General features: G+C 42.3%; 1 protein-coding gene across 11 annotated transcripts; it reads right to left on the minus strand.

Moving 5' to 3' along the window:
- Positions 1–53,404: 53,404 nt before the first annotated feature.
- On the minus strand, positions 53,405–113,717 carry GPATCH2L (G-patch domain containing 2 like). 11 transcript variants are annotated; one of them, XR_005718610.1, is made up of 11 exons: positions 113,634–113,704; positions 110,869–111,544; positions 95,682–95,746; positions 91,344–91,406; positions 90,564–90,740; positions 88,561–88,640; positions 85,571–85,638; positions 84,419–84,458; positions 82,339–82,424; positions 65,207–65,301; positions 53,405–59,008 (listed from the first exon to the last, which is right to left on the minus strand). XR_005718610.1 is itself a non-coding variant. In XM_040226016.1 (10 exons), exons 2-10 carry the CDS (start codon positions 111,528–111,530, stop codon positions 58,848–58,850), a joined length of 1,449 nt encoding a protein of 482 aa, XP_040081950.1. In that variant the 5' UTR covers positions 111,531–111,540; positions 113,634–113,717; the 3' UTR covers positions 53,405–58,847. The 11 variants fall into 11 exon arrangements, 8 of the variants coding, with proteins under 8 accessions (XP_040081950.1, XP_040081951.1, XP_040081949.1 ...); XR_005718611.1 differs by lacking the exon at positions 84,419–84,458 and adding an exon at positions 84,313–84,367 and having other exon boundaries at positions 90,564–91,406; XR_005718609.1 differs by having other exon boundaries at positions 90,564–91,406.
- Positions 113,718–144,179: the final 30,462 nt, after the last annotated feature.

The raw sequence follows: 144,179 nt of genomic DNA on the forward strand, positions 1-144,179 counted from the left end.
AGAGAAGATTCTAACCAAGAATCAACCATATAACCAGCATAGGACTTACATTCAAACATATAACTCCCTAATATCAGTTATTTTAAAAGCCAAACACAAAAAAAGAAAAATGGGTAAGATACTTGAACAGGCAATTCAGAAAGAGTATTCCAGTGAGCCAGTAAAGATGAAAATGTTGACCTCATTACAAATGCGGGAGATGCAAATTAAGACTGGAATGAGTTACCTCCACCTATTTAAAAAAACCTGACATCTTTATTCTAGAGAAATGTGGAACAACAGGGACCGTCATGCAATGCTGGGGAGGGAAACTTGTAGAAACAAAGTGGACACTTTGATTCAGAAAGTCCTCTCTTAGATCCACAGCTAAGAAAAACGTGTGCATAGGAACACCGAAGACGTGGACACAAATGTTTATAGTTTATAGCAAGCCTTTTCATAATATTCAAAAGCTAAAAACTGCTCAGAAATCCATCAACAATAGTTTAGATAAATAAACCGTTGGGCAAGTTCCTACAATAGAGGACATACACAAGTAAAAATAAATTAATTACAGCTAACCGTAACAAAACTGAGCTGAGCAAAAGAGACCAGGCACAAAAGAGAATTTATGTTATGATCCCAAGTTGCTCTGGTTCAGAAATAGACCAGACTAACAGTGGTGCTAGAGGTCAAGGGAATTGTTGCTTGCAGGGAAAAGGAGGGGTAGGGATTGAGAGGGAATGGAGGGAAATTTCCTGGGTTGCTGGCAATGTCTGGGCAGTGAACACAGAATTTTGTTTTACAATAATTCATTGCACTTTATCCTTTATGTTTTGTGCAATTCTCTGTATATGTGCTATGTCTTATAAATTGTTTTTTTAACTGAATGTTTATACAGCCAACAAATTTACAATCGAGCTGGGAAAGCAGAAATGTAATCAGACACTTATAACACAGTGAGATAAATGTGCTGATGAGCCAGGCCTGGCCTCCCCTCCCAGCTTTGCCACACCCTAGTCATGCGATGACAAGTGAATTGGCCTCTGCTGGTTTTTTCCTCTTGTTTAAATGGGAATGATTATTATGCTCGCCTCATGGGATTGTTTAAATGAGTAAATATAGGTAATACGGCTAGAATATACCTTGTAGATAGCAACTGATTGATATTCCTGTTAACTATTATCATCATTGGGCTTTCCTAATGGCTCAGGTGGTAAAGAATCTGCCTGCAATGCAGGAGACCTGGGTTCAATCCCTCGGTCGGGAAGATCCTCTGGAGAAGGGAATGGCAGCCACTTCAGTATTCTTGCCTGGAGACTTGCAGGGGACAGGGGAGCCTGGTGGGCTATAGTTCATGGGTTGCAAAGGGTCAGACTCGACTGAACGACTAACACTTCCACTTTTTTTCCCCAATTATCATCACTACTAGTTTCACTTTCACTACACCACAGGAGCTTAAAAAGGAGCACGCAACCCACACAAAAGGCAGTAGAGTTTCGTTCACCTCTTCTGTCTGCTCTTGATCACTCTTCAGCCAGCTTTGGTACCCAGATGGTTTCCCTGGGGGCTCAGATGGTAAAGAATCTATCTGCCTCCAATGCAGGAGACCTGGGTTGGACTCCCGGGTCTGGAAAAGCCCCTGAAGGGAATAGCTACTAACTCCAGTATTCAGGAAGGTGGAAGAGAAAGGCACGGCATTATATTCCCCTGCCCTGTCTGCAAGGCCTTAGAATCAGCCCCGGCAAACAATTCTCAAGCTCACTTGCCTCAGGATCAAGCAGAGGAACGCCAGAGCCACCACCAATGCTTGAGACATCCTGCCAGTGCCCTCTGCACAGCAGGTGCTCAAAATGTTTATTGAATGACTGTAAAATAAGGGGAGGAGCATGAACGGGAAAGCGGGTGAGTGAGTGAGCAAAGCAAGCTGAAGAGCAGGCAGGAAACCCACGCGTGCCAACAACTGTGACTAGAAACAGAGGTGTCGGACGTCCTTTGGCCACCTCCCTTTCCCTCCTTGTGGCCAGAATCTTTGCTCTTCCCTGTCCCTCATCCTGCTCAAACCTGCTGCTCACCCAGACGAGAGGTCACGTCGTGATCCACCAAGCCACCTACTGCTCAGACGGCCACGTGAGGGAGTCGCTATTTATCTTTGTTACTGCTGCAAGTGTCCGAGAAAAAACAGCTTCAGAGATCACGTCTGTTGGGATAACCTATTGATTTGTGTCACATTTCTCCCAATCCCCATTTTATTGTTGTTCAAGACGGGGTCAGGGCAGGTCAAAAATAACTCTTTCCAATGGAGGCAAGAGACTGGGGAATTCTAACAGGAATTCTGAATTCTCTAAAAGATGTGGGCTGCGGAAGTAATGGAAGACCAAGGTAACCCAGTGCCAAATGGGTGGGTGAGGGGGTCGGAATGAAGTCTGTGACATTCAAGCTTAGGGAGAAAAGACAAAATTAACTAGGAAGATAGAACGGATCTACAACTTAGGATCGATACTCAGTACAAGCTTTTAGAAGTTGTTTTTTTTTTTTTTTTAATTAGTTTTTCATACTAGACACACCAGTTTGGTGAATATAGTCTAAGTATTAGCCAACTATTCTATGATCAATGAAAGGGAAGATATTTCATATTTATGAATACCAGATCATGTGCCAAATACTTCATCTATAGTAGCGGTAGGCAAAATATGACCAAATCCAACCCTGGCTGTTTTTGTAAATAAAGTTTTATTGGACCACAGTCATGTTCATTCATTTATGTATTATCTATGGCTGTTTTACTACTAATAGAGTTGAGTATCAACTCTAAGACCATATGGTCTGCAAAGCCTTAAATATTTACCATCTGGTCTGTTTCAGAAAACATCAACAGGATCCTGGTTAATTGCCACATCTCCATTTTACATAAGAAAACTTTAACTCATGAGTTAAATAATTTATTCAAGATCAGATGTAAGGGTAGTCCTGGGATTTGAATACAAGTCTGCTTGATACCAAAAAAGTTCCTATAGATATGTGCCGTTTTCCAAAGAAGAACATATTATGTTCAATCTTAACAGTGCTATTTATTTAAGTCACATACCTATACAAATCACAACTCTACAAGTCAAATTTGGCCCAAGGACTGCTTAAACCCCACTCTTTCAATTGAGTAGTTTTTGAGGTTAAAGAAGATATCATCTTAGGTTTAGAAATCTTTTGATTATGCTGAGATTTCAGGGTAATGGTATTTGTCATTGAGTTAACTTATGCTCCATTTCATCTTAATAGCTCTACGTTCCTCCTTAATCTTGACCAATACTAACCAGTAAGATGCGGGCACAAATATGAATCCCCTCTTGAAGGAGGCTAAGTAGGGGCATGAAAAGGCAGTGACAAGGCATAATCAGTAGTGATTTAGGGACAACTCAAGTCTTCTCTGTGTTTATCTTTCATCTTCACTCCCTCCCCGGGCAGAAGAGTCACCCCCTCATGACTGGGCACAGCTGTCATGACATTCAGGAGGGAGGAGGTAGAAAACTGTAGAACTTTCTCAGAATGCAACACTTTCCAAAGAATCTCTGATTCTCTCAGATAACTGATAGGGACAGATAGGATAACTCATAGGAACTGATGACTGATAACTCAAAGTGGGAAAAAAAAACCCTCATTGTGGCCAGAATGGAATGAGGAAATATGCTACTGTTTGGGGAAAAAAAAAAAGTATTAAGTGAGGAAGAACAGGCAAGTACAGAGAGATTCTCAAAGGACATGACATGACATCAGCATCTTGAGAGAGATTATTTAGGAATAACTGAGAAGAAATAATTCATAGAATGTGATTTTTTAATAGATCCAAAGGACATTAATGTAAACCCCTCATCCCCTGTGCTCTGTAGCTCTTTTGGAACCATTTGTCCAGTGCTGTGAGTAGCGTGGTCATGGAGTTTGCAAAAAGAAAAAAAAAAAAGATGCCTGGGAATTACGGAAGGGTCTCAAAGGAAAGGAAAGAAAACCATGGGGATATTTTATTGGATGATGTAGAATAAAATCCATCAATGCAATTGATGGCAGTTCCCCATCACTGCCAACACTAATTCTGAAGCAAAGTACCTTCAGGAATGTACTTCTATTCAGAGTCAACCTGGGGACCCCTGAAAGACACTCACCTTACCGATCTTTGGAGAAGGGATGCTCCAGGGTTAAGCCTGCCCTTTTCCAGCTGCCACAGACATCCTGGTTCTCATCTCACAGTTGGATCCCTCCCTCACATGTTCTTGGACCAGCCTTTTCTTCCCCCCTCCACACTAGCTAGAGGGCGTGGACCACATGACCACGTATACATCCCGTTCTTGCCATACAGCTTCCCTACCTAGAACTGTTTGTGGGAGAGCGGCCCTATTGATACTCCAGAGCAAGTTTAGAGAGAATGATGGGAAAACCAGGAAGGCCCAGGCAGGGACAAAGCCCATGAAACTGACAAACACACCAAGAAATGTCTTTATTGTCAGATCTAACCCTGTTTTCTTTCCCCCTCAAGACCACCTTTTCCAAGGGAGGAACTTAAGCCCCATTACAGTCTTTGAACGCTGCTGGGGATCGAAACTTCAGATCCGAAGCAGCTCTGGTCCCGAGGCACCTCAGGAGTTAACCTGGGGTATTTATTTACAGGTTAAAGAGGCCAGCTCCAGAGTGAGCGCTGTGCTGAGGAGACGCCGAGCGTGAGCTAACAAGACGCTCTCTCTAGCGGCATTCTGGGCGATTACTCCCGAGCACCCAGCCATACCAAAATCAATAAACAATTTCAGCGCAGCCCAGGGAACTTTGCCACACTTAATAAAAGTCTCCAGCTGCAGTTATGGCTTCATTTCACCTTAACGTCTTCTTTAACTGTCCCTTCTTTTCAAGATCAATTAGAGGTACATGCAAAGAGAATAAAGAAATCCGCACGGGCAGACGCCCACACGCTAACACATACGCGGCCAGCAAACAAGGTCAAAACTGGTAATGAGGGCAGATGGACTCTCCCCTGCCGCTCTAATTCCCAGCTTTAGGGTGAGCGATGGTGGATATGTCTAGGCACGCGGTTGGGGGAGTGCAATTGGGTTTTGGGGGAGAAAGGAGAGGGAGAGAATGGGGGGATTTGCCCCCTAGTTCCTAAGTACATATAACTAATCTAGATACAGAAAGCACTCCTACTCTATAGGTGTCCAAGTGAAAGTGTCAGTTGCTCGGTCCTGTCTGACTTTTTGCAACCCCATGGACTCTAGCCCAGCAGGCTCCTCTGTCCTTGAAATTTTCCAGGCAAGAATGCTGGAGTGGGTTGCCATTCCCTTCTCCAGGGGATCTTCCCAACCCAGGGCTTGAACCCAGCTCTCCTGCATTGCAGGCAGATTCTTTACCGTCTGAGCCACCAAGGAAGCCCACAGGTGTCCAAGGAGCTCTGCTTTTCTGAAAACCGCTCATGATGCTTTGCTTTTGATTGTTTATTGACTTCCCAGAATATCAATTTAAGAATAGATAGAAACAGAAATTCCCTGGCGGTCCAGTGGTTAAGACAACGTGCTCCCACAGCAGGGGGTCAGGGTGTACATCTCTGGTGGAGGAACTAAGGTCCTGTATGCCCCAAGGTGCAGGTGTGCAAAGAAAGAAAGAAAGAAAGAAGAGAGAGAAAAAGAAACAGGAAATGAGGCCCAACTGTGTTGATTGTATTGCTAGTGACTTGAATTAAAGAGTTAAGAGACGTTTCTTAGAGCAGTGAGGCTGGATGGAGAAGAAAAGCTTCAATCTATGGACTAAAATGATGCATGTTGTTGGGGTGTTTGTCTCACACACATGAGAAGCCCACTGTCACACTAGCTCTGGCACTCGTATTAGTGTCTGCTTAACTGACCAGAGCTGTTAGCCATTTTCCAGGCTTGATTGGATATGTGACGGAACTAAATGAGAATCTGTTTAATTTTTTAAGCATGGTCCCAGTGTGTGGTACATTCTATACATTAGAAAGTTCATTACATATGCACGTGTCTACATGCACAAACCCTTTCCCCTCGCTTTGGAAAATTACTGGACTCTGTGAGATGAACTGCTCACCCTTTTAGGAAGTCAATAACACTAATTAATTCATCATCTTTCTTGGATTCTTTGCCACTGAAGTGTGGTTAGAAACAAGTGGAAAGCTTTATCTGCAAGAAGCATGAAGATAAAGACCTTCCATGAAACATCCTTTACAAAAACAAAAGGAGCCATTCAGATGATGGGAATAGAGATAGTGTTAGGACTTTTAGAGTGAATAGTTCCCTTTCTCTGACTATAACTCTGAGCAGTAAGTGCCAAGAGACATCAAGCTGACCATCTTCCTTCAGGGAGAGAAGTCCTTTTGGAAGCAGAGATAGTGACTCTAATTGCTGGCTGCACTATCCTTTCCCTAGACTGCAAAGGCACCCTTGCCACTGAGTATGTGAAAAGTGGACACACATGTGAAGAGGAAGGCTTTTTTTACCAAGGACTCTTGATCCCAGAATCCGCTCTACCTCAAGGTGTGTCAGTACATTGGTGCTGGTTCTCTGAGCTACAGGCTTTCTCCACTTTTCCCAGGATTTGACTCCATCATCAGGACAGCTTCATCCTCTACTCAATTCTCTGCTTCTTTCACCAACTCTTACTCCACACATTCTCATTCCTGCCTGCCACTCTCCAATAGACTTTCACACCTCATCAGTCATCTTCCAATCAAGCTTTGGGAGACCCCAAGCATTTGGAAGGGTACAAGACATTTAAGTGGCAATTATAGCAAAGTTCATATTTCCCCCTGCCAGTATTGGAAGTGGCTCTGTAAAAGTTCTGTTCCTAGGGGTAGAAAGAATTAATTGTATTTGACAACTTTTAACACAGTTACAACAGGTTGGAATGCTAAAATTTGCAGTTTGGGAGAATATTCTTTAGCACTTCAGAGTAAAGAATAAAGACATACCAACCATAGAAATAAAGCAGACTTTCTAAATTTGTCTATTTTTGTTCTGAGACCAAACTAGATATGTCGACAAGTCAATTACAGAGCTGTCCACACACTAGGCACTTCCTCAGGTCCTGGTGGCCTTCCATCACTTACTAGCATGACAGGTCCCTGACATCTAGTTAACACATGAGGCAGGAAATCCTAAGCCTACTGGTAGCTAACATAGGATAAACCACAGGTACACCTACCTTTCTAAAACTCAGTCAATAAACACATTTGTAAAAATATTCCACAAAATGTAGACGGATCTGCAGGTTCTAGCGGAAAAGCCCAACTACAAAGGTGTGTGTTCTTATGCCTTCCTCATGCCTGTAACCTATTTAATATTTTCGTGGTGAGCACAGAGGGGGAGGCTCATGTCTAATTCTGTCTTTTGATTTCCTGCAGGAGCTTAGGATGTGCAACTATCTTTATAAGCAACCTTCACAAGCATACTCGTTTAAAAAATAATCAACTGGGAATCTGGTTAGACTAATGCTTAGTGGTTGAGGACTAAGAAAGGCAAAGTGGGGATTAATGCAAAATATATTAGGTAGCTAAAAAAGAGAAATTGGACACCTGGGTATCTGAAGGCCTCCTTTAGTTTGAGAATACATAAGACTTGTAAGATAACACACCTTCAAGTGGTGATTCAAATAGTATAATTCACCAAATTCACAAATGACAGGATCTGATCTTTGTATATTTTCTGATCTCTGTACGGTTCTATATATCATGCAGAGCTTTGAAATATATATTTGGAACCAAATAACATGGAAACTGACTTCAGCTGTAAATAAATTCCCGGGTTACTGATTACCTTTTAAGGAAGTTATTTGATAATTAAGTGTATATATGAGCTATGACAGGTGATTGAAAACCACCTAGAGAGAAGACTAGAAATAATCAGACAGTGTGCTGACCTGGCCTCTCCCAACCTAGGCTGCTACCCTCAACACCCACACTCACCCCACTATCACATGCATGATAATTGATCACCTCACACCCAAGTCTCAACCAAACTCACTTGGCTGCTGATACTGGGTTTCTGTGTAGACATAGCTAGCACTGCACTCTGTGCTCTTTTAGGGCATGTCTCTTAACCCATCCCATTTAAACTTCTGTGCAGAGAAGACTGGGGCTTCCACTCCTATTTCTATAGCAATATAGGACTCTGATTCTCAAAAGGTCTACATCCAACTGTTGCATTGTATAGGGTTCCCTTTGGGCCAAGAGCTAGCCCATGTTCTTTCTTGGTTCTTCTCGGGGCAAATAATGAACAATTACAAAGACTTTTTTTTTTTTTTTTTTGTAAGGGGTACTATGGCTCAGTGGTAAAGAGTCTGCCTGCAATGCAGGAGACACAGGAGACATGAGTTTGATTCCTGGGTCAGGAAGATCCCCTACAGGAGGAAATGGCAACCCACTCTGATATTCTTGCCTGAAAAATCCCAGGGATGGAAAAGCCTGATAGGCTAATAGTCCAAAGGGTCACCAAGAGTTGGACATGACTGAGCACAGCACACATACAAGGGGTTCTTACTAGTAATCCCTTAAAAGTGAAAAGTGAAAGTGTTAGGCGCTCAGTCGTGTCTGACTCTTTGAGACCCGGTGGACTCTAGCCTGCCAGGCTCCTCTGTCCATGGGATTCTCCAGGCAAGAATACTGGAGTGGGCTACTGCACCCTTCTCCAGGGCATCTTTCCAACCCAGGGGTCAAACCCACGTCTCTTATATCTCCTGTATTGGCAGGTAGGTTCTTTACCACTAGAGCCACCTGGGAAGCCCGAACATGGATGCATAAAGTCCCATAGCTTTTGAAAAGGACAATTTATTATCAGTGTGCCATCAGGCATCAATGCTATCCTAAGTCGATCAGGGTTTTTAAGACTCATCCTTCTTCCTTTTAAATTATTAACGACTTGGTTTGGTTTCAAAAATTTCAACTTTGTTATGAATTCTGTAGTATTCTCTGATACACATGTGCAGATTTGCTTGGGATCTGCAGTTTTTGCAATTATTTGACTTAAAGACCTGCAATGTTGCCATTCAGTGTGAACCACCCATATCCCTTATGAAAAAAGGTAGATTGATGAACCCCCACCACATACACACAATTTCACTGTAAGAGATCCTGGACTATGATTATCGAGTTCTATTTTCCAATAGAAACTGAAAACAGGTAAGTGATTAGCCAAAGTCACAGATTCTAGCCCTTTTCATGAGCACACAGGGTTCCTGGATACTAATAGCTTAAGAAAGAGATTCAGCATCAATGAGAAATAATATGTTTCTTAGTGACATTAAATTTGCACATGAGACCAGTCAGGATGGAAGCAAATTACAGTACACATTTTAGAGTTCTCCTGTGATTTAAAAAAAAAAATCCCCCAACGTTGTAATATTTCCATTTATAGAAATTCTGAAATTTGTTCCTAGTTTTGGAAGACAGTTCACAGAAGAGCTATGCTAATGTCACTGTACAAACCAAGTCTTTTCTAAAGGTTGAATCAGAAAACACATTCAGGAAAAGGTAGTTTGTTGAAATGAAAATGATTCTAGGAAAATCAATACACCATCTAAGAGCCTTGGCTTGGAAACTCTTTACTGGATGTTCCTTCACTGAAGATCTTGTTCCTCTTCTCCAAGCATCCTACCATGGCCCTTTCATTCCCATTCCAGCACTATGGAGGAAAGATAACCTTTCTCTTCATTAACTTCACTTCCTTCCAAAGGTTTGCTTCCATTTGGTCAACTAACACAAGAAAGAAGTTGTACCAACTTCTAGAATTCAGACAGAGGGCAACTGCAATACACCGATGAATGAATCCTTTGCTGACCCAAATTTCAGGTGGGAATGGGGACTCCCCCAGTCACCCTCAACTGACCTTGCACCCTTTGTGGCCCCAGCATAGCATGTTTGACTATTGACTTACTAGAGTTATTATTATATTTAACTCTATTAGATACAGCAAGGAAAGACATAGATATAGATGTAGACACACATATGTAATATACCTGGAGAAGGACATGGCAATCCTCTCCAGTATTCCTGCGTGGAGAATCCTATGGACAGAGAAGCTTGAAGGGCTACAGTCCATGAATTGCAAAGAGTTGGACATGGCTGAGCAACCAACATACACACACACACACACACATGCAATATACAATATTATATAATGATTTTTTGTTAAGTATCCATTGTGTGCAAAGTAGGTTCTTTGAAGGGAGAATGACAAGAGGGTGAGAAATGTAAGTAGATGACTAAGAAGACAACATCTGAAAAACCATTTGGTGTTATAGATATCAAAACTGAACATACACTTTTAAGATGTTACCCTATGACCCATCAACCTAGCCCTGATGTATGCATACAAATATTCACCAGAAGAATGGACAAGAATCTTCACAGCAACACTCTCTGTAACAGTCTCAAACTGGAAACAATGTAGGTGTCCATCAACAGTAGAATGAACACAGAAATTGCGGTATATTTATACAGGGTAATGCTATTGCAATGAGAACAGACTACTGATCCATATAACAAACTGAATGAATCTCACAGACATAATAACAAGCAAAAGAAGCCAGATCAAAAACATAGCACTAGGCATAGAGAATAGACTTATGGACCTGGGGAGAGGGGAGCAGAGGGTGAGATGTATGGAAAGAGTAATATGGAAACTTACATTACCATATGTAAAATAGATAGCCAATGGGAATTTGCTGTATGGCTCAGGAAACTCAAATAGGGGCTCTGTGTCAACCTAGAGGGCTGGGATGGGGAGGGAGATAGGAGGGAGGTTCAGGAGGGAGGGGACATATGTATACCTATGGTTGATTCATGTTGAGGTTTGATAGAAAACAACAAAATTCTGTAAAGCAATTATCCTTCAATAAAAAAATAAAAATAAAAAATACATAGCACTGTATACTTCCATTTGCATGAAATTTAAAAATAGACATAACTGACCCATGTATTTAGATATGCAAAACTGATCCATGTATTTAGAAGTAAGGATAGCAGTTACCGTTGAGAGGGGCTGGTGATTAAAAGTGGATAAGGAAAAGAATAAGAAAGGAAAGTAAAAACTTTACTTGTATTTACTCTTTTTTTTCTTATTTTAATTTTTTTTACTTTGTTTTACAATACTGTATTGGTTTTGCCATACATCAACATGATTCTGCTACAGGTGTACAAGTGTTCCCAATCCTGAACCCCCCTCCCACCTCCCTTCCCATACCACCTCTCTGGGTCATCCCAGTGCACCAGCCCCAAGCATCCTGTATCATGCATCAAACCTAGACTGGCAATTCATTTCTTATATGATATTATACATGTTTCAATGCCATTCTCCCAAATCATCCCACCCTCTCCCTCTCCCACAGAGTCCAAAAGACTGTTCTATACATCTGTGTCTCTTTTGCTGTCTCGCATACAGGGTTATTTTTACCATCTTTCTAAATTCCATATATATGTGTTAGTATACTGTATTGATGTTTTTCTTTCTGGCTTACTTCACTGTATAATCGGCTCCAGTTTCATCCACCTCATTGGAACAGATTCAAATGTATTCTTTTTAATGGCTGAGTAATACTCCATTGTGTGTATGTACCACAGCTTTCTTATCCATTCGTCTGCTGATGGACATCTAGGTTGCTTCCATGTCCTGGCTATTATAAACAGTGCTGTGATGAACATTGGGGTACATGTGTCTCTTTCGATTCTGGTTTCCTTGGTGTGTATGCCCAGCAGTGGGATTGCTGGGTCATAAGGCAGTTCTATTTACAGTTTTTTAAGGAATCTCCACACTGTTCTCCATAGTGGCTGTACTAGTTTGCATTCCCACCAACAGTGTAGGAGGGTTCCCTTTTCTCCACACCCTCTCCAGCATTTATTGCTTGTAGACTTTTGGATCACAGCCATTCTGACTGGTGTGAAATGGTACCTCATTGTGGTTTTGATTTGCATTTCTCGGATAATGAGTGATGTTGAGCATCTTTTCATGTGTTTGTTAGCCATCTGTATGTCTTCTTTGGAGAAATGTCTGTTTAGTTCTTTGGCCCATTTTTTGATTGGGTCGTTTATTTTTCTGGAATTGAGCTGCATAAGTTGCTTGTATATTTTTGAGATTAGTTGTTTGTCAGTTGCTTCATTTGCTATTATTTTCTCCCATTCAGAAGGCTGTCTTTTCACCTCGCTTATAGTTTCCTTTGTTGTGCAGAAGCTTTTGATTTTAATTAGATCCCATTTGTTTATTTTTGCTTTTATTTCCAGTATTCTGGGGGGTGGGTCATAGAGGATCCTGCTGTGATTTATGTCGGAGAGTGTTTTGCCTATGTTCTCCTCTAGGAGTTTTATAGTTTCTGGTCTTATGTTTAGATCTTTAATCCGTTTTGAGTTTATTTTTGTGTATGGTGTTAGAAAGTGTTCTAGTTTCATTCTTTTACAAGTGGTTGACCAGTTTTCCCAGCACCACTTGTTAAAGAGATTGTCTTTAGCCATTGTATATTCTTGCCTCCTTTGTCGAAGATAAGGTGTCCATAGGTGTGTGGATTTATCTCTGGGCTTTCTATTTTATTCCATTGATCTATATTTCTGTCTTTGTGCCAGTACCATACTGTCTTGATGACTGTGGCTTTGTAGTAGAGCCTGAAGTCAGGCAGGTTGATTCCTCCAGTTCCATTCTTCTTTCTCAAGATTGCTTTGGCTATTCGAGGTTTTTTGTATTTCCACACAAACTGTGAAATTATTTGTTCTAGCTCTGTGAAAAATACCACTGGTAGCTTGATAGGGATTGCATTGAATCTGTAGATTGCTTCGGGTAGTATACTCATTTTCACTATACTGATTCTTCCGATCCATGAACATGGTATATTTCTCCATCTATTCGTGTCCTCTTTGATTTCTTCCACCAGTGTTTTATAGTTTTCTATATATAGGTCTTTAGTTTCTTTATGTAGATATAGTCCTAAATATTTTATTCTTTTCGTTGCAATGGTGAATGGAATTGTTTCCTTAATTTCTTTTTCTACTTTCTCATTATTAGTGTATAGGAATGCAAGGGATTTCTGTGTGTTGATTTTATATCCTGCAACTTTACTATATTCATTGATTAGCTCTAGTAATTTTCTGGTGGAGTTTTAGGGTTTTCTATGTAGAGGATCATGTCATCTGCAAACAGTGAGAGTTTTACTTCTTTTCCAATTTGGATTCCTTTTATTTCTTTTTCTGCTCTGATTGCTGTGGCCAAAACTTCCAGAACTATGTTGAATAGTAGCAGTGAAAGTGGGCACCCTTGTCTTGTTCCTGACTTTAGGGGAAATGCTTTCAATTTTTCACCATTGAGGATAATGTTTGCTGTGGGTTTGTCATATATAGCTTTTATTATGTTGAGGTATGTTCCTTCTATTCCTGCTTTCTGGAGAATTTTTATCATAAATGGATGCTGAATTATGTCAAAGGCTTTCTCTGCATCTATTGAGATAATCATATGGCTTTTATTTTTCAATTTGCTAATGTGGTGAATTACATTGATTGATTTGCAGATATTGAAGAATCCTTGCATCCCTGGGATAAAGCCCACTTGGTCATGGTGTATGATCTTTTTAATGTGTTGTTGGATTCTGATTGCTAGAATTTTGTTAAGGGTTTTTGCATCTATGTTCATCAGTGATATTGGCCTGTAGTTTTCCCTTTTTGTGGCATCTTTGTTGGGTTTTGGTATTAGGGTGATGGTGGCCTCATAGAATGAGTTTGGAAGTTTACCTTCCTCTGCAATTTTCTGGAAGAGTTTGAGTAGGATAGGTGTTAGCTCTTCTCTAAATTTTTTGCAGAATTCAGCTGTGAAGCTGTCTGGACCTGGGCTTTTGTTTGCTGGAAGATTTCTGATTACAGTTTCAATTTCCATGCTTGTGATGGGTCTGTTAAGATTTTCTGTTTCTTCCTGGTTTAGTTTTGGAAAGTTGTACTTTTCTAAGAACTTGTTCATTTCTTCCACTTTGTCCATTTTATTGGCATATAATTGCTGATAGTAGTCTCTTATGATCCTTTGTATTTCTGTGTTGTCTGTTGTGATCTCTCCTTTTTCATTTCTAATTTTACTGATTTGATTTTTCTCCCTTTGTTTCTTGATGAGTCTGGTTAATGGTTTGTCAATTTTATTTATCCTTTCAAAGAACCAGCTTTTGGCTTTGTTGATTTTTGCTATGGTCTCTTTTGTTTCTTTTGCATTTATTTCTGCCCTAATTTTTAAGATTTCTTTCCTTCTACTAACCCTGGGGTTCTCCATTTCTTCCTTTTCTAGTTGCTTTAGGTGTAGAGTTAGGTTATTTGACTTTTTTCTTGTTTCTTGAGGTATGCCTGTATTGCTATGAACTTTCCCCTTAGCACTGCTTTTATAATGTCCCACAAGTTTGGGGTTGTTCTGTTTTCATTTTCATTCATTTCTATGCATATTTTGATTTCTTTTTTGATTTCTTCTGTGATTTGTTGGTTATTCAGAAGTGTGTTGTTCAGCCTCCATATGTTGGAATTTTTAATAGTTTTTTCTCCTGTAATTGAGATCTAATCTTACTGCATTATGGTAAGAAAAGATGCTTGGAATGATTTCAATTTTTTTGAATTTACCAAGGCTAGATTTATGGCCCAGGATGTGATCTATCCTGGAGACGGTTCCGTGAAATGTCCTATAGATATCAATTAGGTCTAACTGGTCTATTGTATCATTTAAAGTTTGTGTTTCTTTGTTAATTTTCTATTTAGTTGATCTATCCATAGGTGTGAGTGGAGTATTCTATTTACTCTTTCAAAATAAAAATTGGATATATTTAAGATGTACAACATGATGTTTTGATATGCATGTACATAGTGAAATGGTTACTAGAGTCAAGCTAATTACATTTCTGTTTACATGGTTACCATTTTTTTGCATATGGCAAAAGCACTTGAGATCTATTCTCTTACCAAATTTTCAGTATATAATGCATTATTATTAACTTTAATCATCATTTAGTACATGAGCTCTCTAGACTTACATAACTGCAACTTTGGACCCTTTGACCAACATCTCTGTTTTTGCCCTGCCTTCCCTCCTAGTTCTACTTTTGGCTTCTATGTATTCAACTTTTTAAGATCTCATATATAAATGAGATCATGTGGTCTTTTTCTTCCTGTTTCTGGCTTATTCCACTTGTACGATGTCCTCCAGTTTCACTTATGATGTAGGAAACGGATACATAGATATAATTCAGTACATTCCTTTATCCACTAATCAGCTGATGGACACTTAAGTAGCTTCCATATCTTGACTACTGTGAATAATGCTGCAATGGACACAGACATCTCGTCAAAATACTGATTTTATTTCCTTTTGGCATATACCCAGAAGAGGGATTTCTGGGTCATCTGGTAAGTTTTATTTTTAATTTTCTGAGGAAGTTCTGTACTGTTTACCATAATGACTGTACCAATTTCTATTCCTATCAACAGTGTACCAGGGTTTCCTTTCCTTCACATCCTAACACTTATCTTTTATCTTTTGATAATAGCCACCCATACAGGTGAGGTGATAGTTCATTGTGGCTTTGATCTGCATTTCCCTGATTATTAGTGATGTGGAACAACTTTTCATGGTGGCCATCTGCAGACCTTCTCTAGGAAAAATGTCTATTAAGTTTCTGTGTGGTCAGACCATTCAAGAGGGCTGTTCTCTTGCTCTTTGTACATTCTCTGCTTGGGCAGTCCCAGCTTCACCTACACTCTACTTGCATAAACATGCTTGCCCCCTACCCCCAGCTAGTGATCTAATCCTCAGGCCAGAATGGCTGCACCTGCTAGTTTACTAAAGGGAAATACCTGACCTCTTGAGGGTTGTTAATCTGAGGGGCTGCGAAACATGCCCCAGCTGCTGGTTTCCCTGGTAACTGATGAGCCAACCTGATGTCAATTCCTCCTATAAATGTTAGTAGCCTCTTTCTCCGGAGAAGGCAATGGCACCCCACTCCAGTACTCTTGCCTGGAGAATCCCACGGACGGAGGAGCCTGGTGGGCTGCAGTCCATGGGGTCGCGAAGAGTCAGACACGACTGAGCAGCTTTGTTTTCACTTTTCACTTTCATGCATTGGAGAAGGAAATGGCAAACCACTCCAGTGTTCTTGCCTGGAGAATCCCAGGGATGGGGGAGCCTGGTGGGCTGCCACCTATGGGGTCGCACAGAGTCGGACATGACTGAAGCGACTTAGCAGCAGCAGCAGCAGCAGCCTCTTTCCCCACCAAGTAGCAACAGTGGCCGCCATGGTCTGTTTGCTGGCTGCTGTACACAGTGAGCTGTCACTCCAGGAACTTTTGGTACAGGCCGGTAAGATCCCCATCCAATAATCCATTGAGGTCTCTTTCACCAACTCTGGGCTCTGTCTTCAGTCCCCAGGCTGGGCAACCACAAACTGTCTGGGTGCAGCCCAAACATTGAAGAGCAAGTCAGGAGGCCCATGAGCACTGAGATGTCAAGAAATACAGACGGGAATGGAAAATTGCAGGGGTAATCCCGAGGTGGCCGTCCACCAGCATGCAGGGCCCTGTGGCAGCTGACCACCATGGGAGACGTCTTTCTCTTCCATTATATTGGTGGCGTCCTGTTAAACCTCAGAGTCTCTTTCTAGCTTAAAAGTAGCAGCCCCAAGGTCCTGGCTCATCTGACTGCATGGGGGTGGCTGGTGAACACAGACAAAATCTCAAGGACTGAGATTATCTGGCAAATACTTAGGTGTTATCTGACCCCTAAATAGTTACAGACACAGGCTGTAGGGATATTGATTCAGGGACAGACTTGTGAGTTGGATGTGGAAAGGTTACCTGGAAGGGTTTGCTTGGGGCCTGTGACAACAGCAAAGTAGTAAGAATATCCTTGGGCTTCTGGGGCAGCTATGGATGTGGGTAGAGCTGCCAGTGTGGTGGGCACCAGCTCCGTGCATCTACAGAGCATTACAGCAGGTGGAAGACCTTACTAATGGTCTACCTGGGTCATCCAGTAATGCATAAAATCACTATCCAGGGTCTGAAACAGCTGTGTATGATATAAGCCCCCCCCACCACCACCACAAAGGACATTGGATAGCAACCCAGGAATCCACTTTACCAGCCACGAAGTTCAGGAATGGGCTGGTAAAAATGACAAACACTGGCACTTCCACCTGTCCACAGCCCCACCACTGTCTGGCTAATTGGAAGGATGAACAAACTACCTAAACAAGAGTTGAGATGGGGAACCTGCTCTCTCAACACAAGAAGCAGAGGGCTGACTGGAGCCCTACTGCTGTAACTGACATCCCAGGAGCAGTCATCCTGGTGCCGTGCTGTGTTAACCAACAGAGGCAACTAGTCAACACCATGCGAGTTCAACTGCTAACCACTGAGGGACCCCTGCCAACGATAGGTCAGGACAGTGACTCAGGTTTGCCCTTGCCAGAGGACCCACCCGGGGGAGCACATTATAAAAAGCCATGGGACAGGAGGATAGGTCCCTGGTGGTTTGGGTTTGTACCCCGTGGGGAACAGGATTAGAAGAGAACTTAGATTTCACCTGTCTTCTACCTGCCCTACTCAAGACCACTCAGGAGGCTAGGCACCATCATAGTAACCCTGAGCTCTGCTGTTAATCCACCTCTCCAGTACTTGGCATCAACTGTGGGGACTGAGGGGACCGGCCAGGACAGAGACCTCAGGCAGGGGCGGTGTGATCTCAGAGTGCTGCCACGGCTTGTATTCTGCTTAATGATCATGATCTCCCTTGTATTGTGCCTGTTAAACATCTTCCATTTCACCCCTAGTCTGAGTAGAGGGAAATCTGTTTGCAACTGGGTGACAATGGTGACCTCACTATGAAATGAGTCTGATGGCTGGGTGTGCAGTGAGATGCCATTGTTTTCCTACAAAGCTTGCAGGCCTGCAGGTGCAGCCCAACAGGTCCTTTGATTTTTGTTTTGTTTTTTTTTTTTTTTAGATCGGATTATTTAGCTTTTTTCACTGTTGAGTTGTATGAGTTCCTTTATATTTTTTGGATATTGATGGTTCATTAGATACATGGTTTGCAAATATTTTCCTCAGTCCATAGGTTGCTTTTTCATTGTGATGATTGCTTCCTTTTTCACTGTGTTGATTGTAGATGCTTTTTTAAAATATATTTTTATTTATTATTTATGTTTGGCTGTGCTGGGTCTTCATTGCTGCATACAGGCTTTCTCCAGTTGCAGTGCACAGCCTTCTCATTGAGGTGGCTTCTCTTGTTGCGGAGCAATGGGGCAGTAGTCATGGTGCACGGGCTTAGTTACCCCGTGGCATGTGGAATCTTCCCAGACCAGGGCCTGAACCCATGTCCTTTGCATTGGCAGGTGGATTTCTTAACCAATGGACCACCAGGAAAATCCTGTGTGGATGCTTTTTAGTCTGATATAGTCTCACTTGTTTATATTTCCTTTTGACGTTGTATTCAAAAATCATCACCAGGGCAATATCAAGAAGCTTTTCCCATATATTTTCTTCTAGGAGTTTTTATGGTTTCAGGTCTCATATTCATTTCAGGTCTTTAATCCATTTTTAAGTTGATTCTTGTTTATGATGTAAGATGAATCTGATTTAACTCTCTTGTATGTAAATATCATGTTCCCAGCATCATTTATTGAAGACATTATCCTTTTACCATTGTGTATTCTTGGTGCCCTTGTCAAAAATGTGTTGACTGTATATGCTTGAGTTTATTTTTGAACCCTCAATTCTGTTCCATTGACCTATGTATCTGACTTTATGCGGTACCATACTGTTTTTTGGTACAGTGGGCATGCATTTATTTAGAAATCTGTATTTTCATCAATACAAATGAGACTACATATAAAGATATAAAGTGAGGGAGGGGGAAGAGAGGGGGAAACTAACAATACCAACAGAAATGGTAAAATACTTAGGAATCAGATTACAAAAACTGCATATACTCCTATAAAAGATGTAAAACATTAGAGAAACACAATGACTTGAACTGGAAAGACATGCCATGTTGGACAGGAAGAAATTTTCCTCTACCCTTCTAGATTCTTCTGACTGACCTAAGAATTAAACTGACATGAGACTGATTAACAGGAGAAAATCAAACTTTTAATAACATCTTCCCAGGTGGCTCAGAGGTAAAGAATCAGAAGACAGAGGAGACACAGGTTTGATCCTTGAATTGGTGAGATCCCCTGGAGAAGCAAACGGCAACCTACTCCAGAATTCTTGCTGGGAAAATCCCATGGACGGAGGAGCCTGGGGGGCTGCAGCCCATGGGGTTGTAAACAGTTGGATATAACTGAACACAACACACAACAGCCAAAGTGGCCAACTGCCCCAGGAATGCACGGTGTTAGGTGGCTGAAAAATCACGTCCCTACATGCTCTCTGTCCTCTCTAAACCCTCTGCAGTTGATGAAACTGGCCAGACTCTGGCCAAAACGAATGCTGACTAGCAAGTGCTTCTAGTTTCAGATGACAGTATTGGGAATAGAGCCTGGCTCTTTCCTCAGCAAATTAAATCTTTTACCCTGCCACCTGTATTGACATGTTTTCCACACATGTGGATAATGTTTATCTCATTTTGAGAAATTTCTCTAGCATCTAAGTATCTTCACATGGCTTTTTGCCCAATGAGAACTGTGGAAAAATCCAGCACTAGTCTGTATAGAGTGTGTAAGTTCTAAATCTGTGCCCCTGCGACTCCACAGGGAGCTACTCTAAACTGTGTCCAGACAGAGTCCTAGTTTGGGTTAAGAATAAAGCCAGAAGATGGAGGCTATTTTTGGCTGGTTTTCCCTTTTTCATTTTGAACATGAAAAGAATGGGATGGGAACTCCCAGATGTACATTAACTGGCTGCCCAACTTAGGATGGCTTAGGGAAAAGGAAGTTTTTTCTAGAATGCTGCTGCTGCTGCTGCTAAGTCGCTTCAGTTGTGTCCGACTCTGTGCGACCCCATAGACGGCAGCCCACCAGGCTCCCCCGTCCCTGGGATTCTCCAGGCAAGAACACTGGAGTGGGTTGCCATTTCCTGCTCCAATGCATAAAAGTGAAAGTGAAGTCGCTCAGTCATGTCCAACTCTTAGTGACTCCATGGACTGCAGCCTACCAGGCTCCTCCGTCCATGGGATTTTCCAGGCAAGAGTACTGGAGTGGGTTGCGATTGTCTTCTCCCTTTTCTAGGATAGTGGTTCTCAAAGTTTGATCCGTGGACAAAGAGCAACAGCACTATTAGAAACTTAGGAGGAATGCAAAGTCTCAGATCCACCTGGACCTATTGAGTCAAACTCTGGAGGTGGAGCCTGGCCATTTGTGTCTTAACAAGCATTTTAGGAGATTCTGATACACATTCAAGCTTTAGAAAAATCCTACCCTCAACTTACAGCATGTAATTGATAATCACTTGGTTAAGTAACTAGATTGGATACATTTCATTTACTCTTGTTTGTGCACAAACACTGGTAGAAACACACAGAGATCAGGACGCGTGGCTTGTAGTCAGATAACTGCTTAGAATTAGCAGCAGAGCCTAGGTTCCTTGATTCCAGAAAGTAGAAAATGTCTAGTCTTTTAAGAAGAATAAGGTGGTGTGAGGGAGGCAGAGAAGAAAAGGAGAGGGAGGAGGAAAGAAAAATCATGTATTTCAGACCTGCTTCCCTAAGACATCAATTCTTAAAACAATCAGAGAATTTAAACACCAGTGATCTTCAAGACAGCCTTAAACATTTTCAACAACCCTATGCCCCACGACACTCAGCATTATTGAGGGTGTTGTTCACATCTTTGAAGGAACAAACATCCCACCAGAGATGTGTCTGGTGCTTCAGAACATTCTCCCAAACAACTCATTTGCTTTTATCTCCTAGACACTGAGAAGGGAATCGTCGATTATGCTTCCTTCTTCTGGAAAACTCAGAATCAAATTAGCAAGTGCACATCAATCGGTCTTTGGGAGAAGAGCCTCATGTGGCTGTCTTATTTTCTTGCCTTTATTTCCCCTGCCTGATGTTGCTCCCTGACCATCAATCTTGCCGCATTGTTCGTAGTTTTGTCAGACATCTCAAATCCTTTTAGGAACAAGACTGGCGATGTGAATTAAAAAGGTGGAGGGATTCTTTTCCCAAGCAAACTGAAAACCTGGGAGGAGCAGAAGGGTGATAAGCCACTGGTCCAACGGGAACTTCCCTGACTCCCTCCAGCAGTGGTGGTCGAGGGCATAGCAATCTGGATCAGCCTTTGAAAAAGCAAGAGCAAACAGAGGGAAAGACAGCTCTTAGTGGCAGAAAAGTTTTGTGCAAGTTGGTTTCCAGAGTTGAGAAAGGGGGAGGCCAAGAGGAAATTGGGTTCTAGCTTCTCCACCTCATGAAATGGACCTATTTCTGTCTTCGTTCGTCTAAAGACTAAGTCGGCATCCACACAGGACTGGCCTACCTTCTGGATTCAAGCCTTTCTCCCTTTGGGTGTAACAAACCAGCTACAGGGACAGACCACCCTGATTCCACTAGGCTCAGAGTTCCCAGGGAGATGGGCTGGCTTCAGGACAGGGAAGTATAGACAATTAAGGGCCTCTGGTTCAGGCTTATTGCAAAACTGGAAGAATATTGCTTTGATTTCCTATCTAGTTTGGAACAGGTCAAGGGTATTTTCCCTGGGTAGCTATCTTGGAGGGACTTATTTCAGCTTCAAGGCAGGCTGACTGGAAAGGTCTCAGGAGTCAGCCATGGAACAGGGTGGTGGGGGCTGTGTGGAGGGGCCCACTCCCCCAGCCAGGAAAATTTCCATCCACAGCTCCATCAGAACTGCAGCGCCAACCTTGATCAGTCCCTTTGGAGACCAGTTACATCCATAATGACACCTCTGCACCTTCCCCTCCCCCAGGGGCATGACAGATGAGAGGCTTCGTGGAACAGGTCCCTGAGCCGCGATGGGAATCCGTCTCGCTCCACTGCAGGAAAAATATATATCCCGGAACAGCTGGGAGGAATTCTTTCATTATTCACCTGCAGTCTTAAGGCTAGTCCTCACTTCCTCATTTTACAAGAAAAAAAGAAAACCGGTTTAATGGCATATTCTGACAAGGCTTGTTTTTAAACACCAGGCTGGATGGAATAGGGGAGGTGGTGGAGAGAGCACTAGGAACAGAGGGTTTGTGAAGCCCGGGGCCCTGGAGACGAACAGTAGAGCTGCCCCTGCAGGTGGGAGGCAAGGAAGCTTCCCAGGGTGGCCTGTATGCATGGTGAGCACACAGGGTCAGCTCAAGTATGCAGGCTTATGTCCCCCTCAAAAGCTTTTTGCTGGGAGCAGTTCACAACCATCCGACAATCAGAGTAGGGGAGCTGTGTAGAGAGGAGAAGACAAATTATATCAAAGGCAGAGACAGTCACAGTGTGAATAAAGGGCAAGGTAGACACCCAAAACCACACACTCAGTGTCGTCCACAACAGAAGAAAGCACAGGCATATTGAGAAGGTGGAAATCCTTAGAGTTCTCATGAGCGTGCTTGCCCTCCAGAAGCTCACCCTAAGGTCAGGGGAAACAAGCCAAGAGGAGATCACGGCGGAAGCAGCAGGGAAGGCAAGTTGGGTGGAATATACCACAGTCATCCTGGCTAGGAGGAGGACCTGGCCAACTCAGCCAGTGCCCATAGGGGTCAAACTACCACCTCCAAGGCGGTATGGTGATGGTGATATTTGACCATCTGGTCAAAGGCTGGAAGACTCATTCAGCTAGAGGCAGCATATCTGACCAGTTCTTAACTAGCCTTCAGTATTAAACTGAGGCTTAGCAAACACCCACCATACTCATTTTCTATGCCATTTAATTAATTACCACAAACTTAGCATATGGGGGCTCAGATGGTGAAGAGTGCACGCAATGCAGGAGACATGGGTTGGATTCCTGGTTCAGGACTATCCCCTGGAGAAGGAAATGGCACTCCACTCCAGTGCTCCTGCCTGGGAAATCCCATGGACGGAGGAGCCTGGTGGGCCACAGTCCACGGGCTCACAGAGAGTTGGCTGTGACTAAGCAACTCTCACTAGCACCTTTAAAGACACATCCACGCTGTATGGTCTCTATGGGTCAGAAGTCTGCACACAGTCTGAGTTCTTTGCTGAAGGGCCTCGGGTGTCACGAGGCTGTGCTCTCATCAGAGGCTCAACTACGGGACCTGCTGCCAGGCTCCTTCAGATTATTAGCGGATACCATGTCCTTGTAGTTGCCAGAGTGTGGGTTTCAGTTTCTTGCTGGAATCCACCCTCATCTCCTAGCGACGGAACACTGTCCCTTGTCACCTGACCAGCTTGCTTCCTGCGTCTCGCTTCTCCAAAGCCAGCAACAGAGAGAGGGTAGAGTGGCGAGGAGAGGGAGATCGGGGAAGAGAAAGGTGGCCGGCAAGATGGTGTCTCACGTAGCATAATCATGGGTGTGACAGCCATTGCCTTACCGTATTGTATTTGTACGAGGCAGTCAGTCAAGAGGAGGGGGTTACACAAAGGTATAGATGTCGGGAGGACAGCCGTGAACAAGCCATGTCTTAGAGGGGGCGAGAACAAAGTTACCTCTAAGAGGGAGGCAGAGAAGCGGGAGGGTGAGAGAGAATCTGGAAATTAGAGAACGTGTGAGATTTAAAACTATACCTGCAAACCTCAGTATCGGGCCTGCATTTGGATCCTGATGTTTTTAATGTTTAAAAAACCTGTTGATTATGAAACAATTGGAAACTTGAATATCAACTGGATATTTGAAGACATTAAGAAATTATTAAATTTTGAAATTATATTTGTGGACTTTTAACGAGCCCTTACCTTCTAGAAATTCATACTGAAATATAAAAGATAAAATGATATGCTAAGAGATTTTTCTTTACAAAGCTATGGGAATAAGAGAAGGTAGAGCTATGAATGAGGTAGGAGCCCCCGAGGCTGATGGCTGTGGGGCTGGGATTATGGGCACACAGGAGTTCATTAAGTTATTAAGCTTTCATAGATACTCAAAATCCTGTATAATAAAAGCTTAAAAATAAGCATGAGTATATACCCTTATTATTAATCATTATTAGTCATTTCCAGGGGATCTTCCTGACCCAGAGCTCGAACCCAGGTCTCCTGCATTGCAGGCAGATCCTTTGCCACCTGAGTCACCAGAGAAGCCCCATTAGTAATCACAGACAAGCAGAAACCATGTTAGATCACTTTGTGTCTATCAAATTGCCAGAAATTATTTTACGTGACAGTACCCATTGCAAAATGAGGATATGATGAAACAGAGGCTCGATGCATTGCTGGGTGGGCATGGAGAGGGGGTGGAGTGTAAGAAATCATCTTGATAATATGTATCAAGAGTCTTAAATGTTCAATATCCTTTGATCCAATAATTCCATTTCTAGGAATTTACCCTAAAGGGATAGCCCTCAAAATGGACAAAACTTATGCACAAAGGTAGTAACTACAGGAAGTATACCAAAGAGCAGTCCAGCCCTGGCCACTGAAAAGTCTAACACTGTGATTTATGATGGGGGCTTTGGGCCAAGTAGGGGCTTCTCTGGTGGCTCAGCTGGTAAAGAATTCCCCTGCAATGCGGGAGACCTGGGTTCGATCCCAGGGCTGGGAAGATCTCCTGGAGAAGGGAACGGCTACCCACTCCAGTGTTCTGGCCTGGAGAATTCCATGGACTGTATAGTCCATGTGGTCACAAAGAGTCGGACACAACTGAGTGACTTTTACAGTTTTTCTTGGGCCAACTGGTGTCCACTCTGTGTCTGGAGGGACTGGAGACTAAAGGGCATTCCCCCAGGGAACCTTTGGATATGGTTTACCTGTAATCTCTAGACATCAAGGCTCAGGTGAGCTTCCTTGGTTGGCAGTACTCATACATGTTACACACCGTTGCCAGAAAAGTAACTGTGACTCCATGGGACGAGGACTGCTGGAAGCTCTTCCTCTGGCTGATTTTCATCTTTATTTTGAGCTGTGATAAACCACGGCCACAAGTATAACAGCCATCAGTGAGTTCTGTGAGTCCTACAGTGAATTATGGAAACTGAAGGTGGTCTTGAGGACCCCTAAGTTTATAAGGGTGTCACAAGTGAGGGTGGTCATGTGAACTGTTCCCTAACTTTGCAGTTAGTGTCAGAAATTAAGGCAGTCTTGTGGACTGTGCCCCCTCTAACCTCACATGGGGCTATCTATAAAAAAAAAAATTCCCAGGTATGACTTCACTGTTCCATAATAGAACAGACTTATGCAATATTATGCAGATATTAAATGTAGCAATCATAAAGAATTTGTGTTACTAAGAGGAAGGGTATGTTACATGTCCAAACCTAAAAGTTTGATGTATGGTATTTTTACTACACGCATGTAGATTTTGAAATACAGGTAGAATAATATGTACATGAAAGTGAAAGTGAAGTCGCTTAGTCGTGTCCAACTCTTTGCGACCCCATAGACTGTATCCCACCAGGCTCCTCAGTCCATGGGATTTTCCAGGCAAGAGTACTGGAGTGGGTTGCCATTCCCTTCTCCAGGGGATCTTCCCAACCCAGGGATCGAACCCGGATCTCCTGCATTGCAAACAGGCTGAAATTAGACTTAAATAAAATGAAGTGGTGCAAATCAGCCCCCAAAAGTAATGTTTTTGATACAAAGTCACTTACATGACCATGTTAGGCAATTTGAGATGACACTGCCCTTGTGTAAGAAAGGCAAGCATGGCACGTGAAGCATTTATATTGGAAAGTCAAGTGTTCCTAGGCAATCTGTGTTAAACTCCCTTCCAGAGTTTACAACCAGAATTCATAGGAATTTTGAATTAGTCAAGGTTAAAATAGATGAAGATACTCATAGAATTAAACTTTGAGGGAAAATAAGTTTAATGACGTTTTTACATGGTATTACTTATTGAGAATGTGAGATAATCTGGAAGACATTTTAAGACTTGCATGAAGAGAAATGTATGAATTATAGTAAGGTACTCCTGAGTAAACATTTTGTTCTTTACCAACACTCAGAGTAGGTCCTGAATATACACTCCCAGCTGGCTTCATTTCTTGAAAGGCAGAAAGGTCAAAGATCTCACAAATCTCTTTCATTGTTTTTTTTCTTTTGGGTAAACAGAATAATCAAGTAAATTATATGAAAGAGTATAATCATACGGATTTGTATAATGATACAATTTTGATTACTGGTTACTAAAACCATCATCAGAAATATACTGACTTGGGGTTCATAATGCATAGTTACCTATGTCTAAAAAAGCTTCAAAGTTTGGTAACTCAAAATCTCTTGGATTAAAAACATGGTATTTTTCTAAAATCTATTCTAATAACTTCTAATATGTAAGATTAACAACATTTGTATTTTGCATTGGCATGGATCTTCAGGATCTTCCAAAATGCCAATGGGTAGCTGTTCTGGGCTAGTAAGATTGTGATTTTGTTTTTTCTGCTTCTCTGAACAATTGATGCTTTTGAACTGTGGTGTTGGAGATTTTTCTACTTCTCTAAACTTAAATGGCCCATAGTACACCAATAAGTATAACTTACTTTGATAATCAGAAATGTGTGTTTAATCCCTCAGTTCTAGCAATGATTCCATAGCATAAGGTAGTTCATGACTGGGAAACTCTCAAAAGCTCAAACCTGACTATAAAACTAAAAATGTCACCAAAAGGAAAGAAAGGAAGACGGACTGTAAGGAAATCTAAGCCGCTGCAAGAGGAACTCTGACAAGCACAAATATAAAGGGTAGAAAGAAGAAACACAAAACGAGGGACTGACATAACTCTGCGAACAGTGACAGGCAGTGCTACAGAAGAGAAGGCCGTGATGACAAGGTGATGTGTGTCTATAATGGGGCTGTGCCCTGCAAACCCTGCGGATCACTTCCAGATTAACACTAACAGCAGAGCCTTCAGTCCTCGGGTGAAGCAATGGGGCTCTGAATTGACACAGCACTCAAAACACTTTCCCAAACACTGCCTCTATTCTCACGGGCTTCTGTTCTTCAAAATCTTAGCAGACCTGGATGTGAATAAAAACTTTAATAAACAAGATGACTTGTGGTTAAAGGGTCAGGTGGCTGAAGCCAGCAATGAGGGGAGACTTGCAAAAGAGCCAAGGCATTAAAAAATGGTTTCTGCTGTTTTAAGTTTAGGGCAAGTCAAAGAAAAAGATGCCATGGGCACTGTTGCGGAATGATAGAGATTTTTATCAGAAATAAGGCAGAACTTTTACATCCCCTAATTTGCTTCCCTCTTTACTGTCCAATAAAATCTTTTACCATGAAGTGTGTAACACAAATGTTGATAAGAGGGAATCAAAGCCCTGAGTGAAGAGATTATAAAAAGTGCACCTGTTTTCTAGCTACTCTAATGAATTAAAGTCACTTACCTCAATGAATTATTCTCCTAGATGCTGATAACTCTTGCAAATGGGATTGCTAAATTATTGTCAAGGATCTTGGATGTAACTGGAAGAACAAAAGATTCTAGAAGATGCAGGTTGGGGCTTTTATAACAAGTGTAGCCTGGATCTAATGCATTATGTTTCACTAAGTATCTTCATACAAATTCTTGCCTGTTCTTTGCAGCAAACAAGTATAGTTGGATCAAGTGAGAATTAATGCTAAATGGTAAAGCTGCATACAGAAGCTTGAAATTGTAAGTGGGAGGGATTTAACTGTTCCATTCATCTTACAGATGAGGGTGCTGAGGTTCTAACAGACCTGCTAAATGTCCCCCTGCTAGTTTACTTTGCAAATAAAGGAGCTTATTACTGCCACCCAAACAAGAGGATCAAATTGCAAGTAAGCTCCAAGCACAAGAATACAAAATGGTGAACCTCAGGATGCTGTATGGATTCATGTATAAATATACTTGTGAACCTCAGGATGCTGTATGGATTCATGTATAAATATACCCACAAAACATCAGATTGACACCATTTCTATCTTTGTCATGATTGTTAGGCTCTCTGATATGGCATATCTGTAATTCAACAAAGGGATTTCCTGATCCCTTTCCTTCAAGCGCAAGGCTGACTGTCCTTATGGAAGTGGATATGTGTCAGAGGCATCACCCAGGAAACCTGGAAAGTTGTGTTACTGGGGGCCAAAAGCTGAATCAGGGAAAGCTAGGTCAGAACCTGGTAACAACCAAAACCTGTACTTTATTTTTCTTAGTTATATTGCAACAAGTAATAGACTCTCTCATACTTTTAAGGGGAACGGTGGAAGAAGTATGGGAAGTATGGGAGAACTTGTGGAATTAGTAGGAAGGTGGAGAGGCCGGGCAAGGATGAGCAAGACTCAACTGGCTAGAGCTGTCTGGTCAGGCACTCCCGCTGGAATGCATGCATCTGGTATTGTCTCCGGGGGAGGGGACACTATCCTTGTTTCATCACTCAAGATGGCTAGCAGTGGGACTCACTGTCCCAACCTTCCATTTAGTGGGCCCACCCCTTGAGCTTGGAGAAGGGGAGGAGACATTTCATCTAAACTTCATGAAGTGAGAGGAGAGGAGGACAGATCCCCAGAGAACAGAAATGTTGCTGGAAATAAGGTGAATGAACTACATTTGGACCCCTGGGGTAATCTGCCTTCTGGGCCTGTGCTTACACGTGGAGTATTTTAGCGAGAAAACACTCCTCTACCTGTGAGAGAGTTGAGATAGGACTGAATGAGAGAATGCACAGCAAAGTGATTCATAAATGGAAAGCTGCCATAAAAGGCTTAATATTATTAATTGGACAGAAGGAGCGAAACTTCTCTGGCGCACTTTGAGAAGGAGCAGAGCGTGTCCATCAGCCCTCTCTGGGTTCTCTTGAAGCCTGCCTGCCCAGTGGGAGTCGCCGCTCTGTTAGGTAGTAACGGGGTGGGGTGGCTAAGCTGGTATCTTGGTCTCCATCTCTCTGATAAGTGGGTCTGTCTCTCAATTGGTCCTCAAGTTGGGAAGGAAAATGGATCTCAACCATCCACTTCTACCCCCATCAAACCCAATCTCAGGGAAATCAGGAGAGCCAATGAGCAAGCCACAGTGAAGACAGCAGGTGGAAGGCAAGCTGGAACGGGTCCCCAAGGTGGGGCTCCATGCTCACGGTGACTTTAATCTAGTTCTCACACTGGCTTGCAGAAGCCTGCAGCTCCGGAAGGTCCCAGAGTATCCACACATAGCGCGGAATTTCACACTGTAGTGGATGAGATAACGACAGACGAGTGGGTAACAGTACGGACTCCATCGGAACACTTGGGGTCAAATTTTGGCTCTGCTCGGTGGCCTCAGGCAACTTAATTAACCTCTTTGTGTCTTGTCTGTTTAATGGGAATAGTGACAGTACCAACCCCACTGGGTTATTATGCAGATTAAATGAGACAAGTCTGGCACATAGTAAGGCTCAGTAAGTAACCATCACTATGAAGAAAACAGCATATGCAACTGGAGATTATCACACTAAGTCAGAAAGAGAAATACCATATGATATCACTTATGTGGAATCTAAAACATTCCACAAACTACGTGACACAAATGAAACAGAATCAAGGACACAGAGAACAGACCAAGTGCTGCCAGTGCGGAGGGGCTTGGAGAAAGGAGGGGTTTCAAGGTACGAAAGTATAACACAAAGAACTATAGTCAATATTCCATGATAAACCATAATGGAAAATATATTTTTAAAAGAATGTATATATGCATACAACTGAATCACTTTGCTGAACAGCTGTAATTAACACAGCATTGTAAATCAACTATACTTCAATTTAAACAAATAAACATTAAAAACATAGCACAGCTGCTAGTTTAATTAGGGGAGTCAGTAACTACCATACCCAGTGGGATTGCCTCAGAGATATTAACTAAAGAAAGTTTCTAAAGGTTATTCAAGGACCCTGTCCTGGATGCCATCCTCTCATTTTCACCAGTGATGGAGAGCAAGACAGAAAAATGTATGCTTATCAAAGTGCAGGAAAACCAAAGCTGCAAATGAAGGTACATGTTTGCAATGGCAGGATCTGATATTCAGGATCTTAAAAAGGTGGACCCACAAACCAATCTAACAAGACAAAATGTAATAGTAATAGTTGTACTGTTCTTCATGTAGATCCAAATATAATGAAATCATATGAGCATAGGGTAGAAAAACAGCTTTGCAGCATGTATTAGAAATGCAAAGAGATTTTAGATTAAGTCGCTCAGTCGTGTCTGACTCTTTGAGACCCCATGGACTGTAGCCCACCAGGCTCCTCCATCCATGGGATTCTCCAGGCAAGAGTATTGGAGTGGGTTGCCATTTCTGTTTTAAAACTGATCCAAAGGATGTCTTCCAAAGCCCGCTTACTGACCACCAGTGCAGAAAGTGGAAGGGGATGCCTCCCACTTACCTCTGGGCTGGTGATGGGGGATTAGGCAGGAGCAGGAAGACTACTCAAGGAGTTTGAAAGGAGAAGGTCCAGGGGTATGCTTCCAAACCAGACTCTTTGATGAGTAACCACATATAAGGGTTAAATCTATAGGAACTTAACAGGATTATGAATGGGAAAGAATCAGAAGAGGTTGGGAACCAAGTGCGAACAGGATCTAAGTGAACGTGGAGGGGCATTTGAAGAGGAAATTATGAGTAATGTCCACGAGCAGCATAGAACAGATTTGGGCTAGTGTGAGAAAATACTTTCTAAGAGTTGAGTTTTCTGACAATGGATGAGCAACACTGGGGGGCAGTAGTATTCAGGAAACCATTGGGTTTACCTGATGGGGTAAATTGCATAAATTTCATAAATCAGATGGGGCAACAGCACCCCACTCCAGTACTCTTGCCTGGAAAAATCCCCATGGACAGAGGAGCCTGGTAGGCTGCAGTCCATGGGGTCACTAAGAGTGGACACAACTGAGCGACTTCACTTTCACTTTTCACTTTCATGCATTGGAGAAGGAAATGGCAACCCACTTCAGTGCTGTTGCCTGGAGAATCCCAGGGATGGGGGAGCCTTGTGGGCTGCCATCTATGGGGTCACACAGAGTCAGACACGACTGAAGCGACTTAGCAGCAGCAGAAGCATAGATTTAAGTCCCTGTCAATTCTGAATTTCTGTGATTCTATCATGAAACCATGAATACACAGCCTTGTTCTAACAGCAAGCATAGCATCTATCATATTAAGGGATATCAATCCATTACGTAACCCAGAAATTAAAGTTCAGTAAAGCCACTCCTAAGCTGCCATGTTTGATAGTTAGCTGAGCTCCTAACCCAAGAGTTCAAAGAAATTGAAGTCATGTTTTTTCTTGATGCCTGTAGAGAGTTTGCAATCACCTGGCTGTGGGCTGCAGCCCTCTGGATGGAAAGCATGTCTGAGTCCGTGCCTCTGTCAGGAGACAGATGGAAGCTGGCCACATGACCTCTGATCCCACATCCATTCCACCAAATGGAGAGACATGACAAGCCTTTTATTTTCAGGACAGAGCGCCATTGATTATCCCCCGTTAATGCTTCCCTGTCGATGGCGGGCAGGGTACTAGAGGGAAATGGAAGGATGTGATATCCGGGCCCCCAAAGGGAAAATCAATGTGATATGGTTTGTATTTCATCCTAGGATAACCTCTTTCTCTGAGTTCCAACCCACAGGCCACTGTTTTTCTCCACCAACTCCTCCAGACACTGGCGTGTCCTTTCACACTCATCAAAGGACAGGGAGGAAGGGGAGAGGAGAGAAGGAACCAGCACTGGGAATTATTAAACTCAGCTTTCATTTTTTTTCGGAATTCACAGTCACTAAACAGGCTACAGGATACACGGAAACTTCCTCAGCAGGTTCAGATCAGAGGGGAAGAGCCAAGTAAGTCAGTGGAAGAAACCGTTGTCTGACTTATTACTGATGCATCCAGCAGTCAGCTAGTCTCAAAGGATGACCTTGGAAAACTGACAACCTAGAAACTGCATGCCCCCTGGCACAATGCTGAAAGTTACAAGTTCAGAGAAAGAGGCAGAGACTTGTAATGTGGGGAGGTGAGAGGGAAGGAGCAACCTTTCTTTGTGTACACACATACACATACACACACAAATCAAACACCAAAACTGTTTATGTTCCTCCCTCCCCAAAAGGAACTCAACATTCTGAAACAAAATGCTTGAGATTCTGGCATCTTCCCTGTGGGGTCTGGGGGAAGAGAAAGTAACACTACCTTACTGTCTTTTAAGTAGAAATGCAAACCAGAAATATCCTGGTACCTAGAGCTTATACTTACCCTCTAGTTCCAGACAGGGCTTTTTATTAGCATTTAACCTCCTCAGAGTTGAAGCCACAGAGACCCACAAGGCCATGTTGCTTCTGGAAAGCTACAGGATTATCTATTGCTATTTTCCCCTTTCATGTAGGAATTAACCCAGGAGAACTGAATAGACATTTTAACTCCACTTACTTTATGTCCTAGGTCCAGGAATCATGGACCAAGCCCTCTGGTTGGGGGAAGCTGGACCAGGTGACCTCCAATGAGCTTTCCAACTCTTAGCCTCTACGTAGGGTCTCTGGTGATGGCCAGAGTGGCCAGGATTAGGAGGCTGTTCTCTGCTTGTAGGTAGAATTGAGTAGCCCATGTTTTATAAACCTACACATGTGGATACCAGTTCCACTAGTTACAGGCAGTACTTTTCCCACTGCATTTGTACATGTATAGGATCATATCTGTGTTATAAACATGAGCTACTTTTAAATAACTTAGAGAAAGCATGTGTCCTTAGCAGGAGCATGATTCATTTTATGTTACTCAGTTCACAAATGACTTGCAAGCGATGCCACCAGAGAGGCTGTGGATCATGAATGTCCTAGAACGGTCTTGAGGCCATGTCTCCACAGGTCCCCGGATACAACTTCCCTCAGAGGGTCAACTTCATGCCTTGGGTTCTAACCCCGTCAGCTGGTCACAGTCACTTCTGCCTGAGTCCCTCTCCCCTGGGCTTTGGGGCTCCATCAGTCTCGCTTCCCTATTGCCTGGGTGCTTTCCCCTCTACTCCACAATGGCCAGACAGGTGCTTTGAAGTCAGGGAGAGGGGGAGCCAAAGGCCTCCATGGGCAATTGCTTAGGCCCACACCAGAGATAATACTTTGGCCACCTGCGAAGAGCCAGCTCACTGGAAAGACCCTGATTCTGGGAAAAGATTGAGGGCAGGAGGAGAAGGGAATGACACAGGATGAGTTAGTGAGACGGCATCACTGACTCAATGGACATGAGTTTCAGTAAACTCCAGGAGATAGTGAAGGACAGGGAAGCCTGGCGTGCAGCAGTCCACAGAGTCGCAAAGAGTTAGACATGACTTAGTGACCAAACACCGCCATTACCAGGGATAATTCTATTGGGAAAGCAATTATTCTAGAGAAAGATGCTGGCCAGAAGCCTGGGGTGCTGGGTCCCAGCATGGCCTTCACTGTGGAAGACCTTTTTCAAACAGCATGGAGAATTACATATGGCCTCATGACCTATTCTGAAAGGAAAATGCCGGAGCCCCTCAAGGATCCCCAAATGGCGGGGTGGGAGGACCCCTCAAGGTGGTCCAGGAGGGCCCCTCAAGGTGGTCCAGGAGGGCCTCTGAGCAGTACTTCCTGCCCAGTTCTTGAGCGTCAAGGGGAAGTGAGGTCTATAGCCCTGCCCTGGCTCTCAGACATCCCCCTACACCCCTGCTCACATACATTTTTTGTTTGTTTTGTGTTGTTTTTATTGACTATAACCTATCTCCAGAAAAATGCACATCATGTTTCTGAGCTGTATTCATGTTGCTTCCTGTCATTTATTAATCTTTATATGTATTAACAGTATTCCACTGTGTATCACAATATATGAATTCATTCTGTTGGGTTTTTGTGTCATTTTCAGTTTGGGCTACTATGCATAGGGTGGCTATGCCCCTGTGGTTTGGGGCACACATATACACGTTTCTATTTCATATATAGCTAAGAATGGTATTCCTGTGTGGCTAGGTTTGCATATGTTTAGCTTTAGTGGCTCTTGTCAAACAACCATCCAGGTGGCTAGACCAGTATACACCCTTGCCGGCAGTTTAGGGGACTGTCTGTTGTTCTGCATCCTTACCGGCACTCATTGTCAGCACTGTCAGTCTTTTTCATTTTAGCCATTCTGCTGAGAGTGTATGGTTCTGTGGTTTTAACTAACATTTCATGAATGACTAATGATGTTTAACCCTCTTTCATACACTTACTGACCATTTGGATATCCTCTTTTGTGTTGTTTTCTGCAAGTCATTTGCCTGGGGTTGGATTATCTGCTTAGTTAATTGATCTGTAGCCGTTTCTAAAATAGACTCTGGATGCAAGCTTTTTGTCAAGTATTTGTATTGCAAGTATAATCTCCTACCCTGTGGCTGAATTTTTTTTTTGTTTTTTACCCTTAATTGAATTCTTCAAATAGAAAAATTTTAATTTTAATTTAACCTAATATATCAGTCTTTATCTTGCTGGATAGTACTTGTTATTTTGCATAAGAAATATTTACCTACTTCAAGGTAATGAAGACATTTTCCTGGTTTTGCTTTTGTTTTTCTTTTGGAAGCCTTATTGTTTTATGCTTTCACCTTTATAATACAATTTTTTATGGAACTGGTTTTGTTTAATTGGTAAAGATAGGGTCAAGAGTTATATTGCAGATAAATATTCAGCTGCATGAGCACCTTTATGAAAGATCATCCATTCCTCACTATGCTACATAGTCATCTTTGTCCTTTGCAAGGGATCGTATGTATATGGGTCACTTCTTGTCTCTATTCTATGCCATTGCTCTGCTTGTCTGTGTGTATGTCAATACCGCACAGCACTATAGCTTTATGAGAAGTCTTGATACCTGGGAGTATAAGTCTTCCAGCTTTATTCTTCAAGACTATCTTCTCTATTCTTGGTCCTTAACATTTTCATATAAATATTGAATTTAGCTTGTTAATTTACCCCTCCCAACCACCCCACCGCACACACACACACAAAAGCTTTGATTTTGACTGGACTGCACTCCTTCTAAGAACTGATATTTGAGCCTTCAATTCATGAACATAGCAACTTTCTCCGTTAAGGTCTTTTTAATCTTTCAATGTTTTTTCTGTAAAGGTCTTGTATATCTTTCATTAGATATATTCCCAGGTATTTTGTATCTTTGATGCTGTTATAAATAGTATTTTAAATTTTCATTTTCAGTTATTATAGATATGTAGAAATATATATTTCTTTAATCCAGAGACCTTTCTATATTTATTTTTAATAATTCTTGGTATAGATTCCTTAGAATTTTCTACCTGAAGCAATAATTTTATCTGTGAATAAGGATAGTTTAATTTCTTCCTTTCTAGTTTTTCTAGAATCCACCAGCAATGCAGGAGACCTGGGTTCGATCCCTGGGTCAGGAAGATCTGCTGGAGAAGGGATAGGCTACCCACTCCGGTATTCTTGGGTTTCCTTGGTGATTCAGCTGGTAAAGAATCCGCCTGCAATGTGGGAGACCTGGGTTTGATCCCTGGGTTGGGAAGATCCCCTGGAGAAGGGAAAGGCCACCCACTCCAGTATTCTGGCCTGGAGAATTCCGTGGACTGTATACTCAGGGAATGCCAAAGACTTGGACATGACTGAGCGGCTTTCACTTCTAGTTTTTATAACTTTTTTTCTTGTTACAATGGTTAGACTCACTAATTCTTTTTTCTCTTGTTACAGTGGTTAGAATCACTAGAATTCCTAACCTAGTACAATATTGAATAGAAGGAATATTAAGAGGTAGTCCTAATTTCAGGGTGAAGGCATTCAATATCTCACTATTAACTATGAGAGTCTCTGTAAGATTTTTATAGATGATCTTTACCAGCTTAGTGGAGTTTCCTTCTATTCTTAGTGTGTTAAGAGTATCTGTCATGAAAAGTATTTGATTTTACTAAATGCTTTTTCTATATCTATCTATATCATCTGGGGCTTCCCAGGTGGCACTACTGGTAAAGAACCCGCCTGCCAGTGCAAGAGATGCAAGACACATGGATTCGCTCCCTGGATCGGGAAGCTCCCCTGGAGCAAGAAATGGCACCCACTCCAGGATTCTTGCCTGGAGAATTCCAAGGACAGAGGAACCTGGTGGGCTACAGTCCATCAGGCCTCAAAGAGTCCAACACGACCAAGCACATACTTATATATTTCATTCTACTGAGATGATCTTATCCTTTTTCTACTTTTTAATGTTAATTTGGTTAAACAGACTCATTTTTAAGCTGAGATATAATTCATATACCACAATAGTCATCCTTTTAAAGTGTACAGTTCTGTGGTCTTTCAGGATATTTATAAAGTTGTACAAGCATCCCCAGTATCTAATTCCAGGACATTTCAACCACCCCCAGAAAGAAACTCCCTACCCATCAGCAATCATTCCTCGTTAACTTCTCCCTCCCAGACTGTCGTAGCCAGTAACCTACTTTCCGTCTCTGTAGATTTGCCTTTTCTGGACATTTCATATAAGGAGAGTCATAAGATGTGGCCTTTTGCGTCTGACTTCTTTCACTTAGCACAGTGGTATCAAGTTCACTCATGTTGTATTATGAGTCAGTACTTCATCCCCTTTTGTGGCTGAATAATATTCCATCATATGGATGGAGCACCTTTTGTCTGTCCATTCATTAGTCAACAGGCATCTAGATTGTCTCCACTCCTCTATTATTAATCATGCTGCTATGCACACGGACATAGGTTCATGGGTTTTTAGTTCTTGAGTAAATACCTAGGAGTAAAACTGCTAGGTCATATGGTAAACTGTGATTAACTTTTTGAGGAACTGTCCCGCTCTTTTCCAGGGTGGCTTACACCACTTTACATTCCCACAGCAATTTGTGAGAGTTCCAACTTCTTCATATCCTTGCCTTACTCATTATTGCCTCTCTCTATATATATACATATTATACATATATATATCCATATTATTACTGTCTTCTTCATGGGTGTGAAGTAATGTATCATTGTGATTTTGACTTACATTTCCCTAATGACTAATAATGTTGAACATTTTTTCATGGCTTGTTGGCCATTTGTATATTTTCTTTAGAGAAACGTTTACTCAAGTCCTTTGCCATTTTTTTTTTTTTAAATTGGGTTGTATGTCTTTTTGTTGTTTAGTTGTAAGAAAAAATATTCTGAATTTAGACCCTTATCTGATATATGAATTGCAAATATTTTCTCCTACTTTGTGGGTTATCTCTTCATTTTCTTTATAGAGTCTTTTGGAGGACAAAAGTTTAAACTTTTGATGAAGTTCAATTTATCTTTTTTCATCTTTTGCTTGCTTGTGCTTTTGGTGTTATATCTAAGGAACCATTGCCTAACAAGGTCATAAAGATTTACACTTGTATTTTCTTCTAAGAGTTTTATGTTTCAGCTCTTATGTTTAGATTTTTGACCCATTTTGAGTTAATTTTTACATATGGTATATGAAGAGATCCAACTTTTTTTTTAACATGTGGCTATCCAGTTGTGCCAGCACCATTTGTTGAAAACAGTTTGATTTTGTAATGCTAAGCCAAGCTTGTATTCCTAAAATAAATCATATAATTGGATACTACCTGTTACTATTTTGCTTAGTATAGTTGTAAATATGTTCATGAGAAATATTGGTCTATAATTCTGCTTATTATAGCATACTAGTCACCCTTTGGTATTAAAATTATAAGTTGGAAATTGTATCTTATTTTTCTATTATTTGGAAGTTTGTGTAAGATTATGGTCATTCCTTTAAATATTTAGACAAAATTGCTAGTTTCAGTTACAGATTCAACTTCTTAAACAAATATAAAACATTTAGATTTTCTTTTTCCTCTTCCATTGGTAATTGTGTTTTCCTAGAAGTTTCATGTAGATTTTCAGATTTATAGGCATGAAGTTCTTTGTAGTATCTACTTACAACACTGACAACTTGGCAGTTTCCCCTTGTTAGCAGTTATTAATTATATTGGTCTTCTCAAAGAGCCTACCTCTGGATTTGTCGACTTCCTTTTACCTATTTCTGTCTCATTACTTTCTGCTAGTATTTTCATATCTTCAGTTTTTCCTCCACTCTTCTATCTTTGGATTTAATGTACTATTATTTTTCTACTTTTTGAAAAGGATACTAAGCTTGATTTTTAACCTTTATTATCTTTTATTATATGAAATTTTAAAGAAACAAATTTCCCTAAAAGTACAGCTTTAGTTTTGTTCTTCAAATTTTTATATGCCATATTTTATTGTCATTGAATGATGCTAAAGCTGAAACTCCAGTACTTTGGCCACCTCATGCGAAGAGTTGACTCATAGGAAAAGACTCTGATGCTGGGAGGACTGGGGGCAGAAGGAGAAGGGGACGACAGAGGATGAGATGGCTGGATGGCATCACTGACTCGATGCACGTGAGTCTGAGTGAACTCCGGGAGTTGGTGATGGAAAGGGAGGCCTGGTGTGCTGCGATTCATGGGGTCTCCAACACGACTGAGCGACTGAACTGAACTGAGCTCAAAATACTAATGTTCATTGTAATTTCTTTTGAATTATTGTTTATTTAGAAATATATTGCTTGATTTCCAAATATGTGAGGGTTTTCTAGTTACCTTTATGTTATTGATTACTACCTCAATCCCACTTTGGTCAAAGAATATATTTTGGATGGTTTTACCTTTTGGAACCTGTTGGAACTTACCAGCATATGGTAAATGTTCCATGATTACTTAGAAAGAATACAAACTCAGATAAGGTTGACTGTAGTATGGTATGTATGTCAATTAGATTAAATTTATTACTCACGTAGTTGTAATCTCCTGTGTGTGCAATCAGTTGCTCAGTTGTGGCCGATTTTTTGACCCCATGGACTGTAGCCCACCAGGTGCCTCTCTCCTATATTCTTTTTTTTTTTTCACTCTTTATTCCATCAGTTCCTTATAGTTCTGTGATTGTGCTTTTAAAGCTGAATTAAGTGCATCAAAATACAAAATTATTATATCTCCCTGATAGACTTGTCTTTTTATGAATTGATCTTCTATCTTTAGTAATACTTCTTGACAGATTTGTCTTTTTATCTTTATGAACTGGTCTTTTATCTTTAGTAATACTTTTTGACTTACATTTACCTTGACTGCTATTTGTATGGCTACATCAGCCTCTTTTGGGTTAGTCTTTGCTGGGTGTATTTTTTCATTGCTTTGCTTTCAATCTTTCTTTGTCTTTACACTTAGAAGTATGCCTCTTGAAAGCAGTATACAGTTAGGTTTTTAAAATGTTTTTCCACATAGTAAGTAGTTTCTTTAAGATGATTCCAAATGACTTTATTTCTTGTCATTCAAGCCCTTGTATAATCTGCTCCCCTTTGCATGTGCACTGAGCCTGAATTCACCTCTAGTGAATTCTAATGACCAGCAGAGTCAGAAGTTATTTCACACATACACAGTTGTATGTTAGGAATAAAGCATGGCTTTAATTTTTTTTCCAGAATACCATTCAGTGGTCCCTACTTCCTGAATATTTTCCCCACTGAATGAAAAGCTGCCTTAACCATATACTCAACTCCCGTACATATTTAGGTCTATTTCTGAACTGTTTTGTTATGCTGATCCATTTATAAAGTATGACCACATTGTTTTAATTGCTGTAAATTTACAAGTTTTAAAATATCTATGGAGCTAATCTCCCTCTATCACCATCCCTTTCTTTCTTGTATATTCTTGCTTGTTTTTCCATATGAATCTCAGAATCAGCCTGTGTAAATCTTTTTCTTTTTAATCCTATTGGTATTAATATTGGGTATCACATAGATTAAGAAGATGTGACATCTTTATGATACTGACTGTCCCTACTCAAGAACATGGTATGTCTTTCCATTTATTCAGGTCTTGTTTTATGTCCCTCATCAGCATTTTAAAGTTTCCTATAAAATAATGTTTCTTAAGTTTATTCCCAAGTATTTTTTATCTTATGTTTTTGGCTATTTTTAAATGACCTTTTCTTTCCTTAGAGAATGTAATTGGACATTGTGCATATAAAAGCTATTTCCTGAAAATTAATTTTGTACCAATTTAATTTATTAAATTCTGATTGGTTTTTGGTTGGTCTTCCTTTAGTTCCTAAGTAAACAACTCAGTCATATCATCTACAAATTATAAGCCTGTCCTCTCTTCCTTTCTAATTTCTATACCTTTAACTTCTTTGGTCTAATTGTTTTGTCTAAGTCCTAGAGAACAATTTTAAATTATGGTAATGATTAGTAAATGTCTCTGTCTTGTTTCTGACTTTAATGAAATTGCTTCTCTAATTCTCATTTAAGCATGATGCTGGCTTTGGATTGAGATAAATATATTTTATCATATTAAGGAAACACTCAGTTAGCCTTAATATTAAATGAGCCTTGTTTTCCTGAAATAAGCCTCATTTTGTCATGGTGAACTACTCCTAGCTAGGGCCAGCTTGATTGGGTTCAAATCCTACCACCATTATTGATTAGTTGAGCATTTATTAGGACATTTGATCTCTTTTTGACTCAGTTTTATTGTCTGTAAAGTAGAGATGTTAAGAATATCCACTTCACTCACTATGTTGCTGTGAAAATCAAATAACTATGGAAAGTTGAGCATTTTTTCAAGTGTTTAAGGGGTATTTTCATTTTTTTCTGTGAACTGTTCATATCCTTTCCGTATTTTTCCATAGGATCTCCTCTATTTTTAGAAGCTCTTTATAAATTAGAGGGGTTTCCCTGGTGGCTCTGGTAAAGAATCTGCCTGCAATGAGGAAGACCTGGTTTGATCCCTGGGTTGGGAAGGTCCCCTGGAGAAGGGAACAGCTACCCAATCAAGTATTCTGGCCTGGAGAATTCCATTGATTGTATTGTCCATGGGGTTGCATGCAGTCAGACAGGACTGAGCGTCAGTTTAGCTATAAATTAGAGAGACTAGCCCTTAATCTGTGAAATAAATTGATGATGTTTTCCTAGTTACCACTTGTAGTTTACTTTACTTTGGTATATTTGAGATGCAAAAGGGATGTTTTTTTGCTTTTTAGCATAGCCAAATACATCTCTGTTGTATCTAGATTTTTAAGTTATCGTTAGTCTGGAGGACATTAGCCCCAATTCTTCACCCTTTATCTGTATCCCCATGCTTGACCATGTGAATTTACAATCCCTTCCACCAAATGGGTGGAGAATATTTTCCTATTGGTCCAAGGAGACTGAAAGACATGTGGTGTTATTATGCAATAACTAATCAATACTGTTAGGAAAGTTTCCTCACTCCCAGGTTATAGAGCAGGGATGACAACTTTTAAAAAATATTTAAGTAAATATTTTAGAATTTACAACAAGATATGTTCATGTATTTTTGCTTCTCCTCCTTATTAAACCTTTCAACAGTGGGGGAAAAAAAAATTCTTACTTAGCTTTCAGCAGTCCAAAAATAGTCTCGCAGATTTGGACCAGCCTGTCTACTGAGGAATTCATCTTATTTTTTCCATTATGCCTTAATATTGTACAATTAAATCTCTGATCAATTTGAAAATTATTCTGGCACATAGTATGAGGAATAGATCAATTTTCATTTCCATATGACTCTTGAGTTATCCCAACACCTTTCATTTCTATAGTTCATCTTTCCTCCCCACTGACTTAAGGTACCACCTTTTATTTTTTATTGTATAAAAAAATAAGTACAGTTGACTTACAAAATATTTCAGGTGTACAGCACAGTGATTCAATATTTTTATAGATTATATTCCATATAAAATTATTACAAATAAGGGCTATATTTTCCTGTTCTATTGCTTATCTATTCAATATATAGTAATTTGTATCTTTTAATCCCATCTGTTTTGAGCTCCTTCCCTCTTCTCTCTCTCTAGTGGTTTAATAGTTTGTTTTCTATATCTGTGAGTCTGTTTGTTTTGTTATATACATTTTTTTTAGATTCCACATGTAAGTGATAACATTTCAATAAGTATAATATTTTCTAGATCCATCCACATTGTTGCAAATGGCAGAATTTCATTCCTTTTTATGGCTGAGTAATTTTGTTGTTGTTTTTCAGTTGGTTGGTCGTGTCCAGCTCTTTGCAACCCCATGGACTGCAGCACACCAGGCTTCCCTGTTCTTCACTATCTCCCGGAGTTTGCTCAAACTCATGTCCATCGGCTCAGTGACGGCATCCAACCATCTCATCCTCTGTTACCCACCTTCTCTTCCCGCCCTCAGTCTTTCGCAGCATCAGGGTCTTTTCCAATGAGTCAGTTCTTCGCATCAGATGGCCAAAGTATTGGAGCTTCAGCATCAGTCCTTCCAGTGAATATTCAGGGTTGATTTCCTTTCAGGTTGACTGGTTTGATCTCCTTGCAGTCCAAAGGACTCTCAAGTGTTCTTCAGGACCACAATTAGAAAGCATCAATTCTTTGGTGCCCCGTCTTCTTTATGGTCCAACTCTCACATCTACATATGACTACTAGAAAAACCATAGCTTTGACTATACAGACCTTTGCTGGCAGAGTGATGTCTCTGCTCTTTAATACTCTGTCTAGGTTTGTTCATAGCTTTTTTTCCAAGGCTTCCCTGATAGCTCAGTTGGTAAAGAATCCGCCTGCAATGCAGGAGATACTGGTTTGATTCCTGGGTTGGGAAGATCCACTGGAGAAGGGAAAGGCTACCCACTTCAGTATTCTGGCCTGGAGAATTCCATGGACTGTATAGTCATGGAGTTGCAAAAAGTTGGACACGACTGAGTGACTTGCACTTTCACTTTCTTCCAAGGAGCAAGTGTCTTTTAACTTCATGGCTGCAGTCACCATTCACAGTGAGTTTGGAGCCCAAGAAAATAAAGTCTGTCACTGTTTCCATTTTTTTCCCCACCTATTTGCCATGAAGTGATGGGACCAGATGCCATGATCTTCAGTTTTTTAATGTTGAGTTTTAAGTTAGATTTTTCATTCTCCTCTTTCACCTTCATCAACAGGCTCTTTAGTTCCTCTTCGCTTTCTGCCATAAGGGTGGTGTCATCTGCATATCTGAGCTTATTGATTCTCAAGATTCTCCCGGCAATCTTGATTCCAGCTTGTGCTTCATCTAGCCCAGCATTTCGCATGATGTACTCTGCATATAAATTAAATAAGCAGGGTGACAATATACAGCCTTGACGTACTCCTTTCCCAACTTTGAACCAGTTCATTGTTCCATATTGGTTCTAACTGCTGCTTCTTGACCTGTGTACAGGTTTCTCAGGAGGCAGGTAGGGTGATCTGCTAGTCCCATCTCTTTAAGAATTTTCCAGTTTGTTGTGCTCCACACAGTCAAAGGCTTTAGTGTAGGCTGAGCAATATTCCATTGTATATACAGAGAGAGCTATAGATATAGCTATGCACCACATCTTTATCCATTCATCTGCTGAAGGGTGCTTGGGTTGCTTCCATATCTTGGCTATTGTAAATAATGCAAGTATCATTTCAAATTAATATCTTGGGGTTTTGTTTTCAATAAATACCCAGAAGTGGAATTGCTGAACCATATGGTAGTTCTATTTTTAGTTTTTTGAGGAATCTCCATACTGTTTTTTTCAATCGAGGTATTGTAGATGTACAATATTAATTAAGTTGCAAGTGTATGGTATATTCACAATTTCTAAAGGTTATAATCTACTATAATCCCACTGGACTACCAGGGAAGTCCCAACCACTAGTTTTGTTCTATCTGTGGGTCTGCTTCTTTTTTGTTATATTTACTTGTTGTCATATTTTTCAGTTCCACAAATATAGTATTTGTCTCTCTGTGATTTAGTTCACTTATCATAAGATCCTCCAAGTCCATCCACACTGTTGCAAACAGGAAAATGTCACTCTTTTTTTTTATGGCTGAGTAGTAGTAACAGTTCCTTGTGTATATATATGCATATCTTCTTTATCCATTTATCTGTTGATAATTATTTAGGCTGCATCCTTATCTTGGCAATTATAAATAATTTATACTTTACTGGTATATTTACTACTATATTTGAATCCTTTTAGCATCTTGTATACTTTTTATTTTTCTTAACTTTCTAGTTTTTTTGTTTTACCTTTTATCTCTTATTAGTTTAAATGCTATATTCTTTATATTTATTCTTTTAATAGTTACTCCAAATATTTTAACATATCTACTTACTAAAGTCCCAAGTTAATAAGACTCTTTAGTCCCCTACTGAACAATTACAGGGCAGTAGAAATGCAAAAAAGCCAAATGGCTGTCTGGGGAGGCCTTACAAATAGCTGTGAAAAGAAGAGAAGCGAAAAGCAAAGGAGGAAAGGAAAGATATAAGCATCTGAATGCAGAGTTCCAAAGAATAGCGAGAAGAGATAAGAAAGCCTTCTTTAGCAATCAATGCAAAGAAATAGAGGAAAACAACAGAATGGGAAAGACTAGAGATCTCTTCAAGAAAATTAGAGATACCAAGGAAACTTTTCATGCAAAGATGGGCTCGATAAAGGACAGAAATGGTATGGACCTAACAGAAGCAGAAGATATTAACAAGAGGTGGCAAGAATACACAGAAGAACTGTACAAAAAAGATCTTCATGACCCAGATAATCATGATGGTGTGATCACTCATCTAGAGCCAGACATCCTGGAATGTGAAGTCAAGTGGGCCTTAGAGAGCATCACTACGAACAAAGCTAGTGGAGGTGATGGAATTCCAGTTGAGTTCTTTCAAATCCTGAAAGATGATGCTGTGAAAGTGCTGCACTCAATATGTCAGCAAATTTGGAAAACTTAGCAGTGGCCACAGGACTGGAAAAGGTCAGTTTTCATTCCAATCCCAAAGAAAGGCAATGCCAAAGAATGCTCAAACTACCACACAATTGCACTCATCTCACATGCTAGTAAAGTAATGCTCAAAATTCTCCAAGCCACGCTTCAGCAATACGTGAACCGTTAACTCCCTGATGTTCAAGCTGGTTTTAGAAAAGGCAGAGGAACCAGAGATCAAATTGCCAACATCCACTGGATCATGGGAAAAGCAAGAGAGTTCCAGAAAAACATCTATTTCTGCGTTATTGACTATGCCAAAGCCTTTGACTGTGTGGATCACAATAAACTGTGGAAAATTCTGAAAGAGATGGGAATAGCAGACCACCTGACCTGCCTCTTGAGAAATCTGTATGCAGGCCAGGAAGCAACAGTTAGAACTGGACATGGAACAACAGACTGGTTCCAAATAGGAAAAGGAGGCTGTATATTGTCACCCTGCTTATTTAACTTATATGCAGAGTATATCATGAGAAACGCTGGACTGGAAGAAACACAAGCTGGAATCAAGATTGCTGGGAGAAATATCAATAACCTCAGATATGCAGATGATACCACCCTTATGGCAGAAAGTGAAGAGGAACTAAAAAGCCTCTTGATGAAAGTGAAAGAGGAGAGTGAAAAACTTGGCTTAAAGCTCAACATTCAGAAAACGAAGATCATGGCATCTGGTCCCATCACTTCATGGCAAATAGATGGGGAAACAGTGGAAACAGTGTCAGACTTCATTTTGGGGGGCTCCAAAATCACTGCAGATGGTGACTGCAGCCATGAAATTAAAAGACGCTTACTCCTTGGAAGAAAAGTTATGACCAACCTAGACAGCATATTCAAAAGCAGAGATATTACTTTGCCGACTAAGGTCCATCTAGTCAAGGCTATGGCTTTTCCAGTAGTCATGTATGGATGTGAGAGTTGGACTGTGAAGAAGGCTGAGCGCCGAAGAATTGATGCTTTTGAACTGTGGTGTTGGAGAAGACTCTTGAGAGTCCCTTGGACTGCAAGGAGATCCAACAAGTCCATTCTGAAGGAGATCAGCCCTGGGATTTCTTTGGAAGGAATGATGCTAAAGCTGAAACTCCAATACTTTGGCCACCTCATGCGAAGAGTTGACTCATTGGAAAAGACTCTGATGCTTGGAGGGATTGGGGGCAGGAGGAGAAGGGGACAACACAGGATGAGATGGCTGGCTGGCATCACTGACTCGATGGACGTGAGTCTGAGTGACCTCCGGGAGTTGGTGATGGACAGGGAGGCCTGGCGTGCTGCAATTCATGGGGTCGCAGAGAGTCGGACACGACTGAGCGACTGAACTGAACTGAACTGAACTGAAGACATGTTAACTCTCATCAACTCCTTTCAAAAGTATATGCTTTTTTTACCTGGTGTTTTGAAGCCTCTCTTTGACTTCCTGAAATATATTTAAGACATGTATAACATGTTTATATTTCATGCTAATAAATATCTATGTTGTTTGTGAGTATGATTCTCCTGTATACTGTTTCTGATTATTTGATCTCACGGTATCTTATTTCCCTCTTGGGTTTGTGGTTTTTAAGTGTGAGCTACCCATAATCTTTGTGATTTTATCTGTGGAAATTCTTTTGATACCTAGATTGGAGTTTTATTCTTCCAGAAAAGTGTGTGTTTGCTTCTGCCAGTCATCTGGCATTACCACCTACCTTGGTCCACTGTAAATTAAATTCCTACTTGCAGTATTTTGGATTACCCAAGTAGTATAAATTTGGGCCACAAACCTCTATAAGGGACAACTTGTTAAACATTTTTAGGTTAAATTAAAAGTCCTTCCTCCATCCAGGGCTAAGGTCAAGAAAGGTATGTTCCCTTGCTGTTGTTTCTGCTTGGTGTATTTATTATTTACCCTTACACTGCAAGTGTAGCACTTCCGAGGTCCTCACTCTGGGAGATCTCAGATTTTCCTGCCTTGAGCAGACCCTACTTTACCTCTTGCACTCAAGAGTCATCAAGAAAGAGACTCAAGGAGACCAAGTCTCAGCAGATACCTTCAGGGTGAAAGATGGCTTTTATCTTACTTGACTCCCAAGTTTTGAGCTTTCACATCCCTTTGATCTCTACAGATTCTTTCATTTCTTGCCTCTGCTCTGTGCATGTAGAAAGCTATTTTGACCCTCAATGATAAAACTAACGCCAAAAGTAAAAGAACTAGGTAAGTTAGCAGGATAAAAAATTAGCATATAATAATCAACAGCCTTCATATATAAGAAAAATAACCAAGTAGAAGACATAATGGCAGATAAAACCCCACTTATTAGCAACAAAGATTAAACATGTAGGGAATAACCTTAACAAGGAGCAAAGCCGTCCTTAAAAGGCACACAAATAGACTTGACCAGTAGAAATACACCCCCTGTTCTTGGATAGGATGTTGCAACATTGTAAAGATGTCGGTTTTCCCTGTTAGTTAATAAATGTAACATGATGTCAAAAATATCAACACATTATTTTTATGGAGTTACATGGGTTGATACTGAAGTTTATATAGAGAAAGAAACACGTAAGGTTAGGAAAACACTGGAAAATTATGACGGGGGACTAGCTCTCCCAGACATTAAAGTATAAGTTTTCCATGACTGAAACAGGGTGGTACTGTGTACAAGTAGACAAACAGACCAATGGAGCAGAAGAGGAAGTTCAGAAAGAGACACAGATGCATGCAGATCGTGGGTTGAACCCTCAACCAGAGAAAGAGCGTTATGCGAAAAGTGGTGAAATTCAAATGAAGTATGCAGTTAGTTAACAGGATTGTGTCAATGTTCATTTCTTGGTTTTGATACTCATATCTTGGCCACGTAAAGTTGTGAACATTAGAAATTGGGAGAAGGGTATATGTCAATTCTTTGTCCTATTGCAATTTTCCTTCAGTCCCAAATTATTTGAAAATAAAACGTGTGTTTGTTAAGGTTTTGAATCACGGACCCCAGAGAATATAGAGCGAAGAGTAAGTCACAGTAACGTGCCACACTAGAAGAAGGGCCACTGGTCACCACTGTTGACCAGAAACACTTAATCGGCTTTGCTTTACACAGTTCCAAAGGGTTCAGCGCCCTTTATTTACTTATAGCGTGGTATCAGTACGATGAAAATGACAGATCAGCACTTAGCGTGGGCCAGCCGCATTGTTTCATCCCATGGATGTTTTCTACAGCCTTGAAACTGCGAAGGTTGTGAAGGTCCCTGATCTAAAAGTGGGAAAGGATCAACACATTTACTGTCACTACTGAGAAATAAAGCCTCAAATGCGTAACTGGTGGTTGACAGCAACAACTCTGTTACTGAAGAACAGTACTAGGAATTAAGACCATCACATTCTGCTTTAAATCCTACCAAGATGAAATGATTCAAGGGGAATAACTTCAGACCGGTATCACCAATAGAACAAGTAAGGGAACTGGTCAGCCATGGTATAAACTGGTATTTCCAATTAGGTTCAATGTATGCCCTAAGTATGTCAGTAGCTCTTACAAATAGGGGGACCTGATTATATTTCCCAGAAAAGTAATTAAGGAAGTGCAAAGCAGTTTACCTCTCAGTTCCAGTGCTTTGCTCACACAATGGGCCCGTTGCTGTAGGGTTCCGTGACTGCACAGAGGACTATCACGGCTCTCCAAATCAACAAGCAAGCCCGTGTCCACAGAGCCCTCTGTTTTCTGTCTCCTGCCTACTGTTCCCTGCTCGTCTGTATGCTTTATATGTCAGCCATGCCAAAATACTTGCAGTGCCCTGAACAGACCATGCTCTCTACCTTTGGATGGCCTCATCCTAACACTACTTATCCTTCAATGTCTGTTACAGTATTTTTTTAATCCTCCCTCTGTTCGAGTTGTTACTTCCTCCTTGCTGCCAAAATACCTTAATACTCTTATCTCAAAGTCTTTCCACATTGTAGTATTTGCTTTCCTTGTCTCTTCTTTAGAAGACCATGAGCTTCGTAACAGCAGAAATGCCTTGCCTCTTTGCTCCCAGCAGAACGGTTGGCATACAATGTGTTCTATACACATCTATGGGGCTTCCCAGGTAGTCCTAGTGGTAAAGAACCCACCTGCCAATGCAGGAGACATAAGAGACAAGGGTTCGATCCCTGGGTCGGGAAGATTCCCTGGAAGAGGGCATGGCAACCCACTCCTGTATTCTTGCTAGAGAATCAGATGGACAAAGGAGCCTGATGGGCTACAGTCCACAGGGTCGCAAAGAGCCAGACGTGACTGAAGCAACTCAGCAGGCAGCAGCAGGCAGGCATACACATCTACTGATTGAAAGGACATGTATGAAGGCCAAGACTTTAAAGACAGCTATTTGACTAGCAGTTCCATAAGGTTAGCAAGATGTTACGGTCCCTCACTACCCTTAACAATTCAAAGCTGTGTTCTCCCGGTTTAGGGATCAGTTTTGCTTTGGCACAGAAAGGACAGTACCTTTTTATAGCCGTTGGTTTGTTAGGTTTTATTGACTTGTGCTCTTGTCACTTTCAAAAACAAAAGTAGGTCAGTGTAGGAGGTACCACAGAAGCTGGCTGTCTTCTTTCAGGGTCATAAGCACAGAGATTAGACCAGCCCGTGTACGGTTGCTCTCAGAGAGAAACAGCCCACCAGAAGCAACACATAAATGAAGTAAAGGAATCTCACCAGACACCCAGCCCTGGGCCCAGAGGCACAATGTTTATTTCAGATGTACATGCCCAAAGTTCATTGGTATTGTAAAAAGGGGCGGCATAGGGTATTCATTGGGAATAGAACCTCTAGCATCAGACAGGCTTAAATTTGAATTCCGGCTGATACTTATCAGTTATGTGACTTTGAGTAAGTTAATTAAAACTGTAAGTGTATTTCGCTGCTTTAAAACAGAGATAAAAGTCCCTATCTTAGAGTTGCTGAGGATTAAGGAAGATGCTGTTTACAAATAGCACATAATACTCAGTAAACAGTCACCATTATTAGGAGGAGGGGAATGATGGGCTCTGAATCGTTGTCTACTGGTTTCCAGCAGAATGTCTAAGGGACCCAGGAATGTCCTGCTTTGCGGCAGCCACCCTCTTCTCCAAGAAGTCCCTGACGAAGCAAGCTTAGCGAGTTCTCAGTAATCACCTGTTGTATCAGTGAATAGGGCAATGATTCTAGTGGACCTTTAACATTCCTATCAGCTGTTCAGTATCTAACCTGCCCTCCCGTGTTTGGGGAATTCATCCACACTCAACAAAAGCTAAACATTCCAGATAATCTCATTCTCCCTTCCTGCAGTCAGGACACAGGCACCTGACGACTAATCAGACCTACCTGTCCCAGACTTTAAATCAGAAACTAGTGATATGAAGAAACCAGAAACATACGGAGTACCTTCTGGTGAGGGTGGAACCCCTGCACAGAGATCCAGAGGAGGCACGCAGTGATATGGAAAATCAAGTTCATCATTAGTAAGGATAATGCCTGAGTCTCCAACAAGAAGTCCTCTGAGAAAGGAAGCTCCAACAAGGTACCCAAGGTCAAAAAGAGGTGACAAAATGGGTCTATCTCATCCCTGAAACTCAAACTAAAATCTTACCAACAGTAGCAAGTAAAAATAGACACCTTGAGATGGCTTTCCTTACGGATGGTAATTATCAATGAAAAAGTGCTTCCCTCCTATCAGAGCTTTAAGCCAGCACATTAAGGCGGCGTGGCAAAGGAACTCATCAGCACATGACTATTACTGAAGTAAAGGAGGTGAGGGCAGAGGCAGACTTTCAGTCTGTGCTGGACTGACCTACCGACCAGTCTGCCTGCCTGTGGAGGCTGAGACAGTACAGAAGTAGGAGAAAGATCAGGGGAGCAGAGTCAGAAAAGGCAGAATTCCAGAAAGGAAGCAGCTACGTGGCATCAAGACATCAAGAGTGTCTCTTCACATGTACCCCAGCGTTCATTACAGCACTGCTTCCAACAGCTAGGACATGGAAGCAACCTAGATGTCCGTCGGCAGATGAATGGATAAGAAAGCTGTTGTACGTATACACAGTGGAATATTACTCAGCTATATAAAAAGAATGCATTTGAGTCAGTTCGAATGAGATGGATGAAACAGAAGCCTACTATACAGAGTGAAGTAAGTCAGAAAGAGAAACACCAATACAGTATAGTAACACACACATATATATATGGAATTTAGAAGATGGTAACAAGGATTCTGTATGCAAGGTAGCAAAAGAGACACAGATGTAAAGAACAGATGATTATTGGACTATGCAGGAGAAGGCAAGGGTGGGCTGATATTAGAGAACAGCACTGAAACATGTATTTTACCATATGTAAAATAGATGACCAGCGCAAGTTCGATGCGTGAAGCTGAACACTCAAAGCTGGTGCTCTGGGACAACCTAGAGGGATGGGGTGGGGAGGGGAGGAGGAGAGGGTGTTCGGGGTGGGGGAGGGGTGCAGGTACTCCCGAGGCTGAGTCGTGTTGATGAGTGGCAGGGGCCACCACAGTGATGTGAAGTGACTGTCCTCCAATTAAAATTTTTTTTAAAAAGCGTCTCTTATGTCTCCTGCATTGGCAGGCGGGATCTTTACCACTAGCACCACCTGGGAAGCCCAAAGATCAACCTAAAGACTAAATTTTGGCAACTAGAGGTCATTGGTGAACCAGGCAAGAACAATTATAACCGTTCAGTGGGTGAGGGTGGCAGCCAGGTTTTAGTATGTTTGCTCTTAGCCCCAGGGGCACGTTGGCTACACAACCTTGTTTTAAAAAGACTGTCCCACCACCACCCCATTCCTGTGTAACTGGCCTGTGGTTCAGTTGAGGGAATTAGGGTTTTTTGTTTTTTTTTTTTAATCTTCCTAGATGATCCCAGTGTGCAGCCAGGGTTAAAAACTACTGCTTCAGTGGATTGAGAATTAACAGAAAGTGCAGGAAAGGGCAGTACTTTTAGTGCTAGTCAAGAGGTTCAAAGAGTTGAGGAAAGGTATTTTTGTTTGAAGGGGAAGTCTTTGAACGTGTTTAAATGCAAAGCTGTACGTGTCAGGAGTGAGAAGTTGTATTGAGCAAGGCATCTGATCTAGGGAGAGGCCCCGAGTGTAGAAGGGATTCTTTAGGCGCAGGACAGGCATTTCCAAGACAAAGAGGAGGTGAGGAAGGGTGTATGTGAAGGTGTGTAAGTGGCCTTTCCCCCTCTAATGCTCTATTATCTCTTAGTGGAAGGTGAGATTCCCAGCTGGGAGTGAAAGGTGGGAACTGAAAGGGTTCAAAATGGTCAGTTTGTGAGAGCTAGTGACAACAGGTGGGAGACTGAGTAAGACAAATATTTAGAGCAGTTGAAACTGTCATCATGACTTGGCGGTGGCAGATGTTTCATGGAGAAATACATGGCCCGCTGTGGGCGGGGGTGCAGGGAGCAAGGTGCGGAGTCTACACCCAGTGAAGTGAGCTGACTTACGTCACCAAGGCCATTGGTACGTTCTGGGATAATTTCTTTCCTTTTTCAATTAAACATTTGCATGAGGGATCTGCAAGGGTCAGAACTCACTTTTAGGGAAAGAAAACATTGAATTTCATGTCTTGAAAATTTTTTATACTCCCATACCTTGATAAAATCTAGTAAAACTACCATGTTTAGCCAGAGGTGCTTTTTAACTGGTTTTTGAGATGGAAAAGAAAAATCATGTCATGCTTTAAAACACTACAAAAATTGAAAGGTGAGCTAAACCGTCTGTTATGCATGTGTATTAATAGTGTTTTTTATTTTCTATGTATTATGATGTTTGACATGTTAAACAAGGTTTCTGGATGGGGAGACTGCCCCTCCCAGGGGTGGCCAGTTCTTAGACCCAGCAAGGGACTCAGCCCCCAGCATGCGTCTGATGTGCAAACTAACCAGGTCTGTGGAGACATACCTCCTCCCTTTGACCTGCACATCTCAGGCTGCAATCATCCCAGGCTAAGCATCCGGCAACTGGAGCCTACAATGTAGCCTTAAGGACCAGGAATTATTGGGAATTATTCACTAGCCATTCCTAAACTGTAGTCCCTGCCCTGCTTTGCCTTTCCCAAGGAAACCCCCATCAAGGCCCTGGCCTAAAACTATCCCTTGCTCCCATCCTCTGCCTTCTAACCCAAACTTGGTGTGGCCCTGCCTGGCAAACCATGCCTCTTTTCTAGGGGAACTGTAACATTAGATTTTTCTTTCAATGGCACCTCTTTCCATGTCATCACTCAGTTGCATTTATAAAGATCCAGGCACAAAACATGAGCATCGGAGGAAATGGAGAACTCCTCCGTAGCTACACATCTTCCCAGAAAGAACTCTGGTTCACAGGCTTTAGTAATGAAAGTCAGACACAGGCCAATTCAAAGAAATAAAATCTAAAGGAAAAATGGTCATGACTTCGTTTCAAAGCTTTAAGATTACTGTCTTCTGAAACACTGAATAGGAAGTCAGCCAGAGAAAACATATAACACGCTGTTACTACTGGTCCCCAACCCCTGTGGAATCACTAGGTGAAATGTAAAACAAAGACAATAGGGTGTGATTAACTGGGATCACTGAAAATTGATTTTTACATGCTCTGAAGTACTGAGATTAATTCCCAGCAAAAGACAACCAATAACCCAACAGGTATTTATTACACAATAGCTATGTATTGGAGGTGGGTTCCCCCTCATTTTTTTTTTTTTTTTTCATTTTTGTGAGCCACACTTTAAAGGCTTCATCATTATGATGCTGGAAAATACATGACATTTTCCCATGAAACTAAGATGTAATGAACAGGTATCATAAAATCATGGATGGCAGTATCTTACACAAATGTTTTACTGTCAATGGCGAAAAACAACTTATCACTCACAGACTAAAAATCCAGTTGTATTTTAATCCATTTTTTAAAAAAGCTGTTTTCCATCCATCTAAAAACGGCCTCAATGGCATTTTCTCCACATCATCCTATTTCCAGATCTTTCAGGACCTTGAGGGGAAAAGTATGGTAAATAAAGACATTTAATAGTTTCTGCAAAGAACCATACACAAAACATTTCTATACTTATGGAGGAAAGTATAAGAGCACCTCAGAGCTTAGTGGGGATACTGGTATATTAAAACACTTCTTTCCAACTATGGCAAAGCCTGCAGTTCTAACACGTCATAGGGAATCCCCTGGAGGGCTTGGAAGAGTGCTGGGCCTCACCCTCAGCTTCTGATTCAGCCAATCTGGTTGGCAAAAGAATGTGTGAGTGCTGTTGGTCTCAGGGGCCTAGTACGCTTGCTCTATGCGTCTCCTCTTCTCGCCTTCTCACTCTGGATCTTGGCAATATTCCTTTCCTTGGTGAACATCTTCAGGATCTGCCCTCCTCTTCAAATACTGTGCTTGAAATATTTACTCTCCACATTTGCCAATTTTACCTAGTGCAGTGGCAGGAAAATGTCTTCTTTGGCCCATTAAGTTTGTTTTGCTGAGCTTCTTACAACCTTTATAACCCACACTCTTCAGCCAAGATTACTTGATATCCTTGTTTCAATGTTGCTCTTTGTAGGCATTTGATGTTCATGTTTTGTGACCTTAATGTAGATGAAGGCATCACTGGACCGCTTGTGTTCAGTGCTAACAGCTGCTGCTACTGCTAAGTCGCTTCAGTTGTGTCCGACCCTGTGCAACCCTATAGATGGCAGCCCACGAGGCTCTGCCATCCCTGGGATTCTCCAGGCAAGAACACTGGAGTGGGTTGCCACTTCCTTCTCCAATGCATGAAAGTGAAAAGTGAAAGAAGTCGCTTAGTCGTGTCCGACTCTTTGAAACCCCATGGACTGCAGCCCACCAGGCTCCTCCGTCCATGGGATTTTCCAGGCAAGAGGACTGGAGTGGGGTGCCAGTGCCTTCTCCAAGTGCGAACAGCAGAACCCACCAATTTCCTCAACTTCTTCCTCTGTGCCAGTTTTCTAATGGGGTGGAAACCCAACCTGAATGCTATCACTGTCGGTCACTCCACTAACTGTCATGACTACGGTGGGAGATCAGGAGATAAGGAAATACTGACAACTAAAACGGGCATTGACCAAGGAAGCAACTGCCAGTAAGAGCAACCTGCTTCCATCACCCCTCCCACCATCATACGAACCACGAAACAGTCTATAAGCTATGCCCCAACTAGAATGTAGCCACAGCTGCCAGAGAAAGTCACTCTGCTCTCATCCCAGCTCAAGGTAAGGTTCACCAAATATACAGAATGCTGAATATGGATTCTAACACTGAGATTTTTACCTAGCCTGATGCCCAGGAAACAAAAGCTTGTGGCTCAGAATCATGTAGTAAAGCCAAAATAAAGCAAAGACTTGACCTGAATCATGCATCACCAGGAGACTTTGCCTTAAGACTTTGCCACCAGCCATGGCAGTGATCACCTGGCTTCCTCGCTCAACACTCTGTGATTTGTTCGACTCTGGATGACTTCTGTGATAACTCTGCTCCTGTACTTGGAGCATCAGAACTTGCTGTGCTGTGGTCTAGACTGCACTTCTGGTTCCAAAATGCAGCGATATCTCAGATTCATCCATTTGGGATTCAGAAATAGTTTAATTACATGTCCAAGGTGTTGAGCTTCACTTAGCAAAGGATGCCATAAACATCACAGATTAACAATCTTTATTTCAGCTTTTGGTCATTTTGTTGCCAAAATGGCCTTTTTTGCAGCCTGTCTGTACAGCCCAGCAAAACCATGTCACCCGAAATTTCCAATTATGCTTGATTTCTATAGAATTCAAAGCCTATTTATCAAGAACACACCACTCAACAAAGATCATACTCTGCTCCTCCAAATTTGGCACCAAAAACAGCTACTAATTTCTTCTGAATAGTTATCAAAATGCAACAAAAGTTCTGATGCAAATGAAGTTGTTCCCTTTAAAACACTGAATCTAAAATACAATCTCAAATTCCCTTGAACCTGTAAGCAGAACTATCCTTTATGAAAGATGCTCATGCCAGTAAACAATGTCTTGATTTTCGTCCATTGTGAAAAATACCCAAGACTAGGATCTAGACAGACAGACTATATAGCATGCTGGGATAAATAAGAATCCTGAAATAAGGAAGAACTGTGAAACTGCTTCAGTTATTACTTTTGAGCAGATCATAACGTATGTGGCTCAAAAATCATCCTCAAAGGAAGTCAAGCTATCAGGTTTTCTTCCAACAGACTACAAAACTTGATTTTGAATTTATTTTTTTGTTGAAAGGTAACAGATTTTTCTTAATTTGTAACATTACACACTTTGAGGTATAAAAAGGAAACGGAAAGCTTAAGATTCAAAATACTCTTGATTCTAAGGTTAGTCCTCTGGAATGGACTCATACAGAAAACAAGCAGAGCAAGCCAGGGAGTCTTCTATAAGCACACTCATGCAGCAGCTTTAAAGAAGGAGCACAATTTACAGCTCTGTGCTGGAAATATATTTGTGTGCTTAATGGCTATTCTCTTAGGCAATTAATTTTCTTTCCTGCTTATTACAGGTAGATATGGCATTTTGGGGCTTCCTGGTAGACCAGCTGGTAAAGAATCTGCCTGCAATGCAGGAGACCCCTGGTTCAATTCCTGAGTCGGGAACATCCCATAGAGAAGGGATAGGCTACCCACTCTAGTATTCATGGGCTTCCCTGGTGGCTCAGACAGTAAAGAATCCGGCCGCAATGCGGGAGACCTGGGTTCGATCCCTGGGTTAGGAAGATCCCCTGGAGGAGGGCATGGCAACCCACTCCAGTATTCTTGCTTGGAGTATCCCCAAGGACAGAGGAGCCTGGTGGGCTACAATCCATGGAGTTGCGAAGAGTCGGACATGACTGAGCAGCTAAGCATAGCACAGCAGGGCATTCTGGGGTGCTCCCTGCTCAAAGTATTCAAAATATTCAGGAAAGATTAATCAAGAAAAATGATATACAGCTTGTCTGGCATACTGTTTCAAAAATATGAGTCTCAAAAAAAAAAAAAAAATGAGTCTCAGAGTGACTCAGTTCTATCAGTGAAAAACAAAAGATTATAACCCAGGACTAAGAAAGTCTGAAAGTCTGGGAGTTTAGTCTTGGCTTGATTATGTGATTTGGGGCAAGTCACGAAGTTCTGTGACTATCCTTAACCCTATAAAATGGTATAATCACCTACCTTTTCATCACAGAGATATTTAAAATGTAAGTAAAACTGTTCATATAGATTACTTTTAATCACAGGTAAAAAGAATTATTAGGTTATGTGTCATGAAGAAAAAGATGCTACCCAAACTACAGAGGTCTCAATAGGCCATTATCGCAAGACCCATCTCTGCATGAGCCATGGAGCTTACTGCAAGGAAAATACAAGTATTATGTTCGTGGATTTCTCCCTGAAATCCAACAAATTCTGTTAGAGATGTGTGCCTCAGGACACTACTGGGACTAAGTAAGAATGCACATATGACAAGAAAAAGCTACCTTCATCACGGAAACAACAGAGTAGAACCACTTTATAGTCAACACTGTTCCCTATACTGGTATGGGTGCAGCCTATGTGGCAAGGGAAGTACGCGCGCCACAAGAGCTCCTGGGTGCTCCCAGGGAAGCTGGGCGGGCTTGAGCACTGCTCCGCACTCGAATCTCCACCTGCCCCTCGCGCCACAGGATCCTGTGTTACGGACAACGGCCAGGTTCTCAGTCTTCGATCAAGTGCTACGTAAACTTAGCTTCTGGTCCCCCTTTCCCACCGGATTCACACCCACCGCACTGACAGGGCCATTCTGTAGCTACCACTGGCGAAGATGAGTTTCCAAAGCACTACGAGAGCGCGGCCCACCCTTACGTTTCAGGGAGAGGAGGCTCTGTCCGCCAGGTGCCAGAGCGCGCGCTGCTCCAGAGTGCCACCAGAGCACTTGAGAACGGCTCCTATGTATTTCAGGGTAAAAGCACTCAATTTGCACCAAAAAAGAGCTCTTCTGCCAACCAGGTCCTGGGATGACAGAGACTCTTGATACTTTTTTAGAAAGGGCGGCTTTTCTCCAGTAGCTGTAGGCAGTCACATATTCCTCATTTTGACAAAGGATCGTCCAACTTCAGGCATGGCTGTATATATAACTCCACAGGCAGCTAAGCCGTCATAAACACGCCAAGTATAAAGTCATGTCGAAAAGACATTTTCCCTCCCCAAAGTATGGCCCCAAGAAGCCGTTATTACAGTAGAGTATGAATTTCTGCTACAGGTTACTGACCTATAATACTACCAGTAAAAGTCTCGTTTAGTACATAAAAGCTTACACTGTGACATGAAGTATTTAGACACAATCCACTGACTATTTTAAATTTGCTGTACACCTAAAGGACCCAGCTGTATGTATTCTTCATTACACCCATCTGAATGTATATATATAGATCCTCTTTTGGTAGAATACAGACTTTGGAGATGAGGCAACATACAATGCAGCTGCTGGCGACTCCAATAGGCCATCTAGAAAAATGGAGTAAGTTCCCAAGGCCCATGCTGCTGGTGTCTCTTCTGAGGCTTCAAATTAAGAACTTTCTGAATTTATCTTATTGGCACTCTGCTTGAATCAAGACAAGGCTCAAAAGCAAGCCTTATCTCCTGCAAATTAATTCCACACACAGGTCTTAATTCTGTGTTTGGAACTGACTGCAAATTTAGAACTTCCTCAAATGGTATTAAAAGCACTACACAAAAAATAGGCAAAAGCAGTTACTGGTTTTTCAAGAAATACAAGACATATCTGCAAAAAATCAACAGCTCTGTAAACAGAGCTGTAGGTAACTGTTGGGACAACAATAGCAATTTAACATATACAGCATTGGGTGACCTTTTTTTAAAAAACTGCAGTCTCAATACTTCATAATAATAAAAAAAAAAGATTTGCACAACATGATTTTCTACGAGAAAGAGTTCACTTCTTTGTTTGAAGAGGAGTCAGTCCTGATGGCGAAAGGGCTGGGAATGTCAATTAAGATATGCAAGACAATATAGTACAAAGTCTAATATTTGTTTCAAGAACATCCAGTCAGCTCCTGGTGGGTGAAATACTGCGGTCTAGCTGTAACCAGGGCTCTTTTCCTGTGGCATTTTAAAAAACGTAGCTGCTGCTGAGTCAGTGGCTTTCTCTGCGGCAGAGGTCCTGACCAGCCACTCAGAGTCTGGAGGTTTGGGGGCCTGTGACGCTGGTGTAGCTGACTCCACTGCATCCATGTGAACTGGTAAGGGTGTTGCGGTTAAATAAGGAGGAAAAAAGTCAGAGACAAATTAGAATGAGAGGCATGTCAACACAAAACTTTCTTAATCCTTATATTTTATGTCCTACATAGGGTTTCTTTTTTCTTTTTTTTTAACCAAAAACTAAAGGCAAGATTTAAGTATGATAAATATTTCTCCACATCAGAAAATAGGTATAACTGAACAAATGAATAAATTCAGGAGTACAAATTCTTAATGTACTAATAACCACTTATGACGCATTTACATGCCAGGAACTATACTATATAAACACTGTATACTTACAATCTTATTTCTTAATGCAAACTCTTAGAAATAGGTACTGCCATCTCCATTTTTTGGGTCAGAAAACTGAGGCATAGAGAAAGCAGATAATTGGTTCAGAGACATGGCTGTTTAAGCAGCAAGACTCAAACTCATATACTAGACTCCAAGCCCTCTGCTCTTTCTATAATGTTCCATGCCTCCAATATGACAGTGTCATGAACACTGAACAGTAAGGCAAAAAAATTACACAGCCGGGCCATCTGTTTTCAGCAAGGACATTAAGACATTCTGGACAGGATGACCACTGCTTGTGCAGGGCTGTCCTGCTTCTCTTAGGACACCGATCCTTCCGGACCTATCCCTGAATGCTCAAAGCATTCCCAGTCACTGTGACAACCCAACACTGCCCCCACATTTGCAAATGCCCCCTGAGCAGAGTAGTACAAACCACCATCACTCTACTGAAAACAAACAGACACTAAAATAAAGCAAAACATTAAAAATTTCATTTTTATCCTGTCACAATAATTCTACTCCCAGGAATCTAATCTAGAAAAGTAATTTTCAAATTATGGGTCACAAAACCAATGTAGTAGGTCATGACAAATACATTGTTTTTTTCCGTTAATGAAAAAGAACAGAAAATATCAGAGGGAACCCAAAGGTTTATTTCAGATTTTACAGGTACACCCAATATATATTCAAACATGAATTTCTTACTGTGAGTTACCAGGAAAAAATATCGAAAGCTATTACTCTATGGCACATATACAAGTTTTTTAGAGGGCAGTAGTTATTTCAGAACCTCAACCCCAGCAGCAAGAAATACATATGACATCACCACCCAAATCTCTTTTTTTCACACACAAGTACGCATGCTCATTCACTCTAATTTAAGGGAAAATAAATTTCATAAAAACTGTACCTACCATTACCACAAGGTCATCAACCATGGGGAAAAAACTATCTGAGAAAAACTTTTTGTGTTGGCTACATATATATTTTTTTACTGTGGCAAAATACACATAAACTACACCATTCTGATAATTTCTAAACATACTCCTCAGTAGCATTCAGTCCATCCACACTGTTGCACAACCATCACCACCACCCATGTCCAGAACTTTTTCTTCATCCCAAGTGGAAATTCTCTACTCATTAAACAGTAACTCCCCATTCTCCTCCTCCCCCAGCCCTTGGCAACCACCATTTTACTTTCTGTTTCTAAGAATTTGATTTGTTTCAGGTACCTCTTCTAAGTGGAATCAAATAGTATTCATCCTTTTGTGTCTGGCTTATTTTCCTTAACACACTGCCTTCATTCATATTGTAACGTGTTTCATAATTTCATTCTGATAATGAAAGTTTTCAGGTTGAATAATAACTTGTTGAATGTATAGACCACATCTTGTTTATCCACTCATCCGGTGATGAACATTTGGGTTGTTTCTACTTTTGGACTGCTGTGAATAATGTTGCTATGAACACAGGTGTACAAATACCTATTTCAATCTTTGCTTTCAATTCTTTTGGGTGATACATATCCAGAAACAGAACTGCGGGATCACATGATAGTTTTATGTCTAAATTTTTGAGGAACCACCAGATCTTTACACATAGTGGCTGCACTCTTTTATATTCCTGCCAGCAATATACAAGCTTTCCAATTTCTCCACATTCTTCAAACAACACATGCTGTTTTTTGTGTCTGTTTGCTTGTTTTGATACAGGCATTGTAAGAACTGAGAAATGGCCGAGAAAAACTTCTGTGTATGTTCTCCCGCAGAATGGTGCAATACTTTCCCTGGCAGAACAAACCAGCATAAGAGTAAGAATATGATTGAAATGCTTATTAAGAATGATTAATTGTAATATATTCATCATGCTCAGAAATGGAATACTATACATATGGCAATAATGAATGGATTCTGGTAGGATAAAATGTGAATGGAATCAAGAACTAGGTGAAACTTGTAACTTATAAAATATGACATTCCATTTACAGAAGCTTCAAAAAGACGTAAAACTAGACAATATACTGCTTAAAGATACATGTGTCTGTCAAAACTATTTGAAAACAACAAAGAATGACAAATAATTAACCAAAAATATATATTAGGATAATATATTTCCACTCTCCTTCAGAGAGTGGGAAGACAATTTTTAAAAAAGACATTGTTTTTTTCTTCCTAAGGGAATCTTTTTGTTTGTTTGAATATTTATTTATTTATTTGACTGCGCCAGGCCTTAGTTACGGTACTCCGCATCTTGGGTCTTTGTTGCAGCACGCGGCGTCTCTGTTGCAGCATGCGAGATCTTTAGTTGCAGCATACGATCTCTTTAGCTGCGGCATGCACACTCTTGCAGTTGTGGCCTAAGAGATCTGGTTCCCTGACTAAGGACTGAATCCAGGTCGAGTCTCAGCCACTGGACCACCAGAGAAGTCCTGATGCTCTTGTTTGTAAAGCAGATGGTGGGCACATGGATACTTGTATTGTTTTTCTTTACACCACGTATATATCCTATAAACGTTCTTCTGAGGACATTCAATATTTATTTTCAAAAACATTTTTAACTTTAAAAACCATTTAAACCTAATTAAAAGGCATAGCAGGCAATAAGAATCTGCCCTATGACTCCCGAGACAAGGGCCAACCTAAAATGGAACTACTGAATCTGATCACAGGGTTAGAATAATACTGAGAATAACTCGGTTTTAAAGATTCTATTCACTTACTTCATACATCAAATATCTAATGAGATTGTTCTTTGTGTGGAGTACTGTTGTTTAGATGCTGGGGGTGCAGCAGTGAGTAAGACAGGTAAAACCTCCTGCCCTGGTGAATGCACTGCTAACATGGCTGGCCTGGTATCTGAAATCTTATACAACTAATGAACAGGTTAACTGTTGGGTACCCTTTCAAGGACACATATCCTATCCCAAGAAGGTCAAAAAAGGCTCTTGGAAGGACCAATATAGTCAGGGCTTTTGGGACTTCCCTGGTAGTCCAGTGGTTAGGACTCTGCACTTCCACCGCAGAGAGCACAGCTGGGAAATTACGATCCCACCCTCCCCCCCAACACAAAAAATAAGAAATCAGGACTCTCAACAGAACATCTTGTCATCCCAATTCTCCTTCACCTAAAGCTATGTGTTTACCTTTTGAAAAAAAAGGGAATTTGCATACCCAAAACTCTGATTTGCCACTCTAACAAAGAAAATCATCACAAGAAAAGGAAGTCTTGTTTCCATCTAAGTTATAACTACTTAGTCTCTCAAATTTTCAAGAAAATAACCCTTTTTTCTTTTCTAGTTGCATTCTTTAAGAACATATACAGTATTTGGTTCACTTCAGCATGGGGTAGAAAGTACTGGGAAGTCCCTGTTCTGGTGTATCAACCTTAAAAGCAGGTTAATACACTTATTCACTAGGATCCAGGGTGGATCCCTGTGCACTAAGCACAAGCATGTTTTAAAGCCACAGAGGGAAGGGGAGTGGAGATGGATCTACCGAACGACCCCATGACAAGGTCCTTCTCCCCAGTCTTTGTTAATATTAATACAAGAAGACCGGAAGGCACGTTTTTCTTTTTTGTTCTTCACCTTTCTAGTCTTATTAATATCTTTAAATCCAGTCAATTTCAACTCAAAACTTTCCACTAATGGGGGAGGGGGAAAGGGAAAAGATTTGTGGCTGCATGTTTAAGAAAGAAGCTGAATTCATCACGGTGACAGGGGAGAGTGTCGGCAGAGATCTGAGCTATTTATTCTTTTAGGAAAATCCTATAAAGAATGACACAAGGAAGCCTCTATCTGCAGTCTTGTTCATCACACTGGTGAAGAGTCCGATAACAGATGTATGCAGGAGCGTGATTTAGTGCCAGGAGCTGGCCCCTGATGTGTATTAATACAGCGGCAAAGCGGAACGCACCTCTCTTCATCACTCATTTCTATAAAAGAGGTGGAATCCGAGATGGCCCGATGTTAGGCAGAGCAAGCCCATTTGTTCTACTGACTGATGGCGCGGGCTTGGGCTATGTCCTTCACCTCCATGGGGCACTCAGGTTGTGGATAGGGAAAAAAAAAAAAGAAAATGTTCAGTGAAGCAGGCCTTAGTCAACAAGTGAGAGGAGTTGGGCTCAGCAGGGGAAATGTTTAAGGCTCAAGTCTTCTCAATGCCTCCCAGTACACTTCCTGATTTGAATGGAGTAAGGATTGTGAACTCTTCTCAACAGTTCCGCTCTTATCATCAATTAAAAGCTAAAAACATAAGCTAGATATTAAGGGGGGAAAAAAGAACAAAAAGATAAAAGAGGGGAGACTACGTTTCACTGCCTCTATTAATTCCACAGACTGGATGAAGACCTGGGATTTGACGTGGAGTCATGGTTTGGAAGCAATCCTGTCATATACAGGACCAAACACCTGCAGTGTTTAAGAGCGAAGCTTGAGAGTCACAGGGAAACTGGACTGAATCTTAGTCTACAATTTATCAACCATGTAACCTCAGTGACTATTTTAACCTCTCTATGCCTCAATTTTCCCGTGTGTAAATTGGGAATAAAAAACAGCATCTCCCTTATTAAGTTGTTGCAAAGATTAAGTGAAATAATTCAGACAAAATGTTCAGTTCATGGCATGGCCATGTGAAAACTCACTAAAAAAAAAAAAAAACCTTCCTACAACCATCAGAACTGTGACTGAGACTGTTCAGTATGAACCACTATTCAGCAGCCATCCAAACAGAAGCTCACAGAGGTCAGTTTCAGAGTATGCTGAACTTACTAGTAAGTTAGAGAGACAGCAGTTTCTATCTGTCTGAGATCTATCTACTCTTCTATCTATCTACTCTTTTACTCAGGTATCAAGTGCTCTGACCTATATATTATTGGGCTGGACAAAAAGTTTGCTCGGGTTTTCCCTTAAGTGATAACGGAAAAATCGGAATGAACTTTTTGGCCAACCCAATATCTATTTTCTGAAGAGAATAAAATAATTTATGATATACTTAATTCCCTCAGAGTGAATTCACTATCAGCAAGAAAATAACCATAAGTACTTCTAATAGGTCCGACAAGCAGATATGCTCTTTTTAACCAGAGTAATTTATCCTAAAATGTACTGCAATGTATAAAGTATTTCCAATGATTACTAATTACATTTAATTATCTTAACTCCAAAGAAAACTATTCACAGACATCCAATATCCTTGATGATATAAATAACTATACAATTATCCCCCTTTTTCCATCTAAGGATAACATACATACAGAGCATCTAAATCAATGAATCTTTATATGTGCATATACTCCTGTAATCGCCACCAAGTTCATGATATAAAGCATTTCCAGCATTGCAAAAAAATTTTTTATGTCATCCTCTGGTCTCTACCCTACACTGAACATAACTACTCTTTTGGTTTCTATAACTAGTTTTGCCCAGAAAACTTTTAAGTTTTAACTTGAAAACTTAATTAGAAATTTCAAGACTAGAAAAATACTAGCACTCTACTAGACATTAGGAAAATGATACTGTACTTACTGTACACCAAACATGAAAGTAAATAAACCCGTGTGGCTCCTTTGCTACTGACTAAACTGCCACCCTACCAGGGTTTCATTACCACACATCTGACTTCCGGTCTGTGCTGCAGCAGAAGTGCAGATGACTCCAGACTGCTGACGGCGAAACATAGGGATTCAAACCAAGAAAGCAGAAGACAGTGAAAAGCACAGACTTTAGGGTCAGAGAGACTTCAAGCAAATTACTTTTCACATTCTGTTTTCCTATATAAAATGGGAATAAAATGACCTACTTTCTCATAAGGTGAGATGAGAAGTGTATAAAACATATAATTTACTGCCTGACACACAGCAGGTGGTCAATAAAGGATAACTACATATCTAATTACCGGCATTTGGGCTGGACAGAGACGCTGTGGCCACAGGTTTCCGTTTCCTCTTGATGTCACGTGAACATGGGGGCCCCAGGTGTATGTTTGCCTGTCTGCAGATACAAGGAAGAAAAAATACTGCTTTAACTGTGTAATTATTATTATTATGACATTATGTTCAGCCCAGATGAAACGCCTCACCCATTACACACATATACTAACAAAATGGGCACCACCCTTTGCCATCAAGTGTCAGTACAAGATTATTCAGAATTAATCCTAACTTATTCTTTACACACAATATATACCCATTTTAAACTTATTACCTGAATTCAGAACAGACATTCAAGATTAATTTCAATAAATATGTGCTTCATTACATGCTGGTTTTATACAATTATTTTTCATAAAAACCGCAATTGTTCTAAACTTGTTAATGAAATACTTACTCCCAAGTGGTAATATATTGAAAAGTTTAATGCTGCATGAACACAGATATTTGCATAGAATTTTAATAGCACATTTAACCCTTCTCGGAGAAGGCAATGGCACCCCACTCCAGTACCCTTGCCTGGAAAATCCCATGGGCAGAGGAGCCTGGTAGGCTTCAGTCCATGGGGTTGCTAAGAATCAGACACGACTGAGCGACTTCACCTTCTTTTCACATTCACGCACTGGAGAAGGAAATGGCAACCCACTCCAGTGTTCTTGCCTGGAGAATCCCAGGGACGAGGGAGCCTGAAAGTGAAGTCGCTCAATCGTGTCCGACTCTTAGTGACCCCATGGACTGCAGCCCACCAGGCTCCTCCATCCATGGGATTTGCCAGGCAAGAGTACTGGAGTGGGTGGCCACTGCGTTCTCCACTTAGCAGCAGCAGCAGCAGCAGCAGTTAACCCTTCTATCAGTATAAATCTGGGTTTCTAATAGTGACTGTATCACAAAATAACTTTAGTTTCTGTGATTTTTTAAAATAATAATTTATGTGCTAATAATAGGTTCCCTTAAATAAATATTCAGCTTATTTAAAAAAGAAAACAGTAAGAACTTCAAAGCTGGAAAAGCAAAAAATTCTCTAAATGGCAGGGGACTTGACACTGAAATTTTTGGCAGGCTATTTTATATAATTTTTATTTTATTTTGGAGTATAGTTGATTTAATATCTGTTAAGATGGCGCCCACCAGAGCAAGACCCAGTTTTACCCACAGCCAGTCCCTCCCACCAAGAAGCTTCTACAAGCCTCTTATCCTCATCCATCAAAGGGCATACAGAATGAAAATCACAATCACAGAAAACTAATCAAACTGATTATATGGATCACAACCTTGTCTAACTTAATGAAACTATGAGCCATGCTGTGTAGGGCCACCCAAGACAGATGGGTCATGGTGGAGAGTTCTGACAAAACGTGGTCCACTGGAGAAGGGAAGGGCAAACCACTTCAGCATTCTTGCCTTGAGAACCCCATGAAGAGTATGAAAAGGCAAAAAGATGACTGAAAGATGAATTCCCCAGGTCGGTAGACGCTCAATATGCTACTAGAGAAGAGCAGAGAAATAGCTCCAGAAGGAATGAAGAGGCTGAGCCAAGCAAAAACAGTGCCCAATTGTGGATATGCATGGTGGTGAAAGTAAAGTCCAATGCTGTAAAGAGCAATACTGCATACAAACCTGGAATGTTAGGTCCGTGCATCAAGGTAAACTGGAAGTGGTCCAACAGGAGATGGCAAGAGTGAACATTGACATTGTAGGAATCAGTGAACTAAAATGGACCAGAATGGGCAAATTTAATTCAAACGACCATTATATCCACTACTATGGGCAAGAATCCCTTAGAAAAAAATAGAGTAGTCCTCATAGTCAACAAAAGAGTCTATACTACAATACTTGGATGTAATCTCAAAAACGACAGAATGATATCTATTTGTTTCCAAGGCAAACCATTCAATATCACAGTAATTCAAGTCTATGCCCCGACCACTAATGCCAAAGAAGCTGAAGTTGAACAGTTCTGTGAAGACCTATAAGACTTTCTAGAACTAACACCAAAGATGTCCTTTTTCATCATGCAAAAGTAGTTAGTCAAGAGATACCTGGACTATCAGGCAAGTTTGGTCTTGGAGTACAAAATAAAGCAGGGCAAAGGCTAACAGGTTTGCCAAGATTATGCCCTGGTCATAGCAAACACCCTCTTATAACAATACAAGAGATGACTCTACACCTGGACATCACCAGATGGTCAATACTGAAATCAGATTAAATATATTCTTTGCAGCCAAAGATATGGATGAAGTCAGCAAAATCAAGGCTGGGAGCTGACTGTGGCTAAGATCATGAACTCCTAATTGCAAAATTCAGACTTAAATTGAAGAAAGAAGGGAAAACCACTATGCCATTAAGGTATGACCTAAATCAAATCCCTTACGATTATACAGTAGAAGTGACAGATAGATTCAAAGGAGTAGATCTGATAGAGTGCCTGAAGAACTATGAACAGACGTAAATGACATTGTACAGGAGGTGGTGATGAAAACCATCCCCAAGAACAAGAAACACAAACAGGCAAAATGGCTGTCTGAGGAGGGCTTACAAATAGCTGAGAAAAGAAGAGAAGCAAAAGGCAAAGGAGAAAAAGAAAGGTATACCCATCTAAATGCAGAGTTTCAAAGAACAGCAAAGAGAGATTAGAAAGCCTTCCTAAGTGATCAAGGCAAAGAAATAGAGGAAAACAATAGAATGAGAAAGACTAGAGATCTTTTCAAGAAAATCAGACATACCAAGGGAACATTTCATGCAAAGATGGGCAGTGAAGAACTGAAATGGAATGGACCTAACAGAAGCAGAAAATATTAAAAAGAGGTGGCAATAATACACAGAAGAACTATTATAAAAAGATCTCAATGACCCAGATAACCACGATGGTGTGATCACTCACCGAAAGCCAGACATTCTGGAGTGTGAAGTCAAGTGGGCCTTAGGAAGCATCATGATGAACAAAGCTAGTGGAGGTGATGGAATTCCAGCTTGAGCTATTTCAAATCCTAAAAGACGATGCTGTGAAAGTGTTGCACTCAATATGCCAGTCAATCTGGAAAACTCAGCAGTGGCCAAAGGTCTGGAAAAGGTCAGTTTTCATTCCAATTCCAAAGAAAGGCAATGCCAAAGAATGTTCAAGCTACTGAACAACTGCACTCTTTTCACATGCTAGCAAAGTAATGCTCAAATTCTCCAAGCCAGGCTTCAACAGTATGTGAACTGAGAACTTTCAGATGGTCAACCTGGATTTAGAAAAGGCAGTGGAACCAGAGATCAAACTGCCAACATCTGCTGGATCATAGAAAAAGCAAGAGAATTCCAGAAAAACATCTGCTTCACTGACTACGCTAAAGCCTTTGACTTTGTGGATCATAACAAACTGTGGAAAATTCTTAAAGAGATACCAGACCACCCTACCTGCCTCCTGAGAAACCTGTATGCAGGTCAAGAAGCAACAGTTAGAACCGGATATGGAACAACGGACTGGTTCCAAATTGGAAAAAGGAGTACGTCAAGGCTGTATATTGTCACCCTGCTTATTTAACTTCGATGCAGAGTAAGTACGTCATGCAAAATGGCTGGCTGGATGAAGCACAAGCTGGAACCAAGACTGCCAGGAGAAATATCAATAACCTCAAATATGCAGATGACACCACCCTTATAGCAGACAGCGAAGAACTAAGAAGCCTCTTGATGAGAGTGAAAGAGGAGTGTGAAAAAGCTGGCTTAAAACTCAACATTCAAAAAACGAAGATCACAGCATCCGGTCCCATCACTTCATGGCAAGTAGATGGGGGAATAATGGAAACAGTGACAGACTTCATTTTCTGGGACTGCAAGATCACTAGGAGAAGGCGATGGCACCCCACTCCAGTACTTTTGCCTGGAAAATCCCATGGATGGAGAAGCCTGGTGGGCTGCAGTCCATGGGATCGAGAAGAGTCGGACACGACTGAGCGACTTCACTTTCACTTTTCACTTTCATGCATTGGAGAAGGAAATGGCAACCCACTCCAGTATTCTTGCCTGGAGAATCCCAGGGACAGGTGAGCCTGGTGGGCTGCCGTCTATGGGGTCACACAGAGTCAGACACGACTGAAGCAACTTAGCAGCAGCAGCAAGATCTGCAGATGGTGACTGCAGCCATGAAATTAAAAGACACTTGCTTCCTGGAAGAAAAGCTATGACAAACCTAGACATTGTATTAAAAAGCAGAGACACTACTTTGCCAACAAAGGTCCATATAGCCAAGGCTATGGTTTTTCCAGTAGTCATGTATGGATATGAGAGTTAGACCACAAAGAAGGCTGGGCGCCAAAGAACTGATGCTTTTGAGCTGAGGTGTTGGAGAAGACTCTTGAAAGTCCCTTGGACTGCTAGGAGATCAAACCAGTCAATCCTAAAGGAAATCAACCCTGAATATTCATTGGAAGGACTGATACTGAAGTTCCAATAATTTGGCCACCTGATGCAAAGAGCAGACTCATTTGAAAAGACCCTGATGATGGGAAAGATCGAAGGCAGGAGGAGAAGGGAATGACAGAGGATGAGATGGTTGGATGGCATCACCGACTCAATGGACATGAGTTTGAGCAAGCTCCAGGCAATGGTGAAGGACAGGGTAGCCTGGTGTGCTGCAGTCTATGGGGTTGCGAAAAGTGTAACTTAACAAGAAATAGTTGATTTATAATATTGTGTTAATTTCAGGTGTACAGCAAAGTGATTCAGTTATACATGTATGCATTTTTTCATATTTTTTCCATATGGCTTATTATAGAATATTGAGTTCTCTGTGCTATACAGTAGATCCTTGTTGATTATTTTATATACAGTAGTGTTTATATGTTAATCCCTAACTCTTAATTTATCCCTCCCCCCAACCTTTCCCCTTTGGTAACCGGAAGTTTGTTTTCTATGTCTGTGAGTCTGTTTCTGTTTCATAAGTATAGTTGATTTCTATCGTATTTTAGAGTCCACATATAAGTGATATCCTATATTTGTCTTTCTCTGACTTACTTGACTCAGTATGATAATTTCTAGGCCTATGCATGTTGCTGCAAATGGCACTGTTTCATTTTTTATGGCTCAGTAATACTCCATTTGTGCGTGTGCACACGTGCACAGTACACACGCATCTTCTTTATCCATTCCTCTGTTTATATACATTTAGGTTGCCTCCATGTCTTAGCTATTGTAAACAGTGCTGCAATGAACACTGGGGTGCATATCTTTTCAAATTATGGCTTTCTGCAGATATATACCCAGGAATGGGATTGCTGGACCATATGGTAATTCTATTTTTAGTTTTCTGAGAAACCTCCATACTCTTTTCCAGTGGCTGTACCAAGTTACATTCCCACCAACAGTGTTAAGAAGTTCCCCTTTTCTGCATACCCTCTCCAGCATTTGTTATCTGTAGACTTTCTAATGATGGGCATTCTGACCAGTGTGAGGTAGTACTTCACTGTACTTTCAATTTGCATTTCTCTAATTATTAGTGATGTTGAACATCTTTTCATATGCTTTTTGGCCATTTGTATGTCTTCTTTAGAAAAATATTTATTTAGATCTTCTGCTGATTTTTTGACTGAGTTGTTTATTTTTTTGATATTGAGCTGCATGAGTTGTTTGTATATTTTGGAGATAATTGCTTGTTGGTCACTTCACTTGCAAATATTTTCTCCCATTCTATGGGCTGTCCTTTCATTTTGTTTATGGTTTCCTATGGTATGCAAAAGCTTTTAAGTTGAATTAGGTTCCACTTGTTTATTTTTGTTTTCATTACTCAAGGAGGTGGACCCAAAAATATATTGCTGTGATTTAAGTCAGAGTTTTCTATGTTTTCCCCAGAGTTTTAGAGCATCGATATCTTACATTTAGGTTTACAATCCATTTTGAGTTTATTTTTGTGTATGGTGTTAAGAGGATGTTCTAATTGTACACGTAATTGCCTAGCTTTCCCTGCACAACTTATGGAAGAGACTGTCTTTTCTCCATCGTATATTCCTGCCTCCTTTTATCACAGGTTGATCACAGATGTGTGGATTTGTTCCTGGGCTTTTTATCCTGTTCCACTGATCTGTATTTCTGCTTTTGTGCCAGTACCCAAACTGTTTTGATGAGTGTAGTTTTGTAGTACAGTCTGAAGTCAGGGAACCCAATTCCTTCAGCACTCTTTTTCTTTTTCAGGATTGCTTTGGCTACTTGGGGTCTTCTGTATTTCCATACAAATTAAAAATTTTTTGTTCCAGTTCTGCGAAAATGCAATTGGTAATTTGATAGGGATTGCACTGAATCTACAGACTGCTTTGGGTAGTACAGTATTTTGACAATATTGATTCTTAAGAACATGGCATATCTTTCCATATGTTGTGTGTCACCTTTGATTTCTTTCATCAGTATCTTATAGTTTTCAGAGTATAGGTCTTTTGTCTCCTTAGGTAGGTTTATTCAGAAGTATTTTCTTTTTGATGTGATGGTAAATGGGACTGTTTCCTTAATTTCTCTTTCTAGTCTTCTGTTATTAGTATACAGAAATTCAAGAGATTTCTGTGTATTAACTTTGTATCCTGCAACTTTACTGAATTCCCTGATGAGCTCTAGTAGTTTTCTGGTAGCATCTTTAGAATTTTCTATGTATAGCATATGGCATTTCCAATTTCGATTCCTTTTATTACTTTTTCTTCTCTGATTGCCATGGCTAGGATACTGGTATGCTATTTCATTTCCCTGGTTCCTCCTTCCTCTCAACCTAGACAAATCCTACCCCTGATTAAAGGACCAAGCTGAGTGAGTCTCACATTTGCACACAGCTTTCCTTGAACATTCTAGGCCTTATCAGCCATGAACCATTATTTAACAGGTGTATATGTATCTGCTTTCTCTAAAGAGGCTAACGTCCTTGGGAACAGGGACCGTGTTTACATTTATTTCATAATTTTCCAGTAACCTACCAACTTCAGCACAAGGCACATAGCTGACCCCCACTAAGTATCTGTTGACTAAAACGGATATGAATGAATGAAAGTTTTAAAAACAAAAATTCTCAATTGTACACTTACAGGGGATTCGAAAAATTTTTTTTAGCCATGCTGCACGGTTTGCAGGATCTTAGTCCCCTGACCAGGGATCAAACTTTGGGCTATGGCAGTGAAAGCACTGAGTCCTAACCACTGGACCACCAGGGTATTCCCTAAAATGGTAAATTTTATGTTATGATATTTTAATACAACTTTTAAAAACGCAGCCAGAGTACAAAGCATATACAAAAGACTCTAATAAAATTATATCAGATGAACTCCTAATTGGTAGTCCTACCTGGGGAATCAAGTCTCATGGCTTAATAGCCTTAAAAATGAAACCTCACTCAAATCTAAGAGAATCTAGTTAGCAAGGCAACAAGACTACTGTTGAATAGGCAAATTTTCCTATTCAGAGGTCCCCAATCTGGCAACTTCCACAGTTTAAAAGCATATGGGCATGTGCACCCACATGCTGTCCTCTCGCCCTCACACACACACATATATACTCTCTCTCTTTAAACAGCAAAAGCTTAAGAGTCAATTCAATTTATAAACAAGAAAAGATAAGAATTTGACTGAAATCATAAGAAATATTTTAGAATGTAAAGAACACTACAAAAGGCAGATATTTACAATATAAAGCCTATGGTCCAAAAAATTCCACCTAAGTCACCTTTTATTGATCATTAGCATTTACATGGCAAAAGACAGTAAGTTAGGTACTCCATGAATAGTTAATTCTGAAACCCCAAGTGAAATTAAGTATAAATGTGTAAAATAGCGGAAATGATCCATTTTTTATACCTTACGGAGTTCTGGGAGTAAGTCTAAATCGGCATGCTGATTTAATAATAAGAAACACATAAGACAGAATGTCAGGGGTAGACAGGTCTAAATGTAGAGGTATTAATTGCCTTTGAAGTCAAAGACACAGGCAGAAAAGAAAGTGAAACTACAAATTTTATTTCTCCTCAAAACAGAGAAATGTACAGAACAGAGCTTCCATTTTTTCCACAAGAAAGGTGCTTGAATAAATACTATCCAAGCCCTTTGTTCTAGTTCAATCAAAAGTGAAAGTGAAAGTCTCTCAGTCTTATCTGACTCTTTGCAACTGCAAGGATAGCCCATGGACTTCTCCAGGCCAGAATACTGGAATGGGTAGCCGTTCCCTTCTCCAGGGGATGTTCCCAACCCAGGGATTGAACCCAAGTCTCCCACAGTGCAGGCAGCTTCTTTACCAGCCGAGCCACTGGGGAAGCCCAGCTCAATCATGCTTCTCCTAAAGACCTAGAGAAAGAGAAAAGTCAAGCAAAGGGAAACAGTTTACAGCCATGCTCCCTTCTTCTTTACCTTAAGCTCACTAAAGGACTCACTAAAACATTTCAGATTAAACGTTAACCCCATTTCTTCAAACTAAACAGTGTTATTAGACATCAAGACAGTGGCTACCCTTGAGCTGTGGCTAGTGGAAGAAGAGGGACAGCCACTAGAAAAGGCTCAGGCAACTTGCAGGATTCTTTCTGGGAATGTTCCATTTCTGCATCTAGATGCTGGGTTTACTTGGATGTGGCTTCATGAAAATTCATCAGGTGTGTATTTCTTCATACACTTCTCTGTAAGTATATTGTCCTTCAATAAAAATTTAATTAAAAACTACTGCTTCTTCAAGGTCAGTGTTTATGAAATGCTAAGTTTTGACAGATACAAAATAACAATCATAAGAAAAACACTCAAAAGGGTTTTAAGGTAGTAATTCTTAAAGTATCAACTTGAGCTAAACAAAACAAATACTGCCTTTTATTTACACACCATCCATCATTTCACAGCTCTGCGTGCTTGATCTATGTCAAGAAGATGGCTGAGGGCACATATTATCACTCTTTATGGACCTAGTCAGTAACATTTATCCCACATTTTCAAGGAATGACACATTTTGGAATAAAAATGTTTGCATTTTAAACCATTTTAAATGGAAATGCAATGGTTTTTTAAATGCTTGTTTTAGTAAAATGAACATAAGTATTACTTGCCTACTCTTCTACACAGTTATCCACTGCTATATAGTGCAGCATCCTGAGGAGGCTGCTGTGTGCTCAAGGTGGTCCTTGCACCACCTGCCCCCTGGGCCTTGCTTCCTGAGTCCTCCACTGGTCTCTGCTCAGCGATGTTGAGGGCTTCGGGGTTAACTGTCCCTATGTTAAATGACTTCCGACTGCTAAAGCCTTCAGCCTGCCACTTCTCTGCAGCAAACGGCCTACTTCTACCATCCCATTCCCACTCCTAATTGTTACACCTTCAAAATTCATAAATTCCTCTTAGGAAAGAACTGGAGGCTTTCTGAAACCAGACAACACGGCTGAGTAAGTCAATAACCTTATTTTGTCATAAAAGTATGTAGTTCTGTATGGACTATTTCCTTTCTACTCAGGAGGGGAGTTTTGCTCCTTTCACTGTTCACTGAGTTTCTACCTGGTGGGGGAGATGATATGGTCGTGAACTAAACAGTCTCTTCCCGAATGGACTTTATAGCCTGGGCCACTTCCAGAAGCACAGCTTTCCTGGTTACAGAACCTGTATAGAAAGGAACCGAGGCAGGCCTAAAGAGACGCCACACTCACTCCTAAAATTCAGCTTAGTGCTCCTTCCCTCTTAAAACATTTCTCTTAAGACCATTTCCAGGTTGGAGAGTCATTTCATAAGAGGCAGAATAACTTCACAACTTAGGGCTGAGTAACAACAACAAATACTGTGTTGTTTTCACTCTGACAATGCCGCTGTCTCCCAAGACAGAGACTGAAGCGGGCCAAAACTCAGGTGAGGAGGCATCACAAAGGGCCGGGGAATGGCATGGGCTTCCCCTTCTCCTGGTGCACAGACCCCGATCCTTATCCACTGAGCAGCAGAAAATTTAACTACATTTCTTTTTTTAATTTTAACTCTTTTTTTTTTTCTTTTAAAGAGCAGTGTAAGTTGCTCTTGTATGGTGAGCCATGTACTGTGCGAGGAGGGAGGGGATCTTTCAGTTGGGCAGAGGCAAAAAAAAAAAAGGCTAAGTACTAGTTAAGCTAAAGCCTCCACCAAGTTAAAACTTCTCAACTGAAGTGACATATGGTTAACAGAATCATGTCAGGAGCTTTTACAAAATACACATCTCCCACAACGCAGAGATGGAAGAAGAATCTGTAATATGTTTATTTTGAAATTCTACCTCAGGTAATTCTGATAAGCTTCTACCTACTGTGAAAATTACTGAGCTAAAAAAAAGAAAACAAAAACTCCCAAGGCCAAGCTAGTCCATAAAATAGATCTAAATATTTAACTTAAAGAATAACAGAATGACCAAATGAATATAAATGTAGATGAAAAATATATTTATTATTCCCCAGTATGCAAGCAATTAACCCAGAGAAAAGACAGGCTACGTTCGTTGTGTTTCGTCTGATCTGGGCCTCAGTATTCTTCTGGCACTACTTCCTTCACAGTATGAGTGCTGGGTCAGTAGTTCTCCTAAACCATCACACTCAGCAACACTTGCTGGAAAGATCTGGGGGCGGTGGGGGTGGAATGAACATTAAAAACATTAAATACACTCTTTAAAAATTCTTACTTCAGGAAAAAAAAATCACTAAATTCACATTGTAACTGTGAAGGTGAATGCTGAAGATTAAAAATTAATTGAAAGAGTATTCTGTATATTCACACGTAAACACAACACATCTATTTTATTTTTTACTGCAGGTAACTAAAAAGATCAGGTGAGTTGTTAAAACTGCAGTGTTACTTAGGAAACTGGGCAGGTCACTATGTCCTTGGGGCAGGAATGTACTTTTAAGGGAAGAAAAACTTACTTTGAGAAATACATGCATGTTTAATAGAACCAATGTTGGCAAAAAATAAATAAATAACTGAAGTGACTGCTTTAGATTTAGAACAAAGATGTTTAAAGTCATTCCTAAGGAAAGGAAACAGTCTTCTTCTGTCAACAGCAAGCTAATTTTTAAGGAACGGTTCACCTTCAAAAAGCACTCATTTTTAAAACTCATTGAAAAGTTCATGTTCTGGGATGAAATAAAAATAAAATTTATTTTTAAAAGATATTTATTTTCTGTACTTATCCTTTAAAACACACAAATAAGTAACATCAGGGAAAAACTATTGATATTTCTAAGGACCAAAGGTCATATACATCATATATTCCAATTATTCTCCTGAATTACTAATCTATTCACCTCAATTATTTTTAACAAAAATTTATGGAGGCCTACACTGTGCTGGGTGCAGAGGTTATACACAAATTGACTGAGCCAAGGGCCCATCCACCAGGAGCTCACAGCAGAGGGAGGGAGGCCGACGCATAAAGAACCAACAGGTGTCACAAGACACTGAGCTGTAATCAAGAAGCAAGGAAAGTGAGAGGGGAGAACGAGGGAAAAGAGGGGTAAACCTCAGGAATACAGACCCGCTCCTCACGTGTGACTTTACCTTCAGGGTTAAGCGACGTTTATTAAACACCTGGTCGGGGAAATACATCTTCACAGACTTGCACATATGACAGGATCCAGGCCTATGACACTAGAAGCAAGAGTGTGGCAGGGAGGAGAGAAAACCACCTCCCGATCAGAGGACACAAAGGAGGTTTTAGGAAGAGATCCTGGCAATCCCACTCGTGTTTTCACTCAAACCAAACCCTCAGCAGTTTGTGACAAACTGCTCGCCAGCACCTGAACATTCTCTGTAATCTACTTACTTCCCTTTGCTGGGCAAAGGCTGGCATATCATGAAGCTGTCTCATGCCACCCAAAGGAGCAGAACAGCTCCATATCCGTTGGAAGGATGGGTATATTACAGTAGCAAAACAAGAGAGAGAGAAAATGCTTTCATCATTCCATACCTGGCAGTAAGATGCCAGCTGGCTGAGACCTGCTATAAATGAGACTGTCCAACGGAGGACAAGATTCCAGAACTGTGCACTATAGAATGAGAAGTCCCGGTAGGAGTGGGCAGCGTTATGGACAACGTTACAGCACAAACATTTCCTAACACATGACCAAAACCAAGCACTAAAGAGGTGAGCGAGAGCTGCTGTGCATCACAGCATCCCCAGCAGACAGAGGACTAATAAAAGGTTCTTTCCCCCAAGCCCCGAGGTAAAACCTGAGGCTGTTTACTATGGCTCCAAAGGTCAAAATTAATAGCATGAATTGAGTCTTCTTTTTGCTCTTTGAAACTCCTTGTCAAGTGGCACAGCCAGCTGGGCACACAACTCTGATATGCAGATCATAGCGTTTGTGAACAGATAAAATGAATTACAATGAGTGCAGCCTATCATATTTCAACTAACAGGAAGGTCTCTCTCTCCCTCTCTCACCCAAGCACCTTCTCTTATAGTCCACTTGGGGTCATTTTAAACACCTCAAGAATCTATAGTAAATACTCATTAGCAAATGACTCTGGAAGCCAACTCAAGGTTTGTAAAACTGCAGTTATCCTTAGAACAGGGTAGTGTAGTTAACTATATAACAAAAATAAGTATTAGCTACCAGTATGCTAAATATACAAGTATATTATTTCATTTTGATCCCAGACCAGCCCCCCAAATATTGATATTTTCATTTTCAAGGTAAGGAAATTTAAGTATGGGGAGGTTAATTCTTTTGCCCAGGTAAAAAGCCAAGACTCTTATCTGAGTCTGCCTCAAACTAATATGAGATTAAAAACTTAAAAGAAAGAATAAAAGAAATGGTGATATACTACAAAGTGATCACCCAAAATAGAGGAAAGATCAGAAAAGTTGAAGAAACTCAAAACTGCCGCAAGATATTCAAAAACTACAACTGGCGACTTGTGCATCATACAAAGAGATGTAGCAATTTATAAGTTCCAGTTATGGTTCTCTAAGACAATAATGGTTTAAAAAAAAAAAAAACAACTACCTTTCAATCAATAAATCTCTCATTTTGGAAAAAGCTGCCTACAGCACTGGTTCCTTATTGCCATTCTGGGACTGTGTCCTTGACAGCAATACCAGCGCTTCTACCAGAACACCAATCACACCATCTGCTGTCTGAGCAGCAGCAACTCTCAACACCAGCATCCGGTCTCACTACTTTAATAGCAACAGCCCAACACCAGCAACCGAACAACCCAAGCCCAACAGCTGGCTTCCGAAGTTTATCCCTATATCCCCTGCCCACAGTCCAGCTACCCACACACTCACCCGTCAGCTCTGCCCATCTGCCCACCACTAAGTATTGGACCTACTGCTCTCCTCCTCCCCTGCAGCAGTTCTCCAAGGCTAAGAGAAGCCCAGCATTGTCCCTTCCGTACAGAACTGTGCTCACAACACCCAAGCACAGGCCAATTATGAAATGGGCTTTCCTGTTAAGTAAACAACAAAGCACCAGTTCTAAAACCATATGTCTTTAGGGCAATAGTTCCCAACCCTGGCTGCATGTTAGAGACACCTGGGAGCTCCAAAATACCACCTATGCCTGGGCCTCATCCCAGGCCAATTAAATCAGAATCTTGCAAAGTGGGGGCCAGCCTGGATATGCTTTTTTTTTTTTTTAAAGCTTCTCAGGTGATTCAAAAGTACAGCCAGGGTTGAAAACCAGAAAACTTCAGTATTTCTTAGGGTGGTATTTCTGAAAACCTCTTAGCCCACAAATGAATTAGGTGGTACAAAGACCACAAAGGTTTGCTCTCACTGCATCCACCATCTGGGCGGTATTAAAATGACACATTGATCACATTTCTCTTAAAATCATGTCCCCATTATGTCTTGTTTACGGCAGTGGAATGCTAAACAAGCGAGTACCTTGAGGTCACTCACCACCCCCTAGCAGTCCCTAAGCCTCACTTGGAGAAGGCTCCAGCAGTGAGGAGGTGCTTGAACCCCTCTCTCGCAGCTGAGGGTTTGGGGGGGAGTTGAACTGGTCCCATCCAGGCAGGAAGCAGCCTCAGCTCAGTAATCTGACAGGAGGAAACCTTCACAGTTCAGGCATGATCATCAAACTCTTTGTGCTCTTACAGGAGAGTAATTATAGGCATGTGAAAAAAGGGAAGCACTCCCCGAGGAACTCTTCCTCACATGCTTCCCAAGAGGCAGTAGGGCCATTAAAAATTCCATGATGAAGAGGAAAAACAGCCTGGGAACAGCCAGGAGGCAATACAGCAAATTAATACACCAGGCCTCCTCGGGGAAAGCTGTGATAAAACAGGAAACACTTCTCTCTTCGCAAAATAAAATTATACCGCTAATGATAACATAGTCACCACACACACACGCACAAATCGTTCTAATGATGGGTATGAAATTCCCAATGCTGCCCAGATGCTTTGAAAGGAATCTTTACGGCAAATAAAATGGAACAAGAAAAAGACAGAATTTCCATTCGAAACAGTTTTTAATATGGGCATTCACCTGCCTCTTCCCTACCATCACTGCTCTTTAACAGTCCTTCCCTAGGTGCCAGGTTTTGTTAAACGGTCCACTCTTTGCAAAAGCCCACCATCCACTTCTGAATCCGATAGCATCCGTCAGCCACACTGGAGCTAGGCTGCTCCTTCTCTGCTGACCCCTTGCCGGGCAGGGACCTCACTATTAAGGAAAACAGAGACCCCCGAGGGAAGTGTCTCATCACCCACATTTCCTAAAACCTGTGGAGGTCACTTGTGCTGACCATTTCCCACAGATCGGGGATTCCCAAACTTTATTGCTCATGTGCCCTCATCAGTGAAAAAATCTGAACACTCCTTATATATGTAATACATACACATAAAACAAAAACATGTGCTGCTAGACTAATATATGTATAACTTTAAAAAATTTTAAAGGATAAGATAATAAATAAATGTAAGTTTAAAAATGTTCTTCCCATGCCCCAAAGAACCTTCATGTTTGCAACCCCGCTTTGTATCCACTGACCCAGGAATGACACCAGGCAGGACAAGGATGAGCTATAAGTGTCCACACTCTCTCATCCTGCTTCAGCAATAGTCAGAAACAATACGGGCTATTTCCACAGAGCTGAGTGCACTAGAAGCTCAGCCTCGGCTTCCTTACGTTTCCAAGTCTGGCCACAAGCATGCCAGTAAGAGAACAAAGATAATGATGTGGATAATGAGATACACAAAGAAACATGAAGCTCACACCCACTCCAACCAGGACGAGGCCTTAAATGCAGCAAGAAACCAGACAAAAGCATGGATATGCCAATCTCAGCCCAGCTCAAGGCAGAAAAGTGAGGGGGAGGACAAATGATCCACTTTCAGTATCTGACATGACATGGTGCTACTCATAGAGTATTCCTAAAGAGCACACATGGACATTATTTTATTTGGTATTAAGACACGTAGCTGGAGGACTGCTTTCCTATGGACTGAAATTTCATTTTCCAAGACAGCCTGAGCACTACCACCTCTAAGAGAAGCTCCCTGAGCCTGAGTTAGGAGCTGCTCTTCTGAGTTGCTATCACTCTGGTGCACACATTTAGGTACCTGTCATTCCTAACTGTAGTTGTCCATTTCCACACCTGCACCTCCCATGAGGATGTAAGCTCCTTTAGGATAGTATTAAATATTTAAACAAAGTACCTGGCACATAGTAAAGTGAAAGGAAATGAAAGTGTGAGTCATTCAGCTGTGACGGACTCTTTCTGACCCCAGGGACTGTAGCCCACCAGGCTCCTTTGTCCGTGGGATTTTCTAGGCAAGGATACTGGAGTGGGTTGCCATTCCTTCTCCAGGGAATCTGTCCCACCCAGGGACTGAACCTGGATCTCCTGCATTGCAGGCAGATTCTTTACCATCTGAGTCATCAAGGAAGGCTTCCTAGGAAAGCACATAGTAAGGAGTCAGCAAATGATGAATGAATGATGGCTAAATAGCATGTGACTAAGAAAAGGCCTTACTTAGTAGTTTACTAATATCCCCTAATTTTCCAAGCTGTTACTTAACACCATGAGTGATAGTCTCTCTTTTCAAAAGATTTTTCCTACTGAAATACTACTTTTCCAGTAGAAGGTCAGACAGGTGGTTATAGTGCAGAGTTCATTATTACAGGCCATAGCAAATATCCTAACTATATCCATGAAAAAAATCACTTATTTGTGCAGCCTGCCCCCCAAATCTATGAATATATCCATTTAACAATGTGTTAGGAAGAATAAAGAAAAAAAAAAAAACCAAACAACATTGGACTCTTGCAAAGAAATTCTTTGTGCCACGAGAAATAATAAAGGTTCTGTGGTTCAGCCTATTAGCCGCTCCTTGTGCGCAATAACCCACTAGGGCATGCCATCACAGAAACCATATTCCCTTTGCATTCACCAACTTGAGAGAACGTATGTTCAGAGGCACTGATCTCATTCTGCTACGCAAGTGCAGGATGTATCCTGACAAATTCGCACTGAACGCCCCGTAAGCGGCACTGTGTTAGGCACGGGGGACGGACAAGGCCCCAGCACTCTGAAGCTTACAGTCTAGTGAGAGACAAGGGGGAAAGTAAGAAGAAAAACAAAACAACAGTAAAGTCATTACAGACTGTAATTAATGCTCTAAAGGAAAGAGAGATAACGAGCAGTGAGAGGTGCAGGCAGGCACTTTCACATAGGATAGCCCGAGGGGGTCCTCCCAGAGGAGGCGGCCCCAGCTGGGGTGAGAAAGAGCCACCCGCGGGAAGAGCTCTAAGACAGCGGTCCAGCAGAGGGAACGCGTGCGAAGGTTCAGCGGCAGGAAAGAGTTGTGAATCTGAAGAATAAAACAGAGCTCCCAGGCACAGCTGGACCTCTCCCTCGGTGAGGAGGAAACAGTCTATGAGAGGAGGCTGGACGAGAAGGCAGGACTCAGATCACAGAGGATGAGTCAGAACTTAGGTCAAAGCTGAGGTTTTAAATCATACAGTAAGCCATGGGACCACAGGAAAGATACTTCAACACTCTGCCTCAGTTCCTGCCTCTCTAAAACAACTCTTGACCTCAAAAAGTTGTTGAGAGATCAAAGTGGACAATATACACTAACATACTTTAATCTGAAAAGGCTTATAAAAGGACAATAGTATCATCTAGAAAAGACAGTCACTAGGACACAATTACCTGGCAGAGCAGTGTGCTGGTGAACATCTTCGGTGAGAAGCGTCAGCAAGAACATCCAGGGAGTAAAGGGGAGAGAGAGGATTAAACTGCAGGAATAAATGAGATTATTTCAGTAAGGCTTACATGAAACAGACCTGATCCTAAAGGGCTACCTGCTACTTGCTAACTTTTCCCCTTTGACTTTTCAACTCTCCTGTCATACCACAGACACCGTTCAATCAATTTGTGCACAGTCAACAGTGTACCCACAAATGTAGCGTAACTAATCTAGCCAGCCTCAAAAACAGACTATTCCTTGGTAAGCAACAATTTTTCAAAAACTTCTGATACATAATAATTACTTAAGTGGCAGAATACAGTACTTTCTAACAGACATAAAGGGAACTTATGCCTACTGATTTTCAGCCCTTGTTCCCAAGAATACTAGCATGAAATTACCTTGTCCTTATCCTGGCAGATGTTTCCAGTGAATAACTGGTTAGCACAAACCAGCAGCAGTGTAGTGGAAACAGAACTAGATTAAGAATTAGAATATCCAACGTTTAGTTCCAGCCTACCACTAAGTTGTCATATATTAAAAACTACAAAATCTCTTTGGGCTTTACCATCCTCATCTGTAAAACAGATGTATCACTATCTGTCTTACCTATTTTGTGGGATTACTGTGAGGGCTACATAAAATACTGCTTTTGGTTTAGAAAGTAATTTCAGTGTCTCATCTGTAAAACACCTATTCACCTCAAACGGGGGTTGTTAAGGATCAATTGGGACACTATATAAAAGTATCTCACTTTATGTTGGCTAGTCTTCTTTGGATTTTTTTCTACAATAAATACTCCTCCCCCCACATTTCAGAAATAAATATATATGAATACTAGAAGAACAGTGAATGGTGTTAATAATTTCAAAAGAACTTTAAAAGTACAGAAATTAAGCAACTGTCTGTCATAGACCAGTCCTAGTGCTGTATGACTTTGGGCAAATGCTTTAAACCTCGTTTGTAAATAATACATCTCATCTGTAAATTAACAGATCTGGATGAGATGATCATCACAGGTCTCTTTGCCTTTAGATTCTGATGCAAATACAATTAATACTCTGGCATAGCACTCCCCAAACTGTACTCTCTCACATTCCACCTTAACGACTATCTTCCGATCACCTGCTCTATTACTTATTTCATATTTTTCTTCATATTAAGTTTTACTCGGCATTGTCATCACTGTATTTCTGTGAAATAACAAGTTTGATAAAATGATTACGTTTTTCTAATATAAATTATTGTAACTAAAGTAAAAATTGTGTATCCACATGCCATCTAAAATCATATAAATTCATACCAATTAGGTCTACCACTGTTCTAGTTCATTTTGAAACAGTAACTTCAAGATGAAAATGCCAAGTCTAAAAAGTATTACCAACTTATTAACAAGATAATAAGCAGAGAAAACAAAAAACCTATCAGTATTCATCTATTTTACAACTAATCATGAAGATGAAGCAAACTCTCTCCCAACAAAACACAAAAGGCTAGAACATTCAAAGAACACAATGAGAGCCACTGTCAGCAGTTTTAAAATTAGGACCCTTATAAAGCCTAGATATGCCAAGGGTCCCCTCAGGGGTAGCTAGAGAAAAAAGTAAGAGGCTCTAAGGCCTCAACCCCATTTCACCCAAAGCAGCTCTACCTTCCTCTGCTTCATGTGTTTAGGATTCGACACTGCATTTCTCAGCATGGGATGCTAATACTGAACTGAAAAATAGGCAAATGAAGTTCATTCTGATTTTTTACTGCAAAGTTCAAAACCAGAATAAAAACTGGATTCCTATGAAATATGTTACAAGTAATAAACTGAAGATCACAGTTGAACCTAAAAAGGGGGATTGGCTCTTGTTCTATTACTGAATACTAAGATATTTTCGGAAAACAATTCTCCAAGAAAATCAGAATAACATAAGGAACAGGAAACTTACCTCATGTGCACAAGCAGAAATGTGAGGAAAATCAGAAGCCAGGGCTTTATTCTTTCTAAAGAAAAGGAAATCAAATGATAAAGATGACAAAGAAAAATAATCTTACCTGATTTCGTTCTCTTTTCCCAGCTGATGGTAACCAGAAACTAGAGAGAGGGAGGGAATAAGAGGAGAGAAAACAATAAAAGAAGTGGTGAGTGGAGTCGCCCAGTCGTGTCCGACTCTTTGCTACCCCATGGACAGTAGCCAACCAGGATCCTCCGACCAAGGGGTTTTCCAGGCAAGAATACTGGAGTGGGCTGCCATTTCCTTCTCCAGGGGATCTTCCTGACCCAGGGATCGAACCCGGGTCTCCCGCATTGCAGGCAGACGCGTTACCGTCTGAGCGACCAGGGAAGTCAAAGAAGTGGTAGGAACATTATTAGAGACGAGACAATAGAAAAGATATTGGATTAATGAAGTGAAGAAAAAAGAAATGAGAAACAATAATGGAATCAGAGGAGAAAAGGAGATGTTAAATGTGTATGAACTTTTTTTTTTTTTTTTTTGCAGAAAATGACTCTTCAAAGTAAAAAGTCAGAATACAGAAAGACTGGGCACTAAAACAACTCAAGACGATGGTATAAAACCAACATACTCTCAGCTGTGCGGTGAGAACAGGATCGCAGTTCAACAAGGGCACAGACCACACCTTGTCAATTTTACAACAACCAACCAGGCTGAAAGGATACGGGATCACGATTGGACACTGACCACGACACAAACTAGAGACACCAAAGAGCCAGTCGTGTTAGGGGCAAAGCTGTCACAAGAAAAGGCAGAACGATTCTTCTAGGGCTACATACAGGCTCTCCAGCAGCACTTATCACAGTAGTTAGAACAAAACGATATTTCTTTGTCTAGAGGTCTAAAAATGGGAAGCGCATACAGAAGAGAATACAGAGGCAATCACACATTTTGAACAAAAAAATTTTAAGAGATGGAAAAACTGATTTAAAATACAACATTCTCATTAGAGGCTACTTTCACAATGTAGCACCTAGAGACATAAAATGCAAAGAAATAAAAACTAGTCTAGAAAGGGAAAAACAATCACTCTCATGAACTTTTAGCATGTTAGCCATGTTATGAAGTACCAATCTTTAAGATGACCTCATTCAGCTCTACAACAGAATTTCCAGGTTTCTTTTTAATGTTCTTCTGCGGTCTCCTCCAAGCAACAGGCTAGGAGAGCACCGGTAAATACAGAAGCACTTACTCTTTCTGCCGAGGGTCACTAGCGAGGTGGCCTATCCTCTCAGTACCCAGATTACTTATGCTGGACTCCTGAAAAGGCAAAGAAGAGAAAACAAGCATTAAGTATGATCTGTCACCAAACTCACTCTTTCCCATGATTGTACCAGCAACCCCAAAACACATGTCAGATATCAATCTTAAAATCCAATAGCAACTAGACAGCTTTTTGTGGAACTCTACTGTAAAAGTGAAGTGGAGTGAAGTGAAGTCACTCAGTCGTGTCCGATTCTTTGCGACCCCATGGACTGTAGCCCACCAGGCTCCTCCGTCCATGGGATTCTGCAGGCAAGAATACCGGAGTGGGTTGCCATTTCCTTCTCCAGGGAATCTTCCTGACCCAGGGATCGAACCCAGGTCTCCTGCAATGCAGGTAGACACTTTAACCTCTGAGCCACCAGGGTGTTATTCTAGACTTAGTTTTCTTTAGTGCTCAGAAAAAGTCTTTTTTTAAAACTGTGTATAGCATTTTAATATACCTCCTGGACTTATTAAAATATGTCAAAATAGAAAGAGTTTTTTAAAAAATCCAACAGCAGCTAATTTTTAACAGGCCAGCCCACCAAGATTCCTAGAGTCATTCACGTATAGCCTCAACAGCCCTCACAATGTGACATTTACGGAGTTCTCACCAGGACACCGAAGCATCTACTGACTACATGCATACACGTCAAAAGATTTTTGTAACTGACAAAAATTGTCACCCTGTATTTTGTCTGTTAAACGTCATCTCCTAAAGTAAAAATACAAGTCTGTATAAACTGGTTCTTAAATTAGTGGTTCTCAAGATTGTAATACAAAATCATACCCGTAACACAAGCAATTCAGAAACTAATCTCAAAAAAACTGGAATATGGCAGAAGGCACTCACCCTTCATTTAACTTGAGTACATTTACAGTGAATATCTATCACAGAACTTGGGCAAGCGTATTGACAGTACATGAGCAAGAGTTACACGCATATGAGGACGTGTTAAGATGAAAGAGCATAAGTCATGGGCATGAATGTCAAAAATGTCAAGCCTGTTACTCAAACACATTTGTTTCTGGGCAAACACTGTTATCTGTATTCATCTGTGTGTGGATTAGCCTAAATATGAGGGTACACATTTCAGCAGAACTGGCTGTAGAAAAATTAACTTGGAGGTCAGATTTTGGGTGGGAGTGGAGCTAACTGAAAAGGCTTTTCATTCTTCCTATTTTTCATTCCTTACACCTAAGCCTCTTGGTCACAGACACAACCATGGTAATGGGGCCAAGAGAAAAGATAGGTGAAAAATGAGCTATTTGTTACAGCAGAAAAATTATTAACTTAAAGTGCCGTAATGTTTAAATTTACAGTTTATTACTGTGTAAATTACAAGCAGTACTTTGCGTAATTAGCAGCTCGCTGGCAGGGAGCTGTGAATGAAACTCATTATTTATGATTACAATTTAGAAAAAGAGGAGAGAGACAGGGGAGGGAGAAGAAGGGGGGCAGAACAGTGACCTCTGCTAGAAATGACAAATATCCCTTTAAGGTGATGAAGATGAATTAACCAAGTAAATATTATCCTATTCATTTGAAATCATTACAGACACATCCAACAGGCCCTACTTTCCTTCCAGGCAAGCTAAAGGGGGTCCTCCAGTTTGAAATTATTTACTTCCATGGGCGTGGAAGACTCTTATTTTATAGGAGCTGAAACAAAATAAGGTAGGTGTTAGGGAGAACACTATGTGTCAAGCCTAACCAATTAAGAAAAAAAGTCAAACCATTGCTCTCTTCCCCACTCCCAACATCCTGGGGCCTCCCTCCACTCCATGTATTCCTACCTGCTAGCTGTCCTGTTAGAATAAGCTCCCACAATAGCAAATGCAGCACTGTGTTGCCTATAAAATGAGTAATCCAAAAGAAAAGGCATTCTTCCAATAATCAAATATTTTTCTAATTAGAGATATGAAATAGAATTTAAAGATAAAAATATGAACTCATCTGAAAATAAACAGACTCATTTCTTTTGCAGAAAACAGTCCTCTGATTAACCTATATAAACAGCAGCTCCCTTAAGGCAGGAAGACTGTGGCTCTGATCACTACCTACCTGGTTGGGCATAGGGCCTGCCACACTCAGGCACTCTAGACACTTACTGAATGAACAAAGATATTAATGCTCTAAAAATGCCTCTCCCACCCTTATTCTTTCTCCACCACAATCTTCTCTGACTGGTATTCAGCCTCAGCCTTATTTTCAATCTCAAAGCCAGAGTGAAAAATAAGTAATTAATTAAATTTAAATTTAAAACGACAAAAGAGAAGTAGACCTGGGTTCAATTCTCTGTGTTTTGCCACTTCTATCTGGATAACATCAGACATTCCTTAACACCTTGGAACCCATTTTCCTCATTCTTTAAAGAAAATATCACCTTTTTAACAAGAGTTTTGGAAGGAATAAATGAACCGAGTACCTAGCAGAGCTCTGGCAAAGGGAGAACTGAGTAAATGGTAGACAGTCCTCTCTTATGGCCAAGGAGGGACTTTAGGAATCTGATAACAGGTCTTACTTCCCTTTTTTTTTTTTTTTAATGAATTAGAATAAAAGACCAAAGTTAGAACAAAAGAAGCATTCGTGAATTCAAGAGGAGTCATAAAGAAGCCAAGAGCATTTCAACTTCTACAATAATAATATAATCAAAAGAGGAGAAGGGACAGAGAGCGGGCCTCTAGGTTTACGGACCACCACCACTGCCACGACAGTGTTTGCTTTGTCAGAACTTCCGTATGAATCAAGCTTCATCTTTCATGTATGTATCCACTCATGTCCTATATAATGTTCACTCTTGTGAACGTGCAAAATACATCTGGTTTAATTAACCCCGGGGAGTTCTTTGGCACCTTTGATTACCAATAGGATACAAATCTCTTGGGGAATATATTATCCTCCCAGTGAGCCTAGGAAACAGTGAGAGCTATCACCTTCCCCACAAGCCTTCTTCGCCCTTTTCTGAGGCATCGAGCTGCAGCTCCAGGCAGACGATTAAAGCGAGCGTGGTACCCTAAATAAAAAAGAAGACAGACCTCAGTAACTGAATGCACAAGATTCATTAGCAGTGATATGCTTTTAGTACACAAAGGCCTTCCACCTGGGATCTTACTAGACTGACCCTTAAACTAGTATCATTAGGCTATCTGCCAAGGATTTACTATTCCTTTGTCTTTGTCACCAGTGGTATGATCTTAGGCATGTCATTTACCTGTGACCTAGGCATCCTTGTTTATAAAAAGGGAACAATCATTTGCTCAGTTATCTTTTACAAGACTTCAAGACTCCATGAAACAGCACATGGAAGGTACTTTATAAACTGAAAACACTACACAAACATAAGGTATTATCAACAATTTCTAATTACAAATTAAATGTTAGCTATCATTTCAAAAACATTCTAACTCAGGGGCTTCCCTGGTGGCTCAGTGGTAAAAGAAATCGCTTGCCGGTGCAGGAGACACGGGTTCAATCCCTGGTCCAGGAAGATCCCATGGGCTGCAAAGCAACTGAGCCTGTGTGTCACAACTATTGAACCTGAGCTCGAGAGCCCACGATCTGCAAATCCTGAGCCCACGTGCTGCAACAACTGAGGGTGACGTACCCTAAAGCCCATGTTCTGCAACAAGACAACCAGAGAAGCCACAGCAATGAGAAGTCTGTGTGCCACAATGAAGAGCAGCCCTTGCTCACCGCAACTAGAGAAAAACCGGCACAGCAGTGAAGACCCAGTGCAGCCAAAAAAATAAATAAACAGAAGTATTAAAAAAATTCTTTAAGACATTCTAATTCACAAAACAGGTTTAAAAAAATAGCATGTATAATATAATCCCATTTTTCTAATTGCTGTATATGTTCTATACACAAAAGAGACTACTGGAAGAATCCACATGAAAATATTATCAGTGACTCTGGGTGTGGGATTACAGGCCATTTAAAGTTTCTTCTTTCTAGTCTAGCTTATTTGTATGTGCTTTAAGTGGTCCATAAAGAACTTTTAGAAATGGTCACTGACGTGTTTATGAAAACTATTAAGGTATCAAATGATGTGCCTCGGCCAGGCATCCTTACCAAGAACCAACTGCTTTGAGAAGGCGTTCCAATCACCCGAATTCATAACGAAACACCGCAGAAGAATTCACAACTCTCAGTGCAATGCTGCACCAATAGATGCTCAACATACACTTGGAAACTGGATGATTTTTGGTTTCTGGGGATTTTTCATCATAAATTTATAGAGCTAAAAGAAACCTCTGAAACAACACTGTTCAATGTCACAATATCCTAAGTCATCACTCTGATGCCCCAAGGGAATGAAGTGACTGCCAGTCACAGAGCTGGGAATACAGTACCAGAGAGTATTCCCACATTTCCTTCCCCTGTCCTAGGCTCCACCCACTCCATTCTGTTACATCGTCATCAGTGGGAAAGCACAGGGAAAGGATACACATTTGTGTTAAAGCCCATAATAACAGAATTACTAAAATAAAATTTTTTTAAATATTTTAAAATCATCCATTTAAAAAAATGTCATTACGCCTGTTGTTGTTATGAATGTTGTTACTGAAATCTGTTCTCTTCCAAGATCCACTATTTCAGGCTTCCACTGGGCACTCAGGAGCCCATCGGTTTCATAGGATAAGCAGCAGTGACACACTGCTAGGGTTCTTAGATCTGGCACAGATGGCAACAGCAAGCTGAAGGAATACCCTGCTAATATAAATTCTGAGAGTCTCCGTGGATTGATTCAGGTAAGAATGGAGAGAACCTCAAGCTTTGAGACTGACCACTGAACCTTCTGGACAACTCCCTGGCCTCGTTCTAAAATTCAGACAGTCAATGCATGCTTACAGGCATGAGTAGGCTGGCCATGGGCGGACTCCCCCCAGAGAGAACATAAAAGTATGACGTGTGTTTTGGTCTCCTCGGAACTCACCTCTTTGAGCTGGTCGAGAAGGTAAAAGGAATGTGGAATCAGAAAGTTTATCCAGTCCAGAATCCATTCTCTCTACCTCAGAGCAGTGGTCAGGAGCCCACTTGGGCAGAAGATTAGGGACAGTGAATCCTGGAACGCATTCTCCTTCATAGAACCAATCACTCTGCTCATCGTCCCCTAAAGGAAAGAGATTCTGTCATAAGCTGGAATTTTTAACGTGCTCTAAGAGAAGCCAAATGGGAAGATGATGTCTCAGTGCTATAGGTTTGATTATACTTTTTAAAACAAAGTCAAAGTACAAAAAAAAAAAAAAAATGTTTGCTACTTCTTGATCCATATTATGACAAAAACCAGGACATCAAACTGGTTCCACATAAATGTCACAGTGAAACACACTGGGAAGCTTTTGATAGTAAAAACTAAAAAAGTTACCGCTTACTAAGTCCTGTCCACCTACCAGAACCCATGTTAAAAAAATCTGTAAATTTGTTATCTCTTCTAAACATTACACTAACTTCAACTTATCAATTAGGCAACTAAAGCCCAGAAAAATCAAGATAGAGTTAGTAATGGTGAAGCCACGGTACAAATCCAAAGCCTGAATAACTCCAAACCCTTTAACATAAAAATGAACTGCCTCTCATGTACCATTCTAAGTGGCATAAATGAACTTGGAGGTTAAAAACCCACAAATTATTTCTCAATTTGAAACTGGCTACTTCTGCAGGATTTCTTGCTGTTATTTCCTGTAATAGGTGATTAAAGAATGTATATTCATACCTTGTTTCTTCCTTGATACCTCATTAATTGGACAGAAAATCATCTTGACAGTAGCAACTCAAGCTACTAGAAAAAAAATACTAACCACAAAGACAATATAACCCCCCAAGGCTTGTCGAGAAGTTACACCATTTGCCCAAGGCCATACTCAATTATTGACAAAGTCAAGACTAGAACCATACAGCCAGACTCTTGGTTCAAACTTCTTTCTACCGGCTACTCCTATGATAGCATCTCAATTTCCAAAAGAGCTTATTCTTGCCCAGTAAGAGTAAGATGGATAACTTTCTGTCTGCTACCCCTCACCCTTTTCAAAACAGCAAGGATGAAGGAAATTATTACTAGAACATTTAAAGAGTTCACACTGCATTCATTCTCTGATGGGTACTGGATCTCAGGGAAGCTACTCAGACCTGTTAATCGTAAGAAGTATCAGATTTATGGATCACTAAGGATAGCTCTTAAATCACTGCAGAGATCTTTAAAAGGGAAAAGAAGCCACTCAAGAAGCTGCTCCAAATATTCCTTTATAAAAACACAACATCAACAGCTGTTTTTCAAACAGTGTTTCTCAACCTTTAGTGTGCTTCCGAAGGATGGGGAAGGGCTACCGGAACACAGACTGCTAGGCTGCACTGGCCAAACTTCTGATTCTGGCCTAAACAGGACCAAGAACGCACATTTCTAACAAGTTCCCTGGTAATGCTAAACTGGTCTGGAGACCACATTTGGAGAACCATTACTCTAAAAGCATCTAACCTAACCAGGTATAAGAATGAAAAAAGACAGGCATCAGAATTAACAATGATTAGTTTCACTCCAAGTCAATACAGTGATTCCTTCCTATTCATAAGCATTTCTTGGCTCCTTTATTAATTAGTATATTTACCTAGATCATAATTTTCTAATAACAAATGGCAGACTATAAGGGAATTTTTTTGTTTGTTTGTTTTGGTTCTCAAGCATTCACTCCAGATTTTTAATAATACAAAAAGGGACTCACTGAACTGGAAGGACCCTTGTGACATCATTTAGACCAGTAGTCTTCAACCCTGGTTCACTAGGATTGCCTGATGCAGGAGCTCCTCAAAAGAGGGCTGCCAGAGAATAAGGGAGAGGCTGAGTGGGTCAGGCTCTGACCTGCTGCTCCTCTAGGAGCTTGCTTTAACCAGACTGAGTTTAGTTGTTTTATAATTCGAGGTTCTGTGTACAATTTTGTTCCAGGAAGAGAAAGGAGAATGTCCCCCTTATCTGTGTTCCCCAATAATTATTAAGAGCTTATTATTTGCCAGATAATGTGTTACGACTGTGGTAGGAAAAAAAAAAAAACTCCTGCCTCTGAAAAGCTTCCAAGGAAAAGGCATGCATCTGTTAACAATAAATACGGTTAGTGAAGAAAGCAGTAAGTTCAGGGAAAGAAAAAGAGGTAAGGGTTCTCTAGGAGATGATGTGTATACTGATTGTATCAGAATCCCTTTAGGGAACATGTACATTTAAATGGGGTATTTGAGACTTCAGTGATTATTTACAAACATGTAGACAGTATTAAGAGAAGCCAAAGGGATGTTGAAGCATCCCAGAGCCAGCAGAGCAGTGAGTCTTTACCATTCCTAGACCTGAAGAAGCAAGGGGAAAGAATGGTTACCAGAACATAGAGAACTGTGGTTATAGGAGAAGGGTCCAAACACGAGTGGTAGCTTTCAGCAGAAGAACACAAACAGGAGCAACCAGGAGAAGGGGAGTCAGGGACGGTTCTAATCCAATGCGGTACCCTGTGTTATTGTTTCCATCTCTTCACTGCCTCCCCGTAACAGAATGATACATTCACACCCTCTGCCCTTTGCCCTGGGATTCCACAGAGCCTACCCCTTGAGGAAGAGCACACTTTTTCATCCCACAGACATGGGGCTTAGTCATCCGACTGGCTTCGGGTAGAGTATTAGCAGATGTGATTCAAGCAAAAGCTTTAAATATTCATAAATGATCTGGCTTGGTCACTTGGCATTCACATCCTCTGCCCTGAGAAGTCCATATAACGCAGAGCCATTGCTCCTTTAGCCTAGGTCCCAGAATAAGAAAAAAATGAGTAGATACAAATCTAACTTGAAGCTTGGAAACAGGCTGAGCCCAGGCAAGAGCAGCTGAATCACAGCCAAGTCCCAGCCCCATAGCAAGAAATGAATGTACTGGATTGACCACAAAGTTTGTTCGGGTTTTCCCATAGCACCTTACAGCAAAACCTGAACGGACTGTTTGGCCAACCCAACAATAAACCACTGAAACCTAGGGGCTGCTAAACAGTATTATCATAATAAAAACCTGACTGATACAACCAATCTCATTCACCTCCCTGACACACACACACTTCCATTGTTGCCTCCTAAATAGCTAAACCCAACCAGAAGTTGAGAGCGAAAAAACCCACGGATGTAGTCCACAAATATGCCCCAGAGGAGCAAAATGAGGACAGTCTTGGAGGATGACCAGCCATTCAAGGAAAGGTAAAGATGAGATTTAACGCAGAGAGACCAACATAAGGAAAGACACAGAAGCAGGAAGAAACATACCTTTGTGCTGAGAACTCTAAGCATCTAAATATCACCAGAATGTGCGAAGTTGACACAGAGACAAAGGGAAAGGCTGGGGCTATAAAATATTCTATGACCTTCCATAATATACCAAGGATTTCTTGTCATTGGAAGGTTTTCCAAAGGCCCAAAACAATCTGTTGTAGTAACTCCACACTTTCTTATACCTCCGTATACACATCATAACCTTGAAAGATGCATTATGACACTATAGTAAAAGCAAAGAAAAAGAGCAAATACTAATGTTAGTAATTCTGAATGTATGCTCCAGTTCATTCATGAAAAGACAACCAAACTTTCCTGGTATGGGATAAGAGAATCAAAGCCCTAGCTACAGACTATGCAGGAGTCCATACGCACAGTTTCTAATGACACCTCGCTCCCTCAGAGCCAGAAAGGGACAGGAACGCAGGCATAATGGACTCCATTCAAGTGGGAAGCTCAACAACTCCACTTGTACCCACAACTCTGAGGCATGGGTGAAACACCTCCCCATGGTCTCGTTCCAAAATTAGGATTTGGAACCTAAGTCTCACAGTCCTGGGATCCCTTCAGTTACTCAAGAGCCAATCTGGATCACCCTAGACATACAGCCTTGTATGTGCTCTGGCCTTCAATCACTTAACCCTCGGAGAAAAATCACTGGATTTCAGAAGGGACTTTAGAGATTTACAAATCGCTCACTTAGATTAAGAAAACCACAGTCTATCCTTTATAAAGTTACATTCTCAAACCAGTCAATCCTAAAGGAAATCAACCCGGAATATTCATTGGAAGAATTAATGCTGAAGCTGGGCCACCTGATACGAACAGTCAATTCATTGGAAAAGACTCTGATGCTGGGCAAGATTGAAGGCAAAAAGGAGAAGGGAGTAGCAAAGGATGAGATGGTTAGATGTCATCACCGACTCAATGGACATGAATTTGAGCAAACTCCGGGAGACAGTGGAAAACAGGGAAGGCTGGCATGCTGCAGTCCATGGGGTCGCAAAGAGTCGGACGCGACTGAACTGAACTAGCAATAAAAGGGAACAAATTATTCATAAATGAAAATATCACAGACAAATTTTACATACTTTAGATGAGGAGAAGAAACCAAACACAAAGAAATGAATATTCTGTAATTCCATTTATGAAGTTCTCCAACTGGCAAAACTAAAGTGGAAAATAAAATCAGAACATTAATTACCAGGGCAGGGAATGACAAAGAAGGGACACAAAAGAAATCCCTGGATAGATAGCAATGTTCTATATTATGAGTTGGGAGGTTACAAGACTTCATTTGTTTGTCAAAATCATATAGCTAAGATATGCACATTTCAATTTATACAAATTATAACTCAAAAAAATGATAACAATAATAAATGGAATGTGGGGTAGAGTGTGGGTGGAAACAAATGAAATAATGGCAGAAAGTTGATAAGCGTTGAAACTGCCTGGCTCATGAGGTTCATTATTCTATTTTGACACCCCTGGATCAATGATTCTCAAATTTGAACTACCTGTATTAAAAAAAAAAAAAATCACCACAGGTACTTACGGAAAATGCAGACTCCAGGGGCTAACTCCAGACCAATCTGAGGAGCTCAGGAACTTGCAGTTTTAACAGTTCCCCACATGGTTTTTATGCCCTAAGGTTTGAGAACCACTTTCACAGACAACCATCACACTCACAGTAAGGCACTCCTAGAACCATCCGAACCCTCCCAGAAACACTGAACCAACGTCCCAAAGCTAGGATCATGATTACCTTGCCGGCCTTCATCGTTGGTAAAGAGCCCCGTGTCACTGCTGCTACACACACTGCTGGTTTCGCTGAAAAAGAGAGTAAAACACAAGAGAACACATCAGGTCCAGTCAACACGAAGCTGTCCATTCATCTGCTGGTTTTCAAGCTGAAAGATCCCAAGTTTCCCTCATTTCACTCTAACTCATTAGCCAGGAAGAAATATAAATTTCACAATTAAGTACAGGGATAAATTCATTTTCCTCAAACAAAAGAAATGGAAGAAGAGGAGAACTGTAAAACTTTTACTTATAAAGTACTTTCAAAAGATTCCAAGTCACTTTATTAGTTTACCAAGAAGAAGTTATTTATAGACGCTCATGGAAGTAAATTTCAACCTGCTTTGGTATATTAAACAACACAAATTTATCAACCAATTTTATTTTTAAATATTGTCAACTATCAGTTTCAAATGAAGCCATGCAACTTAAAAGATATCCAGCATGTTTCAAGTTTTCCCATTTACAAAGCAGCAAACAAAAATCCAGAAAAAAAAAATCAGTATGACAAAAATTATATCTTCTAAATTTAATGTCTCTTGATATCAAGTGGATACAACAAAATTCACTTTAAAAATAAGGTTAAAAATGAAAATGTTAAAACAAATTCCATTTGAATTCACCAAAATAAAAACTTGCGGCTCCACAGAACGCTGTCCAAGTCAGCTTCATGCTGAGCTACTTCCAACAACTGATTCTGCCTCTTCAGATGCTGCGTTTCTCCCACCTAATCATCAACTTCGATTTATCTGGCGCAAGAAAAATTTCTCTATTCTTTACAATACTAGCCATTTCCTTGATTGGATGTTTCCTTCCAAGCTAGTCAAGTTCATTCACGTGCTCTAGAAGACAGAAGCAGCATCCTCACCCTGCTGCATAAAGAACACGCTTGGCAAAATCCCAGTCTTCATTTCTGGATCCAAACTCTGAAAATATTTTGTATGTTGCAACATTTTCAAATGTCTTGCCAACATTAAACCCTAAAAATGCCAGTTAAATTTTGTAGCAGTGTTTCCTCACTTAAGCTTGTCTCTGGGTAACAGATCCAAGAAATCTGTTGCAGTGAGAGCCAATAAAACATACCTGATTTCTTTAAAGCTTCTTTCATTTTCCTCTGCACTTATAAATGGGAACATTCTCAGGTGTCATTATGAGAAATGTCTCACAAAACTTAAGCACCACTGGGTTCTGATGGATTTAGAATCTTCAAAGTGCTCTGCAGTTAAATCCAGAAGACAGCCTCATGGGGTACTGCATTCTTCCTACTTCTGAGTTTAAGGAACGGTGCCTGCTAACTTTATGGTGCTGTTTTTGTTTTTAGCAAGTTCCTGAGAGTATTAGTGGTATACTCTAACTCCACTGAGTCTTACTACACATTCTCTCATATCAACTACTTTATTACTATCATCTTACCTCAAAGGTAAACCATATTTAATTTATTTTTTAGCTCCTCTAGATGTTAAGGAAGGCTTAAAAAGCACATCAGATTATAAAACAAACATTCTACTCCACCACTGTGTTCTATGCATTCTTGGTTAGCGTATCACTGAGATGTAAGGGTCATCAAACAACGGCCTGTCAAATATTTTTGTATAGGTTGTGAGCTAAGAATGGTTTTTATAGTTTTAAATCACCAGGTAGAAGGGAAGATCAAAAGGAGACTATTTTGTGACACAGAGACATGACACAAAATTCAAATTTCAGTGTCCATAAATAAAGTTTTATTGGAACAAAATGTTCCAATACAGTTTTGCTCATTCCTTGACTTATAGATTCTGGCTTCTTTCACACTACAACTGCAGAGTTGAGGAGTTGCAATAGAGAACATATATTACCCACGAAGCCCCCAGATGCTTGTTAGCTGGCTTTTTACAGAGGAAATTTGCTGTTTCCTGCTCTATGGGTGTTACAAGTTCTACCCTGCAATGTCTATGGGCTCCTCTATTTGAATATTTCCAATTAAGAAATTAAAACTATGGCCTTATTACAAAGTCTATGGATTCTGCCCCCATTCATTTCCAGCCACCTGTAAGCACTACAAGATACTATGTTTCCTTCTTCCTTTTTTGCATGGATTCCATTATCTCCTCAGACTCTAAATAAAGGGAGTGATCTGCTGGATCCAGGAAGGTATGAGTAACCTAAAACCTTCCTGTCTCTGTATATTTTCTATTTCTGTCAACAGTGTTTAAAGAGACTCACTGCTCTTGAAAGAGCTTGAACTAAACTTGTCTGTAAGTTTTCTATATATAGGTAATTAGAGTAACGGCAATGATGTCATAGACATATCACCAAGATTTTAAGACTGTGTTCAAGGGAGATATGTATTTTCTTCATTGAGAAAATAATGTGTGCTTTACAGAACACTTATTACATAAAAGTATCATCATTCCACCAATATCTGGAAATGACTATTTCATCTGATAGCATCTGCTAATTCTATGTCTCCAGAAGAACTTGTATTGTGAAAATCTAACTACATGTAAAAAAAACTGTTTGCATAATTTACTGAGGACAAAAAGGGAACTTCATGGCATTATTTGCACATAAACACTATGCTACAGCATACAAAAATGTAGGGCTAGCTATGAAATAGAAGCAAATTTTTCCTTTTCCAATTTATAGGCCAAAGTCCTGTGGCCTTCATTCACTTCTGAATCAGAGATTACCATTAAAAAAACATCAGATTAGTAGGATTTTAATAATGATTCAGTCAACTGTAAAATGTTAATTCAGCTAATTAAACAGAATGTTTAATATTCTGTTAAAAAATAAGCACTTATCTTCCAATAAAAACAACTGTCTTTTAGTACCTTTATAGATCACAAGGTCAAAAAGTTCAAAGATGGTAGACTACTACACATTTTTCCTATTACAAAATTGTGAAAAGAATTTATACCTTTTTTTGCTATGGGCAATTTTACTAGGCAAGGAAAATAGCTCTGTTCCTCATTTTTATAAGAAAAAAAGAAAATGAGATACTACCTCTGGTATCCACTTCACTATAGTTCTCTGAAGCTTAGTCAGGAAGACAGAAACTCAGCCTTGATTAATCATCAGAAAAAGTAACAAGACAAAGCCGACAAAGATGGCAGGTAGTGAAAATCTTGTCTTTTCCTAAAATGACAGCAACTCCAAGAGGCACCATGCCTCCTGCCTTTGCCCGGGGAGCTGTTCTGTACTCCTTGTCTCATATGATTCTAATCTATAGAGAGTTTGCATATGAATATTTCAAAAATATTCTGAGACAGAAATGTATCAATCCTACAATACATTATTTAAAAATATTCTATTGTAAACTGGGGCAATAAAAATTCTCTAACGGGAAAAAGAGGAAGAAGGATTTTCCCCCACTATTTCCCCTAAACTGTCACTCATTCACTTAGTAAGCATTTAAGTTTGACTTTATACCAGGCCCTGCTATAACCGGCACTAAAACTAACAAGGAAGCAGGCCAACCACAATTTAAATGCATGTATTTTATTAAAAAAAAAAAAACAAAAAAACCTTAGCCTAGTCTATGGAAGAAGAGTGTGAAAACACAGAAAGAAGAGTGCTTTCCAATGAAGAAAATTCTCCAATGAGGGGTAAGTGCAAGCTGAGAATTTAACCTTATAATACTGAGGAAATCACCCCATATTAGAAGCCAGAAAGTATCTCGAAAATATTCATATGTGAGTAAAAATAGTATCAATACCTCATACTTCTCTGGTTTTCACTGAAAAAAAAATCCCACAATTCAGCAGCATAGACGCTATTTAAAATAAGCCCCCATCCCCAAAAATTAAAGCCTAGATTTTTGGACAACCAATTAACTGTACTAGTATTACCTACTTTTTATAATATTGTTAGAAAAACAACTGAACCATATCCAACTGAAATAACATAAATGTAAAGAAAGTCAACCTAACCAGCAGTTCCAAAGGCTTTCCTCTCTCAACATTTTATTATGAAGACGTACAAGCAAACAAAAAACCTGAAAGAAGTTACCACTCACACTCTATCACGTAGGTATTGCAATTAACATTTTGGTTTTTTTGTCTTGTCACACGTCTGTCCTCCTAACCTTACCCAATCATCTTGGTAATTCAAGGCACTCTGGGTAAACCAGATGACTGGGCATGGCATCCATTTTCAGAGGGGTAGATTATTATAGGAATCAAGCCTAATAAAATACTATTGATCTTTCTCATCCACTTAAATAGTTAATTCCAGGGTAGAGTTAGCTAAACATTGCAAATTTTGGTACAAATTTTTAAATGCTTTCATCTGAACTGCTCTTCTTTCCAAGTTCTGAAAATGAATTGCCTGTCCTTTTCAGGAACAATTTTTAGAAGTATGGTTTAAAGATGAGGAAAAACTCTCCATTTTTAAATCACAATATTTTTATTCTATAGAAGAAATCAATGTTTTGGTCTTACTGAGTTTTCTAATTTGAAAGTCGTGCTTGTTGGTAAAAGCAGAGTCAATGAAGTAAAAAACTCCATCTCAGTACCAAAAACATCGAGAGCAGTGGTTCTCAACTGGAGGTAATTTTGTCCCCTTTCTCCTATCTTCCTGCCCCACCCCAGCCCTTGGGGTCACTTGGCAATATCTGGGAAAAGCTTTTCTGCCAGGCCTTGGAGGCAGGTAGAGGGAGCTGGCATTCTATTGGCATTCAGCAAGCAGAGGCCCGGGGTGCCGCTAGCTTCCTACAGTGCACGAGACAGCCCTTACAACAGAGGATCGTCTGGGCCAAAACTGTCGGCAGCATCGAAGCTGAGCACCCTCATCCAGAGTGATGAGTAAAGTGGAGGGATGGAGGGAAACCACTTCCGAGGAGGGGCAGAGGTCAACAGCCTACAGAAGAAACAACGTCATTCTGCTGCCAGGACTAGGTCAGGGCCTCAAACAGCCTGAGGTCTAGCAGATCCCACCATGAGCAGGTAGCTGGACCTTCAGGCTAACTGGTCTGATGAACTGAAACTCCTCACGAGTTGTACAGGTCACCCTTCCCGGCTTAGCCCAGACAGAAAGAATAGCCTACAGCCACGGAAGAGAGAGATCCAGGCTGGGAAAGAAGGAAATACCTCACTCACCTCAATGTCCCCAGTGCCTAACACAGCACTTGGCACACACCTGGCACACACCTGGCATTCAGTAAATGCTGCGCAAATGAACTTAACTCATTAAAATCCGCTCCGTTGCCTCCCCTTGTATGGCTTTTGTGTCAGGTCACTGCACCTCTCTAATCCTATTTCCACGCACGTTAAAATGTGGATGGACTGTTCTAAGGATGTGATACGAGGATGTATCACATACGTTATCATGTATGGAGTCTAGGATGTATCTGTGGAGTCTAGAGCTATTATACAAAGGCAAAGGATGAAAGACTCAAAGGCTTCTAGGGTGATAATTTTTGTATGTTTCCCAATAATATTATTTTAGAGGCTAATAGTAGCAGTAATTTCCTCACTGGTATTCTTATTAAAATAGTCATCTAAATTCAATGGGACTCTCAATTATACCTCAATCTAAAAATTCTGTAGGACTCAAATCTATTTTCACTTTGAATGTAATATGTGACCTATGAAACCTAGCATTTTTCCCACACTGGGTTTTACTCGAGATGGAGACACTGCTCTCAGCAGATGTCTTGGGACAAGTGTCCCAAGAAGGGGTTTGGCACTTAAATTATTAGGGAAACTATTAATACAGAAAGCTACTATTCCGTATGACTCAGGGGACTCAGACCAGGGCTCTGTAACAACCTAGAGGGGTGCGCTGGGAGGGACGTGGTAGGGAGGTTCAAGAGGGAGGGGACATAGACACCTATGGCTGATTCAGGTTGATGTTTGGCAGAAACCAATACAATACTGTAAAGTGATTATCCTTCAACTAAAAATTTAAAAAATTTAATTATAAAAAAAGGCTATTATTACTTATTGATACCAATAACATCATTTACTGCGTCCTACTACAGACCCAGCAAAGCACTGCTTTATATTCATTATTTTGTTTCTTTTACCCTGAAAGTCTATGAGATAACTCTGTCATCCTCATATTACAGATGAAGGAATGTGGCTTAGAAAGATTGAGCAACTTGTCCCACACTGCACAACAAGCATTAGAACCAGGGTAGTATATCTCCACAGCCCAGCCACTCGCTGAATGGCCACTAAAACACAGGTGATGTAGAGTCATCTCATTTACTGAAAGTCAATTCAGGTTTATTCAGAACATAATTTAGAATTTCAGCACTTCTCATTTTCATTCACCTGAAAATGCAAACAGACTGACTGAACTAGGGAAAGAGTTTACTCTTTGCTTTTTGCTACTTAGAACATTCAGATACAGCTGAAATTCTAGCTGTATTTTGATGACTACAGCTTAAAGCTAAAAATGCATTATACGTGCTGAATAGCATGAAAATGAATTACAAACTCACTTCAGAAAAGATCTCTTCCTTCGTGCTACATCTTAAAATTTAAAACAGAAACAACCATTTTCAGTATACTAAAAATATAACAATGTATTCTCAGGAATCTTCATCTTGCTTGCCTTTATAGTTCCTGAATCTCCTTTCTTTGAAATCAAAGTAAAAACATTCTCTTAGTAAGTTCTGGGGAAATATTACTCTGAGAATATTATTTCTGAATTTAGCTTCACGCTAAGTAACGAAAAATTTTCAGAAGACCAGTAGCCTGTGGTAACCAGACTCCTGCATGACTCCCGATGATGCCAGCCTTCTGGTATTTCACACCCTGGTTGGCCTGTGTAACCAACAGCGCAGGCAGATGTAACGGCATGTCATCTCTGAGATTTGGGTACTTAAGGGACAGGCTGCTCTCCCCCTCTCCTGCTCTCTCTCTCCTCCTTCTCTGTCAGACCATCTGCTCTATGGGAGGCCAACGACCATTTCTCAAGGATGCTAACAGCCCTGTTGCCACGAAAAGGAATTGAGACTCTCAATCCAGCAGGCTATTAGGGAATGAGATCTACCAACAGCCCTGTGAGTGAGCATGGAAGTGGATTCCTCAGCCCCAGCTGACCCTTGAGACGACGAGAGCCCTTACCGACAAAGAGACTGCAGAAGAGACTCTGAACCAGAATCACAGAGCTAAGCAGCTCCTAGATTCCAGAACTCGAAGCTGATGTTTTATAAAGGTACTAAGTTTTAGGGCAACTTTTTCTGTAGCAATAAATACAGCAACTTTATGAATTCTCCTTGCTTTCTAGCCCTATGAGACGCTTCTAGCTTCGAGAAGTCAAATCTCTCTGAATTCCCACAACTAAGAGCTTGTTCTCTGACCTGTGCTGTTTAGTCACTCAGTTGTAACCCCATGGACTGTAGCCCTCCAGGTTCCTCTGTCCATGGGGATTCTCCAGGCAAGAACACTGCAGAGGATTGACATGCCCTCCTCCACGGGATCTTCCCAACCCAGGGATCAAACCCAGGTCTCCTGCATTGCAGGTGGATTCTTTACCATCTGACCCACCAGGGAAGCCTCTGACCTGACAGCTTACTAATTCTATCATATTCCTGACAACAGAAAACTGTAAATTTAGACCTGAATAGGAGTACTTTATGCCTGTCACCACTACAGTAAGGAGGTACAGAATGAGAGCTATCAGTTATACTCAAAAGTTGTATCAGTAACTTTACCACCTCGGTTCCTCACCCATTTAAGATTATTAACCAAGTAGCTTAAGTGTAAGATGTATCTTTTACAACTAACTTTAAAAGAAATAAGCATGATGGAATTAATGGCTTACAGTATCATGCTAAAAAATGAGCTTCATTTTAATTTTTATTAAATAATAATAAATACATTTAAATTTTTTTTTAATTGTCTTAGAACTTACAAAAACAGGTCATTCCTAGACCTATCACCTGAAACACCTTCCCTGGATTTCTTTTCCTTTTTCCTAAACTGAAGTGGTGTATTTGTAATCATATGTAATCAGAGTTCTGATTATGGAAGCACTCAGTACTGAGGGACAGGTTTTTCAGAAAAGTATCTCCCACCAACTACAAAATTATTCCCACAGTAAGTTATGACAATGTATAATGAAGGAGGTTATTTTTTCAGTTTCTTCAGATGGCACCAAGAAAGAAGGCAGCAGCCTCTTCAGTTCCACAGGTCAATTAACGTGGCCACTGCAATCTCGCATACTTCGTGAAGATCATGATTTCTCTCAGGAGTTTGCTACTGAGCTATGGCAGCACAGGTCAGCACAGACTAAACAGCACAGGTCAGAGAACCTAGAGAAGTCCACTCCCTCCTTTAAAGGCTTAGTTAACAGATTCATCGTCAGCAAGATGAGATGCCTTTTCAGGGTAAGTTTTTAAAGAGCATGTATTTTGAGACTTGAATACCTGAGAATGTCTTTCTGGTGTCTTCCCACTATCTTAGCTATACATAAAATTCAGGGTAGGGAGGGGAGAGGAGGGAGCAACCTTTCCCCCTCAAAATTCTACAGGCAAGTCTATTAGCCCCTGGCATATCGTACTCTAGGGATGGACACCAACCTTATTTTCATCCCTTCCACTCCCACCACCGATGCAGAATGCAAAAATGTTGCTAGGATGTGACTAGGTAGAGGTCTCTTTTCATTAGCTTTCCCTTTTAATCTATACGCTTAATTGTTCAACCCAGGAACATGTCCTCTCTTCAGTTAGATTTTTAAAATCATTCTTCTATCCCAATGGTTTGGTTTCTTCCTTGGGAGTACTCACCTACCTACAGACTGGGCCTCCATTCCTGTGCTCCAGATCTATCACCTTCTCTCTCATTTTTATCTCCTCTGTGCATTTTGGGAGGGCTTCCAAAGTTTTCCACATCATCAACTCAATTTTCTGCAGAATGAATTGTCCTTCATTTTAACATTACATTTCAAATCTCCCTACACTCTTTCCTCCCACATTTCTGGGTTGTCAAACAGCTATCTTTCTGTCCTTATGACTTACTGCTCCTGTTTCAAAGCGATTATACTGTCTTGCATCCTTATGAAGATTTTCTAAAATGTTCTTCCGGTTTTCACTGGCTGTCATTTTCAAAGATGTGTTCTTCCTCTGAACACTCAGGAGGGTGTGCCCTTCCCCTTATTCTGCAGAACTTGCTCAAAAGCCTCTTGCTGAGAATTGGTTTACCTACAGTTTGGTATCTGCCAATAGAAGGGGCAGCTAAATTACTCCTGGTCCCATTAGCTACTCCCTTGGATACAGGTCACACTCTTTTCACACCTACAACAAGCCAGGAAGACAGGCAGAGCCCCTGGCCTAACTCACCCAGAGATGTTTACCTCATACAGCCATGTGGGAGACGGAGAGGAGATCTTCTGATCTCCACTGCCTGATTCTGACCCCATTCCAGGAGTCTGCAATAAAGGAAGGTATATAAAATACTACAGTCTCCAGAATGGACTACTACTGCTGCTGCTGCTGCTGCTAAGTCGCCTCAGTCATGTCCGACTCTGTGCGACCCCACAGACGGCAGCCCACCAGGCTCCCCGATCCCTGGGATTCTCCAGGCAAGAACACTGCAGTGGGCTGCCATTTCCTTCTCCAATGCATGAAAGTGAAAAGTGAAAGTGAAGTTGCTCAGTCGTATCTGACTCTTAGCGACCCCATGGACTGCAGCCCACCAGGCTCTTCCGTCCATGGGATTTTCCAGGCAAGAGCACTGGAGTGGGGTGCCACTGCCTTCTCCTAGGAGTGCTTTTTCCTTCTCTGTCTATGCCAACAGTATACTACTCTTAAGTTAAGTCGCTCAGTCGTGTCCGACTCTTTGTGACCCCATGGGCTGTAGCCCACCAGGCTCCTCTGTCCATGGGATTCTCCAGGCAAGAATACTGGAGTGGGTTGCCATTTCCTTCTCTAGGGGATCTTCCCAACCCAGGGATCGAACCCAGGTCTCCTGTATGAGAGGCAGACGCTTTAACTACTCTTGGAGACTCTTATTTCCCAGGACTCAAAATGCTATTACTGCCTCCTACTCCCAAACATATATACACACAGAAAACACTATGATTCCCTATCTGAGTACATTCTGGGAGTTACAACCTCCAGACAGAAAATCAAGGACACTGACTGGGAAGTTAAGGGTGCAACAACACCATGGCTAAAACTACAGCTGGCCAACTTCCTGACTGAGCCGGAGCCTGCCTCTCTGCACCACGGGCAGACTCTAGGGAGAGAATGCAGGGCCTCACTACTGACAGTCAGGGCGGGCTCAGCACAGTGGCGGCCTTCCTATTGCTCTCTCCAGAGCAGGTCTACCAGCCTTGGAGTTTGACAAAATCTTGGCAATAAGTCAGCTTTCAGTCCTGGTCTCTGGCAATGTGACTTTGCAATGTTTCACAGCTTCCTAAATATTTTAGGGGGCGGCTGAGGTTACTTACCAGATGCTTTTTAAGGTGTGAAGTCATAATGATGTGAAGGGGACTGTGACAAAACAATTACAGAACCTCAGTGTTACAAGGGACCTTACAGATCATTCAGTTCAGCCTCTCCAACTCTACAATTCAGTAAGTGGTCCTCAAGCCCAGGCTTCAAGTGATCTACCTGCTAAAACAACTCAATGTTTATGGAGATTTAATTTTCAGAATGCTGTATTTCATACTGAGGCAACACTTCACACTCTGCACTTCCTATCTATGGATTCTAGTTTCCTCCTCTAGAGTCACAGAATAATCATAACATTTAAGAGACAGATTTTCAAATACAATAATGTAACATTAAATCCACCTCCTAAGTTGTTTTTTTCCAGTTATTCCTTAGCATATAATAGCAGAGCTTTGAATAAATCTATATAAGCACACTGTGCCAGCTATGCAATACTCTCAAATGTGACGGTACAACCGCAACAATGGTAAATATCTTCTTGGTCAGCATCCTTATTTACAGAATAGAAAACAGAACATCCTCAACCTACCACATATAGTTTTTTCCATAGCTCCAGTAAACCCCTGATTAATGACCTCCACTTGCAAAGGAGGCTACTTACCTTAACCATGAAATAATGAATGCTATTGATCCAACAAGCTACTGCTATAGAGTGTTATTGATCACCCAGTCTTTGGTTAAAATGGTCCTCATTTAGCAATTTCACTGTTGCAAACACCTGGAGCAAAGCATGCTCATAATTAAAAAGAGTTTGGGAGAGTTAAAGTGAGAGGTGATGGACAGAGATCTCAGCTTTCCACCATTTATTCTTGCTTCTGAGCTATTATTTGTGTCAGAAGGTATATTGATTTTCTATAAAAATAAGAAAACAAGAGGCACCAAGGGGCTGCAGAAGGTCAGCTTGGGCTAGAGAAGGAGGGGGAAGGTTTAGCACTCTATCTCTGTCATTTGGCTTCCAGGAGAAGAGAATATTTTCTTTCCTGTGAGATTGGCTTCTAATACATCACTTTAGGAAGACTCCAGACTGTGACTTCAGGCCACCACCAAACCAATTCACTTACGAAAGAAAAGAAGCTAAATTATATTCAAAGGGAACAAATGAATGATGTTAGTGAAGAATAAAGCAAAATTGGGCTATGACTCACCTAATTAATAGTCACTGTACAGACAATTTGAATAAAGATCAGCAGAAAGTAATTTTACAAAAGAGTTGATCCATTCTAGAATGGAACACACATGGATAGAAAAAATTAAAATAATAATTGAGCTTTTTACATCATAACCACTTTCAGTCCCTCAGAACTCTTGAGGGATTGGTTAGTACAGAACTGAAGAACAGAAACAGAAAAGCAAAAAGAATTATAGGTTAAATTTAAAAGTACTCTGTTTGTAAGCAGAATAAATTTTAAGGAAAGTAGAAATAAACTTCTCTGATCGAGACATAGATTTTCAAACCTAAAACACCTAATGTATGCTTTTTAAAAGAACTATTTACTAAGCAAAGTAAAGCTTAATGATCAACTTCATCCTAATAATTTTACAAACTAGATCATATATTCTGCCAACCCTCAAAAACACTGATATAAAGTTCTACACTTTGATCTGTATGCAAACTGGCACATCCAAGTAGATTTATGAAAGAGTAATAAACAAGAGGATTCTTAAAAGGATTTCTTTTAACGCAGAAAAAGATTGAAAATTTTTGACAGAATCAACTCACCAAGACAGTATAAGATCTAAATCATGAACTGCTGCCTACTTAAAACATATGCTAACGCCAGGCCTGTTTACAGGATGTATTTAATAATCTAAGGCAAAGATTTTGGTTCCAAGTTACTATTGACAGGCAGAACATAACGTGCAGTCAGAGTATAACTAAGAATCACCATGAGACTTTCCTGGTGGTCCAGTAGTTAAGACTCTGCACTTTCATTGCAAGGGACGCAGGATCCTGTTCAAAGAACTAAGATCCCACATGTCACACAGCATGGCCCAAAAAAAAAAAAAAAAAAAAATCACCCTCCTTCCTCATAGAGTATATTTAGGGGGAAAAAATACAAAGCACGTCTGCTTGTAACTAAGATGAATCAGCATCAGTCGAGGTGAGTTGAAGACTCCTAAATACACTCTGAAGAATTTTTCTCATTCTATCTCTGCTGCTTCTCCACCCAATATTCCTTTAGCTACAAGGATTTTGGTGTCCACCAAAAAACTCCTGTTCTTTGAAAGAACTCTGAAGTTATGGGCCAGGAAGATAGCCCCAATGTGGGAACAGGTAACAGAGAAGAATTTCCTAAGAATTGCTGCCTACTTCAATTTACCCAAACTCTCAGATAACTAGATATGTATTATCACAATCTGACTATAATGTGTGACAGATGTATTGGGGATAAGAAGGACCTAGAAAGACTCAAGTGCCTCACTGCAAAGTTACAGGCTCTGTGTCTGCAACCATACTTGGGCTGTGATCTTAGAGAAGACAGAGTTAACAGTCACTCACACACACAATTAAGTCACAGTTTAACAAGAAATTCTGGGGAAGAAATACATACACCCGAAAATATCATCCCCAAAAGCAGTTGTTGTTGTTTAATTGTCATTCTTAATAGTAAGATGATTATTATTTGGTATGTAAGCTTGATATTGAAACAAACTTGAACATCTCAATTGAGGGTTTCACCATTATGAAAGGATACAAGTTAACTAAGCATTTCTTGTCTGATTAAATACAGCATGATGAGAAGGAAAAAAAGGGTTTATAATCCAAAATCATACATTTAAATTGGGTAAAAAGGCCCTAGAATATACAGCAGAGGAAAATCAGGAAAGCCAAATTATAAGGCTACCAAGTCTGACTCTCTGCAACCCTATGGACTATAGCCCACCAGCTTCCTCTGTCCATGGGATTTTCTAGGCAAGAGTACTGGAGCGGGTTGCCATTCCCTTCTTCAGGGGATCCTCCTGACCCAGGGATCAAACCCGTGTCTCTTGCATCGCCTGCAGTGGCAGGGGTGTTCTTTAACACTGAGCCACCCGGGGAAGCCCCACCTAGTTGTAGAGCCTGGCAAACATAAAGTTAGTAAGAAAAATTTTAAAGCTAGATTAAAAACCACCCATGAAAGGTACAGGCATACAGACCTGAACAGCTTTTCCTATTCCTGACAAAGTCTCACCTTGAAGTTCCTAAGATTTACACCTTTGTTTTTCAGACAAATGTCAGAAGAAGCGAAACCCTAAGAAAGATCATTTGTTCTATTAGTTGTAAAAGTTAAGCTGAGACAGAAAAGTGCCATGGGAAAAGCAAGCTCAAAGAGCAAACACAGTGGTTACCAATGAGCTATGGAATTAGGTTTGATTCCCAGTTTTGCTACTAAATGACCTTGGGCAAATTATCTCCACACTCATAAGCTCTATCTCCTCGTCTATAAAATACAAACAGTGGCCCCTACCAGACTGGGGAGTTGTGAACATTAAAAAGGAATATATGTTCTGCACAATAGTACAGGGCCTGGCACACAGTTAGTGCTTAATAAATGCTAACTAACACTGTTAAGGGCTTCCCTCATAGCTCAGTCGGTAAAGAATCTGCCTGCAATGCAGAAGACCTAGGTTTGATTCCTGGGTCGGGAAGATCCTCTGGAGAAGAAAATGGTAACCTATTCCAGTATTCTCACCTGGAGAATCCCATGGACAGAGCAGCCTGGCAGACTACAGTCCCTGGGACCACAAGGGTAGGACAAACTTGGCGACTAAACCACAATAGTAACAGTAATACACTGGTCCTCAGTTAGGAGTACTCAGCCCTACGAGGGAGCACCCATGAAGGCCTTTGTTTTGATACTATGAAGGGTGGTGGGAACTACATAGGATGCCAAACGTGGGACATCCCTCTTCACAAAGAGCTGCCTCACCCAAAACACCAACAGCATCAGCATGGAGAAACAGACATCACCCATTAATATTCATAACAATATTAAAGCATCAAGCTGGGGAGTATCGACGTTTCTAGGACTATCTATCTATTTGAGATGCAAAAAATTTTAAAGTCACCCAAAACTACACTGACATTTTTAGCATGCACCCATCAGAGACAAATTTTGCTGGCTCAATGGCTTTTGGTGTAAGACTAATGGGATTCAGTACTGTTATTTTCAAAGTCTACCATGTGTTCTGACAACTTGAACGTCAGCCATTAAAATAAACTCAATACAGTTAGACTGTAAGTAGTAGAGAACACAAATAGAGCCCAGAAATATTACTATCTAAAACCATGATTCTTAATGGGTAAAGGCAGCTTACCAAGAACATTTACAAATTCCATATGCCTGGCACCAGCATTTTCTCTCCCATGCGCGCAGGCACATGCACGCACGCACGCGCACACACACACACACACACACACACACACACACACACAAGTCTCTGCTGAGGCCCTGGTTCTAAAGAATAGTTATGTATGTATGAACTGCATGGCATAAAGAATAGCAAAATGTTTTTAAAATAAAACTCTTGGTTATGCTTTTGAGGTATACGTTTTAAATGACTTTCAGAAACAAATGTGTTGCTATAAAATATGGCCTTCTTGATATAGGGTAACAGGATCATTAAGCCAGAGATAAACACAACCTGACTGGTTAAAAGAAAGCTACAAAGTCAGTATATCAGAGGCTGGTTTGAAAGAAAGTTGAAATCATCAAGACTGTGGATTTGTGCTCTGGGTAAAATTAACCAGGAAAATCTTTTGACTTAGTAAGGGAGATCTCACCATTCTGACATGTTCTCATCAGAGCCCTGTTTTTGTTCATCTGCTTCACACTCCATCCTTTCTTTCCTCCCCGTTTTACTTAGGAAAGTCCTGTTTTCTGCTGATTCACACAACCCGTGACCTGACGAGGTCCAGGGAGTATTCTCCTTCCAGCGGGACAGACGCTGCTTCTTGGCCGACTTGAACCTGCAGCCTCTCTCATAGCTCCAATCTGACACCTTGAGCTTCTGCTGAAGGCTGGCGGCCACTTCTGACGTCACTCGCTTCACCTTACGCCGGCGCCGGAGCGGTCGACAGGGTGCATTTTCAGTAAAGGAGTCAGATTCATGCCAAGAATGCTGCTTACTCTTAACAATGGCGTTGAGAGCTGGGTGCCGTTTGACTACCATCGTGTCATCAGAGTCACTGAAATTGGTGACCGGGGCCATTTCTCGACAGTCCTTGAGAGCCTCATCCAGACTGGACTCAGAGGCCTCACTGTAGCAGCAGGTATGCTCCGCCAGGTGAGTGAAGTCTGAACGGCGCTTCCGGCCTCTCCGTTTGCGAAGCTGCCGCCTCTGCTGCCGCGGGCTCAGGGCCATCTCCTCCCAGAGCTCACCAAGCTTATTCTGCTCAGATGTCTGCTCCAAGGCTGAGGCTAAGTCATGAACCAGCTCATCCATGAGGCCACATCTACCTAAAGGAGATTCAGAAGAAAAGAAAACAAGAGAAAGACTGAATGGGATCTGTTGCTTTAGGATAATTTTTTAAATAGATCATGGCACTGCAGAGTCCACTCCATCTATAGAAAATTCACCTGCGTTCACCTGGCTACAGTTAAGATTCTATGCCTATAGCCATCATGTTCTTAAGCACAAAAACTCAAAATACTCACCAAATGACAAGTGGGTTATTAATAAAAAAAAATAAGCAAACTCAGGGGAATAAATCACTCCTTTTTCCCAATTAAACTTGCTCAACAAAATTACCTGATGATGAGATCTAAAAGGTTTGGAGAACGTCTCTTTAGACAGGAGTAGAAAAACACTCAACTTCAAAAACATAGATGAAAAGACTGTTCTACAGTCTTGGGTCACTAATAAGTGTTCTGGCAGGAACAGAAAAACAACTTAGTGACACGCTTTACAGAGGGCTGCTTGCAGCTCTGGTGATACAAGAATTTGTAGTGACCCAGGTTTGTACTGTGCACAGAAAAAAAAAGACGGTTTGCACCCACTCTGGTTCCAGCTACCACCCAGAGGCTATGAAGTAAAGAGCTTTAAAGAGTATGTCATAAACTTGTAAATAATTAGAAACTTTTACGTTCTTCTCACTCTCCTTCAGAAAATAAAGTGAGCATCCAAATTCTGTGCTTCAGTGCCAGACAATCACACAGAAACAGGATATAGCTGAGGCTAAAATGACAATACGTGGAGTGTCTAAGATTTCTAGGTAACAGCTTTCCAAAATTTCCTATTTTTCAACTCATCATTGTCAAACCATCATACTTCAGGGATCACTTCAGAGGCAAACCTTCCGGAGGCAGAGAGCAGGAAGAACAATTTTCAAAATGCCTTTTTAAAAAGGGAAATGTGTAATATACTTCGTACACCTAATTAAATACATGTTAAACTAGCACTTTTCCCCTAGCTCTTAAGTTCAACCTATTTCAAGACCATAATTAGAGCTTAAAACTCTATGGTGCCACTCTCAGACCATATTTCCATTCATCCAGTTTATATTTTGCAAAGGACTTTCTAAAAACCTATTTTCATGCTATCTCCAGGCCAACCAACTTAAAGTCAGGTGGAGCAATGGTGACACCTTGTTCCGAAACTACCAACCAAACAAAACTTCTCAAAGTGTCAAAATCCACACTCAAGCAATAAGCTATTTAAAATGCCATGACTGGGGTTTAGGGAGACAACTGTCCCTAAACACCAAATAGGTGAATCTAAGTCTATTTTCCTCATAGAGAACTACTGCTTTAAAAACTAGGCCAAAACTGTAAAAACTTGAACACGTAAACAACTAGAAGCTGAATGCCTTGCCTGTGCAGTCGAATGCAAGCCTTTCAAAGACTGCAAAAATTGGAACAGCAGGTGACAGAAGAACCTTGGAACTCCTACCCTCCCTGGATGCACCGTCCGAGAGGATCCGGGGCCAGGCAAGCAAAGGCTGTCCGAGTTGCGCAAAGGATGGAACCAGAAACCAGCATAAGTAAAAAGAAAGATGCAGGCAGGCGCAGGGTCGTGTAGGTGGAGACCGGTTTGGGAGGGGAGACGTTGGAGGAAGACATGAGGGAACTTCTCACTTGGGGAGACCTAGGCGCAGGGAGTCAGCTCTTCCAGGGCAGAAACTGCCAAGATGCAAGCCCTGGTGATCTAAACTCCCTCCTTGCCAGGGGTCGCAACATGACCATAACTGTTCGGGGAAAAAAAGTGTGTTTCGAAGGGCTCTCCCCACCACGATCCGGGGCCCGCCCCCGAGGACGAGGGCGACCACAGCTCGGGACACCAAGCCCTTACGCTGTCGCCAGCCCCCAAAGAGCCAGAAAGTAGGGAAGAGAGAAGGCGACTGTCACCTGGCAGATGGCCCGAAACCCTCATCCCCCGGATTCGGGGGGATATGGGCCCTGAAAACCAAGGCCCGCCACCCTCACCCGCTCCCGCCAGCCTCTGCCGGCCCCTTGACGCCCCCCGGTCGGTCCCTCGCGGCCCAGAGCCCGGATCCCCGCTGGCGCCGACCCCCAGGACCCCGACCCGCTCATTCCCAATCCCTCTCACCCGCTGCCGCAGCCACCTCCAAAGGCCGCCGCTTGCGGGGCCGAGTCTCCCGGCCCGAGCGTTCCTCTCTGACCTCATTTCCGGTCTGGGCCGGAGGGGTGGGGCGGCGGCGAGATGGGAGGAACTTGGCGGCACGGGAGGCCCCGCCCCAGCATGGCGCTTCCGGCCAGCACCCCCGCCCACTTCCGTCCCGTGGGACGCTGGGGGCCACGAGAACCCGAAAGGAAGGCTAGGGGGCCGGGAGCGGTTGTGTTTCGGAGGCAGACGAAGGACCGGGGCAGACAGGACCGTGGCGCTGAGGTGCCCATCTTGGGGAAGAGCCTACCCCGTGCAGGCCTCGTCTGTTTTGGAAACGGCCGGAAATTGGCCCCTAGAGAGGGGCGTGGGCCTTGTCCTTGCTTGATGACCGGCTTTATACAAGCTTATACAACTGACTTTATACAACTAACTATGGGAGTTGTATGGCCTTTGGCAGGATAGCGTGGTAGTTAGACTATTAAAGATGCACTTTGCCTTGAGTAACAAAAAAGTAGTACTGGATTATAACTTGAAGTGTAGAATTGATGCCTTTGAACTGTGGTGGCGGAGAAGACTGTTGGTCCCTTGGACTGCAAGGAGATCCATCCAGTCCATCCGAAAGGAAATCAGTTCTGAATATTCATTGGAAGGACTGATGCTGAAGCTGAAACTCCAGTACATTGGCCACCTGATGCGAAGAACTGACTCACTGGAAAATTTCCCTGATGCTGGGAAAGATTGAAGGTGGGAGAAGGGGATGACAGAGGATGAGATGGTTGGATGGCATCACCAACTTAATAGACTTGAGTTTGAGTAAACTCCGGGAGTTGGTGATGGACAGGGAGGCTTGGCATGCTGTGGTCCATGGTGTCGCAGAGTCAGACCCGACTGAGCGACTGAACTGAAAGGTAACAGCCATAGTCAAACTGGGGTAAATCAATCACTTATACAAATAAATGTATAAATGGGGAAGGAGAGATGTCTTTGGTGCAGAATTCTGAACAATTTTTATAGATACTCCACCATGAGGCCTCACTCCTCATTCTAAATGTGGACTGTGCAGTGACTTCCTTCTGAAGAGTACCATGTGAAAAGTGGGGGAAGGAGAGTAACTTTTATAGTGGAGAAACTGAACAAGCACTGCCTCAGTCAGGTGATCAAGGTTAATATCAACAGTGATAAATCATGTTGATAGTATGTGCACTAGCAAGGATATGACAAACATGGCCATTTATCTCTGTGATACTTTCCTTCTAAAACTCATAATCCCAGTCTCAGTAAAAGGGAAGAAGTGCACAGCTCCCACATGAGGGACATTCTACAAAATGTCTGACCAATATTCCTCAAAACTGTTAAGATTGTCAAAGACAAAGTCTGAGAAACTGCCACAGCCAAGAGGAGCTTACAGAGACATACCAAGTAAATGGAATATTGTATCCTGATGTGACACTGGATTAGAAAAAGGATATTTGGTAAAAACTAAACAAATCTGGATAAACTATGGGCTTTAGTTAATGTCCCAACATTGGTTCATTAATTGTGACAAATGTTGACTAATGCGAGATGTTGATAATGGAGGAACCTGAGTGTGGGGTATGTGGGAACAGTAGTACCTCTGAATTTTCCTGGAAACCTAAAGCTATTGTGAAATTAAGTTTATTTTAAAATAACTTTTGATCCTGAAAATTCTGTCTCTATGAATTTTATCTAAAGAAAAAATTAGAAATGGACAATGTAAAGTACAGGTAATTAATCTTTGTAGTGCCTACTTAAAAAAAAAAAAAAAAAGCCTAATGTAAGAGTTGTGAGTTAAGTTTTATTGGAGCAAAATGAGGACTGTAGCCCAGGAGATAGCATCTCAGATAGCTCTGAGAAACTGCTCCAAAGAGGAAGAGGGGAAGGTCAGTGTATATGTGGTTTTGGTAAAGGGGGAGCACATGCAATCAAGCACATTTTCTTTTGTTTGGCAGAGTGTTTCTGCTAGTCACCAGAAGCAGTCATCACCATGAAGGACTTTAGGACTTCTGTGGATGTAAGGAGATACAAGAACTGGGCTCATAAAATCGACTCTGAAATTATTTAACCATCTGAAGACTTGTTCTGCCAGTTTTTCCCAGAGCACAGAGTGCCTCTTTTCTGCCCTCCACCCTGAATTCCCTTCAGGGATTGTTGAAAGTCAGCGTGATTTAATTCTTGTAGATGGCAAGTGCCAATTTGTAGTTGACAGGAGCACTGTGGGAGGGAGGCATGAGACTACTAGAAAAAAGCCAGAAATCCTACAACAATGGTTACTTATCTAAACTACAGTATGTCTATTGGATGGAATACCTTACAGCCTTTTGAGAGTGATTATAGAAGAATATTTAATTTCATGAAAAGTCATCAATTTCTGATTGTGTACATATCTGTATGATGGTTGTGCTTTAAAAACATTCCTTTAAAGAAGAAAGGGAGGGGGCAGGGAAAGTTTCTTAAAAAATGTAGACTATGAGACTATTCATGCATAAAGGAAATTAAATCTATACTTGCATAGGAATATGACCAGAATAACACATTACTTATCATCCAAAATAGTTCCATTATAAGTTATTGTATCTCCTACATGTTGTTTTTATGGGTTTTCAGAATTTTCTATAGGTGAAACATTGTGTAAAGAATGAAGGGAGTAGACAAAGATGACTCAAGTTTTGAGCCAGAGTGACTAACAGAGTGAAGTGAAGTGAAAATCAGTAGTGTCCAACTCTTTGCAACCCCATGGACTGTAGTCTGCCAGACTGTTCTGTCTATGGAATTCTCTGGGGAAGAGTACTGGAGTGGGTAGCCATTCCCTTCTCCAGAGGATCTCCCCAACCCAGGGATTGAACCCAGGTCTCCTGCATTGCAGGAGGATTCCTTACCAGCTGAGCACCAGGGAAGCCCAAGAATACTGGGCTAACAGAGGGGTTGGTGCTTTTTGCAGAGCTAGAGAAGTCAAGGAGAGAAAAAAGTTTGGTAGAAAGATGATTAATTCCACTTTGGACATGCTGAATTTGTGACTCCCACAGGACAAAAAGATGGAAATGTTCAAGAGGTGTCCACAGCCATCAGCCTCCTTTCTGCTTAAGTGAAGTTCTCTTCCATAAATCATATCAGCTCCCATAGTGTCACTTCCCTCCGTCAGCAATGAATGCTCCCACATTTCTTGAAATCCAGCTTTTGGTTTCAGATTTATGCTAGATAATTTCCACCTATTTTCTCAAGCAGCACCTCCAGGTTAAGATGTCAAAACAAATCTTAGTTTCTTCCATAGCCCCTATCATATTTGTCCTTCCCCCACTGTTCCCAGTTTGGGAAATGTCACCACCATCATGCAGTTACCCAGGTGAATTAGCCATTAGTCCCTGTTTTTTTCCTTAATACTTCTTCATCTAAATAAATGCCAAGCTTCAAGGATTCTACTTCGATAGTATTCTTGCATCCACCCTCCCCCTTTTGCTTTCTGTCTGCCATTGGCCACATCTGGATAGGCAGCCTCTCTTGTGGATGGCATAGCAGCCTCCTTACTGGTCTTGCCACTTCCATTCTCTCCCCCAAAAGTCATTCTCTGCACCGGCACCAGAGAGATTCCTGAAACACCATTTCACTTCAACCATCTTCCACTATCTCCTGCGTCAGGCTGGGCACACCAGAACGCTTGCTTTTTCTTGAACACCCCTGGGGTCCGAGGGGATTTAAAGGCTCAGTGTCAGTGACACTTCCGTGAGTCTTCACCGTGCTTGCCTACTCTTTGGGATCTCTCAGAACTTGCTATCTTTTTCTTTTTTTTCTTGTATCTTTATTACAACATTTCTTCACTCAGCCTTGAATCTGAGACAATTCTGTGCAAGTCTGCCTTCCCAGCTAAATTACTCTTACAACCAATATTCACTGAGTACCTATCACACATGTGGCCCTACGCTAAGCTCTGGAGATATAGCTGGGTGAGCAGAAATGAAGCCTACGCCACTGCCCCAGAGACTCTCCTAGCCATTGTATTCCCACCAATTCCAGCCACAGTGCTTTGTACATGGTAGGTGCTCCCTAACTACTGTCAGTTGACAAAAGTAAATATTTGTTTACTATGCCGGAACAGGAAATTAGAATTGCTTGTCTCAATCTTAAGAGAAAATTTAAATGAAAGCTAGTGACCGTGGGAGCCATGGGCAGGGCCACGCAAGGAAAGAGGGTACAGGAGAAGAAACCCATGGAGGGCAAAGCAGTCAACTCCAGTACTCTTGCCTGGAAAATCCCATGGACGGAGGAGCCTGGTAGGCTGCAGTCCATGGGGTTGCTAAAAGTTGGCCACGACTGGGCAACTTCACTTTCACTTTTCACTTTCATGCATTGGAGAAGGAAATGGCAACCCACTCCAGTGTTCTTAGCTGCAGAATCCCAGGGACGGGAGAGCCTGGTGGGCTTGCCGTCTATGGGGTCGCACAGAGTCGGACACGACTGAAGCGACTTAGCAGCAGCAGCAGACGTGGAGCAGGTAAAGTGGAGGTGGGAGAGAAACCAAGAGTGAAGCTCCGTACATGATAAGCTGCCCTGACGGCTTAACTTCTTCATCTGTCTGTCACAAGAGACAACGATAAAACATACTCATCTCTTGGGTGGAGGTTAAATGAAATAATGCAAAATATTTCATTTAGAGCCCAACACAAATTAAGCACTCTGATAATGTTAGTAATTACAGAGTAGAGGAAGTCAAAAAGTTTCCCTTAACTCACCATCGGGATGGAACTTCAAGTAGAATGAGCAAATCACCAGCTAAAAAGGATCTGCACAGAGTAAGGAACAACAGGCTTCTCCCTTCTTTGTTTCCCACAGAGGAAAAAATAAATACCTCTACTGGCTGATTCATCGGATTCCATGCAGTTATTATAACCTAAAAGTCCTCTGCGTGCCTGCACAACCTAGGATATCGTCCCTGCCCCATACTCCTAGTAGCAGCCCATAACCTCTCCCTCCATACCTCCCCACTCCCACCCCAGGGTCTTGGCATATGCTATCCTGAAACCAAGAATACCTGTGTTTTAGGGTTTTGCAGGTGACGGTCATGGAATATTCTCATCTTTGAAGTTTTGGCTAAAATGTCACTTCCACAAAGAGGCCTTTTCTAATACCATCTTACTTAAGAAATCCTACTCCCTTAAAGCCATTTTCTATCTCACTGTCTTCTTTATTTCACTTATGGCCTATTTCATATTCCAACATTACCTTATTTTGTGTGTATTTGTTTATGCTCTGTCACCTCCAACTAGACTATAAATATCATAAGAACAAGGAGATTGTCTTTTCTTAAGCTTTTGTGTTCCTTCACAATTCATCTCATCAAAGCTATGGTTTTTCCAGTAGTCACGTATGGGTGTTGGAGAAGGAAATGGCAACCTACTCCAGTATTCTTGCCTAAAGAGTCCTGTGGATGGAGAAGCCTGGTGGGCTGCTGTCTGTGGGGTCACACAGAGTCAGACACGACTGAAGTGACTTAGCATGCATGCATGCATGGATGTGGAAGTTGGACTATAAAGAAAGCTGAGCAATGAAGAATTGATGCTTTTGAACTGTGGTGTTGGAGAAGACTCTTTAGAGTCCCTTGGACTGCAAGGAGATCCAACCAGTCCATCCTAAAGAAAATCAGTCCTGAATATTCACTGGAAGGACTGATGCTGAAGCTGAAACTCCAATCCTTTGGCCACTGGCTGCAAAGAACTGACTCATTTGAAAAGACCCTGATGCTGGGAAAGATTGAAGACTGGAGAAGGGGGTGACAGAGGATGAGATGGTTGGATGGCATCACCAACTCAATGGACATGAGTTTGAGTAAACGCTGGGAGTTAGTGATGGACAGGGAGGCCTGGTATGCTGCAGTCCATGGGGTTGCAAAGAGTCGGACATAACTGAGCGACTGAACTGAACAATTCGTCTCCTTGTTCAGAGCTTCTCTAAACTGATCCAAGACATTCTGAATCTCCCAAATATTCCAATAGCCACTGAAGGGATATTGTTAATAATAGAAGCAGTGCCCACCAGGGAGGACAGGAAGTGTTTGCATTTACCTGAAAAATGGGTGACTCCCTGAAACTTGCCCTCCTTCCTGGCCCCAACCCTTCTGACACCTTCTCTTTGGCAGGAAGCAGATGGCAGAGGTTTGTCAAATTCTACCTATGGCCCAGCTCTCTTACTCTCTCACTTACCCTCCTCAACAACATCGAATCTGGGGGGTTGTCAAGGTAGCATTTATCAAAGACTTCCTATGGGCCAGGCATCGTGCTGAAGACTTTAAATTCATTATTTCATCTTCTTGGTATCCTTTCTGATGTTGGTGTGTGTATTAATTTCCTGTTGCGGCTAAAACGAATCACTACCTAGTGACTCCAAACAACACAAATTTATTATCTTACAATTCTGTAAGTAGGTCAGAAGTTCCACATGGATCTCACTAGGCTAAACCTTTCTGAAGCCTGTAGGGAGGAGCACACTTCTTGGCTTTTTCTAGCTTTGCCAGGCCTCCCAAATTCCTCAGCTTGTGCCCTCCCACCATCTTCAAAGCCAGCAATGTCGAATCTCTCTGATCCTCCTGCCACCACATCTGTCTCTGACCACAGCTGGGAGAGGTTCTCTGTTTTTAGGAACCCATGTGCACCCACATGAATAATTCAGGGTAGTCATTCCGTCTCAAGATCCTTAACTTTAATCTTATCTGCAAAGTATATTTGTTTGCCAGGGCTGTCATAACAAAGTACCACAGACCGGGTGCCATAAGCAACAGCCATGCATTTTCTCACAGTTCTGGAAGCTTGGAGTCTAAGATGACGATGTCAGGAGGTTTGGTTTCTTCTGAGTGTTCTCTCCTTGCCGTATAGACAGGCTGTCTTTGCTCTATCTCCACAGTATCCTCCCTCCAAGTATGTCCAGGTCTCAAGTTCCACTTCTTATAAGGGCACCAGTCACTGGATTAGGGCTCACACTAACGGTCTCATTTTAACTTAATTATCTCTTTAAAGATCCTATTACCAAATATAGTCAAATTCTGAGGTACCGGGAGTTAATACATCAGCATATGACTCTGGGGATACAGTCCATAACAGATTTGAGTCTATCATCATGCTATATATTTTCAATTTGTCCCATCGTTCTTTGTTCCTTTTCCCTCTTTTTATTCCTTCTTTTGGATTGAGTGCTTTTTATTATTTCCTTTTATGTTCTTTGTTAGTTTATTGATTATACCTCTGTTTTATGTTTTTGGTGGTTGCTTTAGGATTATTAACTTATTAACTTATCTTACTCTGCCTTCAAGTAATATTGTAACACTTTATACCTTGTTTACAACAATACCCCTCCACTTCCTCTGTCCTAGCCTTTGTGCTATTGTTATCACACATTTTACTTCTAAATATAGCAGAAATCCCCAAATACATTCTTTTTAAAAAATTAATTAATTTTGGTTGCATTGGGTCTTTGTTGCTACAAGTGGGCTTTCTCTAGTCGCAGCAAGTGGGGGCTTCTCTTTGTTGTGGTGCGTGGGCCGTTGCAGTGGTTTTTCTTGCTGTGAAGTACAAGCTCTAGGTGCACAGGCTTCCAGTAGATGCCTGGGCTCAGTTCCCGCACGTGGGCTCAGTAATTGTGGCTGGAGGGCTCTAGAGTACAGGTTTAGTAGTTGTGGTACATGGATTTAGCTGCTCCATGGCATATGCAATCTACCCGTACCAGGAATCAAACCCATGTCCCCAGCACTGGCAGGTGGATTCTTATCCACTGTGCCACCAGAGAAGTTCCCCACAATACACTCTTATTTGTTTGCCTTAAACAGTTATCATTTAGAAATTTTTTTTTAATTAGGTAAAAGAGTTATAATTTCACAAATGCCATTTTTGGTGCTTTTCATTTCTTTGTGTAGATCCAGAATTTTATGTAGTATAAATTTTCCTTCTACCTGAAGTATTTTCCCTTAACATTTCTTGTAGTTCTGGTATGTTGTTGATGATTCCTTCAGGTTTGTCTGGGGAAAAAAAAAAAAGCTTTATATCATCTTCATTTTTGAAAGTTTGCTGAGTATCGAATCTTAGGTTGATGGTGCTTTCAGTACTTTAAAGATATTGCCCCATTGTCTTCTGGCTTGTGTTATTTTCTAGATAAAGTCTGCTGTTACTCTTAACTTTGTGCCTTTTACAGAAAACACCTTTATACTGTTGCTGCTATTTTTTCTTCTGTATCTCTAGTTTTAAGCAAGTTGACTATGATGTGTCTTAGTATTCTTTTCATCATGTCTCTTGTCCTTTGGGATTCACTGACCTTTTTGGATCTATGGGTTTATAATTTTCATTCAATTTGGAAAGTTTTTGGCTATTATTTCTTCAAATATTATTTTTCCTTTCACTTGCTCTCTACTTCTGGGACTCCAATTACACATATTTTAGATTGCTTCAAGTTGTTCTTTTGTTCTTTCTTTTTTGTTATTGTTGTGTTCTGTTCTCCACCGCACCCCACCTCACCCCTGCCGTGTGCTTTATTTTGGATAGTTTATATTGCTATGTCTTCAGAGTCACAATAGTTTCTTCTATATCATCTAATCTATTGTGACTCTCACCCAATATATTTTCATCTCAGACATTGTATATTTTTAGAACTTAGATTTGGGGCTTTAAAAAATCTTCCATGTTTTTCCTTAATATGCTTATATTTTTTCTACCTCATTAAACATCAAATATAGTTATAAAAGCTGTTTAATGTCCTCATCTAATAGTTCTGTCATCTGTGTAATTCTAAGTCTGTTTTTATTGATTGTTTTTTCTTTACATTACAATTGTATTTTCCTGCTTCTTTGTGCCTGGTAATTTTTTAAATTGCTTCCCAAACATAACTAATTTTACTTTGTTGTATACTGGAAAATTTTGTTTTTGTTTTTGTTTTTTTTGAAAATTTTGTATTCCTTTAATTATTTAAGGTGGGAGTAAATACAGTCCCTAGCTGGTACAGTGGTAAAGAATTCGCCTGACAATGTAGGAGATGCAAGAGATGCAGGCTTGATCCCTGAGTCGGGACGATCCCATGGAATAGGAAATAGCAACCCACTTAAGTATTCTTGCCTGGAAAACTCCATGGACAGAGAAGCCTGGTGGGCTACAGCCTGTGGGGTCTCAAAGAGTCAGACACACCTGAGCACACAGGCATGCACAAGCATATACTCCATTAATGCCAGGAAAAGAAGCCGCAGGCCCTGGATTACACTGAAAATACTTTACTGGCTTGGGAGACTAGAGATTATTTTTCAATTCAGAAAGCTCTAGTCCCTTTATATTCCCTCTAAATTCTGTTGTTTCCTAGTTGTTTCCTTTTGTAGTCCACCTCTTTCTTAGAAAGAGCCAGCTGATCATTTCGATACTCTACCTGGAAGTTTCACTACTCAAATCCATAAGTTGATTAAGTAATTTTTCTACTGTCCAAATTACCTCAGACAAGTTTTACTGATTGTTTAACCATACATAATATGGGCTACCTTTTTTCCAACCTGCTACAGCAGTATCATTATCATCTTTCCCGGCCTACCTACTTGCCTTCCAATCCCAAAGCCAATGTTTGTATCTTTGCCTTGGGTTTTGATTTATTTTTGTTTTTGGCAGCATCAAACTTCTAAGTACCAATTTATGTATCAGTTATCCACTTCAGAATAATACTGCATAACAAGTCACTCCAAAATTTGGTTGCTTAAAACAACATCCACTTATTATTTCTCACAAGTCTATAGGCTGACTGATTAGGACTGCCCATCTGGAGAGGGCTGGCAGATCCCGTCTGGGATTGTTTATGTACCTGCAATCAGCAGGGAGACGGTTGCTCTAGTAAATCTTCATCTGGGACAACTTGACTGTCTTCCATATGCCTCCAGCACAGTCATGTTCTCATGACCAGAGTCTAGCCCTGGTATATTCTCATATGTGTTAGTCGCTAAGTCGTGTCTGACTGTTTGCAATCTCATGGACTGTAGCTCACCAGGCTCCTCTGTCCATGGAATTCTCCCAGCAAGAATACTGGAGTGGATAGCCATTCCCTTCTCCAGAGGATCTTCCTGACCCAGGGATTGAACCCAGGTCTCCTGAATTGCAGAGGCGTTCTTTACAGTCTGAGCCACCAGGGAAGCCCATATCCTCATGACTGGTAGTATTCTAAAAGAGGAACACACAGAACTACACGTTATAAGATAGAAACACGCCAATGTGTCAATTATAAGCTTGATTGGAGTAGAGTCATCACTGTGTGTTTCTAGGGATGTGGCTGTGAGAAGGCAATGGCAACCCACTCCAGTACTCTTGCCTGGAAAACCCCATGGATGGAGGTGCTTGGTGGGCTGCAGTCCATGGGGTCGCTAAGTCGGACATGACTGAGCAACTTCACTTTCACTTTTCACTTTCATGCATTGGAGAAGGAAATGGCAACCCGATCCAGTGTTCTTGCCTGGAGAATCCCAGGGACGGGGGAGCCTGGTGGGCTGCAGTCCATGGGGTCGCACAGAGTCGGACACGACTGAAGTGACTTAGCAGCAGCAGCAGCAGCAGTGATGTGGCTAAGCCCAGAGTCAGCATGGAAAGGCATCAACAAAGGGAGGCATGAAACACCAGGACAGTAATGCAATGAGCTATCCTATCCCTAAGTTTTATCATTGTCTGCATTTTACAGATAGGAAACCAAGGCATAGAGAAGTTAACTGACTTGCCCAACTCATGTGTGGCGGAGCTTGGGTTTGAACCCAGGTGATCTGGCTGTGGACTCCGTGTACACAGTGCTGAACTACCTTCTGAGAATAGGCATTATGGGGAGTCTTTGCGCACCCCCCACCCCCACTTGGATAACGGGTCATCTAGCCTCCTGTTGGGGCCTTCCAGAGATAGATGGAAGCCACTGCCTCCCCAAAGGTCAGCCAGAAGTCACAAGGTCTGGCTAGCAGTGGTCCATGGGGTTGGCCCCTACCAGTCCCTGCTTCCTGCCCCCCCCCCCCCCCCCCCCGCCCCGTGCCTGTGGCAGCACGGTGAGGTCTTTCAGGGGTTAAAGGCAAGGAAGAGGGAAACAAAAGACGGAATAAAGTCAAGAAATGTGCCATGAAGCTTCTTGCGGCGGCGGCGCAAAGCAGAGAAAGTCATTTCCAACTTCTTTCATCTCCTAGATGAAGCCACTAAATAAAGGGGCAAAAGCGGCGAACACAAGGGCTTTTAATCTGTCTCATCTCCTTCATAATAACTGCAAATTCTCCCCGGGCCCCTGGGAGTGAGCCTCTTCCCTCGGCTCGGCCTTATCTACCCCCTCCACATTTCGCGGGAGCCGCGCCGCTCCCCGCGCGCGCTGCCCGGGCCGTCCCGGCGAGGCCTGGGGGAGCCGGCGCTCCCCGCCTCATTGTTCCGGCGGCCCGGGGCTCGGAGGAGGGATGAAGGCCGGTCAAAGGGAAGCGGGCTCGCCGCGGCTTCATTAACGGCGGCCTTTCAGCGGCGCGCATATCAGAGCCGAGCCTTTTCAGAGGCGCTAATTAGCAATTTGGATCCTTCCCCCCTCTGGAGAGGCGCCTTCAATCTAACAAGTGGGAACAGCGCGGCGCGCTCTCTCTCTCTTTTTCTTGCACTTAATATTTATTGTTTTCCGTTTCTCCCTCTCCTTTTCTTCCCCTTCCCCACCGGCCGCATTGTCCGGCTCCGCCACCAGATAAGGCCTGCAGGGTGGGAGGGACTGGGGGAGGGATGCATCATTAACCGCTCTTAATTTCTCTGCGATGATAACTTCCTCTCTCGCGCAGAGAGAAGTTAATCTTTCTGGGATGTTGAGAGAAAAAGGAGAGTTGGGACAGGATGGAGCTGGGGTGGGTGATCATAGAAGGACCGAGATGACAGAAGGGACTACTCTCCTCTAATCCTCCCCCACACACACCCGATTTCCCAACTTTCCTGCCCGACTCCTTGGCCTTAGAACTGGATACTCGCATTCTTTGGCCCGCCCCGGCTCGACTCCGCAGCAACGTTTTTCAACCTATAGAAATTCAACTTACTCTCCAAAGTCAGGTCGGCTGCCACCGCCTCTATGACGCCCACCTTGATTGCCCCGGCCTGCCAGAATTTCCCTCCCTTCCCCTTCTGAAATCTCATAGCACTCGGGACACCACTTTTATATGATGAATTCAGCCCACCTGGTTGTTCACGACTCAAGGGTAGGGATCACCAAATCTTTAAAATGTCTATATCCTCCATAGGATCAGCATGCAGTAAATGTTTGTTGAATGAATAGTCAGGAATAGCAAATTCCTGACTGCCACCAGAGTACAGGTTTGTCTCCTGTGTGTGTGTTTTTTTTTTTACTTCCTTCAGTTCAGTTCAGTTCGGTCGCTTAGTCGTGTCCGACTCTGCGATGCCGTGAACTGCAGCACACCAGGCCTCCCTGTCCATCACCATCTCCGGAGTTTACCCAAACTCATGTCCATCCAGTCGGCGATGCCATCCAGCCATCTCATCCTCTGTCATCCCCTTCTCCTCCTGCCCTCAATCCTTCCCAGCATCAGGGTCTTTTCCAATGAGTCAACTCTTCGCATGAGGTGGCCAGAGTATTGGAGTTTCAGCTTCAGCATCAGTCCTTCCAATGAACACCCCAGGACTGATCTCCTTCAGGATGGACTGGTTGGATCTCCTTGCAGTCCAAGGGACTCTCAAGAGTCTTCTCCAACACCACAGCTCAAAAAGCATCAATTCTTCGGTGCTCAGCTTTCTTCACAGTCCAACTCTCACATCCATACGTGACCACTGGAAAAACCATAGCCTTGACTAGACGGACCTTTGTTGGCAAAGTAATGTCTCTGCTTTTCAAACTTTCCTTCCAAGGAGTAAGTGTCTTTTAATTTCATGGCTGCAATCACCATCTGCAGTGATTTTGGAGCCTAAAAAAATAAAGTCTGACACTGTTTCCACTGTTTCCCCATCTATTTCCCATGAAGTGATGGGACCAGGTGCCATGATCTTCATTTTCTGAATGTTGAGCTTTAAGCCAAGTTTTTCACTCTCCTCTTTCACTTTCATCAAGAGGCTTTTTAGTTCCTCTTCACTTTCTGCCATAAGGGTGGTGTCATCTGCATTTCTGAGGTTATTGATATTTATCCCGGCAATCTTGATTCCAGCTTGTGCTTCCTCCAGCCCAGCGTTTCTCATGATGTACTCTGCCTATAAGTTAAACAAGCTGCTGCTGCTGCTAAGTCGCTTCAGTTGTGTCCGACTCTGTGCGACCCCATAGACGGCAGCCCACCAGGCTCCCCCGTCCCTGGGATTCTCCAGGCAAGAACACTGGAGTGGGTTGCCATTTCCTTCTCCAATGCATAAAAGTGAAAAGTGAAAGTGAAGTCACTCAGTCGTGTCCAACTCTTCACGACCCCATGGACTGCAGGCCACCAGGCCCCTCTGTCCATGGGATTTTCCAGGCAAGAGTACTGGAGTGGGGTGCCATTGCCTTCTCCAAGTTAAACAAACAGGGTTATAATATACAGCCTTGACGTACTCCTTTTCCTATTTGGAACCAGACTGTTGTTCCATGTCCAGTTCTAACTGTTGCTTCCTGACCTGCATACATGTTTCTCAAGAGGCAGGTCAGGTGGTCTGGTGTTTCCATCTCTTTCAGAATTTTCCACAGTTTATAGTGATCCACACAGTCAAAGGCTTTGGCAAAGTCAATAAAGCAGAAATAGATGTTTTTCTGGAACTCTCTTGCTTTTTTGATGATCCAGCAGATGTTGGCAATTTGATCTCTGGTTCCTCTGCTTGAACATCTGGGAGTTCATGGTTCACGTTTTGCTGAAGCCTGGCTTGGAGAATTTTGAGCATTACCTTACTAGCATGTGAGATGAGTGCAATTGTGCAGTAGTTTGAGCATTCTTTGGCATTGCCTTTCTTTGGGATTGGAATGAAAACTGACCTTTTCCAGTCCTGTGGCCACTGCTGAGTTTTCCAAATTTGCTGACATATTGAGTGCAGCACTTTCACAGCATCATCTTTCAGGATTTGAAACAGCTCAACTGGAATTCCATCACCTCCACTAGCTTTGTTCGTAGTGATGCTTTCTAAGGCCCACTTGACTTCACATTCCAGGATGTCTGGCTCTAGGTGAGTGATCACACCATTGTGATTATCTGGGTCGTGAAGATCTTTTTTGTACAGTTCTTCTGTGTATTCTTGCCACCTCTTCTTAATATCTTCTGCTTCTGTTAGGTCCATACCATTTCTGTCCTTTATCAAGCCCATCTTTGCATGAAATGTTCTCTTGGTATCTCTAATTTTCTTGAAGAGATCTCTAGTCTTTCCCATTCTGTTGTTTTCCTCTATTTCTTTGCATTGATTGCTGAGGAAGGCTTTCTTATCTCTTCTTGCTATTCTTTGGAACTCTGCATTCAAATGGGAATATCTTTCCAAACATGTAAATAGTACCTGCTACCTCTCAGGTACTAGTCTAAGTAAACTACATTAAATTAAAATGTCATTAAATGACATTCAGTCAACTAATCCTCATACAGCCCTAGGAGGTAGGTGTGATCTGCATTTTACATATGAGAAAACCAAGGCACAGAGAGATTAAGTAACTTGCCTGTGATCACAGGGACTTCCCCCGTGGCTCAACAGTAAAGACTCTGCCTGCAATGCAGGAGACGCAGGAGACATGGGTTTGAGTCCTAAGTTGGGAAGATCCCCTGGAGGAGGAAACCGGCCACCCACTTCAGCATTCATGCCTGAGAAATCCCATGGACAGAGAAGCCTGGCAGGCTACGGTCCATGGGTCACAAAGAGTGGAACACAACTGACCAACAGTGTTGTGGTCACAGGGCTGTTCAGCAGAGCTGGGATTCAAACCTAGGCTGCCTTGCTCCAGAATCTGTGTTCTTAAAACCACCTTGCCAGAAAATGATCTCGGCTTCCACGGAGACCCCTGCCTCTCTAGCTGGATGGGAGGGAGGCCCAAGCCAAAAGTCCAGACAGGCACAGAAGGGATGGGTAAAGGAGGTAAATTAGCAAGACCTTCACCTGGAAAGTCTACACCACAGCCAGATTTGACACTTGGTGTTTGGCGTTTGGCCACTAAGTCAGTGATATTGGTGATGCCCGAAGGCTGGGTCCTGTGGACCATGCCCATGCCCACCCCCCAGCAGCTAACCTGATCTCCTTGCTCATCCCAGGCCCACTCTGCTCACAGAGGCGGCAGGGCAAAATCCCCAACAAACTCTGGTTTCTGCTATTCTGAAGTGCACAGAGTGGAGAGGGAGGGAGGGCAGGAGAACCCCTGAAAATCCCCTCCGAATTATAAACATATCCTCTTTAAGTACATTTCTAAGGATAACATTTGTATTACTCTGTCCTGTGCCTGCAGATAGGGCCGTGCCTATCTCCTCCATCTCCCCTCCTTTCTCTACACTCTGCTGGGAGCAGTCCCTATCTGAAGCGACGCTGGCAATCCGGCTTCCCTGCAATTGTTTCGATCGAGGGAAAAAATTAATTTCTGCCTATCGTTAATTGAGAGAATTGTGTGGAGGGCGAGGGAAAGGGAGGGGGAAGGAGAGGAAGGAAGAAGGCGGAGGGGAGCAATCGTGTTATTAACCGTGTCCCTTTCATAAGCAAATATTCTGATTGCCATCAGTGAGATGAGAGGCTCATTAATGCAGGAAGCAGAGAGGTGATTAGAGAACTTTCAAGAGCTATTGAGCTAAGCGGGAGGGAGGGTGGCAGGGATCTGGAGGCCGAGGGAATTTGGGAAGGACTGGGATGTGGTGGGGAAAACCACTGGCCTTTTAGAGGGGCTTTCCTGCTCTTCTGCCCCCTCTTCCCCTCTTCCCAGTACTCACTTCCAAATGGTCCCCAAAGCCATCAGCCAGAGTTGGGAAAAATGCAAAACGGTGAGTGAAAACTTTGCAAAAGACACACCTTCTCCAAAGACTCCATACATCTTGATGCTAGACTGGTAGTCCACAGGTCAAACTGTCTAGCCCGTTACAGGTTTGTCTAATGGCCTAGTGTTTTAAAAATTATGTTGTTATCTTTACAAGATTGCCTCTACTCTCTGCTGCCAGTCCCCACTGGCTCCTGTTTATTGCCCCCAATTCTGCCTCACTTGTTTACGTCCCTCACTTGTTCCCTGCTAGTCTGTGACAGCATATCTGTCCCACTGGAGGCCCGGGGGAGTGGGGATTGAGAGAAGGGGGCTGTTGAGAAGAGGTGGGCCTGTGAAAGGGTGGCAGGGCTAGATGCCATTGAAGTCACCTCCCATTCTCCTGTCCGCCCCCTCTGGTTTCAGCCATAGCTGTGCTCACCAGGTACATGTGAACCCACCCCAACCAAACCCACCTGCAGCTGGAGCCTCACATTTCTCTCCAGTTTCCTGTCTTAGGGACTTCTCCAGGAAGAAGGTGCTTAGCAGTACCCATCACCAACACGGAAGCATGGTGGAGAAGCAGGGGGGAGTTTAAGTGTATCCCTGTGAATGACTGAGTCACTGCTGTAGAGCAGAAACTAACACTGTCAATCAACCGTACTTCAATTTTAAAAAAGGGTGGAAGAGTTTATAGCCCCAGGGCCAACCCTTAGCCAGTGGGGCACAGAGGCTTGTGGGCACATACCCTAGCCTTTCCAGAAGCACAATTCTGGGAGGCATTCTGAACCCAGTACAGAGCTCCTGATGGAGCTGAACCCCACTCCTCATAACAGCCCTCTCAATAATCACCCTTTTATTATCCTCTTTACCACTCTCGTTTCCTTCACCCTTCACTCCTGCTTCCTGACATCATCTCTAAAACTATCGATTCCCAAGTCTACCCAAGCTCTGCTTTCAGGGGACCACAAATGAAGATGGTGGCCATGTGTGTCCCCAGTTCGAAGGACAGGAGATGATCAGGGAGAAGTGGCAAGTGCCCCACCAGTGGTGGCTCCACGCGGCTCTGGGCAGCAGCGGTGTCAAAGACAAGCGCGTGTGTGTGAGGCTAGAAGACCAGGAGCCAAGGAGGACGAGGAAGCTGTACACTGGCTCAGGCACTGAGACAAAGCCACACGGGGATGCAAAGATGGGAGCGCCTGGAAACTGACAGTCTGGTCAGAAAGAGCCATGTATGCAGCCCCGTGGCAGCACCGCCCAGGGGCCAGCCTCCCGGCTGTGGCCAGCCACTGCACCAGGGCCCATGCTTTCAGACCCTGTGTGACCAGCTCTAGGTGCTTCCCAACCCCTCCCAAACCTCCCTTCCAAATGTGGATATGACCAAGTCCCCATGACAAACAGGAAACCTGCCCATCCTTCCTCACACTGCGGTACTTTACCTCCCAGAATCAACGCCAATGCCTGTTTTCACAGTAAGATGGTCCCAGCTGGAGGCACAGACAGGCAGAGGCTGCCCCTGGCCAAGGAATCTCAGGTAGAGACAGCTGGAGGGTCAGACAGCTGTGGTGGTTCTGCTCCCAGCCTCCACATCCAAAGAACATTCGGATTCTCTCCCAGGAACCAAATGTTCTCTTCCATCATATTCTGACTCTAAAATCCACCAGCAAAGAGACCAAGACCAAAAAGGAAAGAACTGGAAAGGCCAAGGAAAGAACTGGAAAGAGGAAAAGCAGAAAAGGGTGAAAAGTGGGGGAGAAGCAAGAGGGCCAGGCACTTGGAGATTTTCAGAACAATCTCCATTCTCTACGGTGCTTTCTGTTAAAAAAAAAAAAAATGAAAAAGGAATGATGGAGAAGGGGAGAGAGTCAGACAAGTTTAATGATGTGTGTTCAAAGCTCAGATTGGAAAAATGACAGAGAAAAGCAGCCTGTTTCGGCACTAATAAATTGTTCTCTGCCGTAAGAAGCGCCTGTCGCAGCATTAATACAGGCCCCTAATACACGGGTCAGGGTTAAGTAATTCTCTCCGGCAACTTAAGCGAATAATGAAGCTGGCAGCGGCTGGTGGTGCGGTGGGAGAGATGGTCTATGCTGCTGGCACTTTGTCTTCATTTATTATGCCAGCGGCCGCCCGGACGGGAAGCCTCCGCCGAGGAGATATCGCTTCATTTCGGCAAGGTAATGAAAGCTGGGTTGGGGGGAGGATAAACCAATTTGCCGGCTGACACTGGAAGGAGTGATTTGCAGACTCAAGAAGGGGAGAGGAGGGCCCATGTACAAGGAGGCACAAGGCTAAACCAAAGTGGGCCAAGGCCCTTCCACTCTGCACAGACCAGGTAGGGCTGCTAAGTGGGAAAAGCATGCCAAGCTAGGGGAAGGAGAGAGCAAAGTCAGGGCCCAGGCCAGTGGGAAGGTGGCTGGAAGGATCCACTAGGAATAACGGGAAGGATCAGAGAACAGGCCAAGGAAAAGAAAGGTCTCAGACATACTGGGTGGAGGCTTGGGTATGAGGCATGGTGAGAAGAAAACAGAAAGTGGAGGACAAGTAAAAGTCAAGGCTAGTCTGGCATGGAAAGCCAGATGAGAATGGCAGGAAGGAAAGTGTTTTGGCTGATGACAAACTTGAACTATCTGGAGCTAAACTGTGTTTGAAGGGAGACTCTGAAGAACACCCTGATGTTGAGTAATTGCTTCCTCTATGGGCAGCGTGGGCCAGCTTGGCCATCAGAATCATCTTTGGCAGTTTCTGTTCTCCAATGTTATCCTCAGGTGGCAATCTGAATTTGGGGACAGAGGGTCTGAGGTTGTTATTAAAGAGGAGTAAGTTGGAGGTGCATCTCTTTGGAGCATCTCTTCAGTCTGGGTGTGTCCAAATCACAGCAAAAGCCCCTCACACCCACACACCCCTCTCCATCAGTTCTGTCTTAAAAGTCAGGGGAAATCCTCCCCCAGGTCAGGAGTTCAGCTGAGTCTCCCTTGCAGTTGAGTACCTCCCTTGAGCAGTCTGGCCCAATTACAAGATGCCATTCTTCTCTGCCACACAGGAGGTAGGCAAGAGAGCAGGGGAGAACTGGTGAGGAGACCCAGTCCTGCCAGTCCTCATGGAATGTTTGTAACTGGGTGTTACCAACTTGCACACGCTTCATCTGAGCCAGGTGAAATACCTAGAGGAGCAAGCATAATCCCAGGGATCTAGAAAGGGTCTAGTAACATAATCCCAGGGATCTGGTAACATTGGCCTGTAATCTTCGCAAACATTATCAACTTTCTTTCATCCTTTCAGCACCAAGACTTTTGGACAGCTCCAGCAGACATTCAGGTTACTGAACAGGCTTTCTGCCCCTATATTAACTCATTTTCAAGTGATCGAAGATCTGATCCAGGTTTCCCAGGTGGCTCAGCGGTAAAGAATCTGCCTGCCAATGTAGGAGATTCAGGAGATGAGATCCCCTGGAAGAGGAAATGGCAACCCACTCCAGTATTCTTGCCTGGGAAATCCCATAGACAGAGGAACGTGGTGGGCTACAGTCCATGAGGTCGCAAAGAGCTGGACGTGACTTGGCGACGGAGCAGGCACACAAGATCTACCCCTTCTCCCTTTCCCCAAGATTAAGGTGATTGGTTCTTCCGCAATCATAAATGGAGAAGAATCTCAATTTCTCTGTCCTCCCCTTGCCAACATGCATTTTTCTCCTCTTGCCCTACACCCAGTCCTCTTCCCCATCCTCCCACTCACACACTCCCAAGCAATGCTGCCACTTTTCTCCCCTGATGTGGGTTAAGGATTTCCAATAAGGACCAAGTATTTGAAGCTTAGCACTGCAGTCTCTGGAGGAGCCAGGCCAATTTCACACTAATCTAACCCATGAAGGGAGAGAGCATCGGAAGCAAAAATTACATCAAAGAGAAGTTAATGCTGAAAAGCAGGCGACATAAAAAGGAGCTGCTTTCAGTTTCAAATGACTACACCAATCTGGATTAAGAGATCAGCCTGCCGAATGCTTGTAGCACCATTTCTGTGCCCGGGCACCAGGCAGAATAGTCTTGTCCTCAGGCACTTCTCTGAATGGGGGTCAGAGGAGAAAATAAAGCCTCCAACTTACCTGCACATTCAGTGAGATAGGACATGCCCTGGGCTAGGCACTTTTGAGGGGAAAAAAGTTAAAGATATGTGAGAAAAAAGACTAGAAAGAAGCACACACTACTGTATATAAAATAGATAATCAACAAGGACCTATTATATAGCACAAGGAACTCTACTCAGTATTCTGTAACAACCTATAATGAAAAAGAATCTGGAAAAGAATAGCTATAGGTATAACGGAATCACTTGGCTGTACACCTGGAAATAACACAACACAACTATCCTCCAATGTAAAATAAAACATTTTTTTAAAAAGACTAGAAGGAAGCATATCAAAATGTTTGTTTTGGAGTGATTTTCTTCCCTCTCTCTATTGCTCCACGTGTTCTGTAATGAAGTTACATTATTTTCACAGTGACAGAAATAAAGTAAATGTTTAAACAGCAAAGAAAACTCAGTGTTTTTCTCTCCAGCTGGAATTTATATCTCCAGGTATTTTCCTTGGCACAGCACTTGGCATAGTTATGCTTATATGTGAAAAAAAAAAAAGGCACTATAAAGGACTACACTGAGGTGGTCAGTGTGTGGTCAGTGATAGAGGGGAACTATAGGTTCCCTGACTAAGGCAGAAATGGCCACCTGAGAAGTTCTTAACACTTTAATTTTCCCCTTTCTCATAGGATCTAGGGGCTCTGTGTTTTTGAATTCTCAGCACTTCACACAGAGCCTGACTGAATATCACTTACTAAATGAGCAAAAGAACAAATGAAAGGAAAACTAAAGATCTTTTCCATTTCATTTGACCATAGTCAGAACTGCTCCAAAGCAGTCAATTGAAATCTATTCCCCACAAGGCCACGTAGCTCCCTCCACATAACCTGGTGCCCAGGACAGAATTCTTTTTTTGCCCTCAGACGCTCTCAGCCTGACAGAGTCCCTTGGGCAGCCACTACGCCTGTCCCAGTGGGGTCCATCCGCCCTAACCTTCCCACCATTGGGCTTCTTCCCGCTCCTTGAGCCTGAAGTCCACTGACCCCCAGGGGAATGACCCAAAGGATAAAATGGAAAGTCAGCAAGAGCCACTGGACCCAGTCTGCCCGGCTCCCCGGGTGAAAAGCCGCCAAAGCCACGAGTCATCCCGTCTTAAGTAAGTGGAGCTGAAGTGAGACCAGCCTGCTGCCCACCCCTCCTCCTGCCCACCCTCAGGCGGCAGCCTGACAAGTGTAAATCCCAGAATGAATGAAGGCGCCCGGCCTCGGGGAGCCGGTGTCTCCGCGCGCATCTCCGCGCTGATTGACTTGTCGCCTCTGTGAGGCTGACTCTATCAGCTCCTCGGCGCCTCCAATTCCAGGTGTGATTTAGTTTGGAGATGAGAGGTGACAGTTAACATTGGTACTCGTCACTGTAGATCAGACGCAGTCACGCTGTCTTCCCCCTCCTCTCCTCCCCGGCCCGCCTGGCCCTCGTCCGCGGTGAGCGCACTGGCTCCCGCCGCGCCAACCCACCTCCCGGCCGGCTGGCGAGATCCGGATCCGCCGGCTCCCGCCCGACTCCTTTCCGCCCTCTGCCTTCCCAAGGGTTTCCTCCAAGCCCGAGGACTTCCTGGAGTCTGACTCCGGACCGCCCACGTGCCCTGTTTCCCCCCGCCCCCCCCCCCCGGAAGCCTGAGAGGCTTTTTGGTCCTTTAACCTCCTCATCTCCTCTCTTTCCTGGTAACCCCAGCCTCTGGGTGCCCTCCGTACCTGCTGGCATAATAGGACATCAAACAGCCGGCCTGGCACTCACAGCTAGACCGTGGCGCTTTTCTGGGGATTGCAAACAATTTCACAGAACACTAACGTCAGACAAAGCCACTCCCTGGCCACGGTGAACCAGGGTGAAAACAAGACCACTTCAAGATCAGGCCTGGACACAGATAAAAACAAGAGCCTCATCCAAAGCACAAAATGACCAGCCACCCCTCTAACCTAGCCAATAGGATGACTGATGCTTCTTTACCAATCATAGCTTAAGCCTAGGTCTAGTCTTGTCTTCTGGATAAGATTCATGAAAATACCCCCATCATAGAATTACCCCGTCTTCCTGGCAGCATCTAACCCAGAGCACAGTCCCAATTCCTTGAAGCCTCCCCTGTATCACCTAGCCTGAGTCCCAATCCTCTAATAGTTTATTTCTAACGCCTCCTTATCCACCTACAGGGCACCATGGTGTGCACTCTGCATCATGGCAACAGGTTAGTTCGTCCAGCTTTGCTCGACTGCAGGTTCATTCCTGAGGGTTTTGGCTGGGGGACGCTGGCACACACTTCGTATTTCCCCCATTCACAAACCTTCATGCAGAGGCCCAAGGACAGAAAGTGATGTGTGTGAGTGAGGGAAGTTGGCAGGAGTATGTACGTGCTGGGTCAGCAGGGAGCAGGGTTCAAGTCAGAAGGAAAATGAAAAATGCGTAAGCCTTCCATTTCTCATATGGGTGTTTCAAAGCTCTCCACACTCCAGGGAAGTGAGGGATGCAAGCCCCATTTTACAGCTGAAGAGACAGAGTTTGAGAGAGAATAATAATTTGCCAAAGCCACATAGTAAATGGCTGGGATTCTAACTCAGGTGTTATAGAATGAATATTTGTGACTCTCCAAAATTCGTAGGTTGAGGTCATAACCCCCAGTGTAATGGTATTTGAAGGTGGGGACTTTGGGTTTAGATTTTGATGAAGTCATGAGGGTTGGGTCCACCCCATGATGGGATTAGTGTCCTTATAAGAAGAGAAAGATAAGCCAGAGAGCTCTCTCCCTCTCTTTCCCTTGTGAAGACATAGCAAGAAAGTGGCTCTCTACAAGCCAGGAACTGTGTTGTCGCTAGGAACTGAATCAGTAAGCACCTTGATCTTGAATTTCCCAGCGTCCAGGGCAATGAGAAAGAAATGTCTGTTTTTTAAGCCACCCAGGCCACTGTATTTTGTTACTGCAACCTGAGCAAACCAAGACATTAAGGTCTACATCATAGAAAGCCACACTCCCAGGACTTCCCTGGTGGTCCAGTGGTTAAGAATCTGCCTGCCAAAGATGGGAACATGGGTTTGATCCCTGGTCTGGGAACTTAGATCCCACATGCTGTGGGGCAGTTAAGCCCATGCACCACAGCTCCTGAGCCTGCATGCCCTAGAACCTGTGCTCCAAAACAAAAGAAGCCGCTGCAATGAGAAACCTGCGCACCACAGCTAGAGAGTAGTCCCCACTTGCCGCAACTAGAGAAAGCCCACGTGCAGCAAAAAGAGCCTGTGCACCTCAAGGAAGACCCAGCACAGCCATGAATAAATCAATTAATAATAAATAAACAAGAAAGCCCCACTCCCCGATAGATTCCCCCCATATTAACATTTAATTATAAAAGCAATACAATAATAAATTATCATCATAAAAATATATATTACTGCTAATGTTTGCCCAAGCTTAAGTCTTGGTATCTTCTTGATCTTTCAGAGGTATTGCCATTAGCAGTTTGGTGTATAAACTTTCAGTTCTTTTTCTATGTACTTACATCCGTATATAAGTACCCATAGAAAATATATATCATTGTTCTGTGGTATGACTTTGTTTTTACAGAAAATCTTTCTACAGAAGCCCTACAAGCTCAGGGATTTCCCCCTTGATCTTGAACTCCATGTTCACAATTGCATCCCCAGGATCTAGAAGCGTGCCCGGCACATACTCGGAGCTCAGTAAACATTTGTTGATAAATGAGTGAAAAATCATGGAACCTTAGAAAGCCTTTCATGTGAAGGTCTCTGGAGCTACCGCATTCTATTCACCACCTCCTGGCACTCTGTGGTGGGCAGGGCAGGACGTGGTTCTGTCCTCCGTGTAGCAATGCCCTGTTGATGGACACTTTGGTGTTCCTGGCTTGTCACTACCATGGTGCAGCGGTGGACAGTGTGTGCATCTCACCTGGTGCACACGTGCACAGGTTTCTCTAGAATAGACTTGGCACTGTGGGTCACCAGGAATGCATGGTTTTAATTGTCTCTCCCAGCCCTTTCCAAGAGGCTTTGCAATTTATTCTCCCTCCAGCAGTATGTATGCCCGAATTCTTGACAATCCTTGATATTGCACGCATGCGTGCTAAGTCTCTTCAGTTGTGTCTGACTCTTGGCGACTCTGTGGACTGTAGCCCACCAGGCTCCTCTGTTCATGGGATTCTCCAGGCAAGAACACTGGAGTGGGTTGCCATGCCTTACCTTCGGGGATCTTCCAGATCCAGAAATTGAACCCATGTCTCTTATGTCCCCTGCGTTGGTAGGTGAGTTCTTTACCACTAGTGCACCTGGGAAGCCCCAATACTTGATATCACTACACTTTAAAATATTTACCTATTTGAAGGGTAGGAAATGGTACCTGCTTTGTTTTCACATGATTACTTATACCAAAAGGTTCCTACTATAATTTCTGTGCAAGAAAGGTAGAGAGAAAGAGGAACCCCAGAGTATATTCAGGGAAACCTGGTGAAATTATAATAGCTGACATTATTAAACACAGCTCTGTGTAGATGCGAAATCCATACCTGGGAGGCAGACACATCTGAGTTTGAATCCTAGGAAAGCCCCATGCTAGCTGTGTGATTCGAGGGAGTCACTTAGCCTTTCTGAGTCTTGGGCCTCCCTATCTGTTAAATGGGGAAATAATGGTACCCACATTACAGGCTTGTAAGAAGAATGAAATGAGTTAACGTTTGTCAAGTTCTTAACATGCCTGCCCATCACGCTCTATAAGTGGTCACTGGATAACTAAAAATGGAGAGTTATCCATTGGATTACTAACATGTCAGAGTCTACATTTTTTTATATGTATTAATTCATTTCAGTCTCCCATCAGTTTTAATGAGGCAAAGACAATTGTTAATCTTGTTTCAAGGGCAAAGAGAGGTTGAGAAATCGGTCCAAGGTCGCATAGTTTTGCTGTTACAGGCAGAGCTAGGATTGGAACCCAGATTTCCAGCACCACTTAACCACTGCACTGTATGTCATTGTTGGGAAAGGACAGAGGCAGATTTTTCTTTTTGTGGGAGCTGTGAAAAGTGGAGGAAAACTCTGAAGCGTTGAGGAAGAGGCCACTGCAGCCTCCATCAGAGGACACCACAGCCTCGTCCAGGGCACCCCAGCCTCTGAACCGGGGAGCACTCTCTCCTCCACCCGGACTAGTTCTGGTCCAGGGTCCAAAACCTATATCCACACGCAGCCCCAGCGCTTCTTCGCTCTCTGAGCTCGGGAAAACTGCCCACCCTGGAGAGCCTTCTGTATTCCTCTGTCAAAGCTCCATCTGAACAGGCTTCCCAGGTGGCACTAGCAGTAAAGAACCCACCTGCCAATCCAGGAGACAAAAGGCCAGCAGAGTTCCCCTGAGGATTAAAAGCAATAATACCCACAAAAGCCCTGAGTCTAACAGAGGCCCAAGAAAACTTCATTGTCCTTCCTTCCTGGGGCTTTACGGCCATTTCCCTATTCAACCTCTTCCTAATTCTCTCCCATTGAGACGCATATCATCATGAGGGTGGACCAGTGACACTCCAGGGATGGGGCGCTGAGCGCAGTCTGCTCCAGGTACCACAATAAAGGGCTGCATTTTCATAAAGAATTTAAAGACAAATCATTGAAAGTCAGTCTGCTTTTTATTATTAACATGCTCTAGTGATTTTAAGCTATACCAGTGATAAAATCAGAGAAGGCAATGGCAACCCACTCCAGTACTCTTGCCTGGAAAATCCCATGGACGGAGGAGCCTGGTGGGCTGCAGTCCATGGGGTTGCTAAGAGTCAGACATGACTGAGCGACTTCACTTTCACTTTTCACTTTCATGCATTGGAGAAGGAAATGACAACCCACTCCAGTGTTCTTGCCTGGAGAACCCCAGGGATCGGGGAGCCTGGTGGGCTGCCGTCTATGGGGTTGCACAGAGTCGGACACGACTGAAGCAACTTAGCAGCAGCAGCAGCAGCAGTGATGAAATACTCCTCCTTGAAAAAAAACCCAAACTTTTGTTGATTTAAGTTCTAAATACCTGCACTCAGGGTGGACCAGCTCCCCATCCAGCCCTTGGTACACCACTGGGCAGGAATTCTACTTGGTGCAGGAGCATCTGCTCCAATAATGAGTCTTCACTCTCTTCAGGGGAGAGTAGCAAGAGGCAAGGTGCCACGAGAGCATGACTCTATGGACCGCAGATGAGAGTCCTCTATTGCTGCATAACAAACCATTCCAAAGTAACATGGCTTAAAACAAGCGCCATATTAATGCTTATGATGCTGTGGGCTGGTTGGGCAGGGCTCCGCTGGGATGGCTCATCTCTGCTCTATGTGGTTCACCTGGGCTTGGTCTGTGGCTGCAATTTGGGCTGAAAGCTACAAAAATAGCCTTCCTCTCATGCCTGGCCCTTCAGTGGAGATGGCTGGGACACTACAGATTTTCTTTACTCCTAATTTTTCATCTTCTAGACCCTTCTCTGCATGTGATTGTTAACAGTAGGACCTAGACAGTTTTTACCCTGTGGCTCAGAACTCCAAGACAGTGAAAGTGGATGCTCTCAAGGGCCTCTTTGGACCTGGGCCGAGAACTTGTACAACCTTCCTTTGGCCACCAGTCGTGGACCAGCCCAGGTTCAGTATGACAGGGAACCTCACAAGAATGTCAGTCAGAGAGGCTCAGTACCCCACCCAGCAAGGCACCATCTGGAAGCTGTGACTCTCCTGCAGTCAGGGAGTGGTTGAGCCTGGGTGACAGAGCTGTGCAGCTGAGGGTTTCCTCTGAAGCCTTCTATAGCTCCACCCCAGGACACACTTACCTTACTCTGGGTAAGGCCTGGTCTCCCCAGGACCACCCCTCCCCCTAAATTCACCCGCTGGAATATCCCTTTCCAACCCCCATGAAAACTTACTCTCAGGATTGACGTGCCCTGTTGACCTGTGCTGACATGTCATGCTGTGTGTGAATAAGCCCCGGGCAGTCCTGGGCCTGGACCTCCCACCTCCCAGGAGGCCACCGCAGTCTTCTGGAGCAGTGAGTGAAAGTTAGTGGCTCAGTCATGTCCGACTCTATGCGACCCTATAGAGTAGCCTGCCAGGCTCCTCTGTCCTTGGGATTCTCCAGGCAAGAATACCAGGGGAATTTTCCCTATCCAGGGATCGAACCCAGGTCTCCTGCATTGCAGGCAAACTCTTTACCATCTGAGCCACCAAGTCCTTTGGTGAAACTACAGGCACTTCAGCAAGTGGGTGCAGGAGAGATTCCCGAGCAGGTGGGGGTGTGGTATCTCCCGGTTGCCCATGTCCCTGACTGACTCTATGCCAGTAGGAATTGCCCATTTGTCCGGAAAATTAGAGCCCCCTCAGTCCAGGCCATTCAGGGGCGTTTCCTGTTCAGTACTTTCTCAGCTTGTTCTCTGGGTGCCTTTCCTTAATCATTTCCTTCAGAGCTAACAGCAATCGCTACCACACGGCAAGTACTGCTTCTCGGTCCCAGGCTTTGTGTTGCAGTCTTGGGGAACTGCCTCACTGCGTGGAGGGGGCTGCTGTCTGGGAGGGTGGGGGAGCCCACTGATGCTCTTCCATCTCCTGTGCTCTAAGCCCACGTGCAAGGCCCATTACCCAAGGCCCCTTCCGGCAGGCCCTGCCAGTGCCTCTTAGCGTCCCCCCCTCCCCCTCTCTCTGAGCTGCACCCAAGTGTGTGTGCCTATTACAAGAAGGGGGAGAACAACCCAGCAGTATGTCACGGGAGTAATAATTACATCCCCAACTCCCATCATGCCGTCTGCTGCTGACCTTTCACCCTTCCTCTCTTTTAATCACCCCCCAGCATCACTCACTCTGACAGAGCAGCAGCACGGGCCCTGTGACCTGTCAGCCCGGGGACATGACTTATAGGGCCTCGCAGGTGGACAAAGGGAAGGGAGATAGGCCACATAAATCTCCCTGGTGAATAAAGGAGAGTAATGGAGTGCGCTCCCCAGGCCCGTGCTAGCAGACTCCCGTGGTCTCGTTATTCAGCACAGAGTTTCGGTGATGAGGAAGTGGCCCCGGCTGACACGTGGGTCCCAATCAACCTTGCCAAAGCCAGCAGCCTCTACAGGAGCCCCAATATCACATCCACCCTGATGTCCCCGGAGAGGGCAGGACAGTGGAGGACAGCTAGTTCCCAGGCTGCTTTGTTGCATCTGCAAATGGAGGAGTGCTTAGTCGCTCAGTTGTGTCCGACTCTTGCGACCCATAGCCTGGAGCCTGCCAGGCTCCTCTGTCCAGGGGATTCTCCAGGCAAGAATACCGGAGTGGGTTGCCATTTCCTTCTCCAGGGGACCTTCCCGACTCAAGGATCAAACCCAGGTCTCCTGCATTGCAGTCAGACTCTTTACCGACTGAGCTACAAGGGAAGCCCACGAGTGGAGGGGAGGAAGGGAACCCACCTCAAGCCAAGCAGCCCCTGTCCTGGCCGCTCCTCGGGTGGTGGTCCCTAAGCAGCTTGGTCAGGAGCTTCTTCCAGGAAGGGGAGAGGGCAGGAGCATCCCCAGACCTGGAGCTGTCTCTCTAGAAAGAGCCTGGAGTGGTGCCCCTCACCTGGTAAGAGGTCCCCTGGACAGAGAACATTGAGGGAGTGACTTGGCAGATTGTGTGCAGAATTCATCAGGATCCTTCCAAGCTTCATTAATTAGCATGAGAGAACCTGTCCTCACTAAGGCATCTGAGAAGGAATGGGTACCCTGTGGCCTGGAACCCTGAGCTGGGCAGGAATATCCCCCTCCCACGGGCAAACCCTCGAGTGAGGATGAGTTGCTGACTCTGAAACTCACTCATTCATTACGACACCAGCTGCCTCTCAAGTCCTCCTTTACCTGTTCATTTAGCTGTGGGGCTGCAAGCTAGGGCCCATAAGCCAAACATGGCCCATGGGTGTCTTTTGTTTAGTCTGGAGTTGTTTTATCAAATTAGAATTTGCAGTTTTTCAGACAGTACTGGCTCACTCCAATCCACACTCCACAGACACCTGCCATCATGGTTCCAGTCATCTACATCACCTGCCTCTTCCCTATAGACAGTTTGACCCCAGGAACCCCCTGAAGCCCAGGCCTGATTCCTAGGCGGTCCCACTCAGACTCTCCATCCTTCTTGAGGACAGTTTCTGCCTCACCTCCTACATCTGTCTGGAGAGCACATTAACTTCTTTGAACCTTTTACAGCTTTTACTGCATCTGAGACTCAGAATAACTCCCTGAGATGGCAAATGGCATCATCCCCATTTGGACAGGTGGAGAACATGAGTAAGAAGAGTAACTAGTTTGCTTTAGGCCACACAACTGGTCAATGAAAGACAGAGGAGGACCCAGAGATTTTGATTTCAGATGTCTTTTTTGCCACCAGACCATCAGTTCAGTTTAGTTCAGCCACTCAGTTGTGTCCAACTCTTGGTGACTCTATGGATTGCAGCACACCAGGCTTCCCTGTCCATCGTCAACTCCTGGAGCTTGCTCAAACTCATGTCTATCGAGTCAGTGATGCCATCCAACCATCTCATCATCTGTCATCCCCTTCTCCTCCTGACTTCAATCTTTCCCAGCATCAGGGTCTTTTCTAAGGAATCAGTTCTTCACATCAGGTGGCCAAAGTATTGAAGCTTTGGCTTTACCATCAGTCCTTGCAATGAATATTAGGATTGATTTCCTTTAGGATTGACTGGTTTGATCTCCTTGCAGTCCAAGGGACTCTCAAGAGTCTTCTCCAACACCATAATTCAAAACATCAATTCTTTAGCGTTCAGCTTTCTTTATGGTCCAACTCTCACCTCTATCCATGACTACTGGAAAAACCATAGCTTTGACTAGACGGACCTTTGTTGGCAAAGTACACCAGACCATAATTCTAACGAATTGTTGCCCCACCACACTCAACTACACATTTATGGTTGGATCATCGTATCTCAGAGTGCAAAGTCTGTTGGGTCCAATCCTCTACCTTTATGCAAAAACAGCCTTCATGATAACTCCAACACAGACGGTCCCACAGCCCCTGCTGACACCAGAAGGGGCCAAGGGACTCACCATCTCAGAGGGATGGTTTAATCCATCCTTGTGGAGTATCTGCCTTTAGAAAACTCTTTCTCACCTTCCTGGAGCCCAAATCTGTGAGGTCCTCTTATCACCACCACGGACTCTTGTGCTGCTCCCAGTATCCACGTGGAAGTGGCCCTCCCACTCGAACGATTTGGAGACCCTTTGTCAGGCTCAACAGGCTCAGCTGCTGTATTGGTCAGGATCACAAGGGACAAAATACTGACCCTAAGGGGAATTCATTGATTTATGAAACTGACAAGATCCCGGATTAGGCGTTAGGGGCCCCAAGGGTACAAACAGTGTTTGGAGGAGCCTGTCCCCATTTCTCAGCTCTGCATTCCTCTACACTGACATCGTTCTCAGGTAAGTACTCCTGATGTGGAGACATCTGGGTAAACTCAGCCTAAATCCCACCAACTCAGTAAATGCCACGAAAAAGAGTTCCCCTTTCCCAAGAATTCCAGAAAAAGCCA

Source organism: Oryx dammah, unplaced genomic scaffold, assembly GCF_014754425.2.
Source record: "Oryx dammah isolate SB20612 unplaced genomic scaffold, SCBI_Odam_1.1 HiC_scaffold_26, whole genome shotgun sequence".
NCBI classification, from domain to species: Eukaryota; Metazoa; Chordata; class Mammalia; order Artiodactyla; family Bovidae; genus Oryx; species Oryx dammah.

Excerpts from the sequence above, each read along its gene's own strand:
- GPATCH2L (XM_040226016.1), bottom strand. The coding sequence starts at position 111,530 with ATGGATGAGCTGGTTCATGACTTAGCCTCAGCCTTGGAGCAGACATCT. Across the intron at positions 84,368-85,570 it reads AGTGACCCTCGGCAGAAAGA|AAAGAATAAAGCCCTGGCTT; the intron begins GTAAGTGCTTCT and ends CCTTTTCTTTAG. Across the intron at positions 59,009-65,206 it reads TCTGTCCAGCCCAAATGCCG|TTCACATGGATGCAGTGGAG; the intron begins GTAATTAGATAT and ends CACCCTTACCAG.